The following is a 144,179-nucleotide window of genomic DNA, read 5'->3' on the forward strand; positions in this document are numbered from 1 at the left end:
CTGTTCACTGAAATATAACCAGAAAACTGCACAGACCTGTAGAAAGTTTTTATTTTATTGAGCAAGACAGAAGAGTACAGGCCTGAAAAGGTTATCCCCACAATTAAGTAATACTTCTTATAAGCAAATCAGATTTCATCTGTTCATCTCACTACCTTTAGAAATTATCAAAAAGCCCAATTTACCCACCAAGTAAATCACAATTATTCGTCTTCTGAGTCTTCTGTTCAGAGACATCTGGTTTGCTTCACACAGGAACACATATTTATAAGGGAGAAAATCAATATCTATCTTTAAATCTGGTCTAGTACAATTATGTGGTATTATCTAGGTAGCCGATTGGTTCATATCTAAATATGAAATAAGCAGCATAAGGCCAATCAGCAGGTGCATAGGAGATATACCTAATATAGCCAGATAAGAAGGCCAATCTCAACTCTTGATCTCTTTTTTTTAATCTAACTTTTCTGTAACTGCATTGTCATCAATCCTTAGTTCCTGACCCTTGGTATTCATCTTTTAAGGTTGTTTTATTCGTCTCATACTCCCAGATCTCCTGCAGAGCTATGGCACCTCTCTAGGTCTACCGGGCAGTACCCCTCCCATCTCCTGCTTGCATTTCAAAGACGCAGTCTGCTCTCTGGCTCTTATCACCTCACTTCAAGACTGTTTTCTTTGAGGTTGCACTCTAAACACCAGATGGCAAGCAAGGCTGCTTTGGCACCTTTCGATCAAAGAATACTATTGCCTTCTTTCCTGTGTGAATACCCGGTTCCTGCCAAAAGCCCATTCTGTACCCTTCCCCTTAGAATAAGGTGACCAGATTGTCCCACTTTTGGAGGGACATCTGGGGGCACCTGGCAAATTGTACTTATGTTGAGATTAAAATATATATATTACAATACTATTTTTGCGTTCTATGCGTTCTATGCAAATTTTTGTTGCCCAATATAGACCAAAATTTTAATCAAGACCCCCCCCCGGTCAATAGTGTCCCACTTTACCAATGTTAAGATCTGGTCACCTTACCTTAGAACCCAAGTATATATTCTATGCAACCCTCTCCTCCAGCATCTCTGTCAAGATTCCTGTTTGCGAACATATGTGATGTGTAGATCCCGAATCTGGATTCTTCCAATATTCCAATATTCTTCCAATAAAGACTTTTACTTAAAACTTGATCCCGAAGCCTGAGAGTGATGACTGTGGAGTGAGTCTGTAGGGTCTCAACCGCTTGGTTCCTGACTTGTGTCAACTAACTGTCCAAGTGTCAACTAACTGTTTTCAACTAACTGGAAAAATGGGCAAATGAGAACAAGATGCAATTTAATAAAGATAAGTGTAAAGTTCAACATCTGGGTCAGAAAAATGAAAAGCATGCCTACTGGATGGGGGATATGCTAAATCCCCTACTTTCCACAATGGTGCAGATACCTTTTCTTGTCAGGCTGGGCCTTATATGAGTCCTTTGCCACCTCTAGAGTTTGTGCAATGTCTGGCCAAGCAGCAGTAATTTTCTTAGGCCAGTCTTTCATGACAGAGGGACCCTCAGGAGATGGAACAACTCCTGCCAGAATTTGGCAACTGCTGACCTCTCCAACCAATGCTTCCAGGTAGACAAGGCTAGTTTCACTGCAGCTGCCTCCTTCTCCCAAATTGGCCAGTTACGCTCAGTTTTGTTAAATTTCTGAGAAATATAGGCCAGGGGGTGCAGCTTCCCATCCTCTCCCCTCATCAAGATCACAGCCCCCATAGCCACGTCACTAGAATCAACTTGGATCACAAAAGCCTTTGGGGGGTTGGCCTGATGCAAAAGAGTTTCTGTGGTGAACAAAGCTTACAGCTTATTAAAGGCTTCCTGGCATTTCCCAGACCATGGCAGCATGGTGCTGGGCTTCAGTGCCATAATCCCTCCCCCCTTGGTTTTTAACAATTCTGTGAGAAATAGCACAACCCATGCAAAATTCAGGATAAATGTTCGGTAGAAATTGGTGAACCCCAGGAAACTTTGCAGTTGCTTTTGGGTTCTAGGAGGCTCCCAGTTCAATAGGTCTTTTACTTTTTTGGGATCCATTTCAATGCCCTCCAGACAACCCAAACAGCATCACACAATTCTAAAATTGCCCCAATGGGGTGTTAAAGGCTGTTAAATGTTCATGCCCTTTCTTTATCCTCACTTTGTAGGAAGCCTCTCGCAAATCCATTTTAATAAAAAATGTTTCCTTCCCCAAGTGGCCCCACAAGTCTTTGATCAAGGGAATGGGGTAGTATTTGATTTGGAGACTGTGGTCAGACCTCGATAATTCATGCATAAGCAGAGCGAGCCATCCTTCTTTTTCACAAACAGGATGGGCGCTGGCATATGGGAAAGTGGTGGGGCGGATGAATCCACGCACTAAGTTTTAGTCCAAAAAGGTGCGTTGTTCCACCAAGACAGCAACAGAATACAGGATGATCTTGATAGGCTGGAGAAGTGGGCTAAACTGAATAAAATGAAGTTCAAGAAGACAAATGTAAAGTTCTACATTTAGGTAGGAAAAACCAAATACACCAATATAAGATGGGGGAGACTTGTCTTGGCAGTAGCATCTGCGAAAAGGATATAAGAGTCTTAGTAGACCATACATCAGCAGTGTGGCTCAGTGGCTAAAACAGCAAATGGGATTCTGGGCTGTATCAAATGGAGTATCGTGTCCAGATCACGGGAGGTGATGGTACCACTTTACTCTGCTCTGGTTCAGCCTCACTTGGAATACTATGTTCAGTTTTGGGCACCCCAATTGAAGAGGGATGTTGACAAACTGGAACGTGTCCAGAGGAGGGCAAAAAAGATGGTTTGGAGACCAAGACATATGAAGACAGGCTGGGGGAGCTTGGTCTGTTTAGCTTAGAGAGGAGACGACTGACAGGGGATCTGATAAATATCTTCAAATATTTAAAAGGGTTCAATATGGAGGATGGAGCAGAATTGTTCTCTCTTGCCCCAGATGGCCAAATCAGAACAAATGGGATGAAATTATTTCAAAAGAAATTCCATCTAAACATCCATAAGAAGTTCCTGACAGTTAGAGCCGTTTCTCAGTGGAATAGGCTTCCTCGGGAGGTGGTGGGTTCTCCATCTTTGGAAATTTTTAAACAGAGGCTAGATAGCCAACTGACGGAGAGGCTGATTCTGTGAAGGCAAAGGGGTGGCAGGTTACAGTAGATGAGCGATAGGGATGTTGATGTCCTGCATAATGCAGAGGGATGGACTAGATGATCCATGAGCCCCCTTCCAACTGTATTATTCTATGAGTCTATGATTCTAAGTGAGGCAGAACCAAAGTGGTACCATTACCTCCCGTGATCTGGACACGATACTCCATTTGATAAAGCCCAGAATCACATTTGCCTTTTTAGCCACTGAGTCACACTGCTGACTCATGTTCAATGTATTGTCTACTAAGACTCCTAGATGCTTTTCGCACATGCTACTGCCAAGACAAGTCTACCCCATCTTATATTGATGTATTTGGTATTTCCTACCTAAATGAATCATAGAATCATAGAATCATAGAGTTGGAAGGGGTCATGCAGGCCATCTAGTCCAAGCCCCTGCTCTACGCAGGTTCAGCCCTAAGCATCCTAAAGCATCCAAGAAAAGTGTGTATCCAACCTTTGCTTGAAGACTCCCAGTGAGGGGGAGCTCACCACCTCCTTAGGCAGCCTATTCCACTGCTGAACTACTCTGACTGTGAAATTTTTTTTCCTGATATCTAGCCTATATCGTTATACTTGAAGTTTAAACCCATTACTGCATGTCCTCTTCTCTGCAGCCAATGGAAACAGCATCCTGCCCTCCTCTAAGTGACAACCTTTCAAATACTTAAAGAGGGCTATCATGTCCCCTCTTAACCGCCTTTTCTCCAGGCTGAACATTCCAAAGTCCCTCAACCTACCTTCATAGGGCTTGGTCCCTTGGCCCCAGATCATCTTCGTCACTCTCCTCTGTACCCTTTCAATTTTATCTATGTCCTTCTTGAAGTGAGGCCTCCAGAACTGCACGCAGTACTCCAGGTGTGGTCTGACCAATACCGTATACAATGGGACTATGACATCTTGTGATTTTGATGTGATGCCCCTGTTGATACAGCCCAAAATCGCATTTGCCTTTTTTACCGCTGCATCAGACTGCCTGCTCATGTTCAATTTACAATTCACAAGTACTCCAAGGTCTCGTTCACACACAGTGTTACCTAGAAGCGTATCCCCCATCCAGTAGGCATGCTTTTCAATTTTCTGACCCAGATGCAGAACTTTACACTTATCTTTATTAAATTGCATCTTGTTCTCATTTGCCCATTTTTCCATTGTGTTCAGATCTCGTTGAACTCTGTCACTAACTTCCAGAGTATTTGCCAGTCCTCCCAATTTGGTGTCATCTGCAAACTTGATGAGTAGTCCCTCCACCCCCTCATCTAGATCATTAATAAATATGTTAAAAAGTACCGGGCCGAGCACCGAGCCCTGAGGTACCTCGCTACTCACCTCCCTCCAGTCTGATGAAACACCATTGACAACAACTCTTTGAGTGCGGTTCTCTAACTAATTCCCTATCCACCTAACTATCTGAAAATCCAGATTGTAGTCCTTCAATTTATCCATCAGAACATCATGGGGCACCTTATCAAAAGCTTTACTAAAATCCAAGTAAACGACATCAACCGAATTTCCACGATCCAGCAAACCTGTTACTTGGTCAAAAAAGGAAACCAGGTTGGTCTGACACTTTACATGCTGAACTTTACATTTGTCCCTATTGAACTTCATTTTATTCAGTTTAGCCTACTTCTCGAGCCTATCAAGATCATACTGTATTCTGATTCTGTCTTCAATTGTGTTTGCTACCCCTCCGAGTTTAGTATCATCTGCAAATTTAATAAGTATCCCCTCTAACCTCTCATCCAAATCATTTATAAATATGTTGAACAACACAGGCCCCAGGACAGATCCTTGGGGTACTCCACTTGTCACTCTTTTCCAAGAAGATGCTTAACCATGTTGGTGTTATTGTAATTTAATGTCAAAATTTTTATATGAAAATGTTATTGGAACTGTTATGATGTCACTGCTACCATTGTTATATTTAATTGTATTTACTTGATGTTATTATATTACAGTGTACTAATGTCCATGTTCTATGAAACCGCCCTGATATATTTTAAATATAAAACTGTAGCTGACTCCAGCTATTTACCAACTATATGGGCAGTTTTGGTTATTTGATGTTAGCTTCCTTTGCATTCATTTCCTCCTGAGTGCACTGATCTGATGTGTCCCTCTTTAATTAATGATTTGTAAGGGCCAATGAAGCCTTTCAACCTCTATAGCCTTTCTGATCTTATCTGACTATGACTGTGGAAGAACAGGGTGCACAACTATAATGCCTCATTTTCTCTCAGCTTAAATAAAGAGTTCAGTTTACAAAAATCAAACTTTTCAGTTTACATAGATTTGCCTACTATACCCAAGAGGAATATAAATGTACAACAAGGGAACTTCTAGGAATTGCAGGGTGTGTTACTGTTTCCCCTTTACCTTTCCTGAATGTTTGGTGATCTCTCCCCTTCCTCTTCCGCCAACCAGCCAATCTATATTTTAGCTGCACCCATCTTTACCTTTTCATCCTTCCTTCCCTCAGTAGCCTCTACCTGGGAAAAATACAGCCAAATTTTGTGATACCAGTTGCTTGGCTGTGCTGAGCTGTGTAAGTTAGTCAGACTGGGCCAAACTACTTGATAGGAACCTGTTAGGACTTGCAGGAGCATCTAATTTCCCTGTTTATCCCTTTCCCTGAAAAGCACTTTAAAAATAAAAAATAGAGCCATGGAGAATCCTTAATGCATCAGCTGTATTATAGAAACAAAACTGGGTAACTGAAAAGCCTGGAAACAAGGGATAATTTAAAACATCTATGATTTATTGGCAGAATAAGCAGGTGATTTCCCAGCCACAGAAAGCTGAAGAGGCAATGCTGCATCTTTTAAAAGACATCTATTATCATGAACAAAACCAGCAAGAAAGTGCAGGATAACTGTAAATATCTCTGGATTCAAGCAACCATGGATTTCTCTATGGTTCCATTTGCCTGGTAATGCTGCATCTCACTGCCAGAACCATGTGTTGGTCTCAGTTAACAGGTGAATCTTATTCGTTTCTGAAACACAAAGCAAAGGGCATCAGATAAGTGAACTGAGGAAGTGCAGGGTGGAGAGATGAAGATGGAAATGTTCCTTGACCAAAGAGACAGTAATGGCAGCTGGGGAATGAAACCCCAGTAATTGGCACAGTTAGGTCATTTCACAGTTAGGTCATTTCCGCTTACATCTGAAAGATACGGCAGAGACACAATAAAAAATAGGAAGAAAGGATTGGAGTTTTAAATCGAGCAATAAATGCCAGTTACAGATAATAATTAGTCATTAACTGCCTGGAAGAATACTGCTATCTGCTGGTCTTCCCCTTTGAGGAGCCAGAATGGACAGGGATCCAGGGGGCTAGTGGTAGCCCTCACCAACTCCAGCAACTTGTCCACTTGGGATAAAGAGAGCCTCCTGAAGCCGTCAAACATCACCTCCAAAGGTGGCCAACAAGCCTCCAGCTCCTTTTCTGTATCAACCATGGCTGGAAGTTCACAGCGGAGGAACAAGACTATATCTGAAAAATGGCTTGCTGATGCCTCACAGCTTACATCCAATTTACTAATATTTTGTGCTCCCTAACCTCCACCCTCACATATCTGGGGATGGGGCGGAGGTTAAAAGAGGAGTGAGCCCACCCGGAGCCACAGCCATGTTTCTACGACCGAGCCACTCAGGGGGCTACGGCGCTCCCAAATCTTCTGTTGTCCAACCTCCAAACCCCGCCATATCACCCCTGGCCCATTATGGTCAGGACATGTCTCAATCCTGCACTTCAAATGCTGATGTTGTTGTTTTTAATGGAGGGGCCTGGGATTTGTCCTGAGATCTTTTGTTCCATATAGATATATATAGAATCATAGAATCATAGAGTTTTTTCCTGATATCAAGCCTATATCATTGTACTTGAAGTTTAAACCCATTAGAATCATAGAATCATAGAATCATAGACTCATAAAGTTGGAAGGGGCCATACAGGCCATCTAGTCCAACCCCCTGCTCAACGCAGGATTAGCCCTAAGCATCCTAAAGCATCCAAGAAAAGTGTGTATCCAACCTTTCCTTGAAGACTTCCAGTGAGGGGGAGCTCACCACCTCCTTAGGCAGCCTATTCCACTGCTGAACTACTCTGACTGTGAAAAACTTTTTCCTGATATCTAGCCTATATCGTTGTACTTGTAGTTTAAACCCATTACTGCGTGTCCTCTCCTCTGCAGCCAGCAGAAACAGCATCCTGCCCTCCTCCAAGTGACAACCTTTAAAATACCTAAAGAGGGCTATCATGTGCCCTCTCAACCTCCTTTTCTCCAGGCTGAACATTCCCAAGTCCCTCAACCTATCTTCATAGGGCTTGGTCCCTTGACCCCAGATCATCTTCGTTGCTCTCCTCTGTACCCTTTTAATTTTATCAACGTCCTTCTTGAAGTGAGGCCTCCAGTACTCCAGGTGTGGTCTGACCAGTGCCGTATACAATGGGACTATGACATCTTGTGATTTTGATGTGATGCCCCTGTTGATACAGCCCAAAATGGCATTCGCCTTTTTTACCGCTGCATCACACTGCCTGCTCATGTTTAGTTTACCATCCACAAGTACTCCAAGGTCTCGTTCACACACAGTGTTACCTAGAAGCCCTGAGGTACCCCGCTACTCACCTCTCTCCAGTCTGATGAAACACCATTGACAACAACTCCTTGAGTGCGGTTCTCTAACCAATGCCCTATCCACCTGACTATCTGAAAATCCAGATTGCAGTACTTGAACTTATCCATCAGAACATCATGGGGAACCTTGTCAAAAGCTTTACTAAAATCCAAGTAAATGACATCAACCGAATTTCCATACATACAAATACACTTTCTTTTTCCTGAAGATGAAACTGAAATACTTTGGCTACCTCATGAGAAGGAAGGACTCCCTGGAGAAGAACCTAATGCTGGGAGCAATCAAGGGCAAAAAAAGAAGGGGATGACAGAGAATGAGGTGGCTGGATGGAGTCACTGAAGCAGTCGGTGCAAACTTAAATGGACTCCGGGGAATGGTAGAGGACAGGAAGGGCTGGAGGATCATTGTCCATGGGGTCGCGATTGGTCAAACATGACTTCGCACCTAACAACAACACACTTTCTTTTAGCCACACATACAATATTTACACATGTTCTCTATACTGCCTGTAGCATTTGAAATTTGTCACAAAAACTTATTTCCCCATGTGGACTCACCTCCCATTTGGACTCACCTCTCACAGCACATAGTATTATAGTTCAGGCACCTTCCAATAGCGGTACCTATAACGCAACCATAAGGCGTGCAGCGGCCTCCCAAAAGGAAACAATTTCGTGAGGAGAGAATTTCTACAGTGGGTGCTACATAAACAAATGAAATATTGGAACAGTCAGTCAGTTAGGCAGTGAATAACACTTCGTTATAGAATAGTTGTGAGTCCAATGTGACACTTTCCTCGTTTTATGTCTGTTTATCTGGCCATCAAGAACAATAATATGTGCATGTGTGAACCAGCCTTCAGTGCACATGAACGTATAATGCAGAATAATAATTCAGTCCAGAATTCAGTCCAGAAGGGGACGACAGAGAATGAGGTGGATGGATGGAGTCACTGAAGCAGTAGGTGCAAACCTAAATGGACTCCGGGGAATGGTAGAGGACAGGAAGGCCTGGAGGATCATTGTCCATGGGGTCGCGATGGGTCGGACACGACTTTGCAAGTAACAACAACAACAACACTGTACCAAAATTGGATGGAGTTGTGAACTGCAAATTTGTGATGAGCCACAAGGGAGGGCAGTATAGAAATGTAATAAATAAATAGTAAAATAAATCTTAGCACTGGCCGGGAAGTTAGCAGTTTAGTATTTCACAGAAACATATTTTCATTGTCCATCATATTTAAATGCACCTTACCAGAAGATGTTCCTAGGAGGACTCCCCAAACGAGTAAAAATTGAAGGTAGTAATACATCATGGCCAAAGATAGTTGGATACTCTTTTCTCTTTACTAAAGCTTAAGAAAAAAATGAGAATTGGAGTAGAAACCACACCCATACAAAAGAATTCTGCTGGGCTACAGCTAGGTTTTGCCAGGTTCCCCCAAGCTTCTGACGGGGGATGGGGATAGCTCCAGGACAGGGAACTCATGGAGACTGAGGGGAATCTGGAGAGGACAGGAAACTTAGTAGGACACAATACCATAGAGCCCACCTTCCAAAACACCAATTTTCTCCAGGGGAACCAATTTCTGGAGTCTGGAGATGACACGTAATTCCAGGGTCTCCTTAGATCTCACATGGAGTATGGTATCCATGGTATGGTAGAATCCCATAGAGCCTACTCCCCAAAGCATCTGTTTTTCTTCAGGGGAACTGATCTCTGTTTTCTAGAGAGGAAGTGTAATTCTAAGTGATCCCCAAGTCTCACAAGGAGGCATCCCCAGCTGCAGCTCCTCTCAAGTCCATATCTTACCTGCTTATCTAATAATATTTGTATGCTCTTTTTAAGGAAAAGAATTATGGATAAATTGGAGTTTATATGTCCTTGTGTGGTGGACTATTATGATGGAGTGCTGGACTATTATGATGGAGATCCATGTTCGAATCCTTGTTCTGCCCTAGGAGCTCATCTTGGGTCAGTTATTCTCTTTCTACCTCACCTACCTCACCTGGCTGCTGCAAAGTTAAAACAGGAAAATAAGAGAACAAGTTGAAAGATGGTGTATCAGTTCAGGAAATAAATCTCTGGTTTGGATAGTGGTTTTCTGAGCCATGTGGGTTAATTGTTAGTATTTCCAAGAGCAGGCCTTGGATCCAACTGACCCTTTCCCCCTAAAATCTGAAACAACTCTAAGACTGCTTTAACAGATAATAGTTCTCTACAAATAGAAGACACTTTTATGATGTTATTGAAAGCTTTTTGATTTTCAGTGCCAAAATATTAAATACCCTAAAGCTAATAATGAGGTTCTTACAATTACTTACCAAGGCAATGGAATATCCTGTATTCTTCTATTCTATAGTTTCTCCTGTTATATACTCTTTGCCCTATCTTTGATCTAATATTCCCAGATCTAGTTATGACTATTGCAGCAACATTCCATCCTTCAGTACACAAAACGATCTCTCTCAAAGTTCTAGTACTATTATGTCCAAATAGGTACTAGTACATCATGTTTCTATACAGCTGCATGTATTTTCTTTCCATTTCCCCTCTGTTAATCTGCATTCAGTTTATTTATATAACTATCCTTAACTATCTTTCTGCCTGCATCAAGGACAAATTTTCTTTTAAAAAACTGAACATTCTTCAGACATTCAATTCCAAACATTGAAAGTTCTGTACTGTTTCTTTGTAATCCCTCTGATCACAGAAATACATGTAACTGTGATTGTGATATTGTTACCCGCCACGAGCCGCAAGGGAGTGGCGGGATATAAATATAACTATAACTATAACTATAACTATAACTATAACTATAACTATAACTATAACTATAACTATAACTATAACTATAACTATAAATATAAATATAAATATAAATATAAATATAAATATAAATATAAATATAAATATAAATATAAATATAATAATAATAATAATAATAATAATAATAATAATAGTATGTAGCAGCAGAAAAGATCAAGACTACAGCAGCACCTTAAAGACTAACAACCTTTATGGCAGGGTGTGAGCTTTTGTGAATCACTGTCCACTTCCTAATTGTAGCTGTATCTGAAAAAGTGAGAAAGTATTAACAAAAGCTGCCACAAATTTTGTTAGTGTTTTAAGTGACTACCTTGCTGAATCAGGGGAATGCTGTGGACATAGTTTTTCTGGATTTCAGTAAAGCTTTTGATAAGTTTCCATACGATATTCTTTTTGACAAGTTGGTAAAATGCGGTATGGATCCTAATTCTATCAGGTGGATTGATAATTGGTAGACAGATCATACCCAGAAGGTACTTGTTAACGGTTCAGCATCTTAATGGAAAAGAGTGACAAGTGGAGTTCTCCAGGGATCTGTCCTGGGGCCTGTGTTGTTCAACATATTTATAAATGATTTGGATGAGGGAGTAGAGGGCATACTCATTAAATTTGCAGGTGGTACTGAACTGGGAGGAGTAGCAAACACAACTGAAGACAGAATTAGAATACAGCAGTGGTCCCCAACCTTTCTGAGGCTGGGGACCGGCAGGGCATCGGGCCGCGCCCGCGCAGACCGCGCCCACTCATGCAATGCCCGCGCATCGGGCCACACCTGCGGGTGACGCCAGCGCATTGGGCCGCGCCCGCACGGCCGCGCGGCCCGGCCCTGATTCCCTCTCCCCGCCCTTCTGCAGTAAGAAGCTACCCGGGCCGCAAGCCTGGGAAGTTTTTTACTGCAGGGAGGGGGCGGGGAGAGGGAGCCGGGGCCGCGACCCGCAGGTTGGGGACCACTGGAATACAGGATGATCTTGAAAAGCTCGAGAAGTGGGCTAAACAGGACAAAATGAAGTTCAATAGGAACAAGTGTAAAGTTCTGCATTTAGATAAGAAAAACCAAACACACCAATATAGGATGGGGGAGTCTTGTCTTGGCAGTTGTTGTTAGGTGTGAAGTCATGTCCGACCCATCGCAACCCCATGGACAATGATCCTCCAGGCCTTTCTGTCCTCTACCATTCCTCGAAGTCCATTTCAGTTTGCAACAACTGCTGCAGTGACTCCATCCACCCACCTCATATAATCATAGAATCATAGAAGGGGGCATACAGGCCTCTCGGCCTCCTTTTCTTCAGGCTGAACATTCCCAGGTCCCTCAACTTACCTTCAGAGGGCTTGGTCCCCTGGCCCCAGATCATCCTCGTCGCTCTCTTCTGTACCCTTTCAATTTTATCCACGTCCTTCTTGAAGCGAGGCCTCCAGAACTGCACACAGTACTCCAGGTGTGGTCTGACCAGTGCCATATACAATGGGACTATGACATCTTGTGATTTTGATGTTTAAGCCCCTGTTGATACAGCCCAAAATGGCCTTTTTTACCACTGCATCACACTGCCTGCTCATGTTTAGCTTACAATCCACAAGTATCCTAAGGTGTTACCTAGAACCGTATCCCCCATCCAGTAGGCATGCTTTTCATTTTTCTGACCCAGATGTAGAACTTTACACTTATCTTTATTAAATTGCATCTTGTTCTCATTTGCATATTTTTCCATTGAGTTCAGATCTCGCTGAACTCTATCTCTATCTTCCGGAGTATTTGCCAGTCCTCCCAATTTGGTGTCATCTGCAAATTTAATCCCTCCACCCCCTCATCTAGATCATTAATAAATATGTTAAAAAGTTGCGGACCGAGCACCAAGCCCTGAGCCTGCTACGGACCGAGCACCGAGCACCGAGCCCCAAGTCCGCTACTCACCTCCCTCCACTGACCTCATTCTCTGTCGTCCCCTTCTTCTTTTGCCCTCAATCACTCCCAGCAGTAGGATGTGTGAAAAGGATCTAGGAGTCTTAGTAGACCATACATTGAACATGAGTCAACAGTGTGACTCAGTGGCTAAAAAGGCAAATGGGATTTTGGGCTGTATCTTATGGAATATTGTGTCCAGATCAGGGAACAAGAAGAAGAAGAAGAAGAGTTGGTTCTTATATGCCGCTTTCCCCTACCCGAAGAAGGCTCAAAGCAGCTTACAGTCGCCTTCCCATTCCTCTCCCCACAACAGACACCCTGTGGGGTGGGTGAGGCTGAGAGAGCGCTGATATCACTGCCCGGTCAGAGCAGTTTTATCAGTGCCGTGGCGAGCCCAAGGTCACCCAGCTGGCTGCATGTGGGGGAGCACAGAATCGAACCTGGCTTGCCAGATTAGAAGTCCGCACTCCTAACCACTATACCAAACTGGGAGGTGATGGTACTGCTGTACTCTGCTCTGGTTCGGCCTCACTTAGAGTATTGTGTTCAGTTTTGTACACCCCAGTTGAAGAGGGATGTAGACAAACTGGAGCGTATCTAGAGGAGGGCAACAAAGATGGTGAGGGGTTTGGAGACCAAGACGTATGAGGAAAGGTTGGGGTAGCTTGGTTTGTTTAGCCTGGATAGGAGGCAACTGAGAAGTGATCTGATAATTATTTTTAAGTATTTAAAAAGTTGTCATATTGAGGATGGAGCAGAGTTCTTCTCTCTTGCCCTGGAGGGATAAATGAGAATTAGGATAATTAGGATGAGACCAACAAGGCTAGCTGCATGGCAGTTTGTATCATCCCCTCTTTTTCAGAACAGCAAACTTTATAATAACTGATTTTACAGCAAAGCTTTATCATCTCATTCCACTTACCTCTCCCTTGTTTGTTAAATCAAATTGTTCTGGTTGGCTTTTTATTGTCTCAGTGTATTCTGAAAGGGTTTAGGAAAGAAGGCTCTTATGCCTTCCTGGTTTCAGGGTAAATCTTCTGTCAGTGTCAGGATAAGATAGTCAGTTTTATCTTTTCCAATAAGGGAAGGATTCTACAAAGGCAACTTAGTCAATGAAAGACCAACAATTTATATTTATATAGGGAAAAAATTTACTTCAGAGTGGGGAAGTGTGTATAAGGGCCTGTCATAGCATGGAAACAAACAAGTGAAGCATTTCACAACTTTTGCAACTCCTACTACATTTTGAACTAAGTGCTGCTTCTGAATGCGGAGTTCCACAGATGGAACACAACACTAGTAAAAATGAATGTAATCAGAACATGGATAACATTAGACAAATCACACCTTTTGAGACACACCAGCCTAAATTGCTTAACATGCTATATAACAAGAGGTCTGCAACTTTTTTCTGTATACCTGTATCTAGCAGTATCCTACAATCCTGTTCCTTAACTCTTTTCAGAGCAGGCTACTGGCATAGATTACTATTTGATAAATATAAATAATCTGGCTGCAATTTTCAGCATGTCTAATTTTCTACCTGTTCTTGATGCTCTGTCGGTCAGTCAGTTCCTTCCCTTATTTAGCTTTGATAATGCTTTTGCGAGCAGCAAATGGCATTCAGTACCTTTTTCATTTTGCAAAAGCATTTCTTGTGTGTCCCTCTTTGTAACCTATTTCTAATGGCTTGATTTCTGATTCCAGTAAACTTCATTGTCTTTGGAAATCTGCAATTAATTTTCTTCCTTCCTCCATTTTGCCTGCAACTTTTGCTGCTTTTCTACATTCAGCTATTGTTATAGTTTCATCTGAGAACCAATTTGATCTTCTTTCTGGCTTCTTCTGTGGTATATGTTTAACTGCTGTTTCAAAAACAAATGATTGAATTTCCTGCCACAGTTCATCAGGCATCTTCTCTGTTGCATCCAATAGTTGAAATTGATTTTTCACCTCCACTCCATATGTGAGTGGAATTTTATTTATATCAAACTTTGTTAATCATGATATCTTCTTGATGTTGTGGAGTTTTGTTTTGATTTTAGGCAATAATAGTTCATTACCTGAACCTCAATCAGCACCTGAATATGTTTTGACAGCAAGGATTGAACAGGACCACCTTTGACTGCTAAGATATAGTCAATTTCATTCCATTTGGTAATGTCAATGAGTACAGCCAACGTTTATGCTGTTTGAACCAAGTGTTCATGACGCAGAACCTATTTTTCATGATAGAATTGTGCCAGAAGGAGAGAATGATGAAATGCACTGGGGTAAGGCATGCAGGGGAGGGAATACAGGTGCCCCACACAAGTCCATTGCAGATTCCTGTCTCTTAAATAAGCTAGGTGTTTATGGGCTGCCACCACAGTGATCCTAGGCCATCATTCCAAACTCCCCTGTTGTGATACATTTTGGCCACATTGAGCACTATTTCCCTCACAAAAGAAGACTGCGGAGAAATAGGAGTTAAGCAGTTCAGCCCTCTCTTCATCATCTGTTATAATTTCACTTTCTTGTCCTCACAGTGGTCCTACAGGGAACGATGAAATAGAGTGGGGTAAGGCATGCAGGGGAGGGAATACAGGTGCCCCACACAAGTATGTTGTAGGTTCCTGTCTCATAAATACAAAAATGTGTAATCATCACATGTTTTGATTTGACTGTTATTCCACATCAGTTCCACAGAAAATGGAAAAAGCTTCCAGCCACAACATTTTGCTGGAAATATGGTCAGGTATTCCATTTTTGAGTTTATGTACAGAAGGTACCAGATTCTAGTATTCCTAATTGAATTGATCAGATGGTGGGGGATGTGAAAGACCTTTACCTGAGATTATGCAGAGCCATGCCCTGTCAGAGATGGCAGTACTGAACTTGATAGACCAATAAACTGGCCCAGTACAAGATAGATTCATGTATCCATGTTCATCCCCAACAGAAACATCTCAGTTACACCAGTGCTGCTTCTTGCATCAACTCATTGACTATTGTAGGTTATTAGGAAAATGGGCAAATGCTTTCATGATATCCCCTAGCAGGCAAGCAAATACAGATGGGCATAGGAGAGATAGAAGCCCAGGGCCTGCATCTACTCAGGCAATAAGCAGTGTGTCTGCCCTGCAGAAAATGGCATAGACAGCCATTGTGCTCTCAGCAAGTGCATATTTGGGATGTACAGAACCAGGAATAGATTAAAAGGCTAAGGTTTCCCTCCCCAAGCAAAAGGGAATTCACCTTTTTTGCGGACTATGGGGATAGTGGCAGAGATTAAAGTCACTGTCAGTGACAGGTGGATGGAGGAGAGTCTCCTTGGGGGAAGGGTCTCCTTGGGGGATGGAATAGAGACAGCAATTAATCTTTTCCTGCACCCACCCAGCAATAAAAAGACACATAATAATTAGGACAAAATCTGATGAGATGTGAGGGGTCACGTGAGGAAGGATCACAACTTTCTATATGCAAGCAAACCATTTATTCAGAATGTGAGGTCCCTCAGTTTTCATTTAATTTAAAAGGAACTGGACGCTGAGATTTCAGGAAGGGAAAAATAAGAAAATGTGCAGATCCTCTTGTGGCGCAGGGTGGTAAGGCAGCAGAAATGCTGTCTGAAGCTGTCTGCCCATGAGGCTGGGAGTTCAATCCCAGCAGCCGGCTCAAGGTTGACTCAGCCTTCCATCCTTCCGAGTTCGGTAAAATGAGTACCCAGCTTGCTGGGGGGTAAATGGTAATGACTGGGGAAAGCACTGGCAAACCACCCCGTATTGAGTCTGCCATGAAAACGCTAGAGGGCGTCACCCCAAGGGTCAGACATGACCCGGTGCTTGCACAGGGGATACCTTTACCTTTACCTTTAATAAGAAAATGAGAACATTCTTTCACATATTCAAGTTGAAGCAATAAAAAAAGGAAAGAGGTCAGGAAAATTCGACATATGATTTCAGTTCCTTATTTGGATTTCATCTTTGGAAGATATGATGGAAGCAATCAGTCTGCAAAGATCAACATTTCTCTTTAGTTACCATGTTGCCCTCACCAGTAAATATATGCATAGCCCAGGTTCAGACATTCCCTGTCCAGTTCCATACTATAGCCCTACAAGTATTTGAAGAAGTGTGATCATGTATTCCCCTCGTATTTTCTTTTCAAGGCTAGACATTCGTGATGAGATGTGAGAGGTCAGAAGTGAGGAAGGATCATAATTTTCAATATGCAAGCAAACTATTTATTCAGAATACGAGGTCACACAATTTTCACATAAATTAAAGGCAATTGGGTGAGAAGGGAATAATTATCAACCCAAGAGAATTCTTTTACATATTCATGTTGAAGCAATAAAAGAAAGGAAAATTTCAGTTCCTTATTTTGATCTAATCTCTGGAAGGTATGATGGTAACAGGAGCCACCACCACGATAGAAATTTAATGTTAACAACATGGTTCAGCCTACGCAGTGGGGGATTTCATTCTTGTTTCTTCCACATCACTATCCAGAGCCACAACACAGCACAAGGGCTTCTTCCTTTTCAATCCCATTTGTTCCTGTAACACAGAAATAGAAATGAGAAGGCACAGGAAATGTCTGAGTGGCAACCAAAAAGAGGTTGCCATTACAGTTTCTCTTTCAGTCGTAACATTGAGGCAAATGATTTGATCTGTCAGAAGGCAATGATAGTTTCAGGGGGTCACCATGTTGGTCTGCAGTAGAACAGCTGGATAGGAGTCTATCAGTACACAGTTACATTTTGTAACTGAGGAAGGGGACGGGACAGAAGGCAAAAGGCTATAGTAACCTCTTTCCGCTATACTCTGCTGAGTTCTCTAAAAACTAGAGAAATGCAGTTAGAACTTTACAAAAAAAGATCCATCTCAAATCCTGCCCACTTAAGTCATCTAATATGTCATCTAATTAAAGCAGGATAATTCCAAATATTCTTTCTGCACATAACATTTCTCATTGTGATTTGGAAGGGTCAGATGTTGGTTTGTGAAAACGGTTTCATTTTCCAGTGACAAAGGTTGTTACATTACAAGACAGGCTGTGGTTAGGTGAACACTGTAAAGCAGTGGTCCGCAACCCCCGGTCCGGGGACTGGGACCGGCCTGTCGATCAGACGGTACCGTGCCGCAATTCCTCTTCGTCCTCCTCCCCGGCTGCTGCCTCGGGGGCTGCCCTGCCACTCTGTCGCTGGCTCACAATTGGTGCTCTACAGCAGCTGCCATGGCTGGGGCTTCCCCTCGGTGTGACACTGCGCAGCTGCTGTTGGCAGCGCCCCCCATGGGTGCCGGCGGGAAAGCAAGTGGAGCAGGGGCTCAGGCGGCGGCGACATCCCTCGGCAAAAAACTACACTACCCGGGCATCAGTAAAATAGTCAAGCGTTGACTGGTCCCCGGTGATAAAAAGGTTGGGGACTACTGCTGTAAGGAACTCGGGGGGGCCCCATCAGTGGAAAAGACAGGGTATAAATCAAATAAATAAACTGAATATATTTAGGTTTCCCCAAGAATGCATCAATTGTTTCTTTGGATGACCTTTCTCTCTAAGACCCATTTCATGCTGCCATCGGGTGTTTGTGAGGGGGCAGTTTGCACTGCCACTTCCCAAGTGCTCACAAGGGAAGATTTCCCCGCTGGTCCTGGTCTGCCCCAAATGACTCAGCTGGGGCAAAATGATTCCACCACTGGGGGGGGGGGCACAGGGCCATTTTTTTCTGTTTAGGAACATGGTAAAAATACCACATTCCTAAACAAAAAAAATGTCCCAGGTGGCTCAGTGGTGCTGTTCAGCACCGAGGGGCCACATAGAGCATTTTGTGTTCATTCTGAGACACCATAGTCAGCCTAGAGTGGGGACAGGCCTGGAAGGCCCAACTCTTCCTTGACACACAGCCCTGCGCCATCATAGGCCCCACTGGCTCCCGGGGTGGAAAAGGAAACACGGAAATATCCACGTTCCCTTGCCACAGGGCAATGGAGGGCCTGATCTGGGCCAGGCAAGGATTCACCTACAGCCCACAGACAGGATATGAATGAAGTTAAAATAAGATAATTCCATTAACTTACCCTTTACAGCAAGGCACTTTACCACAGGTGCCAATTTTAACAGAAAAAGAGCATATGTCCTCTGGCTCACATTTGCCACCAGCTTCTAGACATGCAATAGAATCAGTAATAAGATTTGTGGATCCTGTGCAGAAAAAATAAACTAGTCAACCTGGTTTTAAAGAAAGAGGCATTCGCAGCACATCATGCTGTGGATCCATTTTCTCTAGCCCCATTAATTTCAAATGAGGCATGAGACACAACTGGGAGAGGAATGGGAAGGCGGCTGTAAGCCGCTTTCAGCCTCCTTCGGTTAGGGAAAAGTGGCATATAAGAACCAACCCTTCTTCTTCTTCTACTTAACAGACATTTGGAGAGCAACATGCTGCTTTACCCAGCTGCACCCTCCCATTTTCCTCATTTTGCTGTTGCTGAGAGAGTAGAGTGATTTCCACAGATGCTGCATGGCAATTGTGCCTGGGACAGATGGCCTTTCTTTGTTGTTGTTAGGTGCGAAGTCATGTCCGACCCATCATGACCCCATGGACAATGATCCTCCAGGCCTTCCTGTCCTCTACCATTCCCCGGAGTCCATTTAAGTTTGCACCTACTGCTTCAGTGACTCCATCCACCCACCTCATCCTCTGTTGTCTCCTTCTTCTTTTGCCCTCGATCGCTCCCAGTATTAGGCTCTTCTCCAGGGAGTCCTTCCTTCTCATGAGGTGGCCAAAGTATTTGAGTTTCATCTTCAGTATCTGGCCTTCTAAAGAGCAGTCAGGGCTGATCTCCCCTAGGACTGACCAGTTTGTTCGCTTTGCAGTCCAAGGGACTCGCAAGAGTCTTCTCCAGCACCAGAGTTCAAAAGCCTCAATTCTTTGACACTCGGCCTTCCTTATGGTCCAACTTTCGCAGCCATACATTGCAACTGGGAAGACCATAGCCTTGACTAAATGCACTTTTGTTGGCAGGGTGATGTCTCTGCTTTTTAGGATGCTGTCTAGATTTGCCATAGCTTTCCTCCCCAGGAGCAAACGTCTTTTAATTTCTTTGCTGCAGTCCCCATCTGCAGTGATCTTGGAGCCCAGGAAAATAAAATCTGTCACTATCTCTATTTCTTCCCCATCTATTTGCCAGGAATTGAGAGGGCCGGATGCCATGATCTTTGTTTTCTTGACGTTGAGTTTCAAGCCAACTTTTGCACTCTCCTCCTTCACCCGCATCAACAGGCTCTTTAGTTCCTCTTCACTTTCTGCCATTAGAGTGGTATCATCTGCATATCTAAGGTTGTTGATATTTCTCCCTGCAATCTTGATCCCAATTTGTGACTCCTCTAATCTCGCCTTCCCCCGTCAAGGATCGCTGCCTTGTTGTGGCAAGGGGGCTTGCGTAGTTCAGTGAAGCTATGAGCTATACCGTGCAGGGTCACCCAAGACGGACAGGTCATAGCTGAGAGCTCTGACAAAAGGTGATCCACTGGAGAAGGAAATGGCAAACCACTCCAGTATCTTTGCCATGAAAACTCTATGGACAGTTCCAATAGGCATAACGATATGACGCCGGAAGATGAGCCCCTCAGGTCGGAAGGTGTCCAATATGCTACTGGGGATGAGCAGACGGCTAGTACGAGTAGCGCCAGAATGAATGAAGCGACTGGGCCAAAGCCGAAAGGACGCTCAGTTGTGGAAGTAACTGGTGGCGAAAAGACAGTCCGATGCTGTAAAGATTTTTATTCCATAGGAACCTGGACCGTGAGATCCATGAATCAAGGCAAGCTGGACGTAGTCAAACAAGTAATGACAAGACTGAACATCGACATTTTAGGAATCAGTGAACTAAAATGGACAGGAATGGGTGAATTTAATTCAGATGACCATCAGGTATACTACTGTGGACAAGAATCTCGCAGAAGAAATGGAGTAGCCTTCATAATCAATTAGAGAGTAGGAAAAGCAGTCTTAGGATACAATCCCCAAAATGACAGAATGATCTCAGTTCGAATCCAAGGCAAACCATTCAACATCACAGTGATCCAGGTCTATGCCCCAACCACTGCTGCTGAAGAGGATGAAGTTGATCAGTTCTATGAAGCCCTACAACACCTTCTAGAAGCAACGCCAAAAAATGATGTGCTTATCATCATGGGGGATTGGAATGCTAAAGTAGGAAGCCAAAAGATAACCGGGATAACAGGCAAGTTTGGCCTTGGAGTACAAAATGAAGCAGGGCACAGGCTGGTAGAATTTTGTCAAGAGAATACAATGGTCATAGCAAACACTCTTTTCCAACAACCCAAGAGACGACTCTACACATGGACATCACCAGACGGTCAACACAGAAATCAGATTGACTATGTGCTCTGCAGCCAAAGATGGAAAAGTTCTATCCAGTCAATAAAAACAAGACCAGGAGCTGATTGTGGTTCAGATCATGAGCTTCTTGTTGCAAAATTTAGGCTTAAATTGAAGAAAGTAGGGAAAAGCACTAGGCCACTCAGGTATGAACTAAATCATATCCCCGACGAATACACAGTAGAGGTGACAAATAGATTTAAGGAATTAGATCTGATAGACAGAGTGCCTGAAGAACTATGGACGGAGGTTCGCAACATTGTACAAGAGGTAGCAACTAAAACAATCCCAAAGAAAAAGAAATGCAAGAAATCAAAATGGCTGTCTGAGGAAGCTTTACAAATAGCTACGGAGAGAAGGGAAGTGAAAGGCAAGAGAGAAAGAGAAAGATACACCCAATTGAATGCAGAGTTCCAGAGAAAAGCAAGAAGAGATAAGAATGCCTTTTTAAATGAACAGTGCAAACAAATAGAAGAAAACAATAGAATGGGGAGGACCAGAGATCTTTTCAAGAAAATTGGAGATATGAAGAGAACGTTTCATGCAAAGTTGGGTATGATAAGGGACCAAAATGGTAGGGACCTCACAGAAGCAGAAGAGATTAAACAAAGGTGGCAAAATTATACAGAACAACTATACAAGAGCGAGCTTAACATCCCTGATGACCACACTGGGGTAGTTACTGACCTGGAGCCAGACATCCTGGAATGTGAATTCAAATGGGCCTTAGGAAGTCTGAGCAACAATAAAGCTAGTGGTGGTGACAGCATTCCAGTTGAACTATTCAAAATCTTAAAGGACGATGCAGTAAAAGTGCTACACTCAATATGCCAGCAAATTTGGAAAACTCAACAATGGCCACAGGATTGGAAAAGGTCAGTTTACATTCCAATCCCAAAGAAGGGCAATGCCAAAGAATGTTCAAACTACCGCACCATTGCACTAATTTCTCATGCTAGCAAAGTTATGCTCAAAATCCTACAAGCTTGGCTCCAGCAATATGTGGACCGAGAACTTCCAGGAGTACAGGCAGGATTTCGAAGAGGCAGAGGAACTAGAGATCAAATTGCCAACATACGCTGGATCATGGAGAAAGCTAGGGAGTACCAGAAGAACGTCTACTTCTGCTTCATTGACTATGCTAAAGCCTTTGATTGTGTGGAGCACAACAAATTGTGGCAAGTTTTTAAAGAGATGGGAATACCAGAGCATCTTATTTGTCTCTTGAGAAATGTATATGCAGGTCAAGAAGCAACAGTGAGAACTGAACATGGAATCACTGACTGGTTCAAAATTGAGAAAGGAGTTCGGCAAGGCTGTATACTGTCGCCTTGCCTATTTAACTTGTATGCAGAGCACATCATGAGAAATGTAGGATTAGAGGAGTCACAAATTGGGATCAAGATTGCAGGGAGAACTGCAAGGACTGCAAGGCGAACAAACCGGTCAGTCCTAGAGGAGATCAACCCTGACTGCTCTTTAGAAGGCCAGATCCTGAAGACGAAACTCAAATACTTTGGCCACCTCATGAGAAGGAAGGACTCCCTGGAGAAGAGCCTAATGCTGGGTCGGACACGACTTCGCACATAACAACAAATCTCGCCTTTCTCATGATGTGCTCCGCATACAAGTTAAATAGGCAAGGTGACAGTATACAGCCTTGCCGAACTCCTTTGTCAATTTTGAACCAATCAGTGATTCCATGTTCAGTTCTCACTGTTGCTTCTTGACCTGCATATAAATTTCTCAAGAGACAAATAAGATGCTCTGGTATTCCCATCTCTTTAAGAATTTGCCACAATTTGTTGTGCTCCACACAATCAAAGGCTTTAGCATAGTCAATGAAGCAGAAGTAGATGTTCTTCTGGAACTCCCTAGCTTTCTCCATGATACAGCGTATGTTGGCAATTTGATCTCTAGTTCCTCTGCCTCTTCGAAATCCTGCTTGTATTTCTGGAAGTTCTCGGTCCACATATTGCTGGAGCCTAGCTTGTAGTATCTTGAGCATAACTTTGCTAGCATGAGAAATGAGTGCAATGGTGCGGTAGTTTGAACATTCCTTGGCATTGCCCTTCTTTGGGATTGGAATGTAAACTGACCTTTTCCAATCCTGTGGCCATTGTTGAGTTTTCCAAATTTGCTGGCATATTGAGTGTAGCACTTTTACTGCATCGTCCTTTAAGATTTTGAATAGTTCAACTGGAATGCTATCACCACCACTAGCTTTATTGTTGCTCAGACTTCCTAAGGCCCATTTGAATTCACATTCCAGGATGTCTGGCTCCAGGTCAGTAACTACTCCATTGTGGTCATCAGGGATGTTAAGCTCGCTCTTGTATAGTTCTTCTGTATAATTTTGCCATCTTTGTTTAATCTCTTCTGCTTCTGTGAGGTCCCTACCATTTTGGTCCCTTATCATACCCATCTTTGCATGAAACATCTTCATATCTCCAATTTTCTTGAAAAGATCTCTGGTCCTCCCCATTCTATTGTTTTCTTCTATTTGTTTGCACTGTTCATTTAAGAAGGCATTCTTATCTCTTCTATCTTTTCTCTGGAATTCTGCATTCAATTGGGTGTATCTTTCTCTTTCTCCCTTGCCTTTCACTTCCCTTCTCTCCTTAGCTATTTGTAAAGCTTCCTCAGACAGCCATTTTGATTTCTTGCATTTCTTTTTCTTTGGAATGGTTTTAGTTGCTACCTCTTGTACAATGTTGCGAACCTCCGTCCATAGTTCTTCAGGCACTCTGTCTATCAGATCTAATTCCTTAAATCTATTTTTCACCTCTACTGTGTATTCATCGGGGATATGATTTAGTTCATACCTGAGTGGCCTAGTGCTTTTCCCTGCTTTCTTCAATTTAAGCCTAAATTTTGCAACAAGAAGCTGATGATCTGAACCACAATCAGCTCCTGGTCTTGTTTTTATTGACTGTATAGAACTTCTCCATCTTTGGCTGCAGAGCACATAGTCAATCTGATTTCTGTGCTGACCGTCTGGTGATGTCCATGTGTAGAGTCGTCTCTTGGGTTGTTGGAAAAGAGTGTTTGCTATGACCATTGTATTCTCTTGACAAAATTCTACCAGCCTGTGCCCTGCTTCATTTTGTACTCCAAGGCCAAACTTGCCTGTTATCCCGGTTATCTCCCCCATGATGATAAGCACATCATTTTTTGGCATTGCTTCTAGAAGGTGTTGTAGGGCTTCATAGAACTGATCAACTTCACCCTCTTCAGCAGCAGTGGTTGGGGCATAGACCTGGATCACTGTGATGTTGAATGGTTTGCCTTGGATTCGAACTGAGATTATTCTGTCATTTTGGAGATTGTATCCCAAGACTGCTTTTCCTACTCTCTTGTTGATTATGGTCTTTCTAGCTATATCTTAATAAGTGAGATGTGACTCACAAAAGCTCATACCCTGCCACAAATTTTGTTATTAGGGTTCTACTGGACTCTCCGGTCATAAATATAATTAACAGATATGAAGGTTTTCAATAGAAGGTAAACCATGTTGGGAGATGCAATCTTTGTAGTGTGCATGATTCAAGAGTACATGAAGAAGTACACATCCTATGGGGTGCATCAGTGTATATTTAGCAAAGTTAGAATAGGAACTTCCTGATGTTTTTCAAATAATCTCATCCAGTTTCCTGACTGGATCATTTGGAGACTTCCTGCTTCTTTGAGTACACTTCCTCCCTGCCTGCCTCCAGAACAGAAGAATGGAGACAACTGAATAGTTAGACAGTGAGATCTCTCTCTCCTCTTCCTATGCAAAGTTTTTTTTCCTGCTCTTCTAAATACAACTATTTTATTCTTATTCAAGCTTGATGCTTGACTCTCTTTGCAATGTGATAAGTTGTAGTAATGTTTAGATTGCTAGGCTGTTTGATCTGGGTAGGATTGTCTCTGTCACTAGTCTGGGGTGTCAGATTGTCTTGCTGTGAACTGTGTCTAGGCTGGGACACTGTCACTTGTTAGCTAAACAGGATCAGCAACAAGTACCCTTGAAGTATTACCCATATTCAGGACTTCTTAACATCGGGATCACCTTTGGTAGCCACCAAATAAAAAATATGGTCCAGGGAAAAACATGTGGTGACCAAGAATAGCAATGAAAAGTTGATACAGCAGGAAGGTATTTGGAAGCATCCAACTGAGAGTCACAGCACAGTCGCTTGAGTGGGTATAATATCTGTATGGAAGCTATTGAGCAGGTACACCTTGACCCATTATGCACGGGGGTTTTAGCGCACATTCGGGGTGGAATGGCGGCGACTAAAATCACGGATAACGCACGGAGCCGGCTGCAACCGGCTGCAGCTTCGGTGCATGCCGCCGAAAAAGCCGCGTCAGTGAAACGCGGAAGAAAGCGCAGCTTCCGGGTGAGCGGGGCGCAACCAGAAGCAGCGCCCGGATCGGCGCGTGCATAATCGGTTACTCTGGGTTTTGCCGCCGTCGCGCCCCGCCCCGTGCATAACCGGTATGCGTCGCGTCTTCCCCCTCCGCGTTTTCCACGTGACCCGAAATCGCCGTTTCGGCGGCTGTGCATAATGGGCCCTTGATTAGTCTCTGGCTCTGATCAGATACCTAGATATAATGCACAAGGTATGCAGTGGACAGGGTCAGCTTGGTTGCAGTACTATGAGAAATTTATAATGAGAGCAGCACTGGACCTGGAGTCGGCTTGAAAAAAAATTTAAAAAAGCAGCTCCAGTTACAGTGCATGGATTTGACCAGTCTCACATCATATTGGTTGCTGGTATGACTTAATGCTAGCCTTCTAGATTGACTGTATTGCATGTGGGAACACCACAAAGCAAAAAAAAAAAATTCAACTTGACAAGATTACAGATAGTGCTGCTGATATCTGTTTTATGTGGACCACTTTAGACCAGAAGTGATGGATCACATTTTAGAATATTTCCTTATAGTCAAGGTTCCCCCCCCCCCCTTTTTGGTGGTACTGACCAGTACTGAGTTCTGGCACCAGGGGGTGAGGGTGCTTTTCCAAGTCATTAAGGGGAACTGGTACAAATTAGTGCAACCTTGTATATGAATAACACCATTTGTTACTAAATTTAAAAAACTGTTTATATTAAAAACTCTAAACAATACCAAAGCTTTATAAATATGTTTCTACTGCACCTATTCCTGTGCTATATAAACTTGAGCAGATCATGTTGTAAATAAATTCCTTAAGATAATATTTTAAATTTGTGGGGAAAATATCCAATATCTGTGCTTGGACCTCCTTAATTCAAGATACAATTTGTTTTTGAATAACAGAACTTGAATTTCAAGTTAACACTTTCAAGATAAGATTTTTTTACTGGATTATGACATGGTATTATTGGTCCTCTCTTTAAAACATAATCTTCCCTGGTCCTCATAAACATTCTTTTAAATATTCCATTAATGAAGCCTACCTGGAGCAATCTTGAGTATTGCCAAGAGACTGAAGAAGAAAACATAATATGGCTTCATGGTGTAGAATTTTCTATGTAAATATCACTAAGAGAGCAGAGACTACAGACAATGAAAGAAGTAATACAAAATGGTGAAGTAAATTGCAAGCATAGATCTTTCCATATTATCTCTTATTGAATGTTGAATAACTAATGATAAATCAAAATTTGTTTTCCCACACTCTTATTGGGGTCAGTTTTCAATATGAAGCTAATGATATCTGAGGTGCTGATAACCAATAAAATTAATTCAATGAACTGAATCCAGTCAGCTGCTTCAATCAGTCTTGCCCCTCATTCCAAATGGCTCTTATCAATGGATTCCCATGACCCCCACGATAGCCTTTTTATAGAGACCCCAGACTCTGTTCTGTGCTAGTAAAGAAGCTGCCTGGATCTGATTTTTCATACCAACAGATGTCCCCTGATAACTCCCTGCCAAAAGCCTAATTCAGTTTCAAACAGTTAATTGCATTCCTGACACAGGAACCTAGCCCTGTGACATGTATTTGTTACCAAAGCCATTTAGTTATCCCAGTAATATGGCCACAGGATTCAGTGGCATCACTTACTCATAGATATACAAGGTTTTTCCTGATCAATACAATCATCTTTATATTTAAATATAATCACCATCGATGCTTCAGGTCCACTTTCTCACAGTTAAGTGATCAATAGGTTGAAGCAACGTTAGAGTAAAGAGAGAGTTTTTGTGGTCTATTGTTTAGCATGTCGGACTGGAACTAATGAGCCCAAGGTTAACATTGTAAGTCAGTCATACTTTCACGGCCTACCTCACAAAGACAAACTGGAAGGGGGAGGACCATATATGCCACTCTGAGTTCCTTGAAGGAATAGGAAAATTGATAAACATTAAAAAAAAAACCTCTTTGCATGTGCCATGACACAGAGCTTTCAATCCAATTGGAAGGTGAAATTTTCATATCACAGATGTTCTGTAGCTCCCTATCAAAACCACTACTCAATTTAAATGGCTGGCTATATTCCCTACACTGGATAGCTGTCATTGTTAATACACTCAAACAGGAACACTTCCAAATTCCCCTTCTTAAAACCATAATTCAAGAGAATTGGAATGCAGCACAAAGAAAACTTCCAGGAAATAAAAGAAGGCAGCCAGGAAATCTATTTAGGACTATTCCTAATTATCATACAACCAGTAATTTAGATTTTTTTCAAAATGTGATTGTCCCGTTAATCTCATCCTGTTAAATGTATTAATGGGTTATTAAAGATCAATCTTTTAATAGGACTCTGCTTTAACCAAATGAAGGAAAGGCATAGCAATATTTTATATCAATAATTTAGTAAGGGAATTGCTCTAATATTTTTTCATCCCGACTTCCTTGTGAGAATATTTGAGTGAAAATGATTGGCTCAAAGTCACCCAGTAATCTAAATGTCTGAGAGTAACTTTATTTATGTTATTTATTTATATTTATTATATTTATATGCCACCCTCCCCGGAGGCTTCCCGAAGGACACATTTGAATGTGTGTCTCTATATCTGACACACTAACAAGTACATCACAATAACTCGCATTATACGGTAAAGTATTGTCATGTTTATTAATAGTTCTCACTTTCTTTGGTTCAAAGAACATACATTAACGATATTCTAAACCCGTTTTTGTTCACAAAACCATTATTTCAGAACTTTGTTCCAGAAACCCAGCTGACAATATTTTCACATCCTAAATATATAAATTCATCTTCTTCAAAAACTAAACTATGGTCCAAGCTTACATGGAAAGACTATATTCACATTACTTTAAGGTAATATACAAGCATGAAGACACCTCACCTGTTTCCAAGATCTTGTTTCCACTTACCGAGATACAGACAGAGAACCTCGTGGCTACATGAAACTTTTTTATATTCTTTTCTAGTGCAACGTGTCCCTCTTCCACTGATTCCATTAGAAACACTTGATCTAATTTCCAGCTTGTAACAACAGTGTGTTGACATGGCTTACATGCTTGACTTGTTTTAGTAATGATATACACAAATGGCAGAAAGATGTAGTAGTGATGTGTATTCAGTTGGAAATTTATCCTGCCTTGGATCCATGGGAGGGCATTCTGTGTGGCATGCCACACTGGGCAGGGAAGGAGTCTATTGAACCAGGGTGCTGCACTCCTTTCTGGCTCTTTTGTACTTAAGCTGATCTACGTGGAGGATTGGAAGCCACTCTGATACAGAAAAGCAGAGTATTAAAACTGTTTGGAGTTTAAAATGTGTTTTTAAATAAATCACGCAGACGTGTGTATAGATTTGATAAAATCTTTACTATTGTATACTAATAGTCATTTAAAAAATTAGCAATGTCCCTAAGAAAATATTCTGTTCCAGAGGACTGGGGAGTGATTAATGTAACATTCACTTGTAAAAATGTATTCAGTGGGAACAGATAAATCACATGTCAATTAGTTTAATTAGGGGTATGCATACCAAAATTTTGAAGATACACTCAGAAATTGCTGGTTCGGGCCATTGCTATGATTTTCTGAAATGGCAAAACAATCCTATATTTTTAGATAACAAAAGAAAAAATCTACTTCCCAAGCAATTTGTATTGTTTTTCATCTTTGGGTACTGCTAGCCAGCTATAGCACATGCTTACATTTTTGTTTGTCTCTACTGATTTTCCAAACAATGGCACTTCTCCTTTCCAATCTTATCCTTGTAAGGGAGGACCACAAAATGCTTCCAGCCAAGTACCTTTTGAGACAAGCCGCAGGGAGCCACAATTCTTTTTTACTTTTATTTTTATTTCTTATATTTATATACCGCCCTCCCCTTGCAGTTTACAGAGAATATGGAGTCATAATACAGCTACAATATAATTCAGTGACAAAAAGCAAACACAAAGGGGAGGAAAAACCCATCCTGGAATAGCATCTTTAGAAAACTGCTACTTTCTATAATAAAAAGGACCTAACTAACATAGATGTGTGACTTGTGTCACTCCTTGTTGTTTTGTTTTTTATGCTTTTACTAGGGGCAAAGCCTGTTGCATCCTGAAATACAATGGGTACTAGAGTGTGGGGGTGGTAAAAGTAAGACAGAAATTGTTGTTTCTGGAAGGACATGTTGATACATGGTTATGTTGTTTGGGTTGAGGTTGTGGTTGCGAGGCTGGGCTTGAGGGTGTGTGATTGCAGAAGGTTGTGGCACAGACAGGCACTCAGTAAGGAGACTCAGTAGGTTTTAGGACTGATCTATGGGGAAGTATTGCAAACTTAAATGGACTCCGGGGAATGGTAGAGGACAGAAAGGCCTGGAGGATCATTGTCCATGGGGTCACGATGGGTCAGACATGACTTCACACTTAACAATAACAATGGGGAAGTATGGCATGGCTGTTGTGTGCGTTGTTCAGAGGAGGATTTCATGGTACACGATATTCTTCATCACATGAAGTTCAGACTGCGGGAGGTGTGGTTTGGAATCTGTGTTGAGTGTAGGAGAGGACTGACCCTTGGGAATTGTGGAATAGTGGTTACAGATGAGCTTTCAAGAGCCATGTCTTCAGATATGTGAAGGGAAAATCAGATTGGAGACTCTTCTAAGGGGGAGATTACATGGCAGCCAGTTCCTTCCCATTCTGCTTTCAACCTCATTTCCTTCTTGTTTGAATTAGGCCACAGGCACCAAAATGTCCCCCTGCCCTAAATCAAATGGGGTTGTCACAGTACACAGGTGTCTGCTGCCCTGCTCCTTCTGTCTCCATTTTTTTACTTGTGATAAAATGTTATGTGCCCACATGCTTCTTTCACTGTTGCCACGTAGAAGAAGAAAAGCTGGATTTTTGTACCCTGCTGTTTACTATCCAAAGGAGTCTCAAACACCTTTTTGCTTTCTCTCCCCACAATAGATACCTTGTGAGGGACATGAGGCTGAAAGAGTTCTGAGAGAACTGGGAATGGCCCGCCATCACCCAGCAGGCCTCAAGTGTTGTAAAGCTGTGTATAATCGTCTTCCATTCCTCTCCCCATAATAGGCACCCTGTGAGGGAGGTGGGGCTGAGAGAGCTCTGTGAGAACTGGGAATGGCCAACAGTCACCCATCAGACCTCAGGCATCTCAAAGCAGTTTACAATTGCCTTCCCTTCCTCTCCCCATAACAGACTCCCTATGAGGGACGTGGGGTAGAGAGAGCATCCGCTCATGGTTTAGTGTAAGTTTAGTGCCTCACTTGGAAGCTGGCAACCTTAAGAGGTCCCTCTTTGCATAAAGAGGTCCCTCTTTATATAAATCTAAAAATAAATAAATAAAATAAATAAATAGCAGTATTGACCCTAGTCAGGTTTATGCACACCTAGGTAGTGTGGAATTCCAGAACACGAACCTATACCATTCTGGCAACTTTACCTCCTCTCTGCCATATTTTCTTGACCTGAAATAAGACAGGGGGTGCTAGGTGGCTGCGGGAGCATTACATACTTTTGAGGCTCCACTTCCAGACTGCAAGGAATATGTTCAGACCAGGGACAGACAACCTCCAGGTGAGGCCTGGTGATCTTCTGGAATCACTGCTCATCTCCAGACTATAAAGATCAGCTCCCCAGGCAAAAATGGCTGCTTTAAAGGGATGGCTATATAGCATTGTATCCCACTGAGGTTTAGAGATGCCAGCCTCCAGGTGGGGCCTGAGAATCCCCTGGAAGTACAGCTCATCTACAGGCAGTTAAGCTGAAGGGAAAGCTCTCTCCACTTACATGCATCCCTTCAAAAGGAATGTACATGGCCCCAGACACACTTGACTAGCATAGTCTGTTGCTTGGCTGGTGATGTTTGCCCTTCTGAAGCCTGAGGCCTAATGCTGCTGGCAACTGCAGTTCCTGTTGTTGTCTGCAAGGGCAAGTTGTTGCCTAATAAAAGTGGATCACCTAGTTTCCTCCCAAATCTCACTGTCTACTTTCCTGTAAAGGTAACTCCACTTAAAATTCTAGGCCACTTGTGCCTTTGATTTCATAGGACCTTCCTGGCAAATACTGTTTTTTATTTACCAGGCCAAGCTTGAGAAAAGTCACTTCAGTTCCCATGTCTCTTCAGCCATTTACTTGTTCACTGTTTACAGTTTTAAGCTGTAAATATTCTTTAGATCTTCTTGCACTTTCCAGAATCGCAAGACCGATGCTGGTCTGTCTGTTGGTCTGCCTGTGTCCCAAAATACAAACAGTTGCTGGTAAGGGCTGGCTAAAACCCATAGCCCAGGAGGGACACCACTCCACCCCAACCTCAGTCTGTAAGCCTCTGCCATTATCTCTGGTATCACTGCTCATCCCTAGATTATAATGACCAGCTCTGAAGGCAAAAATGGCCTCTTTGGAGGATGGATTCTGAGGCATTGTACCATTTTGAATTCCCACCTCCAAACCTCCAGGAATATCTCCAAACTAGGGGTAGCCAAACTCCCGGTGGGGCCTGGAGAGCTCCTGGAATTGCAGCTCATTTGCAGACTATAAAGATCAGCCCCCCAGGCAAAATGAGCTGTTTTGGAGTTTGGACAGGGTTGTTGTAGAGAAGAAACAGGCCTCCCATGCAGGTTGTTATGGAGATGAAACACTTGAGGCCTACTGCACAGGGTTGTTGTGCATATGAAACAGGAGGCAAAGAACCTCCACAATAGCATCCAGTTTCATTTGCACAACAACTCTGTGCAGTAGGCCTCAAATGCATGGCTTGACTGTGTCTTCCCTCCAGCTGTGAGGCCAGCCAGAGCAGTATTGTAAGTCAGAAGGGGCTTTTCTGTGGCCTCCCTGTCAGCCAACCATTAGGTAAAGGGGAAAGGTTTCCCCCCACAGGGAAAGCACAAGTATGCCCACAGTCTCCCCTGCATTGCTCTCAGAAACACCTCCCTCACCTCAGTCAGGGGCTGTTAGAGACTTCCTTTACAGCAGGCCTGAAGGGAGTGGGGGAGCGGGCGCATTTGCCAGCCACCTGGCAGCCCCATAAGCGGTCTGAGGCAAAGTGTGAGGAGTTGTTGGACATGACAGTTAGGGGAGGGAGAAGCAGGCAGACCTTTGCAGCCAAGAGGAGAGGGCAGGAGGGAACTCCCCCACCCCGGGGAGCCATACTTACCTCCTCTCCTGATGGCAGTCAGGGACAGTCAGCGATAGGTTGCTCCTGGCTGGGCTGGGTGGGCAAGGCCTGTCAGGACTTTGGCCCCAAGTTCTGGGTTGGTGGGGCCTGTCCAAGATATAGCCCAATCAGGAGGCACAAAGTGCCCAATTGTGCCATGCCTTGGACAGGGCCCACCCACTCTCCACCCACCTACCCCTTAGCTTTTTATTTTAACATTGCAAGCTGTTACAGATATATTTGAGCTCCATAAATAAAATTCAAATAAAATACATTTTTATTACATAAAGTAGCAATTTTCTCAACCTTCTTTGGTTCTCAACAATATAATTCATTAACATCAATTAATAGCAACAGCAGTAATGGTAATAATAGTAACATCCAGTGATAACAATAGCCTACTAATAAATTGCAACATTGAAATGTCAGCAGTGACCCCCATAGGTTGGTCAATTCAGGGTTGCCCTTTGATGTGCTTAATGGGCATGTCTGCATAGGAGAAGGGATTCTGGGAGCCCAATAGATGTTGTTGATTAAATTGACCTCAACCAAAGGCCTAGTGGAAGAGCTTCATTTTGCTGACCTTAGTGAGGGAGGAGCCCTTTTGTGTTTTGCAAGCCGTATGGTTGGAAAAGTGGACTGCTGGGGGGCATTTTATTCAAGTGCTTGTAGAATTCATCCCCTTGGCCCAATTTGATTGAAATGTGGAAATTCTTTATAGGACAGGAAACACTCACTCTATTGCAATTTTTGTATAATTTGGTTGAAAAACAGTTAACTGCAGGCCCCCCTCCCCCAACCTTTCCACGGGAAATAATGGCAGTCAATAGGAGCTCTGGCTGAAATGAAAAGGGATGGGGACTCAAAAAGGAAGCCAAGTTCACTTTCTGAAAGGAAACCGACCACAACGGGGAAGGATGGCAAAAAACTGAGTTTTGTGTGGAAACATACAATTTTTTATTGTAAGACAGTCACTGTAAGAATATGGAAATACAGACAGGGTTTTGTTTTCTGTTTTTAATGCTGTGACCAGCCAGAGCTCCTATTGACTGCCATTTTAAGAATCTGTAGAGAGAACTACAGCTGTGCATAGAGCTAACTAATTTGGGGGTTTATAAAATCAAATCTCTTTGTTCAATCTGCTTGAAAATTGGGTGGTGAATAGATATAGGGAGGGTGGTGGTCTGAGCAAATTTGGTGCCATTTTAGAATCACAGTTGGAAGGAGCCATACAGGGCACCTTGTCTAACCCCCCTGCCCAATGCAGGATCAGCTTAAAAGCATCCATGACAAGTATATGTCCAACTGTTACTTAAAGGCTTCCCGTGAGGAGTAGCTCATTGCCTCCTTAGGCAGCCCATACCACTGCTTAATTACTCTGATCGTTTTCCTGAGATCAAGCTGGTACTGTGCTACACGTAGTTTAAACTCATTATTGAGGGTCCTATCCTCTGGTGCTAACAGTAACCACACCCTGTCCACTTCCAAGTGACAACTTTTCAAATACTTAAAGACAGTAATCATGTCCCATCTCAACCTCCAGTTCTCCAGACTTAACATTCCCAAGTCCCTCAGTCTTTCCTCATAGGGCTTGGTCCTCAAGCCCCGGATCATCCTTGTCGCTCTCCTCTGCACCCCCTCCATTTTGTCCACATACTTTTTGAAGTAAGATCCCCAGAACTGCACACAGTATGCCCGGTGTGGTTTGACCAGTGCAGTATATAGAGGGACTATAACATCTTGTGATTTTGATGGGATGCCTCTGTTGATACAGTCCAAGATTGCTTTCGCCTTCTTTACCACTACATCATACTGTCTGCTCATACTGAGCCTACTGTCCACAAGTGCAAGATCTCGTTCACACACCCTGCTCCCCAGAAGTGTATCTCCCATCCAGTATGTGTACTTCTCATTTTTGTGACCCAAATGTAGAGCTCTGCACTTCTCCTTATTGAATTGCATCTTGTTCTCATTTGCCCACTTTACCATACTGAAATCCAGGTAATCAACGTCAGCTGAGTTTCCATGATCTAGTAAGCCCGTCACTTGGTCAAAGAAGGAAACCAGGTTGGTCTGGCAATACCTGTTGGAGAAAATCTATGTTGACTTCCCCAGTTCAACAAATTGCCCTTCAGATATTTGCAGATCATGTTTATGAACAGGTCCTCATATACATTCCCCATTGAAAATAATGGTCACAGACTCCAGATTTGAATCCTGAACTGCTAACGTACTACCTGATCATAAGTAATCATGGTAAACACCCCCTTTCCCATTCCAGATCTCCAATTATAGCAAAATTTGTCTTGATGCACAACCTTTTGTAATGTCTTTTCCAAGTAAGTTGATGGAAAGCATTATTAAATATAAAATGGCAAGTCCTGCTGATTTTTTAAATAAAAACATGGATTCTGCAAATATTAAGGTCCATCTCACTAATATTTTAGAGTTCTTTGAGTCAGTAAACACGAATGAGTCACTTGAAATTGTTTAGATTTTTGAAAAGCTTCTGACAAACTTCTTCATCAAAGGTCCCTAAGCAAACTTCAGAATAATCTTATGGATTGGAAATGGGCAGGGTGTCTGGGAGATCTGAATTGAGACTTTTCAATGTGTTCATAAATGACCTGAAATTAGTGGTAGTGAAGTGGAAAAGTATGACACCAAATTATTTAGGTTGGTTAAGCCAAAAATAGACTGCAAAGCATTCAAAAAAGATCTGTGTAGACTGGTGGAATGGATATTAAAATGACAAATGAAGTGCAATGAGCTCAAGTGTTAAGTGGTGAATATTGGGGTAAATAATTCCAAGGTCTGGTGAGATCTGAGCTGGCAGCAAGAGATAAAGAAAGGGGTTATACTGGATTATTCAATAAAAATGTTGATCCAGAATGTAGCTGCTGTGGGAGCTTCAGAATGATGCCGCTGTAGGAGACCATATCTTATGGTCTCTCAGACCAAACTGAGGGGCAGGGGCAGCAGCTCCTGTCAGACTTGAGCGAGGTGCGCAAACCTTGCTCGTGGTTGCCCCAGGAGCCGGGAACGGCATCCAGAGGGTCCTACAGATCCGTGGAGAATAATTTCTCCGGATCTCCGCAGTTTGTGTCAGAGGCCCAGATGGCAGCCAAAACCGAAAGTAAATTTCTAAGCTTGAGACCAGCTATATGAAATCCTGCATCTCTCCTGCCGGCTGTCTCAACCTCTCGACTAGCTTTTACAGCTCGAGTGACTGACAAAAGGAGCGGAATTATCAGCATAAAGACTGTGAGTCCTTTGTCTGCTTTCTATTGCTTCAAAGCTAGGCATCAGCCTCCCTCGATCTAATCAATTTGCATGGAAATGCTCTTCACAGACTTCATAGATGGGAGGGGAAACTAGCGAATCACACTTGGCAGAACAGAGAGAAGGAAAAGCTTAAATCCTTACCGACAGAGAAAGCGGCAGGAATTGTTTACAATTCACGGAGATTGCTTGGTTGATAATTACCAGGCTTCTCAACTCTCGCGAGACGCCTGTTTGGGATTTGCGGTGGATGTACGCAGCGGAGTTAATGAATATTGCAATGGAGGAAGGACCCATTTTAGACGTCTAACTTGCGCCTGTCTGAGTGGATTATAATTTGCCGACTCTGCTTTTTTCTTTTTTCTCTCTCTCCTGGTGGCTTTTTATTTTTTATTTTTTGGGGGGGGGACATTCTCTGTATACACTTCCATTGATATTTTTATAGTCCTGCCCCCCCTCACCTTTTGTAACACTTTTTGGCTTTTGTTTTGAGACAAAGTTCCTGTTTATCTGTGGCTGTCATTTTTATAATGGCTCTTTTTTTAAAAAAAATTTTACACCCCTCTGCAAGTTATTTTTGGAGCTATAGTTGATTCTGGAAGGACATATCTTTCTATCCCCCCTTATCCCCCCCTTCTTTTTTCCTATGCTTTTTTGTTGTTTTGTTCTGTTATCCGCAGGGTCTAAAGAGAGAGTCAGCCCCACCAACCAGGTTGGAAGAAATCAACTATCTAAGCCCATTATATGGGTATAAAAGATTAGTATCGCACAGATAATAGATTAACGTGTGGAATCCAACGTGTGGAAGATAATCAGCAGGAGCGGGGAAAAGTGGCAGAAGACAAGTTCGAAGTCCTGGAAGTAGAATCTAAAGCCAGGAATGTAAAAATTAAAGGCGTACCGGAAGAATTTGGGAAAACAGACCTGAGGAAGGAAATTACCGAAAGCCTCGAAGATTACTTGGAGGAGGAAGAGATCTGGATTGACAAAGTATATAGAGTATACTCAAAGGCTGCCGCACGCAAGAAACAACCAAGAGATATTCTTGTAAGTTTTGATAGCAAAGTAGTAAGAAATAACTTGCTCCAAAAGCATCGGGAGACGCCGATGAAATTGGCAGACCAAGAAATACAAATCTTTCAAGATTTGCCAGCAGACACACTACGGAAAAGAGCACAATTTCATTTTTTGTGACAGATTCTAATTGCCAAAGAGATAAGATACTTTGGGAGAATCCCATTCGCCCTGGAAGTGATATTACCATCGGGAAGAAAAACTATCCGAACGCTCCAACAGGCTCAAGAGCTTGCCGACAACTTATCTCAAGGCACCTCAGGGGCAGGATCACCTAAGACTTCCCCAACAAGAGCGGAAACTACGCGTCGATTAGTTCAACTCTGCGACAATAGATCATCCTACCTAACACAAGCAACGGGAACACAAGCCACCCCTCCTCAAGCAGAACAAGGAGCAACCGCTCCAACACGAAAGAATGGAGAAGCTAAAGGTGCTATCCGTAAACGCTAATGGCCTGAATTCACCGGCCAAACGCACCAAATTTTTCAATCAACTGAAAAAATTGAGAGCAGATATTTACTGTATACAGGAAACACATGTGAGGGGAAAAATCTAAATATATGATCAACAAGAAAACTAGGAAGAGAATTTGCAGCTTCTGCCACAGTGAAAAAAAGAGGGGTGATAATTTACATTGCGAACCCCAACATTAAGGTTGAGCAGAAAATCCAAGATAATGATGGCCGATTTTTAACACTTGAAATACAACTATCAGATGGTCAGAAATATACATTGACAAACATATATGCTCCCAACAATGCGAAGGACAAGTTTTTCGAAGAATTCTTTCAGAAGCACACAGAAACTATTACCGAACAGTGGATCATAATCGGAGACTTCAATGCAGTAATGAACCCATCGCTGGACAAATCACATAACCGACAGGGAGCATATTTTCTGAAATCGGCCAAGCGCAACATCCACCTCAATTCATTAATAGATCTCTGGAGAGAACTCCATCCCAAAAGCAAACATTACACCTTTTATTCTTCTCGACACTCCTCATACTCCAGAATAGACCAATGCTGGTGCTCAAAATCATTATTACCAAAAGTGGCAAATATGGAAATTCTCCCCAACACCTTTGCAGATCACAACCCAATATGGGCAGAATTTTTCTTCTGCAGAGCTGGTATGCGAAGATGGAGAATGAATGAATATATTCTAGAAGACAAAGAGAATCTGAATCTGTGCGAAGCGGACTTAAAAGAATTTTTAAAACTCAACTGCACAAAAGAGATTCCATTATCTACGGTCTGGGATGCGAGTAAAGCATATATAAGAGGAAGATTGATAAGCCTGAACACCGCCAAAAGGAAAAAGAAAGAAAAAGAGCTGAATGAAATTGTCTGGTCAATTAGACAATTAGAAATTCAGCACCAAGCCCATCTGTCTAAGAAGACAGCCAAACAAATAACGCTCTTAAGACTAAAAAGAGATGCATTGGAAACCGAAGATATGAGGAAAAAACTGGATTGGATAAAACAAAAGAATTTTGAACATGCTGACAAACCTGGAAGATGGCTGGCATATAAATTAAAAGGAAATCATAACAAAAGTGTTATATCCAGCCTTAAATATGGAGACAACCACTTCCGTACAGATCCGGAAATACAACAATGTCTCTCAAACTTTTTCCAAAATTTATACCAAACAGACGAAGAAACTGTACCTGATAGCATGGAATATCTTGGAGGTACTCCATCCTTAACCTTTACAGACGAGCAACGAAAGATATTAAATCAGAGATTCTCAGCTCAGGAATTGGCCGAAGTAGTAACAGCTATGAAATTAAATAAGGCCCCATGCCCAGATGGCCTCTCCGCAACTTATTATAAGAAATTAAATCATACATTACTACCAGTCCTGACACAGATGGTGAATGAGGTAGTGGACAAGTCTAGAAAATCACTCCCCAAATCGTGGCAGCAAGTCGATAACACTCATACACAAAGAAGGCATGGACTCATTATCGCCAAATGCTTATAGACCAATATCACTACTTAACGTGGATTATAAAATTTTTGCAAAGGCCTTAGCAGAAAGACTGAAGAAATGCCTTAATGAAATCATCCATCCAGATCAAACAGGATTCATGCCCAAAAGGTACATGAAAAACAACGTCAGATTTGTCCTTAATGCAATGGAGGTGGTCCGCACTAAAGGAATCCAAGCGGCTTTTGTGTTTTTGGATGCTGAAAAAGCTTTTGACAAGGTGCAATGGAAGTTCCTATTGGCCACGCTTACCCAACTAAAATGTGGGGACAATTTTTGGAATCTAATTAAGCATGTATACTCAAAGCAAGAGGCAAGAATCTTGGTTAATGGAATGTTAACTAAAGACCCTATCCAAATTGGGAAGGGAACCAGACAAGGATGTCCGCTATCCCCCCTACTATTTAACCTGGTATTGGAGTCACTAGCTCGTAAAATTCGAGCAAACGCAAAGCTCTCAGGACTTACGATTGCTGGAGAAGAATTTAAACTTAAAAGCTATGCTGATGATGTTGTCTGTGTATTAACTAATCCAAGCACCACCTTAGAATTGTTGTTTGAAGAGATAAACACTTTTGGGAAACACTCTGGATACAAGATAAATCTCTCTAAAACCAAGGTTATGCTATTTGGCATGTCAGACTTGAATATAGAGATAACCAAAAGGGCACTAAGGTGTGAGATTAACCCTAAAAAGGTCAAATATCTAGGAGTCCAAATTGGAAACCACTCTGATACCTTGTTTGCTAACAACTATGGGGAGCTCTGGTCACAAATCCAACAGGACATTAAGAAGTGGAACAGCTTGAACCTTTCGTGGTCAGCAAGAAGACCCGCCGCCGCCATAAACACGCGGCGGCCATTGCGGAAGCGGAGGCCCCGCGAGAACAAAGAACTCGCCACGGCGTGCCGTTCCCAGGTAGGGGCCACTCCCCCTTCAGGAGGCACGCTGCTCACCTGAGGCGGAGGGGGCGGGGACGGGGCAGCGGCTGGCTTATAAGGCGCTAGCGGCCTGGCCAGGCACATTGCTGCCCGCTCCACGGCCACTCCTCTCTCCTTTTCCTCTCTTCTTCGCCTCGACCCCAACGGCATTCGTTACCTGATCAAGAGTTCTTCTCAACTCGCGGCTGCGTATTCGCTGACGGGTATTTACAAAAAAAAAAAAAAAAAGAGCCTAGCAGGGGGGGGGCTTTTCCCTTCGGGGTTCGAGTTCCGGGTGTTCATTGTTCTCATCGGGGCGGCAAGGCGTGATTCCTTCTACCCGGCTTCTCCCGGGCTCCGGCAGCATACGGCATGGCGCCAGCGGCTCCAAAACCCACTTCCAGGAGCATCCGCTCGCGGGCACGCCCACAGACCGCCCCTGCTTCCCCTTCCGGGGGAGCGGCCGGTGGGACACGGGCAGCTCTTCGGCGTGGTGCGGGGCGGCTGGCCTTGGCCAGGGGGGAACACTCGGCTGCAAGCCGGGGGTCGCATCGGTCCGGGACGCGTGCGGCTCGTTCAGCCACAGCCGCAAAAGGGGCAGGGGGCGGAAATTTTTCAATACGCCGTGGGCGCACGCGTTTACCTGCTCCGCCGCGGGACCCCTCGCCCGGATGCAACAGTTCCTTCTCCGAGGGGAGCAGCCACGAGGCTTCAGTTTTTTCCAACAGCCAGGCTCCCCTCTCAGCGCCTGGGGGTCCCGGGCCACTGCCCTCAGGGGCCTCCCCGGCGAGAAAACGGGGGAGAGTGAGGGTATCTAGCCCGGAAGATCCCGCAGAAGAGGGGTCAGGAATTGGTCCGCATTCCGCTGCAACAGCGGGCGGGTCTGCGGGCTGCCCGCAAGGGCTCCTGCCGGCTTTCGGTTGGGGTCCTCCGCCATGGGGACCCGCCATGCCCGGGGGTACTCACGGCGCTAATCCGCCAGTCCCACCAGGGGCCCCCTGGGGTTTCGGGGGGATGGGCCTCTTTCTCCCCTTATGGTTTCCCTTCCTGGGGGATCCCAGGGGGGTTAGCAGGGCAAGCGGCTGGGGGGGTTTTACAGGGCTCGTCCGCGGAGGTTGGTGGGGGCGGGGCAACCGGTCGTTCAGCCCCCCAGCCGTCCGCCACAAGGGCACCGGCCGCTCGGCCCTCAGCTGCTCAATCGTCGGGCCGTGGGAAGGCGTCAGGATCGTCTGCAGCCAAGGGGCGGAGCCGCCCACCCCCGCTCGTTGCGGGGACCTCCCGGGCCCCCCGTCCATCCTCTCTTCGCACAGAGGAGCTTGCATCGGTGGACAGCCCCTCCCAACAGTCTGACCCTGGCGAGCAGCTATCCGAAGAGGAGGGGGGAATCCAGGCCGAGGAGAAGCCAGCCGAAAAAGCAGGCGGAAAGCGCCCCAGGAAGACCAACACACATCGAAGGGCCAGGTCTTCGAGCGGTGAGTCTTCCACCTCCGACGAGGAGGATGGGGTTGGGCATTGGGATCCTGAGTACTGGCTGCGGGGGGAATTTGTCCCGGGGGTCCCATCTTGGCTGTTGCAATGCCGCCAGGAGGCCCGGGCCAGCAGGGCCAAGATCCAGGGCTCGGGGTGCGCGCAGGACCCTCCATTGGGGTATAAGGATTGCGACGTTCCTCCGGGCACCCATTTATCTACCAAGCTAAGGGGTAAGGCATTAAGCGGCTGCTACGTGGATTTATTTAAGTTCATTAGGCCCCTTGAGCGGGCGGCACGTACATGCGTGAAGGGTCCCCACGAAGCGCCGGTTGCATATGACGGGGAACGTTCTTTGCTTGCCTGGACAAGGGGATTCGCTGAATACGTCCGGCTGGTCACGTCAGTTTTCCCCGAGAGGGCCCCACACTTGCTGGGCATTTGTCCAATGTGTTGGACGCGAGGATGCTAGGAGGGGAGCCAGCAGCATTGGGATATGATGAAGCGTTTCGGCGACGGGTATCCAGCAACCCCGAGGCCAGATGGGATAGGCTGAACCCCGACCTTTGGGTCCGGGCATTTGGTCCTCGGCAGAAGTCAGCCGGTGGGGCGGAGGGGAATCGCCCTTCATACAGAAAAGACCTGAGGGGCGTTTGCTGGGAATACAACCAGAATGGGTGCGATAGGAAGAAATGTAAGTACTCGCATGCATGCGAGGAGTGTGGGGGTTCACATCCCAAGACAGAGTGCAGCAAGCGGCCCTTTCGGTGGGGCCGGCCCACTCCCAAAAAAGGGGGTGGGTCCGGCACCTCAGGAGGACTCGCGGGAGGCAGCGGGGAGGGGCAGGCGAATGCCTCCTAGCCCTGCTCTGTTGCACGTTAAGGCTCCATCTCCCATCAGGCTATCAACTCTTCTCCCTTTGCTTGCATCTTATCGGGATCAGGCCGCAGCCACTTACCTTAGGGAGGGGTTCACTCATGGGTTCCGCATTCCATTTACGGGGGATCGGGTGGCCACGTCTTGCGTAAATTTAAAATCCGCTCGGCTAATGCCGGAGATCGTGGAGGCAAAGCTGCGAAAGGAGCTGGATGCGGGCAGGGTGGTGGGGCCGTATGCAGCCCCTCCCTTGGAGAATCTCCGGGTATCGCCTCTGGGGGTGGTGCCGAAGAGAACGCCAGGTGAGTTTTGCCTCATACACCACCTATCATACCCCAAGGGCTCATCGGTCAACGACTACATCGATCCAGCCCTCTGTACAGTCAAATATGCCTCTTTCGATCATGCGGTTGCCTTGGTAAGGGCCTGTGGTCCGCGGGCCCTCATGGCAAAATGTGACATCAGGTCAGCCTTCCGCCTCTTACCGGTGCACCCCGGGGATTTCTCATTGCTGGGTTTTAAATTTGGGGGCATGTGGTACGTGGACAGGTCCATGCCTATGCGCTGTTCCGTGGCATGTGCGGCCTTTGAGACATTCAGCTCCTTCGTCGAATGGGTCTTTAAGGAGAGGGATGGGTCGCCATATATCACGCACTATTTGGACGACTACCTCTTGGTCGGCTCAGCCGGGATGGGGGAGTGCGCCCAGCGCTTGTTGGGATTTCAGGAGCTGGCTGATGAACTCGGCATACCGCTGGCTCAAGAAAAGACGGAAGGTCCAACGGAGGTGCTCACTTATCTTGGGATTACCATCGATTCCAGAGAAGGGTGCTCACGGCTGCCGGCGGACAAACTCGGGGCCCTGTCAGGTCAATTACGCGCATTCTTGGCCCGCAATAAGTGTACCCTACGGGAGATGCAGCAGCTTCTCGGCCACTTAAATTTTGCCTGCAAGGCTGTAAAACCTGGGAGAACCTTTTGCAGGCGCCTGGCTCAGGCAACGGCCGGGATTCAAGCCCCCCAACATCACATTCGCCTCACAAAGCAGATAAAAGCGGACATGGCTGTCTGGCTATCATTTTTGTCATCATGTAATGGTGTGGCGATCTGGTAGTCCCCGCTGCTCCTAGGTGATGATCTGCAGGTGCAATCTGATGCGGCTGGGAGTTTAGGTTTCGGCGTGTTTTTCAATAACAGATGGTGCGCTCAACCTTGGCCTGCCAGTTGGAAAACCGGGGGCCTCCTTAGGGATCTCACGTTCCTGGAGCTCTTTCCAATTTTGGCCACGGTGGTTATATGGAGCAAGGAGTTCAGGAACCATAGGGTTACCTTTTGGTGTGATAACCAGGCGGTTGTCAGGGTTGTCAATCGGCAGTCTTCTCGCTCCGAGCGGGTAATGCGTTTGGTGCGCCGCCTAGTGTTGACCTGCTTAAAGTTTAACATTTCTTTTTCCGCCAAGCATGTTCCAGGGGTGGACAACGATATAGCGGATGCTTTCTCCCAACTACAAATGCAGCGCTTCAAAATTCTTGCTCCGGAAGCAGACCCGACCCCAGAAGACTTCCCCAGGGACCTCTGGAATCTTGGCGTCGAGTAGTTCAGGACGGGCTACGGGCATCACTGGCGCCATCTACGCGCCGGTCCTACGCTGCGGCAATTTCGGGTTATCAAGCATGCTTACGGGATCAATGGGGAACCACGCCATTCCCGCCGTCTGAGGAGTCCATATTACGCTATTTGGCATATCTGCGGGACAACGGGCGATCCGCCAGGACTCTGAATGTTCAATTGTCTGGTCTCGCGTTCTTTTGCAGGTTGCAGGGATGGTGGGATCCCAGGTCATCCTTCGTGATCCGCAAAGCATTGGAGGGTTGGCGCAGAATATCGCCAAGGGCCCAGGACGCTCGTCAGCCAATCACTGGGGCATTGTTGGGAAAATTGATTGCGCAATTGCACACAGAGTGTTTTTCCCCCTACGAAGCTTTACTTTTCCGCGCGGCATTCTTGATTGCATATTTTGGGGCCTTCCGCGTCAGCGAGGTGGCCGCGGCATCTCGCACGGGTGTCTCGAATAGTGCCATCGGCAGGGAAGACGTACAAATTAGGGATGGGCATCTGCATATCCGCTTGCGGTGGTCTAAGACGGACCAGCAAGGGGCAGGGGCTCTGGTTGTCCTTCTAGCACGGGGGTGAGACCCCCTTTGCCCAGTAAAAGGGGTTTCGGAATTTTTGGCCATACGCCCAAAGGACCCTGGTATCCTCTTTGTACATAGGGATGGCACGTCGCTGTCGCGTTTTCAATTCTCGGCGGTCCTACATGCCTGCCTGAGGGGCCTGGGTATACCTACTGATGGGTTCAGCTCCCACTCCTTCCAGATCGGGGAGGCCAGCCAAGCCGCTCAGGACGTCGTGAGCACTGAGGGCATCAAAGCGCTGGGGCGTTGGCGGTCATCCACCTTCAAGACATATATTCGGCCTGACCTTTCACTACTTTAATACCGCTCACAGGTTCTGGCTTCAGGAGACATTGAGCTTGGATCGTGGGCCACAGCATCGTTTACTGGGCCGGGGAGTACGCAAGACAGTCTGGATGGGGTGCCCATTTGGGCCTCGAACGGACTTTTGACATTACATGGCACGGATCCCGCGGCATGCGGTGGCACGATCTTCTTCCGCTCATCCGACGGCTGCTAGGGGACTGCCCTCCCCCAGACGTTATCGTCATTCAGCTGGGGGGAAATGACTTACCTGCTATACCGGCGTTGGACCTGGCCTTTTCCATCATGAGGGACTTGCTTATCATCCAGCAACTCTGCCCCGGGACACTGGTGCGGTGGTGCGAGCTCCTGGTGCGGCGCTCATGGATAGGGGCTCGGGACCCACGCAGGGTGGACATGGCACGGCGCAAGATCTGCCGCACTGTCAGGAGATCCTGCGAGACTCGGCGCTGCGCGGTCATACCGCACCCCGATATAATGTTTGGCTTGGCCCCCCTCTTTCGGCAGGATGGCATACACCTCTCGGAGTGGGGTCAGGATCTTTGGCTAGCAGATCTTCGGGCAGCTTTGGAAGGGCTCATCTTGCCATGAGCGTTGGCGGGAGCGGGAGCCGTGGCACTAGCTCCCGCTCCATGGCGGTTTGTTAAGGGGCGGATCCAGGGGGGCACAACCTGCGCCCGTGAGCCAGGGGGTGCCCACTTGCGGGAGCCTCCCCTAAGGAGGCGGCCGTGGCTGGCGGGCCGGCTTCACTAGAGGGGCCGGCTGCTTCCCATGGCAGGGCGGCTGGGGGCGGGCTCCAACTGAGGTTGACGCCTGTGGGGCCCGGCCAGTCTTGCCTTCCCAAGGGGGATAGTGGGCCTGATGGTTAGGGGTCCGGCCGACAGGTTGGCCGGCCCCGCGGGCGGGCCCACTGGAGATTACCTCCCCTCTCTTCCAGGGGGCTGTATGATGGCAGCAGCGGAGAAGGGGAGGTCATGGATCCACCCCTCCACCTTAGGGTGTGCCCATGCTCAGGGGATATTTTTGCTTGTATTTTAATAAACTGTGACCCATGTTTTGCCAAGAAACTCGTACGCGTGTTCATTTGAACTGCGGGTATGCCCGCCTGCCTCCGCAATGGCCACAGTAAAAATGTCAATATTACCAAAATTTAACTTCCTCTTTCAAACCCTGCCAATAGATATTAACGACTCTGTGGTAAATAAATGGCAGTCTGAAATAAATAAGTTCATCTGGAACTATAAGAGGCCAAGAATTGCCTTTAAAATTCTACAAGATGACAAGAAGAGAGGGGGACAGGGCGTCCCAAATCTAAAATTATACCTACATGCGGCAACACTGACAGCAGTGGCAGACTGGATAATTGATCCAATGACAAGAGATTTGGTGCTGGAAAAGGTAGATAGTAAGCAAAGCCTCCATGAAATGCTCTGGCCCTCTTTGAAAACAAAAGGAAAGGAAAAACCTAAGGTCAACTTTTGGACAAGATCCCTTCTAAAGATCTGGAATAAATACAAAACAAGACTTTGCTCCTCATCATATTTACTGAAATCGCCAATAGAGGCGTATTTTTCCAGACAGCAGCAAAAAAGAACAACATGCCTAATGTACAAGGACTTGCTAACGAGAACAGGTGAGCTCAAGTGTCTGCAAGAATTAAACAAAGAAGGATATGAGCTACGATGGATGGAGTATAACCAACTGAAAGTTAGACTAAAAACAGACTTTGAGATTCGAGTGGACAAAAACTCGCCTCTTAGTGATTTTGAAAACATGTTATTGCTCAAAAAACCACACCTACAGGGCCAGATCTATAAACTTCTTTTGAAATACGAGACTGAGTCAGAACAAGTAAAGAATTGTATGATTAAATGGATGCAAAACCTGGGCTCCATAATTGATATGGAGGAATGGGAACGAGTTTGGACCAAAATTCCTAAACAAACCAACAGCCAAATTTTAAGGGAAAACTGGTATAAGATGTTTTATAGATGGTATATTACTCCAAAGGTCATTGCAAAAATCTCAGATAGGTTTGATAATAAATGTTGGAAATGTCATAAAGCAGTGGGTTCTTTTTATCACATGTGGTGGAATTGTGAGAAAGCAAAAAAGTATTGGGCTAAAATACATATGGTGTTACAGGAAATACTTAAAATGCGATACCCAATGAAGCCTGAATCTATGTTGCTAAGCTTCCACCCAAGTGCTTTACCAACTTCCTCTAGAATCCTCTACTTCCATGCAACTACAGTGGCACGGTTGGTGTGGGCGAAGCACTGGAAGGTGACTGAGACTCCAACTATTTCTACATGGCTTGATAAATTAGCGGACTTAGCAAAAATGGCAAGACTCACTAACATGGTTAAGAAGAGATCTCCGGAAGAATATGATGAACAGTGGAGTGATTATTTGGACTTTCTTAAGAAAGACAGCAGTAACTGTTAGATTAGGACCAATATGTAATGGGAACTGACTATATATCTCTTGAGATAATATCAGACTACATTAAGTATGATATACGTGTATTGACGATACTTATCAGCTGGTCGCTTTTTTGTTTTTTTTTTCTGTAAATGCTTTTTATAAGAACAAATAATAATAAAAAATTAAAAATCAGAATGTAGCTGCTGTGAAAACATTGTTGCTGAAAGGAATGCCTTTAAAAAAAAAAAAAAAGATCTGTTCTTTCAATCAGATCTCCAACAGACAATCAGAAACCTTACTGGGCAAAAGTCCCACCTGGCTCTGCCCATTGTCTACAAACACTTGGAAGCATCCAGGAAAAATGCTGGCCTTTGTCAAGCACCTAAGAGCACCATGTTAGGGTCCCATTCTTAGAGGTTGACCCTAAGTGAAGCCTGCCAATTACTTCCTTCAAATCCCTCCTCAAAACCCATCTTTTGAGTGAAGTCCTTGACACATGATATCAAATTCCTTGTCCACTAATAAGCTGAAGCCCATACTCATGTAAACAAACTGACCATCAATTCTCCCCTTTTTACATCTCAATCTCCCTCCTTCCCTGGAATATGTTTGAGGCTTCTAGCTTCTTCTGGCTAGGGATCTTTTTCGTGACCACTATAAAATGTTGAGCTCAGTGCTGACCCAATATATCACAATAGATACGACAATAAGGAAAGCAGAGGTAGTTTTCAAGGGAAGTCCTGTAAAGAAAGAGGAACTGTGGGAGGGGAGTTGGAGTGCAAATAACAATAGGAGGAGGCACCATTGGAAGGCTGGGTGGTGCTTCATAAAGTGGTTAGGAGGTAGCTAGAGAAATAATAGGGAACCTAAGAGATGGAGAGAATAGTCAGGATGCTCCAGAGTGATGAAAGAGAAATGTAGAGAAAAACACACAAGAGCTTCAATAATACGTTAATAGACTAGAAAGAAAACAAGATGGACAGGGGGAGCTAACTGTGACTGGATTTCAACATCAAAGTATGGAATTGATTCTCAGATTTTAAACTATGATAAAAATGATTCTGTGACCATTTTTGCATCCCACCTGGTATTCCACACTGCCGTAATGTGAGTGCAATGGGGCAGTTGCCCTGCCTATTCTTGGATCCATATTAGTTGAATATGAGAAATAACTATAATGTAAGGCCTGTGAAGAATACATATGATCACTTACAGGACAGGATAAACTACTCCATGGAAAATGTCATATATCAGAGAACTAATTTCGGGTCTCCAATTGGAACATTTTCGGCTGGGATGCTGTGGTTACTAGCGGTAGAAGGGTGAGTTGTATTGTTGTTGTTAGGTGCGAAGTCGTGTCCGACCCATCGTGACCCCATTTTGTATTACTGAGAGGAGTTGTATTACTCCTGGAAAAATATTATTTGTCAGTGGTGTTGACTTGCAGGAGGGCATTATGGGCTAGAATAAGACACTACAAACCAATGTTGGAATAAACAAGGCCATTATTACCTCCCCATGGGAAGATTCTCACAGCATGGGAGAGGGAAGCTGACCTAGCAGTCAGTGGAGTGCACCAACACTCCACAGAGTCCAGAGGCACCCTGGTGTTCTGCACCATTCCCAACCAAGAGAGCAGATCATCTTGCCTACTGAAATCCACCACTAACGCAAATGACCTATGCAGACAAACCAATGGGTGCCAACCTCATTTGACTGCAGCCATCTTGCAAACAACTCCTAGCTGGGTAAGCTGTGATAGGTGTAGTAAGCCAACTTGGTGTAGTGGTTAGGAGTATGGACTTCTAATCTGGTGAGCCTGGTTTGATTCCTCTGGTGCTTCTCCACATGCAGCCAGCTGGGTAACCTTGGGCTCGCCACAGGTTGGATAGAGCTATTCTGACTGAGCAGTAATATCAGGTCTTGCTCAGCCTCACCTCCCTCACAGGGTGTCCCCCCCCCCCCACATACTTAGTTTCCCCATTGTCCTGTGGAGAATAGGTCTCATTACATACAGAAATAGGGCAGGGCAAACTACTTGATGGAAAATATCTTTTGTCAGAGGATTTACTTGGGTTTTAGATTATCTCCTGCTGGCACACTGTGGGAAATAAGCATGGTTATTAACAATAGAAGGGTGAGGTTCAGTATTCCACAAAAAACCTCATTTGTCTCAGGACTTACCTGTTGTCATCTTCCCCTGAAAGACTGTGGAAAATAAACATGGTTATTAAGACTGGATGGGTGAGTTAGATTACTCCATGAAAAATGTTGTTTGTCAGAGGACTTACTTGGGTTTTGGATTCTCTCTCCCCGGCACACTGTGGGAAATAAGCATGGTTATTAACAGTAGAAGGGTGATGTACAGTATTCTGGGAGAAAGATAATTTGTCAGAGGACATACACGTCTTTCCCTGACACATTTTGTAACATATGCATGGTTATTAACAGTAGATGGGTGAGTTAGATTACTCCTAAGAAAGTTAACATGGAAATCTCTCAGAAAACTAATGGTAAATGCTGGAGGTACAAAACAAAACAAAACATCAGCTCCTATCACATGTGGAGGACATGTGAATTAATTCAAAAATTCTGGGTCAATGTCCACGCAAAGATGCAGAATAACATGGCATTTAAATTCTCATTGCAAGCCAAATCTCTACTTCTGAGTTTCATGCCTGGAAACTTGCCAAGGCAGCTAAGAGAAATTTTCTTCTATGCCACAGCGGCCGCATACTTAGTGGTTGCACAGAGATGGAAGCAACCATCAGCACCTGAAGCAGAGTTATGGATGAGCAAATTAAAAAAGCTTGTCTCATCATCAACCAAAGTAGCAAGAAAAGGGCCTTTAGAACACTGAAGTATTGTCTAATACCCCCTACGTCTGTGAACAATTCAATCTGCTAGTTCTTCCTTCTTTTTTTCTCCAGATTACTCAAACGCAACATGAAAGGAAAAGCATGGAATCAGAAGGCAGCCTAACTCAGCCAACTCTGAGGACTTACTTGAATATCAGAACATCTTCCTCTGGCACTCTGTGGAAAATAAGTATGGTTATTAACAGTAGAAGGGTGAGGTTCAGTATTCCACGAAAAAGCTCATTTGTCACAGGACTTACTTGGGGGTTGGAACATCTTCCCCTGAAAGACTGTAGAAAATAGACACGGTTATTAAGACTGGATGGATGAGTTAGATTAATCCATGAAAAATGTTGTTTGTCAGAGGACTTACTTGGGTTTTGGATTCTCTCTCCCTGGCACACTGTGGGAAATAAGCATGGTTATTAACAGTAGAAGGGTGATGTACAGTATTCTAGAAGATCATTTGTCAGAGGACATACCGGAGGTCTGGCATATCTTTCCCTGGCACATTTTGTAACATATGCATGGTTATTAACAGTAGATGGGTGAGTTAGTTTACTCCTAAGAAAGTTAACATGGAAATGTTCCTATAGTTAACCAGATCCCAACATCTAAGAAAGGGATGGTATAAAATGTTTTACAGGTGGTATATGACTCCAAAAAATATAAGCAACATCTCTCAGAAAACTAATGGTAAATGCTGGAGGTACAAAACAAAACAAAACATCAGCTCCTATCACATGTGGAGGACATGTCAACTAATTCAAAAATTCTGGGTCAAAATCCTCAAAGAGATGCAGAATATCATGGCATTTAAATTCTCAATGCAAGCCAAATCTCTACTGCTGAGTTTCATGCCTGGAAACTTGCCAAGGCAGCTTAGAGAAATTTTCTTCTATGCCGCACAGTTAGTGGTTGCACAGAGATAGAAGCAACCATCAGTGCCTGAAGCAGAGTTATGGATGAGAATATTAGAAAAAGTCATCTCAACAGCCAAGGTAACAACCGTACTCCAAAAGAGCCCCAAGATTTTCAGCAAAGATGGAACTGCCTCGACCTACAGAGGAAAATAGTCCCTTGAAGGAAGGAAGTAGTCCTTTAAGGGAATGAAAATAGAATATTTATACTTCTTAAGACAGGAATCTGTAAACCGCTCCGTGGTTATTAATAAAAGGCTAAGGGCAAGTTGGGAGGAGTTAGGGCGGGCGCTGTCCGGGATAAAAACTCGGAGGGGCGAATCAGGAGCCACGAAGTGGCTCCTGATTCGCCCCTCCGACTATCACTCCTGGACCAAGGAGGCAATGGGGAGGCGCGCAAAACGTGCCTCCCCATTGCCTGCTTGGCCAACATGGACTGCGCCTCGATGTGGGGAAAGTAGCAGGGATGCAACGTTGAAGACACGGCGGCCCTGCTCCTTTCCAGCCGCACACCCTCCCTGACCGGGGAGCCGGGAAGGAATCCCACGGCTCCCATGATGCCTTCCCACAACCACCTACCCGCTGCCGACCTCCAGGACCCTGCTGCCGCCAGAAGAAGAAGGTCAGCCACCGCCCACCAGTGAAACCTCCGCTTCGCTTCCTACCCCCCAACATCTCCCCCTTCAGCCCTCCTTCCCCGCACCCGCCACCACCGCACGACGACGCACACTCGCCAACATCGAGCCCTCCTCCCTCGCCAACCGCTCCAATACCGCCCACAACAAGCACCACCAACTCCGCCGCGCTCCCCCCCAAAACCCTACCCCCTGACACAAGCCTTTGCTGCACCACCCACCCACCCAGACGCACTCACACTCGACCTTACTCACCCCCTTGACGACCAGCCCGTTCTCCCCTGGCCCGCTCCGCCCCGCAGTAATGGCGGCGGCAGACCGTGCAACCCGCACGGCTGCCGCACCGCCAAACAACTGAACCACGCATGCGTGGAGTTCTGCGCATGCGTGGCTTCCTCCCCCCACCCTCCCCCCACCCTCCCCCCACCCCACCACAAGAGACCACGCATGCGCCGGCTCCAGAGCATGCATCGTTTCCCTCCCCCTCCCCCCAACCCCAACTGCCCATACGCATTCCCCTGCCTGCCGTCACCTGACCCGGCCGCCCACAGTACCGCATATGGACGCCCGCCTCACAGCCAGCCATGACCCACTGTCCCCGCAGCTCCCGGACGCTCTGGAGCCGCCAGTGCAGAAGACAGGTAGGCTGACTTCGAGCAAGCCAAGCCCGCCCCGGCAGAAGCCTTCCGCAGTACGGAGGGGGGAGGAGGAGAAAGGCTTCTGCGGCCCCACGGACGGTGCAGCCCACCTTGCTGACCTGCCCCATGCCGTCTGCGGGTACGCAGAAGCCTTTGGGTCTTGGGGGCAGGGGGGAACCATCTAGCGCCCATTTTATTTCAATATAAAATGGGCTTTAAATCTACTCACAAAATAAGCCCCTTAATACTGTCTACTTTATTTCCTCTCTCTTTGATACTTATGTACTAACAGGTATAAGCAAGTGAAAAAATTAAACTATGCTGTTTTAAGAGTAGGAGCTGGAACCCAATCACTAAATCCGTAACAGATTCATGATCAACCAAAGTAGCCAGAAAAGGGCCTTTAGAACACTGAAGTATTGTCTAATACCCCCTATGTCTGTGAACAATTCAATCTGCTAGTTCTCCTTTCTTTTTTTTCTCCAGATTACTCAAACACAACATGAAAGGAAAAGCATGGAATCAGAAGGCCGCCTAACTTAGCCAACTCTGAGGACTTACTTGTATATCAGAACATCTTCCTGGAAGAATTAGCATGGTTATTAACAGTAGAAGGGTGAAGCTAATTTCTCCAGGAAAAATTATTTGTCAAAGGACTTGCTTGGTATTTCCCATTGGAACACCCCCCCCCCCTTTTAAGTTGGTTATGTGATAAAACTATAATGGAAAGAATGTTCATTGGAGGACTTGTTTTTCCAGTCGTCTTTCTTCCCTGGCCTGATGAGAATAACTGGGATTACTCACAGTACAGAGTAAAGTATACTAATCCATGGAAAAATATCATCTGCCTGAGGACTACCTCACCCCCCCCCCCCCTCCACATACTTAGTTTCCCCTTTGTCCTGTGGAGAATAGGTTTGATTACATACAGAAATAGAGCAGGATGAAATACTCCATGGAAAATGTTGTTTGTCATAGGACTTACTTGGGTTTTAGATTATCTCCCGCCGGGGCGCTGTGGGAAATAAGCATGCTTATTAACGATAGAAGGGTGAGGTTCAATATTTCATGAAAAAACTCATTTGTCACAGGACTTATTTGAGGGTTGGAACATCTTCCCCTGAAAGACTGTGGAAAATAAACATGGTTATTAAGTGGATGGGTGAGTTAGATTAGTCCATGGAAAATGTTGTTTGTCAGAGGACTTACTTGGGTTTTGGATTCTCTCTCCCCGGCACACTGTGGGAAATAAGCATAGTTATTAACAGTAGAAGGTTGATGTACAGTATTCTAGAAGATCATTTGTCAGAGGACATACCGGAGGTCTGGCATATCTTTCCCTGGCACATTTTGTAACATATGCATGGTTATTAACAGTAGATGGGTGAGTTAGATTACTCCAAGGAAGGTGAACTTGGAAATGTTCCTCTTGTTAACCAAATCCCAACATCTATGACAGGGATGGTATAAAATGTTTTACAGGTGGTATGACTCCAAATGCAAACTTAAATGGACTCTGGGGAATGGTAGAGGACAGGAAGGCCTGGAGGATCATTGTCCATGGGGTCGCGATGGGTCGGACACGACTTCGCACATAACAACAATAACAACATGACTCCAAAAAATATAAGCAAAATATCTCAGGAAACTAATGGTAAATGTTGGAGGTACAAAAAAAAAAAAAAAAACCCATCAGATCCTTTTATCACATGTGGTGGACATGTGAACTAATTCTAAAATTCTGGGTCAAAATCCATGCAGAGATGCAGAAGATCATGGCATTTAAATTCTCAGTGCAAGCCAAATGTCTACTACTGAGTTTCATGCCTTGAAACTTGCCAAAGCAGCCAAGGCAAGGAGACAGCTCAACAAAAAAGCCATAAGGAAGAAGACTCTCTGAGGAATAACTGAAAGATATTAGTACTGAGCCAGATCTCAAGTTTATTCTGGATAAAGTATGTACAAACAAGAAATGGGGGGGGGGGGACTCATAGGAATTGTATTTAAAAACACTGTTGAAAATGTTCTATTAATTATGCTACCTAAATTACAGTCTCAAACTTGTATGACTGTTAAGAAAACAATTAAAAATTATATTAAGAAAGAAAAAGTCTTTTGTCAGAGGACTTACTTCGGTTTTGGACGATCTCCCCCTGGCACACTGCAGAAAATAAGCACGGTTATTAACAGTAGAAGGGTGAGGTACACTTATTTCAGGAGAAAGATGATATGTCAGAGGACTTACTTGGGGTTTCTATAGGAACATTCCCAAGAGTTATATGTATGCAATATCGTAATAACGTAAAGAATGTTTCTAGGAGGCTTACTTTTTATGCCTGTTTGTTTCCTTCCCAGGCTTGTGGAGAATAAGTATGATTACACAGAGTGGTTTCACCCCATGGCACATGCCCTTTGTCTTTTCCCTTGTCCCTTTGCCACCAACGAAGCCCGCCAGCCCGAGCCAATACGCCGATGAGCTGGAGGAGCCCCACCCACAGACAACGCTACATGGAAGGTAAGCCGATGCACGGCCTACCCTTCCATTCGCCCCTGGGGGGGGGGACCCTGTGGTCCGCCACCACTACCCCACCCACCCACACACACACACCACGTTCTTCTGCCGCCAACCCCCCCCACCTCACACCTGCAAACCACCGCCACTCTGCCACAGCTTACCTGCCCCCACGCCCTAGCCCACCCACACGCTTCCACCAGCCACCCCCCCACAAGTCTCCCACGCTATCCGCTGCCGCTTCCCCCACCCCGCACACCCACGCACCTACCCCTCACAACCCCACGCTCTTCCCCCGCCAACCCCCCTCACAATTCGCCCCCCCCCTCGTGACTCCCACCCACCTCCCTGCGGACCCTTCACACATACCCCTCCTTCCCCCCCTTCCATCCCATTCCACCGACCTCCTTGACTGCCTTGCTTCCTTCCTTCTTCCTGCTTTCCTTCTTTAATGCCTTCCTCTGTTTCTCTCTCTCCTTCCTGCTTCTCTATCTCTCCCTCTTCCTCTCCCTCTCACTTCCTCTCTTTTGGCCTTTCTGTCTTTCTGGCTCTGTTTCTCCCTTCCTTTCTCTCTCCCTTCTATCCATCCCTTCACCCATCCCTTGCCCTCCTTTCTCCCTCCCATTCCTCCTTCCATCTTCTACCTTCCTTTCCTACATTCTTCCTCCCAATTCCCTAGCGTCCATTGTATTTCTCCGACAACGGGTTTAATTACTAGTGATTATATAATTTGTACTCAAATAATATGTGTTCTTTGGTCTCAACTTGACCCTCATTGCAAATACAGAGCCATTCCTTGACTGGGAGTCCATCAAATTTCCCAATCAAGTATGCAGGGGGTAGGACATTGTGACGAAGGAGGGTGAAGGATCTCCTGTGCTCAGGGTTTACAACTTTGATTTTGTATTGCATCAAGGTGTTCCTGATTTTAAAATTTTTTCCTAAATAGTGGATCCTGGATATCATTGAGGTCATGTTGCCTCTCTACTTCTAACACCCTTGTCTTAACAAGATCTATAGCTATGTTGTATTCCATCAGTTGAAGTGAGAGACCAGGGATCACAGCTTGACCGAGAGCTCATTCCACCAGGTGGGGGCCAGGTCCAAAAAGGCCCTGGCCCTGGTTAAGGCCAGGCATGCTTTTCTGGGGCTGGGAATGACCAACAAGTTGGTCATTCCATTAACAATAGAAGGCTGATGTACTCTATTTCAGGAGAAAGATCATTTGTCAGAGGACGTACTTGGGGTTTGCTATAGTATCATTGCCAAGAGTTATGTATGCGATATAACAGTAATGTGAAGAATGTAAAGAATGTTTCTAGAAGGTCTTACTTCTTATTCCTGCTTGCCTCCATCTCGGGCCTGTGGAGAATAATTATGATTACTCACAGTATTAGAGATTAGGGCAACATATACTGGCCCATGGCAAATGCAGTTTGGCTCAGGACTTACTTCCCACCCCCAATTAGTTTCCCCTTTTTGATGTGAGAATACTCCTGATTACTTAGAGAAAGAGGATAGGATAAACTTGTTGTTGTTATGTGCAAAGTCGTGTCTGACCCATCGCGACCCCATGGACAATGATCCTCCAGGCCTCCCTGTCCTCTACCATTCCCCCGAGTCCATTTAAGTTTGCACCTACTGCTTCAGTGACTCCATCCAGCCACCTCATTCTCTGTCATCCCCTTCTTCTTTTGCCTTCGATCGCTCCCAGCATTAGGCTCTTCTCCAGGGAGTCCTTCCTTCTCATGAGGTGGCCAAAGTATTTGAGTTTCATCTTCAGGATCTGGCCTTCTAAAGAGCAGTCAGGGTTGACCTCCTCTAGGACTGACTGGTTTGTTCACCTTGCAGTCCAAGGGACTTGCAAGAGTCTTCTCCAGCACCAGAGTTCAAAAGCCTCAATTCTTTGACGCTCGGCCTTCCTTATGGTCCAACTTTCGCAGGATAAACTACTCCATGTAAAATATTATTTGTCGGAGGACTTACATGGGGTTTGGAAGATCTCCCCCAGGAACAATGTGGAAAATAAGCATGGTTATTAACAGTGTAAGGGTGAGCTATACTATTCCATGAAATATAACATTTCTCAGAGGACTTACCAAAGGTTTGGCACATCTTTTCCTGACACACTGTGGAACATATGCATGGTTATTAACAGTAGATGGTATGTTAAAATATTCCAAGAAAAGTATCATTTCTCTGAGGTCTTACTTGGTTTTCTGGACATCTTTTTCCTGCAGTCTGTGGAAAATAATAATTGTTGTTGTTGTTACTACCCAAAGAAGTCACGGCTTACAATCATTATTGTTGTTGTTGTTGTTGAAATTTATTTCGCGCCACTCCAGACCATGAAAGGACATTATCCAACAAAAAAACATAACAAAACCAGGACAAAACATCTCCCATCTGCACAGTCAAACATTCATTTCAGGAGAAAGATCATTTGTCAGAGATCTTACTTTATACAGAAACATTTCCAAGAGTTATATATGCAATATTACAATAACGTAAAGAACTTTTCTAGGAGGCCTTACTTGCTATTCCTGTTTGTTTCGTTCCCAGGCCTGTGGAGAGTAAGTATGTTTACTCTCAGTAGTAGGGAAAGATATACCTTCCCATGGCACATGCTGGATAGGATAAACTAGTCCAGGACTTACAGTATAGGATAAACAGGGATAGGATAAAGGATAGGATAAACTAGACCGGTATAGGATAAACAGGATAGGATAAACAGGATAGGATAAACTAGTCCAGGACTTACCGGAGGTTTGGCACATCTTTCCCTGACACACTGTGGAACATATGCATGCTTATTAACAGTATATGGTGAGTTAGAATACTCTAACAAAAGCATAATTTCTCTGAGGTCTTACTTGGTTTTCTGGACATCTTTCTCCGGCAGTCTGTGGAAAATAAGCATGGTTATTTACAGTGTAGGGGTGAGGCATATTATTCCAGGAAATATAAAATTTCTCAAAGGATTTACCTGAGGTTTGGAACACCTTTCCCTGACACACTGTGGAACATATGCATGGTTATTAACAGTAGAAGGGTGAGTCAGATTACTCCAAGAAAAGTTTAATATCTCTGAGAACTTACTTGGTTCTCAGGACAGTCATTGGAAAATTATTACTATTACCATTATTACCATTATTACCATTATTACCATTATTGTTGTTGTTGTTGTTGTTAACATTTATTTCGCACCACTCCAGAGATGGTTCATGGTAGGTTACAAATTTTCCCTACTAAAACCCCATTAAAACCATACAAGGACAAAAAACAAGGCTATAGGAAGACTTGCGATAAGGCAGCTAGGACTTCTCATCTCATGCTTATGAAGGCGTATGAGAATGTAGTGAAAGCAGTGAAACAAGACTTCTACGCCAAGGAAATCACATCCACAACTCTTGCATAGCACAATTATTTAAAACTAGAAATTAAGCCCGCTGTAGGCAAAATACAGCAGGCACTAGCGGGGTGGGAAAGAAAGAAAGAGAGATAGGAAGAGGGAGAGGAAGAGGCTGAGAGATAGAGGCAGATAGGGGAGAGAGAGGAAGGAAGGAAGGAAGGAAGGAAGGAAGGAAGGAAGGAAGGAAGGAAGGAAGGAAGGAAGGAAGGAAGGAAGGAAGGAAGGAAGGAAGGAAGGAAGGAAGGAAGGAAGGAAGGAAGGAAGGAAGGAGAAAGAGAATGCTGGGAGGAAGGACAAAAGGGAGGGAGGCAGGTAGGAGGTAGCTTGAAGGGAACAGGGCAGGGATGGAGGAAAGGTGTTGGGAAGGTAGTTTTGGGGGAGGGTGAAGTAGTGACGGATGGGTGGGTGAGTGAGTGGGATTGGAAGGGGCGGCAGTGGGTAGCGCAGAAGGGGGCGGGCTCGGCAGATGGGGGAAAGCCTTTCCCGCAGGCTCCCCTTGCGCTGAAGCCATCCCCCGACCACCCCGTGGTTGCTGGCTTCAGCGCTGCAAAAGAGCAGGCCCGGTGCATCTCTGACCTGCCGGGGCCGCTCCTTTCGCCGCGCTGAAGCCTTCCCCCCCCCCGCGGTCATTGGATTAACGTTCCCCCTCCACGGTCTCTGGCTTCAGCAGCACAAAAGAAGCAGGCCCTGTTCCTTTCGCAGTGTGGAAGTCATTCCCCACCCCCCGGTCGCCCCTCGGGTACTCACCAGCGGCGAAGGCTCTTTGCTTGCTGCGGCAACTCTCCGGGTGGCCCAGGCGAGGCTGGGCCAACCAGCCAATGGCCGCTTGGCCTTGGATTGACACTTGGCAGCTTGGCCCTGGATGGGCCGCTTGGCCCTGGATTGGCCGCTTGGCCCTGGCCCTGGATTGGCCCTGGATTGGCCGCTTGGCCCTGGATTGACACTCGGAGAGCCGCTTGGCCCTCGATTGACACTCGGAGAGCCGCTTGGCCTGGATTGACACTCGGAGGACCCAATGAGGAGCCACTTTGCTTTTTTTTATCCCAGACAGGGCCTGCCCTTTCTCCTCCCACATTGCCCTTACCCTTTTATTACTACTGCTCCACAGGAGCAGTTACAGATAATCAGGTCTCTTACTGCCCTCAAGGAGGGACGTCAAAGGATAATGGAATTGGATTTGAGATGTGCGGCTTTATAGAGCTATTTTGCAGACAAAGTTCTATCGCTCCACCGCGACCTTCCTGCCACTATTGATACAATTCGCGAACTGGAAGCTCCGTGGCCATCGCAGGAGTTGGTGTTTGATTGCTTCAAGCAGCTCTTTTTAACCGAAGTGGACAAGTTGCTAGTGTCAGTAAGGGCAACCACTTGTCCCTTAGATCCTTGTCCATCTTGGTTGCTCAGATCAGGTGACAAGCAGATAGGAGGCCCCTTGAGGAAAATTGTGAACCTCTCCCTAACATCAGTAAAATTCAGCAAAGAGCTTAAGGAGGCAGTGGTGCGACCACCACTGAAAAAACCATTGCTGGACCCATGGGACCCCACCAGCTACCTCCCAGTCTCACATCTTGCATTTCTGGGTATGCCATGGCAGAGCAGCTCCTAGCTCCTAGCTTTCTTGGAGGAAACTTCAGCCCTTGACACACCAGTCTGGCTTCCATCCTGGCCATGGGATGGAAACTGTGCTGGTCGCCTTGACCGATATCGGTGCCAGCCAAATCGAAGCGGATCAGCCATTCTCGTGCTTTTAGATCTATTTGCTGTGTTTGATGTGGTCGACCATGAGATATTGGCCCAGCAAGTAGCCGGGGCCGGGATTAGGGGGACCACGCTAAAGTGGCTAGTCTCCTTTCTTCGGAACCAGGCACAGAGGGTTGTGGTAGGCAAGGTATTATCAGCCCCTTCTAGGCTCCCATGTGAAATGCCACAGAGGGAAATACTCTCTGTTTATGGTACTGTTCATAGGAGGACTTATTTGTTTTTCCACTTTTTCTTCTTCTTTGTCTTATGAAGAATAACTGGGATTACTCACAGTAGCAGGGTCAAGTAAACTACTCCAGGGAATACTGTGTTATACTGTGTTGTGTTTGGTTGCAATTGTTGGTTATTGGTGTACATGTTCTACAGACTGTTTTATGTATGGTTCTCTGTTATAATGTAAACCGCCCTGAGCCTCCGGGGAGGGCGGTATAAAAGTATGATAAATAAATAAATAAATAAATAAATAATAAATATGCTGTTTGCCTGAGTATCAACTATTTTCCCCCAGTGGAGGACAGTGATTGTTATTTACACAAGTAGGGCAAGATAAGCTACTCCATGGAAAATATCATTCGTCATCATTTGGGTTTTAAACCATCTTCTCTGGCCACACTGTGGAAAATAAGTGTGATTATGAATAGTAGAATGGTGAGGTTCAATATTCCAAGAGAAAGACCATTTCTCAGAGGACTTACTGGGGTTTGGAACATCTCCCCCTGACAGGCTGTGGAAAATGAACATGGTTAATAACAAAAGATGTGTGGGTTAGATTACTCCATGGAAAATGTCATTTGCCAGAGGACTTACTGCCAAGACATTTGTCAGAGGACTTACTGTGGGAAATAATCATGGTTATTAACATCAGAAGGGTAAGATACAGAAGGGTAAGTATTCCAGGAGAAAGATAATTTGTCAGAATATAAAAGTTGTTTGTCAGAGGACTTACTTGGGTTTTGGACTCTCTCTGCCCGGCACACTGTGGGAAATAAGCATGGTTATTAACAGTAGAAGGGTGAGGTTCAGAATTCCATGAAAAAGATCATTTGTCACAGGACTTACTTGGGGGTTGGAACATCTTCCCCTGAAAGACTTTGGAAAATAAACATGGTTATTAAGACTGGATGGCTGAATTAGATTACTCCATGGAAAATGTTGTTTGTCAGAGGACTTACTTGGGTTTTGGACTCTGTCTCCCCGGCACACTGTGGGAAATAACATTTGTCAGAGGTGCTATTTGGGGTTTCGATCATCTGTCCCCAGCACACTGCGCAGATATGGCTGGTTATTAGCAGTGGGAGGGTAAGGTCATTAAACATTCTACGTCACTTCAAGTATAATGTAACATTCACTCTGGCCTCAGAGTAACCATTTCCAAGAATTGTGTATGTGATATATCAGTACTGTATATAAGCATGGTTTATTAACAATTGTTGTTGTTATGTGCGAAGTCGTGTCTGACCCATCGCGACCCCATGGACAATGATCCTCCAGGCCTTCCTGTCCTCTACCATTCCCCGGAGTCCATTTAAGTTTGCACCTACTGCTTCAGTGACTCCATCCAGCCACCTCATTCTCTGTCGTCCCCTTCTTCTTTTGCCCTCGATTGCTCCCAGCATTAGGCTCTTCTCCAGGGAGTCCTTCCTTCTCATGAGGTGGCCAAAGTATTTGAGTTTCATCTTCAAGATCTGGCCTTCTAAAGAGCAGTCAGGTTTGATCTCCTCTAGGACTGACCGGTTTGTTCGCCTTGCAGTCCAAGGGACTCGCAAGAGTCTTCTCCAGCACCAGAGTTCAAAAGCCTCAATTCTTTGACACTCGGCCTTCCTTATGGTCCAACTTTCGCAGCCATACATTGCAACTGGGAAGACCATAGCCTTGACTAAACGCACTTTTGTTGGCAGGGTGATGTCTCTGCTTTTTAGGATGCTGTCTAGATTTGCCATAGCTTTCCTCCCCAGGAGCAAGCGTCTTTTAATTTCTTTGCTGCAGTCCCCATCTGCAGTGATCTTGGAGCCCAGGAAAATAAAATCTGTCACTATCTCCATTTCTTCCCCATCTATTTGCCAGGAATTGAGAGGGCCAGATGCCATGATCTTTGTTTTCTTGATGTTGAGTTTCAAGCCAACTTTTGCACTCTCCTCCTTCACCCGCATCAACAGGCTCTTTAGTTCCTCTTCACTTTCTGCCATTAGAGTGGTATCATCTTATTAACAATAGAAGGCTTAGATACAGTATTCCAGAAAAAGAACATTTCTCAGACTTACTGGATGTTTGGCACATCTTTCCCTGACACACTGTGGAACATATGCATAGTTATTAACAGTAGATATTATTGTTGTTGTTATTATTATTTATTTATTTATTATTTATTTATTTATTTAGATTTCTATTTCTTTGCAGCTCTGGGCAGTTTACACAGAACATCATAACTTACATGAAACATTATGTTGACTATAACATCAAAACAACTTTTAAAAAACATCAAAAAATTACAAAACCACAATTATAATATAATAACAATTAACAGTAACTTTGGGAGAGTCATGGGCAGGCGTCTGGGGGGACCAGCAGTTGTTCTGAGTTGGTTGGCCTCAAGCAAATGCTTGGTGGAAGAGCTCCCTCTTGCAGGCCCTGCTGAACTGTGGAAGTTCGGGCAGGGCTCTGATCTCCTCAGGGAGCTCGTTCTACCAAGTGGGGGCCAGGACCAAGAAGGCTCTGGCCCTTGTTGAGGTCCGACGCGCTTCTCTGGGGCCAGGGATCCGCAGCCAGTTGGAGGTGGCAGAGCGTAAGACTCTTTGGGGGGTATAGGCAGGGAGGCGGTCTCTCAGATACACTGGGCCCAAACCGCGTATGGCCTTAAAGGTGATTACCAGAACCTTAAGCTTAATCCGGAATTCAACTGGGAGCCAGCCAAGTTGTTGGAGTGCCGGCCAGATGTGGGATCTCCATGATGTTTTAGTGAGAATCCTGGCCGCAGCATTCTGTACCAGTTGTAGTTTCCGGATCAAGGATGAGGGTAGGCCTGCGTAGAGCGAGTTGCAGAAGTCCAGCCTAGAGGTGACCGTCGCATGGATCACTGTGGCTAGGTGTTCTGGGTCCAGGTAGGATGCTAGTAGCTTGGCTTGGCGGAGGTGTTAGAATGCCAGCCATGCTACCTTTGTGAACTGGGCTTCCCTTGTAAGGGAAGCATCCAGGATCACGCCCAGGTTCCTGGCGGAGTGCGTTGGTGAGAGCTGCACACCATCCAGGGTGGGCAGACGTGCTTCCTCCCATGGTCCCTTCCTACCCAACCATAGGGTTGTAGGGTTGAGCTTCAGGCGACTCTGCTTGATCCGTTTTGTCACTGCTTCCAGACATCTGGCTAAGGATTCTGGGGGGGAGTCATAAAGATGTTAAATAAGATAGGAGAGGGGACAGCTCCTTGTGGGACTCTACATGTGAGCTGGTGTTGGTTAGATATTCTCTCTCCTATCACTACCCTCTGTCCATGGCCCCAGAGGAAGGAATTCAGCCATTTGAGGGCCGTTCCCCTTATTCCGGTGTCGGCAAGGCGGTGAGCTAGGAGCTCATGGTCTATTGTGTCAAACGCTGTGGATAGGTCTAATAGTATGAGCAGCGCTGACCCGCCCTGGTCTAGCTGGCGTCGGAGGTCGTCCATCAGGGTGACTAGCGCTGTCTCCACCCCATGTCCAGGCCGGAAGCCCGACTGAAATGGGTCAAGGGCTGAAGTTTCCTCAGGAATGCTAATATTTGGTCCACAGCAGCCCTTTCGACTAACTTCCCCAGGAACGCTAAGTGTGAAACAGGGCGATAGTTGTCAGGGTCTTGCACAGCCAGAGATGGTTTCTTGAGTAACGGGCTTACCACTGCTTCTTTTAGACCCTCCGGGAATTCTCCTGTAGAGAGGGAGAGGTTAATTATTTCCCGGAGGGGGGGCTCCTATTCTTCTGTCTGTTGTTTTTAGGAGTCATGATGGCCATGGGTCTAGTGGGCAAGTGATTGGCCTCGTTGCTGCTAGCATCCTGTCCACTTCAGTTTGTGAGAGTCGTCTGAAGTGACTCATTGTTCTCTGCAAAGACGGCCAAGGGGCCTCTAGTTCACTTTCTGTGTCTAAAGTTGAAGGAAGGTCACAACGAAGCCTCGAAATTTTGTCTGCGAAGTGACTCGCAAATGCCTCACAGCTAATGTCCAATTGGCTGTTATTTTGGTATCCTTCATCGAAGGCGGTGAGAGATCGGACTATCCTAAATAATTGTGCCGGGCATGAGTGCACAGACGCGATGCTAGTCGAGTAAAAGTTTTGTTTCACTGACTTCACCACCATCTCATAGTCTCTTAATTGCATTCTATAAGATGTTCTAGATTCTTCGTCACGAGTCTTCCTCCAAACTTGCTCTAGCCGTCTCAGTTCCCGTTTCTTCTGGCGGAGCTCCTCCGTATACCATGGAGCCTGCTTGAGACGGGGTCAAAGAGGGCGTTTGGGAGCTATCTCATCAATGGCTGTCAGCATTCTGTCATGCCAGTCACTGACCAGTCCATCTAGAGAAGTGCTGGGAGGCATTGGGTCCTGCAGAGCATTCAGGAATCCAATTGGATCCATAAGTCTCTGCGGGCAAGCTGAAATGTGCACGGCACCCAATTGAGGGGGAGATGGCAACCTAAGCCAAGTCTTCAGGTTGTAGTGGTCCAACCATGGCATGGCAGTAGTCGTGACCGGATCCATACTCAACCCTGCTCCGAAAATCAAGTCCAGGGTGTGACCTGCTTGGTGGGTAGGGCCAACAACTAATTGTGAGAGCCCTAGCGTCGCCATGGCTGACACCAGGTCTAGCCCATTGCCAGAAGACGACAATTCCGCATGGACATTAAAGTCCCCCAGAATTAATAGTCTGGGGAACTGTAGTGTCCAGGCGGCGGCCGCCTCTAGCAGGGCAGGCAGGGCATCTGGAGGTGCATTGGGCGCATGATACACCAGCCAGATAGCCATGCTCTTGGTTGTGCCCCACCCAAGGCCAACACACACAATTCCTGGGATTGTCGGTGCAGGGAGAGTCCTGAAGGAGATGTTATTGCGGATCAGTATCGCCACTCCTCCTCCCCGCCCCATGGTCCGCGACTGATGGAGGACAGAGAATCCGGCAGGGGCCAGGTATTTGAGAGCGACTGTTTCACCATTTCTGGACCAAGTTTCCGTCACGCATGCCAGGTCTACCCCCTGCTCTGCAAAGTAAGCTTGCAGAGTGGAGGCTTTGTTATTAATCGACCCGGCATTGCACAGCATCAGTGTCGGAAGTGGGTTGTTCACCCTTGCCTCCACCCTAGTGGCTCGAGAGATGGGGCAGAGGTTAGAAGGGGTTCAAGCTTGGTCATTTCTCAAACCTCTTCTATTGTCCAGCCTTCCCCCACCGCTGTCTCTGCCTCTTCCCCTTATTATTGGGATCCCTGCCCCCCTAAAGTCCCCCTTTGGTGTTATTTTATCCTTGGTTCAGCTTGGTATTTGGGAGCAATCCATGACTGATGTTTCCTCCCTGAGTTGTCAACTGATAGATTTCTAGGGATTTTTTTTTTTTGCCCTGGTTCTGATTCTTATTTGGTTGCTTTGGTTTATAATATAATATAATATAATATAATATAATATAATATAATATAATATAATATAATATAATATAATATAATATAATATAATATAATATAATATAATATAATATAATATAATATAATATAATATAATATAATATAAATACAATACAATACAATACAATACAATACAATACAATACAATACAATACAATACAATACAATACAATACAATATAATCCTTAACACACCCACGGCGGCACCGCGGACTAAATAATTCGTTAAGCCCTTGGGGGAGGGCTTTGTCCGTGATGAGGAAGGGGCCTGATTGGCCCCTTCCTCCGGACAGACCAACGGCTGGGCCAATCGGCAGGCGCAAAGCGCCTGCCGATTGGCCCGGCCGATTCCCAGCCTGCTGACAAGGAAGTAACTGCGAGCCGCGCTCCGCGCAGCTCGCAGTTGCTCCCTTGATGGCGGCCTGACGCGTCGGGAGGCGGCTGCCGGGGCAGCAACGGAGCGCGGCTGCCGGGGGCTCCCTACCCGACGGCCTGACATGGCGAGAAGCGCGAAGCACCTCTCTGATTGGGATGTGAGTGTACTGCATCATACAGGGGGTTGAACTAGATGACCCATGAGGTCCCTTCCAACTCTATTATTCTATGATTCTATGATTCAAAGGATTTACTGGAGGTTTGGCACATCTTTCCCTGACACAATAGGGAATATATGCATGGTTATTAACAGTGGATACATGGTGAGTTAGAATACTCCAAGACAAGTATCATTTCTCTGAGGTCTTACTTGGCTCTCTGGACATCTTTCTCTGGCAGTCTGTGGAAAGTAAACATAGCTATTAAAAATAGAAGGGTGAGGAACAGTATTGCAGGGAAAAGAACATTTCTCAGAGGACTTACCTGAGTTTTGGCACACCTTTCCCTGCCACACTGTAGAAAATAAGCATGGCTATTAACAGTAGAAGGGGGGGTTGGATTACTCCAAGAAAGGTTTAATTTTGCTGAGGACTTACTTGGTTTTCAGGATCGGGACATCTTTCTCCGGCAGTCTGTGGAAAATTATTATTATTATTATTATTATTATTATTATTATTATTATTATTATTATTATTATTATTATTATTATTATTATTATTATACATATCTCGCCACTCCCAAGACTGGGTCATGGTGGTTTACAAATTTTCCTGCTAAAACCCCAATAAAACCGCATTAAAACAATACAAGGACTTAAAAGGACATAGTCATTAAAAAAAACACCTAGAACAAAAGCAGAACAAAACATGGCAGGATAACTAATCTCCCATCCGCACAGTCAAACACTTATTTCAGGAGAAAGATAATCTGTCAGAGGTCTTACTTGGGGTTTAATATAAGAACATTTCCGAGAATTATATATGCAATATAACACTAACATAAGTAATGTTTCTGGAGGTCTTACTTTTTATTCCTGTTTGTTTCCTTCCCAGAACCGTGGAGAGCAGGGATGTTTACTCACAGTAGTAGGGAAAGATATACCTTCCCATGGCACATGCCGTTTGCCTGAGGTAGTACTTTCCTCCACCCCACTTAATTTCCCCTGTGTCCTGTGACTGAATAGCCATGATTACTTACAGAAACAGGATAGGATAATCTAGTCCATGTAAAACAATATTTGTCGGAGGACTTACATGGGATCTTGAAGATCTCCCCCGGGCACAATGTGGAAAATTAGCATGGTTATTAACAGGGTAAGCATGAAGTATACTATTCCATGTAAAGTAATATTTCTCAAAGTACTTCCTGGAGGTTTAGGCACACCTTTCCCTGACACACTGTGGAACATATGCGTGGTTATTAACAGTAGACGGGTGAGTCAGATTATTCCAACAAAAGTTTAATATCTACTTGGTTTTCAGGACATCTTTCTCCAGCAGTCTGTGGATCATCATCATCATCATTAAAATACATATCTGATCACTTTCAAGACTGGCTCGTCGTAAGTTACAAATTCTCCTTTCAAAAACCCCAGTAAAACCCCATTAAAACAATACAAGGACTTAAAAGGACATAGTCATACAAAAAAAAAAAACCCAGAACAAAAACCTGAACAAATCATGACAGGAGAACTAATCTTACATTTGCACTGTCAAAAACTTATTTCAGGAGAAACATCATTTATCAGAGGTCTTATTTGGGGTTTAATATAGGAACATTTTCAAGAGTTATGTATGCAATATAACAATAATGTAAGGAATGATTCTAGAAGGCCTTACTTGTTATTCCTGTTTGTTTCATTCCCAGGCCTGTGGAGAGTAAATATGATAAGGTTTTTAACATCGGTAAAGCAGGACACCATTGACCAGGGGATGTTCTTGATTAAAAATTTGGTCTATATGGAGTAACAAAAAGTTTCATAGAACGCATAGAACACAAAAAATAGTATTGTAATATATATATTTTAATTTCAACATAAGTACAATTTGCCAGGTACCCCCAGATGCCCCTCCAAAAGTAGGACAATCCGGTCACCTTAAAGTATGATGACTCACAGTAGTATGGAAAAATATACCTTCCCATGGCACATGCCGTTTGCCTGAGGTAATGCTTTCCCCTACACCACTTAATTTCCCCTGTGTCCTGTGATTAATAATCATGATTACTCACAGAAACAGGATAGGATAAACTACTCCATGTAAAATATTATTTGTTGGAGGACTTACATGGGGTTTGAAAGATTTTCCCCAGGCACACTGTGGAAAATAAGTATGGTTATTAACAGTATAAGGGTGAGCTACACTATTCCATGAAAAATAACATTTCTCAGAGGACTTACCGAAGGTTTGGCACATCTTTTCCTGACACACTGTGGAACATATGCATGGTTATTAACAGTATGACGGGTGAGTTAGAATACTCCAAGACAAGTATAATTTCTCTTACTTGGTTTTCTGGACATCTTTCTCCGGCAGTCTGTGGGAAATTGTTGTTGTTATTGTTGTTGTTGTCATCATCATTATCATTATTATTATTTAATTTTATTTCCTGCCATTCCCAAGATGGTTCATGGTGGGTTACAAATTGTCCCTGCTAAAACCTCGATAAAACCCTGCTAGAACAACTCAAGTACATGAAAAGACATAAAATCATACAACAAAAAACAAGAAGAAAGCCAGAACAAAACATCGTGGTACTTCTAATCTCTCATTCCCCCAGTAAAACAATTATTTCTGGAGAAAGATAATTTGTCAGAGGTCTGACTTGGGGTATTATATAGTAACGTTTCCATATGTTATGTATGTAATATAACAATAACTTGAAGAATGTTTCTAGGTGGACTTACTTGTTATTTCTGTTTGTTTCCTTCCCAGGCCTGTGGAGAATAAGTATGATGACTCATAGTAGTAAGGAAAGATATATCATCCCATGGCACATGCCATTTGCCTGAGATAGTACTTTCCCCCATGCCTCTTAGTTTCCCTATTGTCCTGTGATGAATAATCATGATTCCTTAGGCTAGGATAACCCACTCCATGTAAAATATTATTTGTTGGAAGACTTACATGGGGTTTGGAAGATCTCCCCTGGGCTCACTGTGGAAAATATGCATGGTTATTAAAAGTGTAAGGGTGAGGTATACTATTCCAGTACTTTTCCCCACCCCACTTAGTTTCCCCTTTTGTCCTGTGATGAATAATCATGATTACTTACTGAAACAGAATCGGATAAACTAACACTGGGGAAACCCCAATTAGATCTTCCTCACTGCCCCAGCCTCAACCACAAACCTGGTGAAAGACCTCTATTTTGCATGTCCTGAAGAATGCTGAAAGCTCCTGCAGGGCCTGCATCTCAACCAAGAGCTCATTCCACCAGGTAGGGGCAAGGACCAAAAAGGCCCTGTTCCCTGGTCATGTCCACGCGTGTTTCTCTGGGGCCGGGAATGACCAACAAGTTGGTGCCTGCAGAGTGTAAAATTCTGTGGGTGCATAATGTAAAAAGCAGTCCCTCAGGTATGTGGGTTCCAGACCGTGAAGGCCTTAAAGGTCAAAACTAAAACCTTGAACGGGCAACCAATGCAGCTGCCTCGTTACAGGCTGGATATGGGCCCTCCACAATGTCCCTGTGTGGACACTAGCAGCTGCATTTTGTCTCAGCATGGTTATTAACAGTAGAAGGATTACACGTAATATTTCAGGAGAAGCATCATTTGTTGGAGGTCTTACATGGGGTTTGGGAGATCTCCCCCAGGGGACGTTATGGAATATGTCATTTGTCAGAGGATTTACTTGTTCTCCCCTTTTTTGTTGTATATGCGATATAACAATTATATGAAGAATGTTTACTGGAGGAATTACTTGTTTTTCCAGTCTTCTTTCTTCTTTGGCCTGTGGAGAATAACTGGGATTACTCACAGTATTAGGGTAAAGTATACGACACCAATTAAATTCCTTTTGCCTGAGGACTTACTTTTTGCCCCCACTTATTTTCCCTGTTGTCCTGTATAGAAAAGGCATGATTACTTAATCAAGACAGATTAAACTACTCCACTGAAAATATCATTTGTCAGAGGACTTACTTGAGATTTGCCACTGGAACATTTCCTACAGTTATGTATGCAATAGATCAATAACATACAAAATGTTTCTAGGAAGCCTTACTTGTTATTCCTGTTTGTTTCCTTTACAGGTCTGTGGAGGATAAATACGATTACTTACAGTAGTAGGGCAAGATATCCTGCCCCATGGCAAATGCCATTTGCCTCAGAACATACTTTTTTCCCCCATTTAGTTCTCCCCTTTTTCCTGTGAATACTCATGATTACTTACAGGACAGGATAAACAATCCCATGCAAAATATTATTTCTTTGAGGACTTACTTGGGGCTTGAATGATCTCTCTCGAGCACACTGTGGAAAATAAACATGGTTGTTAACATTATAAGTGTAAGGTACAGTATTCCAGGGAATAGAAGATTTGTCACAGAACTTACCTAGGGTTTGGAACACCTTCCCCTGACACACTGTGAAACATACACATGGTTATTTACAGTGAAAAAAATATAATTTGATTGAGGATTTCCTTGATTATCAGAACAGATTCTTCCAGCATTCTTTGGAGAATAAAGACTCTCTGTAAAAATATCATTTCTCACTTACATCGGGTTTGCCACTGGACCATTTTCGCCTGGGATGCTGTGGAAGATAACCATGGATACTAACAGTGGAAGGGTGTGCTACAGTACTCCTGGAAAAATAACATTTGTCAGAGCTCTTGTTTCAGGTTTGGATCATCTGTGCCCAGCACATTGTGGAAATATAGCTGGCAATTATCAGTGGGAGGGTGAGGTCATTGCACATACTATGTCACTTCGAGTGTAATTCAAAATTCACTTTGGGCAGAAAGCAATCATTTCCAAGAGTTTTGTATGTGACTTAATAATAAAGTAAAAAATGATGCTTTGAGGACTTCTTTGTTATTACTGGCTTTTTCCAGCCTTGGCTTGTGAAGATTAAGTAAGTATACTTGCAGTATAATGAAAAGATATACTACTCAACAGGAAATGACACTTCTTGGAGGAATTAATGTTTTTGCCTTTTTTGTTGTGTGTGCAATATAACAACATGTAAACAATGTTTATTGAGGAACTTACTTGTTTCCCCAATTTTTCTTCTTCTTTGAACTGTGGAGAACAACTTAGATTACTCACAGTAATATGGTCAGGTATGCTATTCCAGGGAATATGCCAGTTTTCTGCAGACTTACTTTTTCTTCCCACTTAGTTTCCCTTTAGTCCTGTTGAGAATAGGTATTATTATTTACAGAAGTAGGACAGGATAAACTACTCCGTGGAAAATAACATTTATCAGAGGACTTACTTGGGTTTTGGACGATCTCTCCCCAGCACTCTGTGGGACATAAGCATGTTATTAACAGTAGAAGGATGAGGTTCATTACTCCAGGAAAAGATCATTTGTCAGTGGATTTACTTGGGGGTTGGAACATCTTCCCCTGATAGTCTGTGAAAATTAAACTTGGTTCTTAACAGTTAGATTACTCCATAGAAAATGTAATTTATCAGAGGACTTACTTGGGTTTGGGACTATCTTCCCCTGGCACACTGTGGGAGATAAGCATGGTTATTAACTGTAGAAGAAAAACATTTTCACAGTCAGAGTAGTTCAGCAGTGGAATAGGCTGCCTAAGGAGGTGGTGAGCTCCCCCTCACTGGCAGTCTTCAAGCAAAGGTTGGATACACACTTTTCTTGGATGCTTTAGGATGCTTAGGCCTGATCCTGCATTGAGCAGGGGGTTGGACTAGATGGCCTGTATGACCCCTTCCAACTCTATGATTCTATGATTCTAAGAATAAGGGACAGTATTCCATGAAATATATCATTTGTCATAGGACTTACTTGTTTGCCATTGGAATATTTTCACCTGGGATGCTATGGAAAATAAATAAGGTTACAAAATGTAGAAAGCTGGATTATGTAATTCCTAGAAAAATAACATTTGTCAACGCTGTTTTTTGGGATTTGGATCATCTGTCCCACGCACACTGTGGAAACATGGCTGGTTATTAGCAGTGGGAGGGTGAGGGCATTTCACATATTATGTCACTTCTAGTATGATGCAAAACTCACTCTGACCTATTATGAATGGCAGCAGCCAAGCCAAGCTGCTGCCGGGTCCTCACGCCAGGGTGGCATGCCCCGCCACTTCCTGCATATGCACGGGGGAGAGAATCTCCCATGAACGTGGACTGCCCTGGCGTAGTACATGAGCACACGCTAGAAGCGCTGGAAGAGCCCAGTGCGCTGTACAGTGGCAGTGGCAGTAGGGGGGAGTGGAGGCAGGGGTCCCTAACTGCACAATGGTAGGGGAGCAGCATGCTGATCTCCCACCAAGCTGGGGGTGGGGGACGCCCTATCCAGCTCCATGGCTCCATATTGCTGACGTCGGCAAGCAGTGTCCCTGCACCATAGGTTGAGGATGCAGCAAGGCCCAAAGGCCCGGCTCTTCTCATTATGCATGAGGCTGGCACCAGAGGGCCACAGATGGCACTCGCAGTATTGCGGGGGATGCACAAGTTCCCACATTCGCATAACATGGGCCTTCCACAGTGCTGCGCCAGGCCAGGGGTGGGATGGCAGCAGCATCATGCACATTCGGGGCTGCCCTGCTGCCACCACCGCAGATTACCTGCCCCATGCATAATCAGTCTCTGTATCGAAAGTAGCCATTTTCATGAGTTGTATATATGATTTAACTATAATGTAAAGAAGACTATTGATGGGACGCAATCAATAAATCTGTCTCTAAGGGATTTTATGGCTATAGGATCATCATCAACCAAAATAGTAAGAAAAGGGCCTTTAGAACACTGAAGTATTGTCTAATACTCCCTACGTCTGTGAACAATTCAATCTGCTAGTTCTCCTTTATTTTTTTCTCCAGATTACTCAAACGCAACATGAAAGGAAAGGCATGGAATCAGAAGGCAGCCTAACTCAGTCAACTCTGAGGATTTACTTGAATATCAGAATATCTTCCTCTGGCACTCTGTGGAAAATAAGCATGGTTATTAAAAGTAAAAGGGTGCAGCTCATTTCTCCAGGAAAAATATCATTTGTCAAAGGACTTACTTGGTATTTCCCATTGGAACACCCCCCCTCTCCCATTTTAAGTTGGTTATGTGATAGAACTATAATGAAAATACTGTTTATTGGAGGACTTACTTGTTTTTCCAGTCGTCTTTCTTCCTTGACCTGTGGAGAATAACTGGGATTACTCACAGTAATAGGGTAGGGTATACTAGTCCAGGGAAAAATACCATCTGCCTGAGGATTAACACCTGCCCCCCACATACTTAGTTTCCCCATTGTCCTGTGGAGAATAGGTTTGATTACATACAGAAGAAGGGCAGGATAAACTACTCGATGGAAAATATCATTTGTCAGAGGACTTACTTGGGTTTTAGATCATCACCCCCTAGGACACTGTGGGAAATAAGCATGGTTATTAACAATAGAAGGGTAAGGTTCAGTATTCCATGAAAAAGCTCATTTATCACAGGACTTACTTGGGGGTTGGAACATCTTCCCCTGAAAGACTTTGGAAAATAGACACGGTTATTAAGACTGGATGGATGAGTTAGATTACTCCATGGAAAATGTTGTTTGTCAGAGGACTTACTTGGCTTTTGGACTCTGTCTCCCCGGCACACTGTGGGAAATAAGCATGGTTATTAACAGTAGAAGGGTGATATACAGTATTATGGGAGAAAGATCATTTTTCCAAGGACTTACCGTAGGTTTGGCACATCTTCCCCTGATACATTTGGAACATATGCATGTTTATCAACAATAGATGGGTCGGTTAGATTACTCCTAGGAAAGTTAACTTGAAAATGTAATTATCCAAATCCCAACCTCTATGACAGGGATGGTATAAAATGTTTTACAGGTGATATATGACTCCAAAAAATATAAGCAAAATCTCTCAGGAAACTAATGGTAAATGCTGGAGGTGCCAAAAAAAAACAAAACAAAACAAAGAAAAACTCCATCAGATCTTTCTATCACATGTCGTGAACTAATTCAAAAATTCTGGGTCAAAGTCCAGACAGAGATGCAGAATATCATGGCATTTAAATTCTCAATGAAAGCCAAATCTCTATTGCTCTGTTTCATGCCTGGAAACTTGTCAAATCAGCCAAGGCAAGGAGAAAGCTCATCAAAAACCCATAAAGAATGTAGACTCTCTGAGGAATAACTGAAAGATATTAGTACTGAGCCACTTGGTATTTATTCTGGATAAAGTATGGACAAACAAGAAATGGGGGGGAGGATTCATAGGAATTGTATTTAAAAACACTGTTGAAAATGTTCTATTAATTATGCTACCTAAATTACGGTCTCAAACTTGTATGACTGTTATGAAAACAATTAAAAATTATATTAAGAAAGAAAAAGTCTTTTGTCAGAGGACTTACTTTGGTTTTGGACGATCTCCCCCTGGCACACTATGGAAAATAAGCATGGTTATTAACAGTAGGTACACTTATTTCAGGAGAAAGATGATTTGTCAGAGGACTTACTTGGGGTTTGCTATAGGAACATTTCAAGAGTTATGTATGCAATATTGTAATAATGTAAAGAATGTTTCTAGGAGGCCTTACTTTTTATGCCTGTCTGTTTCCTTCCCGGGCCTGTGGAGAATAAGTATGATTACTCACAGTAGTAGGGAAAGATATATCACCCCATGGTACATGCCATTTGTCTGAGGTACTACTTTTCCCCACCCCACTTAGTTTCCCCTTTCTTCCTGTGATGAATAATCGTGATTCAATCAATATTTAAATAATCATGATACAATCAATATTTATTTCAAGGTCAAAGACCAATAAAATACAAGAGTAAAATGAGTCATGATAGCAGTAAGACAATTAAAATATATAAACTAAATACAAAATTAAGAAACATACCATAAAAGCTACTAACCTAAAAGCATAAATAGTTCTCCAAATCGGTACCCTTGCTTCCTAATTCTGGAAGCTAGCCAAGCAAATCTTGCTGGGTTTTTTTAGTTAGGAAAATAACATTTCTCAGTGGACTTACTGAAGGTTTGGCACAGCTTTTCCTGACACACTGTGGAACATGCGCATGGTTATTAACAGTAAACAGTGTTAGAATATTCCAAGAAAAGTATTATTTCTCTGAGGTCTTACTTGGTTTTCTGGACATCTTTCTCTGGCAGTCTGTGGAAAATAAGTATGGTTATTAACAATACAAGGGTGAGGTACAGTGAGAGCCAGTTCGGTGTAGTGGTTAGGAGTGCAGACTTCTAATCTGGCATGCCAGGTTCAATTCTGCACTCCCCCACATGCAACCAGCTGGGCGACCTTGGGCTTGCCATGGCACTGATAAAACTGTTCTGGCTGGGCAGTGATATCAGGGCTCTCTCAGCCTAACCCACCCCACAGGGTGTCTGTTGTGTGGAGAGGAATGTGAAGGCAACTGTAAGTCGCTTTGAGCCTCCTTCGGGTAGGGAAAAACGGCATATAAGAACCAACTCTTCTTCTTCTTCTTCTATTCCAGGGAAAAGATCATTTCTCAGAGGTCTTACCTGAGGTTTGGCACACCTTTCCCTGACACACTATAGAACATATGCATGGTTAATAACAGTAGAAGGGTAAGTCAGATTACTCCAAGAAAAGTTTAATATCTCTGAGAACTTACTTGGTTTTCAAAACATTTTTCTTTGGCAGTCATTAGAAACTTATTATTATCATCATTATCACCATTACCATTACATTATTATTATTATTATTATTATTATTATTATTATTATTATTATTATTATTATTATTATTTAAATTTATTTTGCATCACTCCCGAGATGGTTTGTGGTAGGTTACAAATTTTCCCTACTAAAACCCCATTAAAATCAAACAAGGACATAAAACAAGGCTAGAGCGGGTGTGAAGGAAGAATTGCGATAAGGCGGTTAGGACTTCTCATCTCATGCTTATGAAGACGTATGAGAATGCAGTGAAAGTGGTGAAACAAGACTTCTATGCCAAGGAAATCACATCCACAACTCTTGCCCAGCACAATTATTTAAAATAATCAGGTCTCTTACTGCCCTCGAGGAGGGGCGTCAAAGGATAACGGAATTGGATTTGAGATGTGCTGCTTTATCGACCTATTTTGCAGACAAAGTTCTATCGCTACACCGAGACCTTCCTGCCACTATTGATACAATTCGCGAACTGGAAGCTCCGTGGCCATCACAGGAGTTGGTGTTTGATAGCTTCAAGCAGCTCTTTTTAACCAAAGTGGACAAGTTGCTAGGGTCAGTAAGGGCAACCACTTGTCCCTTAGATCCCTGTCCATCTGGGTTGCTCAGATCAGGTGACAAGCAGATAGGAGGCCCCTTCAGGGAAATTGTGAACCTCTCCCTAATATCAGTAGAATTCAACAAAGGGCTTAAGGAGGCAGTGGTGCGCCCTCTACTGAAAAAACCATTGCCGGACCCATGGGACCCCACCAGCTACAGCCCGGTCTCGCATCTTGCATTTCTGGGTAAGGTAGTGGAGCTGGCCACGGCAGACCAGCTCCTAACTTTTTTGGAGGAAACTTCAGCCCTTAACACACCAGTATGGCTTCCATCCTGGCCACAGGATGGATGTGCTAGTCACCTTGACAGATGATATCAGCACCAGCCAAATCAAGGCAGATCAGCCATTCTCGTGCTTTCAGATCTGTTGGCTGTGTTTGATGTGGTCGACCATGAGATAGTGGTCCAGGGCTTTGCCGGGGCCAGGATTAGGGGGACCGGACTAAAGTGGCTAGTCTCCTTTCTTAGGAACCAGACACAGAGGGTTGTGGTAGGGGAGGTATTATCAGCCCCTTCTGGACTCCCATGTGGAATGCCACACAAGGCAATACTCTCTGATTATGGGACTGTTTATGGGAGGACTTACTTGTTTTTCCACTTTTTCTTCTTCTTTGTCCTATGAAGAATAACTGGGATCACGCACAGTAGCAGGGGCAAGTATACTACTCCAGGGAATATGCTGTTTGTCTATCAACTGTTTTCCCCCACTTATTTTCCCATCTGTCCAGTGGAGAATAGGGATTATTATTATTCTCTGTGGAGAATAACTGGGATTACTCACAGTAGTATGGTCAGTATACTATTCCAGTGAAAATGCCCTTTGCTTCAGGACTTACTTTTTTTTCCCACTTAGTTTTCCCTTTGTCCTGTGGAGAACAGGTATGATTACTTACAGAAGTAGGAAAGAATAAACTACTCTGTAGAAAATATCATTTATCAGAGGACTTACTTGGGTTTTGGACGATCTCCCCCCGGCACTCTGTGGAACATAAGCAGGATTATTAACAGTAGAACGGTGAGGTTCATTACTCAAGGAAACAGATAATTTGTCAGAAGACTTACTTGGGGTTTGCCATTGGGTCATTTTCACCTGGAATGTTGTGGAAAATAGACATGGGCCAATTCCGCCAGGACGCCCATGTTACATTGCTGAGAAGCTGCATGCTCTGCAGCAGTCTATGTACCCATAGGGAACACAGTTCAGTGGGACACCTGGCATCCTTCTGAATTGTGTCCCCCCTAGTGTCCCATTGAAATTTGTCCCCCCAGGAAGAAAAAAAAACAGCAGCAGATTCATTCTACACCACGGGGGGATCTTTATTTTGCAGGATAGTTTGTGTGGAACGCGAGCCCACCTTCCTGCAAAATTAAAATAAATGTCCTGGTCCACTACAAAGTACTGCAAACCCGACCAGACATTGTTTGTCCTTCTCGGCCACCATAGGAGTCCACATAGGAGTCCTGCTGGCCCCTGCAGTGGGCTAAGGGAAAATCTCATGTTTTCTTAGCTCCGGGCTTCTGAGGCCTGATCAGCACCAGGCCTGGGAGTGGAGATTTGCCTTGCTTCCATAGGGCTGCCCTCTCTTCCTTCTCCTCTTGTGCAGAATTGGCCACAATTACTAAAAGGAGAAGGGTGAGTTACATAACTCCTGGAAGAATAACATTTGTCAAAGCAGTTATTTGGGGTTGGAATCATCTGTCACCAGCACACTGTGGAAATACGGCTGGTTATTAGCAGTAGGAGGTGGCAAGAACATTCACTCTCGGCAGAAAACAACCATTTCCAAGAGTTGTGTATGCGCTTTAACAATAATGTAAAGAATGCTTCTTCATGTACTTACTTGTTATTTCTTTCTTTTTCCTTCCTTGGCCTGTGGAAAATAAATATGATTACTTACAATAGTAAGAAGAGAAAAATTACTCCATGGAAAATGCTATTTTTCAGTTGGTTTAATGTTTTTTACTTTCTAGCTGTATATCAGAAATATCATTTTTCTGAGGACGTACTTTTTCCCCCCACTTAGTTTTCCCTTTGTCCTGTGGAGAATATATGTGATTACTTACAGAAGTAGGACAGGACAAACTACTCCATGGAAAATATCGTTTCTCGGTGGACTACTTGGGTTTTAGACCATTGAGGTTCAAGGTTAGTAGTTCCTTCCATACTGTCATTTTTTAGAGCTAGGAGATGCTGTAGTCTTTGCTGTCTCTCGCGGGATTGGATCATTCACACTTTGGCACCTTTTCACTTTTGGGGGGTTGGGCTGATCACAGTTCTCTCAGAGCTCACTCAGATTGTAGCCAATCATTGGCCTCTCTGAGCTTTCACCAGTTGATGCTGCACCAGAGCTGCCTTTTTGATGTGGAAACATCTACTGGTGCAGCCCCTCAAACGGAAGTCTACGGACATGAAGTCTATAGTCCCACCCCCAGGAACCACACCAGTAGATAGAGAGTGCGGGTGGCCTTGAAGAATAAGCAGCAGCGGCTGGCAAGGCTCAGAGCCAAGCACTGTTTCCCATGCTGCTGCCACCAAGGCTGCCCATGCCCTCAGGAGAGTGCAAGCAGCCTCAGAGGATGAGCAGTAGCAGCGAATGGGGATCAGTTCTGGGCTTCAACATCCGCCACCACTGCTTGTTCTCCAAGGCTGCCCCTACCCTCAGGAGAGCACAGGCAGCATCGAAGAGCAAGCAGCAGCGGAAAATGGCTCTGAGCATCATTAGCCCCCACTGCTGCTCCTACTCTGAGCCCACCCCCGCCATCAGGAGAGCACGGACAGCCTCAAAAACAAGCAGCAGCAGCGGCTGGCTAGACTCAGAGCCAAGTCCCATTCTCCGCGCTGCTGCCACCTGTCCTCCAAGACTGCCTGCAACCTCAGGAACGCATGGGTGACCTCAGAGGACATGAGGTAGCAGTAAATGGGGCTGGGCTCTGGGCCTCGCCACCCTCCACCACTGCTTGTCCTCCGAGGCCGCCCCCACCTTTAATAGAGCATGGGCAGCCTCAAAGAGCAAGTGGCGGCAGCCAACGAGCCCCAGAGCCCAGCCCCATTTGCCGTGCCATCGCAGCCTGTCTTCCAAGCCCACCCCTGCCTTCAGGAGAGCCCAGGTGGGTAGAGGAGGCAGAGGCAAAGGTGGTGTGGCAGCCAGGGCCTGGCACCCAGACTTGCCAGCCATTATGTGGGATATTTCTGCATTATGGCTGAGAATCTGGTTGCTGGCCCTTTTTTTCTTCTGCCTGATGCCCCTCTGAAGTCTTTTAATGTTCTCTCAGCCCCACCTATCCACAGGGTACCTTTTGTGGGGAGAGGATGGGAAGGCAATTTTTGACACTGACTCCTTCAGGAAGTACTCTTTCAGGGGTACAAAAAACAACTTTTCTTCTGCTTTGGCCCTGTGCTGCTGCGGACCCATCCCTCCAGATCACACTCTTGGGGGAGGCAATTCTTGCAGAAGGATTTTTCATCCCCCTCTCAGGGGAATCAGGACTCACACTCATGGCAGAGCTTTACTCGGCAGGCAGAAAGTCCCACACTTGCTTCCTGGCCAGTCAGGGAAAACGTTGTATTTCACGGATCTCAGTCATAACCCTAGAGAGTGGCTATGGGTGATCTGTGTGGTACAAGGCTGGCCTTGTCAGACCATTGATTTGATTTGTGTGCTGATGTGTGCTGGGAAACAAACTCTGCGAAGCATCCTCAGTCATGCAACTTTCTGACCTGCCTGGCTGACAATTTCACTTATCAAATGGTAGATGAACCCACAAGAGGTTCAGCCATACTGGACTTAATACTGACCAACAGGCAAGAGCTGGTGGATGAGGTGAAGGAGGGGGACCCTAGGGGGAAGTGACCATGTCCTCATAGAATGCCTTTTGAGATGGGGAGCCAAGGAACCTTGTAGCCAGACGCGGATGTTGGATTTTCGTAGGGCAAACTTTAATAAACTCAGAGACATGATGACTGTCATACCATGGACGAGAATGCTGGAAGGGAAGGGAGCATGTGAAGGGTGGGCGCTACTCAAAAAAGAGCTATTGCATGCTCAATCAATGAGTATCCCAGAAAGACGAAAACACTGCAGGAGCTCTAAGAAGCCTATTTGGATGAACAGAGAACTTCAAGAGGAACTAAGAAAGAAAAGGAAAATGTAAAGGAAATGGAGGGAAGGACAGAGCTCTAAAGAACAGTACCTACAGGTTACTAGGCACTGTAGATCAATCATCAGAAAGGCCAAAGCTGAGAGTGAGCTAAGATTGGCCAGGGAAGCCCATTATAACAAGAAAAGATTTTTCAGTTATGTGAGGAGCAAACGTAAAGTAAAGGAGACAATAGGCCCACTGTTGGGTGTGGATGGACAAACTCTAACGGAAGATGCAGAGAAAGCAGAAAGGCTTAGTGCCTATTTTACATCTGTTTTTTCCCACAGGTCAAAGTGTTTAGGCACATCTAGAGATGGCCATAGCCAAAGGATAGTGTCTGGGTGGCAGGTTAACATGGATAAAGAGGTTGTCGAGAGGCATTTAGCTGCACTGGACGAGTTCAAATCCCCTGGGCCAGATGAAATGCACCCGAGAGTGCTCAAAGAACTTTCCAGAGAACTTGCACAGCCCTTCTCCATCATCTTCGGGACCTCTTTAAGGACTGGAGATGTCCCGGAGGACTGGAAGAGAGCAAACGCTATTCCGACCTTCAAAAATGGGAGGAAGGATGACCCGGGAAACTACAGACCAGTGAGTCTGACCTCTGTTGTGGGGAACATAATGGAGCAGATATTAAAGGGAGAGATCTGCAAACATCTGGAGGACAATTTGGTGATCCAAGGATGTCAGCATGGATTTGTCTCCAACAGATCCTATCAGACCATCCTGGTTTCCTTTTTTAACCAAATAACAGGTTTGCTGGATCGGGGAAATTTGGTTGATGTCATTTACTTGGATTTTAGTAAAGCTTTTGACAAGGTTCCCCATGATGTTCTGATGGATAAGTTGAAGGACTGCAATCTGGATTTTCAGATAGTTAGGTGGATAGGGAATTGGTTAGAGAACCGCACTCAAAGAGTTGTTGTCAATGGTGTTTCATCAGACTGGAGAGAGGTGAGTAGCGGGGTACCTCAGGGCTCGGTGCTCGGCCCAGTACTTTTTAACATATTTATTAATGATCTAGATGAGGGGGTGGAGGGACTACTCATCAAGTTTGCAGGTGACACCAAATTGGGAGGACTTACAGTAGTAGGACAGGATAGACTACTCTGAGGAAGATATGATTTGTCAGAGGACTTACTTGGGTTTTAGATCATCACCCCCTGGGACACTGTGGAAAATAAGCATGGTTATTAACAGTAGAAGGGTGAGGTTCAGAATTCCATGAAAAAGATCATTTGTCACAGGACTTACTTGGGGGTTGGAACATCTTCCCCTGAAAGACTTTGGAAAATAGACATGGTTATTAAGACTGGATGGATGAGTTAGATTACTCCATGGAAAATGTTGTTTGTCAGAGGACTTACTTGGCTTTTGGACTCTGTCTCCCCGGCACACTGTGGGAAATAAGCATGGTTATTAACAGTAGATGGGTCAGGTACACTATTCCAGGAAAAGATCACTTTTCAGAGGACTTACTTGGGATTTGATATTGGAACATTTTCCTCTGAGATGCTGTGGAGAGAAAATGGTTACTAACAGTAGAAATTTGAGTTACATTCTTCCTGGAAAAATATAATATGTCTGTGGTGTTACTAGTTTGTTGGAGGACTTACTCGTTTTTGTCAGCAAACTTACTTGGATATTGGACCATCTGTCCCCGGCACACTGTAAAATAAGAATGGTTATTAACTGGAGAAGGGTGAGGTAATAACAATAGACAAATGAGTTATATTACTCCAACAAATATATCATATTCCAGGGGACTTACTTAGGTATTAGAACACTTTCCTCTCGCACTCTGTGGAATATAAACATGGTTGTTAACAGTAGAATCATAGAATCATAGAATCATAGAGTTGGAAGGGGCCATACAGGCCATCTAGTCCAACCCCCTGCTTAATGCAGGATCAGCCCAAAGCATCCTAAAGCATCCAAGAAAAGTGTGTATCCAACCTTTGCTTGAAGACTGCCAGTGAGGGGGAGCTCACCACCTCCTTAGGCAGCCTATTCCACTGCTGAACTACTCTGACTGTGAATTTTTTTTCCTGATATCTAGCCTATATCATTGTACTTGAAGTTTAAACCCATTACTGCGTGTCCTCTCCTCTGCAGCCAAAAGAAACAGCATCCTGCCCTCCTCCAAGTGACAACCTTTCAAATAGAGTTGGAAGGACTGCAATCTGGATTTTCAGATAGTTAGGTGGATAGGGAACTGGTTAGAGAACCCACCTAACTATCTGAAAATCCAGATTGCAATCCTTCGATTTTGCAGTCCCACAATCAGGAAGTGTGCAGATTTCTGGTCTTTGTGAATTAACTCTGCCTCATGCCTCAAGGTTTCCCTGATTGTCCAGGGAGTCAGTTCCTGGTTCCCGGTTGCAAGGAGTCTTAAAGTGACTGTGCCCCAGAAGCCCTAACTTCTCCCAGCAGAGATTTGCCTCTGGGATTTTCCCCCTCCTCTGCTGTCTCCCATCCTCTTCCCATCCCCCTTTCAAGAAAAGAAAGAGCCTCCTTATGTGCTTTCGTTCCTTCCCCGTTCTGAGCTTCCTCAATTGGAGTGCAGAACAGTTTCTGTTTCAATGGGGGGGGGGGGGAGATAGAGGAAGACCTGAGTTCAAATCGATCTGAATTCAGCAGGATCCACAACTGAATAAGCAATGTACATGCGTAATTAGCCCAGGCAAAATATCATTTGTCAGAGCACTTACTTGCGTTTTGGACCATCTATCCCCGGCACACTGTGGAAATAAGGCTTGTTACTAACTGTAGGAAGCCAGGTCATTTCATATATTATGTAATTACACATATAATGGAAAACTCACGCTGTGCTGAAAAGAACAATTTCTAAGAATTCTCTACTAGATATAACAAAAATGTGAATAATGTAATGTTTGTTGGAGGACTTACTTGTTTTTCCTATTTCTTTTCTTCTTTGGTCTGTGGATAATAGGTATATTTACATACAATAGTTGGGTAATGTATACCACTTCACAGTAAACGCCATTTGTTAGAGGACTTACTTTTTCCCCTCACTTAATTTCCCCTTTGTCCTCCAGAGAATAGGTATTTGCATTGTTTTATTTATAGTCACTTTTATACACCACCATTTTTGTCCTGCCATCTCAGGGTGGTTTAGATCAGTGGTCCCCAACCCCCGGTCCGGGGACCGGTCCCGGTTCGTGGATCAGTTGGTACTGAGCTGCGGCTCCTCCTCGTTCTCCTCCCCAGCTGTTGCCTCGGGGGCAGCCCTGCTACTCTGCCACCAGCTTACCTTTGGTGCCTTGCGGCGGCCGCCATAGCTGGGGCTCCCCCTTGGCGTGACACTCCGCAGCTGCTGCTGGCAACACCCCCCAGCAGGCAGTGGGAAGTCAGGGGTGCCAGCGGGGAAGCAAGTGGAGCAGGGGCTCAGGCGGTGATGGCAACGTCCCTCGACAAAAGACTACCGCCCCCCCGGGCCTCAGTAAAATTGTCAAGCATTGACTGGTCCCAGTGATAAAAAGGTTCGGGACCACTGGCTTAGATCATATGACAAATACAATTCATTAACAGTTAAAACAATTTAAAATGCCATCAAATTAGTTGCACATTCATTGTCATTCCTCTTTCGGGGTAGCTGCTGAGAGCTGCCTACTTATGGCTTGGGAGGCCCTTTATATTGATGGACTCATTTGTCCATACCTGGCTCCACCATTGGCCTCTCAGAAGTGTTCTATCTCACAGGGCCTACAGAACTGTGCTAGTCCCATTGGGGCCCTGATGTTCTGTGGGAGTTCATTTAACCAGGCAGGGGCCAGGGCCAAAAAACCCTGGCCCTGGTCAACACTAATCACACTTATTTAGATTCGAGGATTATCAGACAATTTGTGAACACTGAACTCAGTGCCCTTTGAGGGACATATTCAGATAGGCAGTCCCTTATATAGGCTGGGCCCAAACTCCGTATGGTCTTGAAGGTTAAAACCAGCACCTTGAAACAAACCCAACATTCCACAAGGAGCTAGTATAGCTTCTGCAATACCAGTCTTGTATGGGTCCTCCATAGTGTTCTGGTGAAGACCTGCGAGCAACATTTTGGGCCAGTTGTAATTTCCAGATTAGGGTCAAAGATGGGCCTACATAGACCGAGTTATAGTAGTCCAGCCTCAAAGTGACCATCACATGGATCACTGTGGTCAGGTGCTCAGGGGGCAGGTAGGATGCTAGCAGCAGATATGGGAAAATGCTTACTTTGTTACTCTGGTGACTCGAGCCTCCATTGAAACAGAAGCATCAAAAATCATACCCAAATTCTGGTGGTCTATGCAGTTGACAGTTGCACTCCACTCAGGCAGGGAAAAAGCACTTCTTGTTCTTTCCTAACTGCCCACAGGACATCTATCTTTGAAGGGTTGGACTGCAGGTGACTATCCTTAAGCCACTTAACCACCTCCTCAAAACACCCAAGCCAACATATCCAGAACGGCATCTGGTTGACCATCCATCGGGAAATAGAGCTGGATGTCATCTGTATATTGGTTATACCCAAGCCCGTAACTCCGGATCAGACTGGCAAGCGGGCACATATAGTAGATGTTAAATAAAGTTGTGGAGAAAACTGCCCCTTAGTGGAACTCCACATTGTAGTTGGCAGAGGTACAATTGATTCTCCCTCATTGTGATCCTGTGCCCTCAACCCCAGAAAAAGGAGATAACCCACTGATGAGCTATCCCCCATATCCTTGCATTCATGAGGCAGCAAGCAAGGAGCTCATGGTCTACCACATAAAATACTGCTGTATGATCTAACAATACAAGCAGCGCTGACCCGTCTCAGCCCAGATGTCTCTGGAGGTCATCTCTCAGGGCAACCAGTGTAGCCCAAGTGAAAGCCTTTTTAGATGACCTTGGGCCATCTATACCTCACATTACATCCTGATCTACATAACAGGTTGTTGTTACATTACAGGTTGTTACAAGACAATTTGTTGTTAGCATAACATCATAAGCCACTTGGGGTTCCCATCAGGGGAACAGGCAGGCTATAAAACAAGTAAATAAACTGAATGTCTTTGGGTTTCCCCCCCAAATGCATCAATTGTTTCTGTTGATCATCTCCCTCTTCAAGTCGCCACTCTGATTTATTATTATTATTATTATTATTATTATTATTATTATTATTATTATTATTATTATTATTATTATTAGATTTATTTCCCGCCTCTCCCGATAGGCTCGAGGCGGGTCACAACAACTAATCCCATTAAAATTCCCATTAAAACATCACTCTACTAACATTTGGGTGAAATGTTAGTGGAAACTAGTAGTGATTGATTCAAATTGGGTTTCAAACATCCATGAAACAACATGGGGGGGGGAGGGTAGAGTCCATAGACAGGATATGAATTTAGTTAAAATAAGATCATTCCATTAACTTACCCTTTACAACAAGGCACTTTACCACAGGTGCCAATTGTAACAGAAAAAGAGCATATGTCCTCTGGTTCACATTTGCCACCAGCTTCTAGACATGCCATAGAATCAGTAATAAGATTTGTGGATCCTGTGCAGAAAAAATAAACTAGTCAACCTGATCTTAAAGGAAGAGGCATTCGCAGCACATCATGCTGTGGATCCATTTGCTCTAGCCCCATTGATTTCAAACAAGGCATGAGACACAGCTGGTTAACAGACATCTGGCCAGCCAGTGGAGAGCAACACGCTGCTTTACCCAGCTGCACCCTCCCATTTTCCTCATTTTGCTGTTGCTGTTGCTGAGAGAGTGGAGTGATTTCCACATATGCTGCATGACAATTGTTCCTGGGAAAGATGGCCTAACATTCGAACTATATCTTAAGAAGTTAGATGTGACTCACAAAAGCTCATACCCTGCCACAAATTTTGTTATTAGGGTACTACTGGACTCTTCAGTCATAAATATAATTAACAGATAAGAAGCTTTTCAATAGAAGGTAAATCATGTTGGAATATGCAATCTCTGTAGTGTGCATGATTCAAGAGTACATGAAGAGTATCCTATGGGGGGCATGGGTGCATATTTAACAAAATTAGAAGAAGACGAGAAGAAGAAGAAGAGTTGATTCTTATATAACGCGTTTCTCTACCTGGAGTCTCAAAGCAGCTTACATTAACCTTCCCTTTCCTCTGCCCATAACAGACACCCTGTGAGTTAGGTGAGGCTGAGAGAGGCCTGACATTAGAGAGGCCTGTAAAACGGAGCTCTTCCACCAGATTTATGGTTGAGGCTGGGGTCGGCAAGGTAGATCTATGCCCCCCCTCCAGGTATGAGTATTCATCTTATCTCCTCCCCCCCTCTAATAGCGGGGAATGGGAGAGGTTTTTCCACCATGTCGGGGATTATGTTTTAACTGGGGGGTTTAGCAGAGGTTTTATGACATGTAACCTGCCAAGAGCCAACTCGGGAGTGGCGGGAAATAAATCTATAATAATAATAATAATAATAATAATAATAATAATAATAATGATGATGATGATGATGATGATGATGATGATAATGATAATAATAATAATAATGATAATAATAATAATAATAATAATAATAATAATAATAATAATAATAATAACTGCTCAGTCAGAACAGCTTTATTAGGGCTGTGGTGAGCTCAAAGTCACCCAGCTGGTTGTATGTGGGGGAGTGCAGAATCAAACCCAGATTGCCAGATTAGAAGTCCGCAATCCTAACCACTACACCAACCTGGAACTTCCTGATTTTTTTCAAATAACCTCCTCTGATTTCATGACTGGCTCATTTGGAGACTTCCTGGTCATTTGAGTGTACTTCCTCCCTGCTTGCCTCCAGAACAGAAGAATGAAGATAACTGAATAGATAGACAGTGAGTTCTCTTGGTGTAGTGGTTAGGAGCACTGACTTCTAATCTGGGGATTGATTCCCCGCTCCTCCTCCACATGCAACCAGCTGGGTGACCTTGGGCTCGCCACAGCACTGATAAAGCTGTTCTGACTATGCAGTAACCTCAGGGCTACCTCAGCCTCACCCACCCCACAGGGTCTCTGTTGTGGAGAGGGGAAAGAGAAGTGATTATAAACCGCTTTGAGACTCCTTCAGCATATAAGAACCAACTCTTCTTCTTCTCTCTCTCCTCTTCCTATGCAAAGATTTTTCCCTCTAATTTTTTTTCTAAATACAGCTATCTTACTTTTAAGATGCTTGACTCTCTTTTCCAATTTAAACTCTGCCAACAAATCAATTTATACGTATATGATATACATAGAGATGTGATAGGCTGTAGTAGTGTTTAGAGTGCTAGGCTGTGTGATCTGGGTTGGATCCTCTCTGTCACTGGTTTGGGGTGTTAGAGTCTCTGATTGTGGACTGTGTGTGAAGGTTGGGACACTCTCTGTTACCTTTTAGCTAAACAGGGTCAACAGCAAGTACCCTTAAAGCATTACCAATATATGGAGGAATCCTTACCATTGGGAATCACCTTTGGCAGCCACCAAATTAAAAATATGGTGAGGGGAGAGACATGTTCTCTATGTTGTTCAGGGAGCCGGGAGTGACCAAAAATAGCAAAGAAAAGTTTAGACAGCAGGAAGACATTTGGAAGCATCCAACTGAGAGGTCACAGGAGAGTTGGATGAGTGGGTATAATATCTGTATGGAAGCTGATGAGCAGGAGCACCTTGATTATGCTATCTGTCTGTCTGTCTATGGATTTATATACCGTCCGTCTCAGTAAACTGTCTTGGGGCAGTTTACACATATAGTTTCAATGGATTAATACAATATAAATCAGTTAAAAAGCCAAAACAATTTAAAAATGTTTAAACAATGACCAGATACTGATCAGACACATAGATATAATTCAAAGGGTATGCAGTGTAAGGAAAACCCCTACTTAGTTAGTTAATTAGTGCAACCTCGTGCAACCTTAGTTAATTAGTGCAACCTCGTATATGAATATCACCAGAATTTGTTATTAAATTTGAAAAACTGTCTATATTAAAAGCTCTAAACAATATTTTAAATTTGCCCAGGAAATATTCAATATCTGTGCTCGGACATACTGAATTTGAGATACTATTTGTTTTTAAATAACAGAACTTGAATTTCAAGATACTTAGGTTTTTGAGTGGATTTCAGTTTTTGTTTGTTTTTTTGAATGATGACATGACATTATTGGTCCTCTAATTAAAACATAATCTTCCCTGAGCAATTTCTTTGAAATAATCTTTTATCATTTGGCTGGAACGATATTCCTCATAAACATTCTTTTAAATTTACCATTAATGAAGCCTACCTGGAGCAATCTTGAGTGTTACCAAGACACTGAAGAAGAAAACATAATATGGCTTCATGGTTTTCTGTTACTAAGAAAGAAGAGACTGCAGACCGTGAAAGAAATCATACAAAATGGTGAGGTAAATTGCAAGCATAGATCCTCCCACAATACCTTTTATTGAATGTTGAATAACTAATAATAAATCAGCATTCATTTTCCCACACTCTTATTGGGGTTGGCTTTCATTATGAAATCTGCGCTGCTGATAACCAATAAAAATTAATTCAATGAACTGAATCCAGTCAGCTGCTTCAATCAGTCTTGCCCAAGGCCCTCATTCCAAATGGCTCTTATCAATGGATTCCCATGACCCCCACGATAGCCTTTTTATAGAGACCCCAGACTCTGTTCTGTGCTAGTAAAGAAGCTGTCTGGATCTGATTTTTCATACCAACCGATGTCCCCTGATAACTCCCTGCCAAAAGCCTTATTCAGTTTCAAACAGTTAACTGTATTCCTGACACAGGAACCTAGCCCTGTGATATATTTTTTGTTACCAAAGCCATTTAGATATTCCAGTAATATGGCCACAGGATTCAGTGGCATCACTCATATATATACAATTTTTTTTCCTGATCAATACAATCATCTTTATATTTAGATAGTATCACCTTCAGTGGTTCAGGTCCACTTTCTCACAGTTAAGTGGCTAATAGGTTGAAGCAACGTTAAAGGGTTTTTGTGGTTTAGCATGTCAGACTGGAACTAGTGAGCCCAAGGTTTACGTTGTAAGTCAGTCATACTTTCACAGCCTACCTCACAAAGTGGAAGGGGGAAAACCATATATGTCACCCTGAGTTCCTTGCAGGAATAGGAAAATTGATAATTTTTTTAAAAGCTCTTTGCATGTGCCATGACACAGAGATTTCAGTCCAATTGGAAAGTGAAATTTTCATATCAACAGATGTTCTGTAGCTCCCTATCAATTTAAATGGCTAGCTATATTCTCCACACTCAATAGCTGTCATTGTTAATATACCCAAAAAGGAACACTTCCACTAAAGATATAAATTCATCTTCTTCAAAAGAGAAATTGTAGTCCAAGGTTACAAGGAAAGACTATATTCACATTACTTGGAGGTAACTTCTCCTGTTTCTAAGTTTTTGCTTCCACTTACCGAGATACAGACGGAGAACCTCATGGCTACATGAAACTTTCTTATGTCCTTTTCAAGTGCAACGTGTCCCTCTTTTACTAATTCCATTAGAAACACTTGATCTAATTTCCAGCTTGTAACAACAGTGTGTCAACGTGGCTTACATGCTTGACTTGTTTTAGTAAGGATATACACAAATGGCAGAAAGATGTAGTAATGATGTGTATTCAGTTGGAAATTTATCCTGCCTTGGATCCATGGGAGGGCATTCTGTGTGGCATGCCACACTGGGCAGGGAAGGAGTCTCTTGAAACAGGGTGCTGCACTCCATCCTGGCTCTTTTGTACCTAAGCAGATCTAGGTGGCAGATTGTAAGCCACTTTAGGAGTTTAAAATGTGTTTTTAAGTAAATCATGCAGATATGTGTGTATAAAATCTTTACTACTATAAGCATAACAAACAACAATAACAACCTATCATTCTAATCTACGCTATCATATCATAGCTTCTTTAATTCTCAGTGTTTGGGAGAACAACACACACAGGGAAACTACACTTCAGTTCTCTATATTGTCTCTGTGTCTGCAGTCAGTCACATGCACTAATCAATACCATGATTAACCAATCAGTAATTCTAAGGTCTATTACACTTGCACAGTACTTCCTCCCTTTTGTTGGAAAACTGTTAGTGGATGCCCTATAGACTCTATGCTAACTAGATAAAAGAAAACTGGACTTTGAACAGTAGAATCATAGAATCATAGAATAATAGAGTTGGAAGGGATCTCATGCACTATGCAGGACACTCACATCCCTATCACTCATCTACTGTAACCTGCCAACCCTTTGCCTTCACAGAATCAGCCTCTCCGTCAGTTGGCTATCTAGCCTCTGTTTAAAAATTTCCAAAGATGGAGAACCCACCATCTCCCGAGGAAGCCTGTTCCACTGAGAAACCGCTCTGTCAGGAACTTCTTCCAGATGTTTAACATCTTTTATGTTTAACATTGTTTAACATCTTTATGCATCCACTGGCCCTGATTGTCCAGAGTTATGTGCTGAATTGTCACCAATATGCAGATGACACCCAGAACTATCTTCTGATGGATGGCTGCCCGGACTCCCCCCTTCCCCGCAAGATTCATATGCCAAATGTTTGAAAGCCATAACTGGATAGTTAGAGTCACCTGAAACTCAACCCCACCAAGATGGAGATCCTGTGGCTGGGCAGGAAGGTCATGGATCAGGAAGTGTGCATACCCACACTGGCTCAGGAACAACTTAACATCTCACTCCCAGCCAGAAATTTGGGTGTGATTCTGGATGCCTCCCTCTCAGTAGAGGCACAGGTCACAGGAGTAGTCCACATGGTGTTTTCCCACCTGCACCAAGCGAGGCTACTAGTGCCCTATCTGTTGTTGGATTGCTTGGCCACAGTCATCCATGCAATGGTCACCTCCAAGCTGTACTTCTATAACTCACTCTACAAATCCATGCCCTTATCCCTGACCTGGGAATATCAGCTGGTGCAAAATGCAGCTAGGTTCCTCACAGGAACATCTAGGAGGGCCCACATCCAGCCTATGCTGAGACAGCCCAGATCGGGTTCAAGGTTTTGGTGTTAACACTTAAGGCTATCCATGGTCTGTCGCTCACATATCTGCAGGACTGCCTACCTCCTTATGTCCCCCACAGGGCACATCGCTCTGCATGTGCCAATCTGTTGGAGATCCCTGGCCCAAGGGAGGTATGCCTGGCCTCAACCAGGACCAGGGCATTTTCGGTCCTGGTCCCAACCTGGTGGAATGAGCTCCCAGGAAAGCCGATGGCCCTGATTGAACTTTCCCAATTCTGCAGGGCCTGTAAAACAAAGCTCTTCTGCGAGGTCTTCAGTTGAGGCCATGGTGAATCTGGGCCCCTCCCAGAGCCAGCTGGGTCATCAGGATACCCTGTGGTTGTCCCCATGAAGCAGTTTCAAGAAGTCTGCTAAGCTGGGGAGAGGGAGTTTTTCTCGTTGGCAAGAGTGGAGGTTTCATGGGGTTTTTATAACTGTTTGAGGGGAATTTTATTGTAGCTGCCAAGAGCCAATGTGTATGAGTGGTGGGCTATAGAGTAAATTATGGATGGATGGATAGATGGATGGACGGACGGATGGATGAATAAGGTTGAGAGTGTGAATGGCCCAAATTTACCCAACAAGCTTCCATGGCAGATTTAAACTTGAGTTTTCCAGATAGTAGTCCAACACTATACCACAAAGGCTTTCTAAAAGGTGGCTAGATCCCATCCATACTCATGCTGTCCTATCCCATCCATAGTCAGGTTCTCTGATCTTGACAGAACAGGGTAACAAACGAAGGCAAGTTGGCACGTAATGACTAAACATAGAAGAAAAAAACAACTCCAATGGTGTTCCAAATAAAGAATTCTTATTTGTCTGTTGTATTCTATTGTTGCTTATTATTCTGTTGAAATATTAGATTCAAGATGGGTCAAGCCAAAATGGTATCCAGATAGTGTACCCATTATCAAACACCAATCTTTCCTCAGTGGCCTGTCCCTAAATAATATATAATAATAAATTATTAAGTGTCAATATCAAACATGCACACAGGGAAATTTATTTATTTATTTATTTGTTTGTTTGTTTGTTTATATGCTGCCCCCCCCCCCGGAGGCTCAGGGCGGTTTATATAAGAACAAAGAACAATACATAAAACGATCTATAAATATGTGAATAACCTTACAATAATAATAACTAATGTAACCATATAACAATGTAACAGTATAAACAATATAAACAATACAGCAGTGCAACAATATAAACAGGTCCAGAGCATATTGGTGGAATTCTGGGGGGGCAGGGGAGCATGGGCCCTTCAATCGCTGTTGATTACGTCTGGTCTCAACCAAATGCCTGGCAGAAGACCTCCTTTTTGCAGGCCCTACGGAACTGTTTAAGCTCTGTCAGGGCCCTGATCTCCTCCGGAAGCTCGTTCCACCAGGTGGGGGCCAGAACAGAGAATGCTCTGGCCCTGATCGAGACCAGGCGGACTTATTTAGGGCAGGGATCCATAGCTGGTTGGTGGCAGTGGAGCGCAAAACTCTTTTGGGGCATAGGCGGGGAGGCGGTCCCTCAGGTACACTGGGCCCTGACCGCGAATGGCCTTGAAGGTAATTACCAGAACCTTTAGTCTGATCCGGAATTCAACTGGCAACCATTGCAGCTGGTGGAGAATGGGCCGGATGTGAGACCTTCACAGTGTTGCTGTGAGGATCCTGGCTGCTGCATTTTGAACCAGCTGTAGTTTCCAGGTCAAGGCTAAGGGCAGGCCTGCGTAGAGCGAGTTACAAAACTCCAGCCTAGAGGTGACCGTCGCATGGATCACTGTGGCTAGGTGTTCCAGGGCCAGGTAGGGTGCTAGTAGTATGTGTTGGCAGAGATTGTAGAATGCCAGCCACGCTACCTTTGTGATCTGGGCTTCCATTGTGAGGGAAGCGTCCAGAATCACGCCTAGATTCCTGGCGGAGTGAGCCGTAGGGAGCTGCACACCATCTAGGGCAGGCAGATGCACTTCCTCACATGGGCCCTTCCTACGCAGTCACAGGACCTCCATCTTTGAAGGGTTGAGCTTCAGACAACTCTGCTTGAGCCATCTCGTCCACTGCTTCCAGGCAGCTGGCTAATGCTTCTGGGGGAGAGTCAGGGCGGCCATCCATCAGGAGGAAGAGCTGGGTGTCATCTGCATATTGATGGCAACCCAGCCCAAACTTCCATACCAGTTGTGCTAGAGGGCGTGTGAAGATATTAGATAGGAGAGAGGACCGCTCCTTGTGGGACTCCACAAAGTTGCCAGCGGTCTGATGTTTTCTCTCCTATTGCAACTCTCTGTCCACGGTCCTGGAGGAAGGAGATCAGCCATTGAAGGGCTGTCCCTTGTATTCCAGCATCGATGAGGCGGTGAACTAGATGTATTCTTGATGTAGAGTTAGGTAAAAGCTGAGAGTGGTGGCCTCAGATAATACATATTTTAGAAGGTGGGCTCCAAATCAGATACTTTAGAAAGACTAGTTGGAGCTACAACAAACAGATTTTTCTTTGCCACTCAGGAAGCCTTTAGATATTGATCTTCTACAAAAGAGCATTTCACACAATTATTTGACCACTGAGGAAGACCCCTGTGGGTTGAAATGTGTCTGGTCAATTCTGTCATGTGCAGTTAGATATGTGTTGTTGTAGCTTGGTGTAGTGGTTAAGAGTGCAGACTTCTAATCTGGCGAACTAGATTTGATTCCGCACTCCCCCAAATGCAACCAGCTGGGTGACCTTGGACTCACCACAACACTGATAAAGCTGTTCTGACTGAGCAGGAATATCAGGGCTCTCTCAGCCTCACCTACCTCACAGGGTGTCTGTTGTGGGGAGAGGAAAGGGAAGGTGACTGTAAGCCACTTTGAGGCTCCTTCGGGTAGAGAAAGGCGGCATATAAGAACCAAATCTTCTTCTACTACTACTACTTTGTTCTTAAGATATTGTATCAGTGTACTTTGTTTAATAAATATTTGTAATGATTTTTAATATTGTTTTGCAGCTCAACTTTTAGGTTCCTGTCATCAATTATGTAACATAATAAATCAAAATTCCCTACTTCAATATAATATTTCCCAGTGATAGCAATTCATACAATTTAAATCCTCAAATATATCTGTAATATACATAAAATATTATTCAATACATTAAAGAGTCAGTATAATAATTCATAATTAGAATCATTGATTCATAGAATAATAGAGTTGGAAGGAACTTCATGGGTCATCTAGTCCAACCTCCTGCACTATGCAGGACACTCACAAACCTATTGCGGAGGCAGGCGGGCATACCCGCGGCTCAAATGAACACGCGTACAAGGTCTTTGGCAAAACATGGGCCACAGCTTTTATTAAAACACATACAACAAACATCCCTGAGCGTGGGCACACCATAAGGTGGAGGGGTGGATCCGTGACCTCCCCTTCTCCGCTGCTGCCAGCAGACAGCACCCTGAAGAGAGGGGAGGTGATATCCAGCAGGCCCGCCCACGGGGCCGGCCAATCCCTCGGCCGGACCCCTAACCATCAAGCCCGCTATCCCCCTTGGGAAGGCAAGACTGGCCGGGCCCCATGGGCGTCAACTTCAGTTGGAGCCCGCCCCAGCAGCCCCGCCATGGGAAGTGGTCGGCCCCCCCCATAGTGAAACCGCCCTGCCAGCCACGGCCGCCTTCTTAGGGAGGCTCCCACAAGTGGGCACCCCCTGGCTCACAGGCACAGGTTGTGCCCCCTGGATCCGCCCCTTAACAAACCGCCACCTGTTACGCATACTGCAGGATGACCAAAAACTGATAAATAGGGTGGGAGGGCGGGAAAAAGGAAGAGAGGGGCGACCGTGGAGCGGGCAGCAATGTGCTTGGCCAGGCCGTTAGCGCCTTATAAGCCAGCTGCTGCCCGGCCCTGCCCCCTCCGCCTCATGTGAGCGGTGTGCCTCCTGGAGGGGAGTGGCCTTCACCTGGGAACGGCACGCTGCGGCACGTTCTTTGTTCTCGCGGGGGCCTCCACTTCCGCAATGGCCGCCGCGCGTTTAGGGCAGCAGCGGCTCTTGCTCATCCACTGTAACCTGCCACCCCCGTAAGCCTCTCTGTCAGATGGCTATCCAGCCTGTGTTTTAAAATTTCCAAAGATGGAGAACCCATCACCTCCCAAGGAAGCCTCTTCCAGTAAGAAACCATTCTGTCAGGAACTTCTTCCAGAGTTTAGATGGAATTTCTTTTGAATTAATTTCATCCCATTCGTTCTGGTCTGTCCCTCTGGGGCAAGAGAGAACAAATCTGCTCCATCCTCTATATGGCAGCCTTTTAAATATTTGAAGGTGGTTATCAAGTCCCCTCTCAGTCATCTCCTCTCCAGGCTAAACTGACCAAGTTCCCCCAACCTTTATTCATACGTCTTTGTCTGCAAACCCCTCACCATCTTTGTTGCCTTCCTCTGGACACACTCCAGTTTGTCTACATCTCTCTTCAACTGGGGTGCCCCAAACTGAACATAGTACTCCAAGAGAGGCCAAACCAGAGCAGAGTAAAGCGGTACCATCACCCCCCCGCCCATGATCTGGACACAATACTCCGTTTGATACAGCCCAAAATCCCATTTGCCTTTTTAGCCACCAAGTCATACTGTTGACTCATGTTCAATGTATGGTCTACTAAGACTCCTAGCTCCTTTTCACACATGCTACTGCCAAGACAAGTCTCCCCCATCCTATATTGGTGTGATTTTTGCCTACCTAAATGCAGAACTTTACATTTGTCCCTATAGAACTTCATTTTATTCAGTTTAGCCCACTTCTCGAGCCTATCAAGATCAAGCCTACCCCTCCCAATCAAATAATACAAAGCAAAAATTTTAAAAATTTACAAAATTACCTCTGTAACAGCAGTTTTAAGTATAATCTGGCCATTGGCCAGAGATCCAAGCCTCACTGGCAGTCTTCAAGCAAAGGTTGGATACACACTTTTCTTGGATGCTTTAGGATGCTTAGGGCTGATCCTGCGTTGAGCAGGGGGTTGGACTAGATGGCCTGTATGGCCCCTTCCGATTCTATGATTCTATAAGAAGCAAGGTCCCAATTAGGGCTTGCAGGAGATCAAATTTTAATCCCAGTTGGTAAACAACAGGTGCATTCCAGCGACAAGTGTTTTAAAGGGGCAGCATTTTTTAAAAATAGAATACAACAGAGTACAAGAGTTCCAAGAATAGAATACAACAGACAATTAAGAATTCTTTATTTGGAACGCTGTTGGAGTTGTTTTTTTCTTCTTCATTTTGACAGAACAGGAGGCAAGCCTGCAGTTTGAAATTAGTTATAAAATCATATGAAATACCAGGGGTGACCTGCATGGATCCCTAATGTTTATGGGTATACCTATACAACTTGAATTAGAGACATGCATGTCAAAGTAGTTAAGGTATCACATTATGACCCTCGAGAATTAAGAACAAATCCCCTCACAGTCATTATGTTTCCTGGGGGACCTTGGTTCTCTCTCTTGTTATCTGCCTGACTTATCACACTGTGTTATTGTAATGATACAAGTAGATAAGGTGTATCCACCCCAGCTTAGACAAATCAATGAAATAGCTTTGAGTTGCAGAGCTAAAAGCAGAAAAATTGCAAATTTAGTAACAAACAAAACTTTTTAGAAGTTATAAATACACAAAAAATCCCAGTGAAGTTAAGGGAGCTAGGAAATAGGATTTATGAATGTTCATTGGAAGAACCTTTCTTTCTCAAGTCAATGTCATTTATCAAGTAATAGTTGTTAAATACAAAATTACCAATGGCCCTAATAAAAGCTTCTATACGGCCCTTTATGCACAGCGCCAGATTCTGTGCGCTGGCGCCATGCCGTTGCGGCGGGGCACAATGTCCCGCCGTTTCCCGTGAACGCACGGGAGCGGGGCATGCTGGGTTGCCCCGGTGTAGTGCGTGCGCGCTTTACACTGGGGCTAGGAGGCCCGGCCAAGGTAAGTGCAACGCCGTGGGCGGGGGAGGTGGGGAGGGGCTGGTGGAGTGGGGGGTGGCAGGGGGTTGCCCCTGCCAGCTCAGTGCTACTACGGAGCCCGCAGGGGCGAGCAGGTAGAGGCTGGGCAGCCCAACAAGCCCGGCACTGCCGATTATGCACAGTGCTGGGCCGCCACAGCCCCGGCTTACCCGGGAAGCTCCGGAAGATCCCGCGTTCGCTTAACACGGGTCTTCTGGAGCCCGGGGCCAGGAGGCACCCGCACTCGCGGCAGCAGCGTGCGTTCTCGGTGATTTTAACCGAAGCGCTGCTGCCGCGAGTACGGGTCTTATGGCCCGTGCATAATGGGCCTACCAGAGGACTGGAGAGTGAGCAACGTAACCCCATTTTTAAAACTGGATTCAGGGAGATCAGAGAAATTACATGCCAATTAGCTTAATATTAGGGGTGTGCACAACAATATTTTGAGGATACACACAGAAATTGCTGATTGCTATGATTTTCTGAAATGGTAAACAAATCTGAGATTCTTAGATAACAACAAACAAACAAAACCCACTCCCCAAACAATCTATATTGTTTTTCATCTTTGGGTGCTGCTAACCGGCTACAGCTTATGTTTTTTGTTTGTTTGTACTGATTTACCAAAGAATGTCACTTTTCCTTTCCAATCTTTTACTCGTAAGGGAGGACCGCAGAATGCTTCCAGCCAAGCACCTTTTGAGACAAGTCACAGAGAGCTGCAGTTCTCTTTCCCTTCCTCCTTTTTGAGGGAGGAGTACTTTTATGCAAGTCCTATGGCTAGAAAAATGGACTGCTGGGGCATTCTATTCAAGCGCTTGTAGAATTCGTCCTTGTGGCCCAATTTGACCGAACTTTTAAAGTACTTTACAGGACTACTGCAATTTTGGTGTCATTGGGTTGAAACACAATTAGATACAGCTCTTCCCCAAGCCTTCCATAGGAAATACTGGCAAACGAATGAAAAGGGATGGGGACTGGAAAAAGAAACAGACCACAACAGGGAATAATGACAAAAACTGAATTTTGTGCGGAAACATAACAATTTTTATTGTAAAACAGTCACTTTTTTTTAAAAGCCATGACCAACCAGAGCTACTGATTGAGTGCCATTTTAGGAATCAGTAGAGAGAATTACAACTGTGAATACACCTACCTAATTAGGGGTGGGATTGTAAAATCAAAGTCCTTTGTTCAATCTGCTTGAAAATTGGGTGGTGAGTAGGGTGGTGTTCTGAGCAAATCTGATGCCATTGAAAAATCATAGAGTTGGAAGGGGCCATACAGGACATCTTGTCTAACCTCCTGCCCAATGCAGGATCAACCTAAAGCATCCATGAAATGTCCAGTTGCTACTTAAAGACTGCTAGTGGGGGGAAGCTCACTACCTCCTTAGGCAGCCAATTCCACTGCTGAACAACTTGGACTGTTTTCCTGATATCTAGCCAGTACTGTTATACATTAGGTTTAAATCCATTACTGAGGGTCTTATTCTCTGCTGCCAACAGTGGACACACTCTGACCACTTACAAATAACAACTTTTCAAATACTTAAGACTGCAATCATGTTCCTTCTCTACCTCCTCTTCTCCAGGCTGAACATTCCCAAGTCCCTCAGCCTTTCCTCATAGAGCTTGGTCCTCAGGCCCCGGATCATCCTTGTCACTCTATACCTTTTCAATTTTGTCCACATACTTTTTGAAATGAGACCTCCAGAACTGCACATAGTATGCCAGGTGTGGTCTGACCAATGCAGTATACAGAGGGACTATGACATCTTGAGATTTTGATGAGATGCCTTTGTTGATACAGCCCAAGACTGCATTTGCCTTCTTACCACCACATCATACTGTCTACAAGTACCCCAATATCTCGTTCACACACAGTGTTCTCCCATCCAGTATGTGTGCTTCTCATTTTTGTGACCCAAATGTAGAACTCTGTACTTATCCTTATTGAATTACATCTTGTTCTCATTTGCCTACTTTACTGTACTGTGATCTAGGTAAACAATATCAACTGAGTTTCTATGATCTAGTAAGCCCATCACTCGGTCAAAGAAGGAAACCAGGTTAGTCTGGCAGGACCTGTTGAAGAAAATCTATGCTGACTTCCCCAGCTTGAATATAATTAGTTTTTTTTGGGGGGGGGGGCAGTCTATAAATCTTTGCATGATGTAGAGAGTGAGCACAAATTTCTCCCTCTCCCTTTATACGAGAATACAAGGTCATCTACAGGAGCTGAAAGGTGGGAGATTCAAGAAAGACAAAAAACAAGTACTTCACCCAATGCATAGTTAAATTGCGGAACTCACTGCCACACGATGTAATGAATACCAACGTTAGACTTTTAAAAGAGAAGTGGACAAATTCATGGATGTCTGGGCTACATCATGATGCATATCTACTCTAATGTCAGAGGCAGTGGGCCTCTTTATATCAGTTGCTGGTGAGCACAAGTGGAAAGATATTGTTGCAGTCATCTTGCTTGCTCACTTCCTAGGCAGCTGATTGGCCACTGTGTGGACTTGATGGGCTTTTCGTCTGATGCCTTGGTCTGATCCGGCATGGTTCTCCTTATGTTCTTCTGTTTCCATAAATTACATTCAGGTTCTTGTTATATTTTCCCCCTACTGGATTTCTTGGAACAAATTCAGGTATATGATCATCAAAAAAAATATTCCCCAGAAGGTATGGGTCTAGAGAGAGACCAGATAATAATTAGTTTTCATTTGAGTATTGCTGGCTATAACTTCTTTGTGCCAATGTTGATTGTGAAACCATTGCGACACAGCCAGGATTTATATGTACCCCCAATAATGGATCATCAGTGCTGCTTAAGATGCCAGCTCTGCTTGGTTTTCTCAGTGCATGCTGTCCTTGAACCAGTGGGTTGATAACACCTTTGCTCCAGAAACTGGCCTTCTAAAGAATGGGTCCCCAAGCTTTTTAAGCTTGCAAGTACCTTTAGAATTCTGACAAAGGGTGGTGGCTGTCACGAGAGACAGAAGCAATCAGAAAGTGTCAGGATATGGGGCAATGCATAACTAATAGGAACACTTCAACATTTCATGTGCTTAAAGGATGTATATATACACACACGCACGCAAGAGGCTAGGTGCAGTCACACAGTGAAGAACCTTGTGCTGCGGTGGCAGCTGCTGTTGAAAGTAATTTTTTAAAAAAGATCTGTTCAGTCAATTAGATCTCCAACAGACAATCTGAAACCTTACTGGGCAAAAGTCCCACCTGGCTCCGCCTATTGTCTACAAACACTTGGAAGCTGCCTCCTTCCCTTCTCGTGCATTATGTTTTAGGCTTCTAGCTTCTTCTAGATAGGGATCTTTTTCCTGACCCCTATAGAATCTTGAGCACAGTGCTGACCCAATATATCACAATGCATACGACAATAAGGAAAGCAGAGGTAGTTTTCAAGGGAAGTCCTGCAAAAGTCATACTTGTAAAGAAAAAGGAACTGGAGAAAGGGAGTGAGTGCAGAATAAAAAGATGAGGAGGCAGCATCAGAAGGCTGGGTGGTGGTTCACAAGTGGTTAGGATGTGGCTAGAGAAACAATAGGGAATCTAAGAGATCAAGAGAATAGACAGGATGCTCCAGAGTGATGAAAGAAATGTAGAGGAACATACACAAGGGCTTCAATAATACCCTAATAGATGAGAAAGAAAGCAAAATGGACAGGGAGAGGGGTTGTCACAGTGTTACTTGGGTACGTCCCCAGCACACTGTGGAAATAAGGATGGTTATTAAAAATAGAAGGGTGAGATCATTTCTCATATTACATCATTTCAAGTATAATGGGAAATTCACTCTGTGCAGAAAGCAACCACTTCCAAGAATTGGCTAAGAGATATAACAATGTATGTTGGAGAACTTACTAATTTTCAATGGATTTTTTCTTTTTTGACCTGTGGAGAATAAGGTAGATTACTTATAGTAGTAAGATAAAATATACTACTCCATAGGAAATGTCATTTGTCAAATGACACGACTCCATTTTTAGCATTAACAAGGCTACAGCTTTAATGGTAAAACACCTCCAGCCGGAGGGTTGGCCTGGCATGAGACTTAGAGCCCCCATTCAGCCGTCCGGCTGCTCCATTATGGCCCTGGAGGAACCCTGAAACCTTTTCCCACCCAGCTGGGTGAAAGTATCCTTGCCTCCAGGGTCCAGTGCCACAGGAAGCGGTTTGGTGGGTGACCGACAGGCACCCACCTCATTCGGTCCCCCATACCCCATGGTAGGAGTCAATGGCTGAAGTTTCCTCCAGAATGCCAGTAGTTGGGCAAGAATGACTACTCCACGGAAAATATAATTTGTCAGAAGACTTATTTTGGTTTTGGACCATCTGTCCCGGGCAGACTATGGAAATGGGAACGGTTATCAAAAGTTGCAGGATGAGGTCATTTCACATACACTGGAAAATTCACTCTGTGCAGAAAATAAACTTTTCAAAGACATCTATACAAAACAAAAGGACATTTATAACAAAAATATAAAACTGTTCTAGGACTTGTTTTTCCTGTTTTTCTTCTTCCTTCGCCTGTGAAGAAGATGATTATTTACAGTGGTTGCTATACTATGGTAAGGAAAATGTCATTTGTAGGGGGTTAATTTGGGGTTTGGAGTCCAAACTTTGGATGATCTGGGCTTGGCACACAGTGGAAAATAAGCATGGTTTTTACCTGGAGAACAGTGAAGTAATCTATTCTAGGAATAATATCACTTGTCATAGGACTTACTTGGGTGTTAGAACATCTTCCTCTGGCAGTCTGTGGAAAATAACAACAACATGAAGGGCCATTCCGCACAACAGGCAATGTTGCCAAATCTATGCGCTATTGAAAAGCGCTGCAATCAAAAGCTGCGGTCTCGGTAATGCACACAGCCGTTTCTATCGAAAGAATGGCTCTCCCACTAGCGCTGTTCTCATAACGCACAAGTTTCCATTCTCACCGAAATCGCAACAAAGGAGGTGATATTTTTCCGTGCTTCCTCCCGCCCCTGACCGTCACTCAAACAGAACAGCCAGTTAACTATTGTGTTTGTGCTTCACTTTAAAAGCTGTTTTTTAAAAACCCCAAAACCACCTGTAGCAACGCATATTTATTCATTCGATGTATTGGAAAGACCTTTTTTGCTGGCATAGGAGGTGGAGCTTAATTGTTTACACGCTCTTGAAGTTTAAAAAAAAATCTCCCTATGCTATTTGTGGCCAAAATTACAGGCAGTGTCGAACAGGGGGCTTTGAAACTTTATAGACAATTGCTTGTGGAGGGATATCAGCCAAAGAAGCATCGCTTATTCATTGCTTTTGCCGGTTTAAGGGGGGGGGGAATGGTGATCACAACGCCAGTAGCTCGGGTGTGAGAGCTTAGCAAGGGACATGCTTGCTACTGATATATTCAGAACGCATATGTCTTTTTTGGATGTTATGCAGGTTGTTCTCAAGAGTCTAGCGGGGTTTTTTTAGAGCGAATCCACTTTTGTGGATTTAGGGGGAATCCACTTTTGTGGATTCCCTGAAAAGTGCTACAACCAAGCGATTTTTGTGGGAGTGTTGCAGATTGTGTACTAAGTCATGCATAATGTTAAAAAAATAGCGATACTCTATGGTAAGACTTAAGCAACATTAACCCTGTGCAGAATGGCCCAAAGAAATCTTTACAAATATTTATTGAATAAAGTGCACTGGTTCAGTTATTAAAAATATAGTAAAAACAATACATATCTAACTGCACATGACAGAATGGACCAAACTGTTTTAACCACAAAATCTCTTCCTCAGTTGTCAAATTATTATGTGGAATGCTGTTTTGTACAAGATCAAAATCTAAAAGGCTTGTTGGGTGGCAAAGAAAAATTTGTTAGATACTGCTCCAATCTCCCCCTGGCACTCTGTGGAAAATAAACATGGTTATCAACAGTAGATGGGTGAGTTACGTTACTCAATGAAAGATATGATATGCCAGAGAACTTACTTGGGTATTGGAACACCTTTCTTTGGCCCCCTGTGGAAAATAAGAATGGTTATTATCAATGGGTGATGTTCATTACTCCAGGAATAATATCTGTTGGAGGACTTACTTTTTTTTCTTAGTTTTCTTCTTCTTTCCCCTGTAGGAAATAGGTATGATATAATATAGGTATAGGTATGATATAATATCTGTTGGAGGACAATATCTGTTGAATAATATCTGTTGGAGGACTTACTTTTTTTTCTTAGGTTTCTTCTTCTTTCCCCTGTAGGAAATAGGTATGATTACTTACAATAGAAGGGTAAGGTATACTACTTCACCGGAAATACAGTTTGTCAAAGGACTTACTTTTTGTTCTTTTGATGTTTTCCCTTTGAACTTTGGAGATACGCATGATTACTTACAATAATAGAGCAAGACAGACTACTCCATTGAAAATATCATTGTTCAGGAGAGTTATTTAGGTTTTGGACCATTCCCACCCAGCCCACCATGGAAAATAAGCATGGTTTTTACCTGGAGAACAGTGAAGTAATCTATTCTAGGAATAATATCACTTGTCATAGGACTTACTTGGGTGTTTGAGCACCTTCCCCTGGCAGTCTGTGGAAAATAACAACAATATTAAGAAATCTTTACAAATATTTATTAAATAAAGTGCACTGGTTCAGTTATTAAAAACACAGTAAAAACAATACATATCTAACTAATATCATTGTTCAGGTGATTGACTTAGGTTTTGGACCATTCCCACCCAGCCCACCATGGAAAATAAGCATGGTTTTTACCTGGAGAACAGTGAAGTAATCTATTCTAGGAATAATATCACTTGTCATAGGACTTACTTGGGTGTTTCAGCACCTTCCCCTGGCAGTCTGTGGAAAATAACAACAATATTAAGAAATCTTTACAAATATTTATTAAATAAAGTGCACTGGTTCAGTTATTAAAAACACAGTAAAAACAATACATATCTAACTAATATCATTGTTCAGGTGATTGACTTAGGTTTTGGACCATTCCCACCCTGCCCACCATGGAAAATAAGCATGTTTTTTACCTGGAGAACAGTGAAGTAATCTATTCTAGGAATAATATCACTTATCATAGGACTTACTTGGGTGTTTCAGCACCTTCCCCTGGCAGTCTGTGGAAAATAACAACAATATTAAGAAATCTTTACAAATATTTATTAAATAAAGTGCACTGGTTCAGTTATTAAAACCACAGTAAAAACAATACATATCTAACTAATATCATTGTTCAGGTGATTGACTTAGGTTTTGGACCATTCCCACCCAGCCCACCATGGAAAATAAGCATGGTTTTTACCTGGAGAACAGTGAAGTAATCTATTCTAGGAATAATATCACTTGTCATAGGACTTACTTGGGTGTTAGAACATCTTCCTCTGGCAGTCTGTGGAAAATAACAACAACATGAAGGGCCATTCCGCACAACAGGCAATGTTGCCAAATCTGTGCGCTATTGAAAAGCGCTGCAATCAAAAGCTGCGGTCTCGGTGATGCACACAGCCGTTTCTATCGAAAGAATGGCTCTTCCACTAGCGCTGTTCTCATAACGCACAAGTTTCCGTTCTCACCGAAATCGCAACAAAGGAGGTGATATTTTTCTGTGCTTCCTCCCGCCCCTGACCGTCACTCAAACAGAACAGCCAATTAACTGTTGTGTTTGTGCTATACTTTAAAACCTGTTTTTTAAAAACCCGAAAACACCTGTAGCAATGCATATTTGTTCATTCGATGTAGTGGAAAGACCTTTTTTGCTGGCATAGGAGGGGGAGCTTAATTGTTTACACGCTCTTAAAGTTTAAAAAAAAATCTCCCTATGCTATTTGTGGCCAAAATTACAGGCTGTGTCGAACAGGGGGCTTTGAAACTTTATAGACAATTGCTTGTGGAGGGATATCAGCCAAAGAAGGATCGCTTATTCATTGCTTTTGCCGGTTTAAGGGGGGGGGGATGGTGATCGCAACACCAGTAGCTCGGGTGTGACAGCTTAGCAAGGGACATGCTTGCTACTGATATATTCAGAACGCATATGTCTTTTTGGATGTTATGCAGGTTGTTCTCAAGAGTCAATCGGGTTTTATTTAGAGCGAATCCACTTTTGTGGATTTAGGGGGAAACCACTTTTGTGGATTCCCTGAAAAGTGCTACAACAAAGCGATTTTTGTGGGAGTGTTGCAGATTGTGTACTAAGTCATGCATAATGTTAAAAAAATAGTGATACTCAATGGTAAGACTTAAGCAACATTAACCCTGTGCAGAATGGCCCAAAGAAATCTTTACAAATATTTATTGAATAAAGTGCACTGGTTCAGGTATTAAAAATATAGTAAAAACAATACATATCTAACTGCACATGACAGAATGGACCAAACTGTTTCAACCACAAAGTCTCTTCCTCAGTTGTCAAATTATTATGTGGAATGCTGTTTTGTACAAGATCAAAATCTAAAAGGCTTGTTGGGTGGCAAAGAAAAATTTGTTAGATACTGCTCCAATCTCCCCCTGGCACTCTGTGGAAAATAAACATGGTTATCAACAGTAGATGGGTGAGTTACATTACTCAATGAAAGATATGATATGCCAGAGAACTTACTTGGGTATTGGAACACCTTTCTTTGGCCCCCTGTGGAAAATAAGAATGGTTATTATCAATGGGTGATGTTCATTACTCCAGGAATAATATCTGTTGGAGGACTTACTTTTTCTTAGGTTTCTTTTTCTTTCCCCTGTAGGAAATAGGTATGATTACTTACAATAGAAGGGTAAGGTATACTACTTCACCGGAAATACAGTTTGTCAAAGGACTTACTTTTGTTCTTTTGATGTTTTCCCTTTGAACTTTGGAGATACGCATGATTACTTACAGTAATAGAGCAAGATAGACTACTCCATTGAAAATATCATTGTTCAGGAGAGTTATTTAGGTTTTGGACCATCCCCACCCAGCCTACCATGGAAAATAAGCATGGTTTTTACCTGGAGAACAGTGAAGTAATCTATTCTAGGAATAATATCACTTGTCATAGGAATTACTTGGGTGTTTGAACACCTTCCCCTGGCAGTCTGTGCAAAATAACAACAACATGAAGGGCCATTCCGCACAACAGGCAATGTTGCCAAATCTGTGCGCTATTGAAAAGCCCTGCAATCAAAAGCTGCGGTCTCGGTGATGCACACAGCCGTTTCTATCGAAAGAATGGCTCTCCCACTAGCGCTGTTCTCATAACGCACAAGTTTCCATTCTCACCGAAATCGCAACAAAGGAGATGATATTTTTCTGTGCTTCCTCCCGCCCCTGACCGTCACTCAAACAGAACAGCCAGTTAACTGTTGTGTTTGTGCTTCACTTTAAAAGCTGTTTTTTAAAAACCCGAAAACACCTGTAGCAACGCTTATTTGTTCATTCGATGTATTGGAAAGACCTTTTTTGCTGGCATAGGAGGTGGAGCTTAATTGTTTACACGCTCTTAAAGTTTAAAAAAAAATCTCCCTATGCTATTTGTGGCCGAAATTACAGGCAGTGTCGAACAGGGGGCTTTGAAACTTTATAGACAATTGCTTGTGGAGGGATATCAGCCAAAGAAGCATCGCTTATTCATTGCTTTTGCCGGTTTAAGGGGGGGGGGGGAATGGTGATCACAACGCCAGTAGCTCGGGTGTGAGAGCTTAGCAAGGGACATGCTTGCTACTGCAAAATTCAGAACGCATATGTTTTTTTGGATGTTATGCAGGTTGTTCTAGAGGGTTTTTTTTTAGAGCGAATCAACTTTTGTGGATTTAGGGGGAATCCACTTTTTTCCCCAAACAGCTGCCTGCCCGGTCCACTTTTGTGGATTCCCTGAAAAGTGCTACAACAAAGCGATTTTTGTGGGAGTGTTGCAGATTGTGTACTAAGTCATGCATAATGTTAAAAAAATAGCGATACTCAATGGTAAGACTTAAGCAACATTAACCCTGTGCAGAATGGCCTGAAGAAATCTTTATAAATATTTATTGAATAAAGTGCACTGGTTCAGTTATTAAAAATATAGTTCAGTTAGTAAAAATATAGTAGTAATATAGTAAAAACAATACATATCTAACTGCACATGACAGAATGGACCAAACTGTTTTAACCACAAAGTCTCTTCCTCAGTTGTCAAATTATTATGTGGAATGCTGTTTTGTACAAGATCAAAATCTAAAAGGCTTGTTGGGTGGCAAGCCTTTGTTAGATACTGCTCCAATCTTCCCCTGGCACTCTGTGGAAAATAAACATGGTTATCAACAGTAGATGGGTGAGTTACATTACTCAATGAAAGATATGATATGCCAGAGAACTTTCTTGGGTATTGGAACACCTTTCTTTGGCCCCCTGTGGAAAATAAGAATGGTTATTCCAATGGAAGGGTGATGTTCATTACTCCAGGAATAATATCTGTTGGAGGACTTACTTGTTTTTCTTAGGTTTCCTCTTCTTTCCCCTGTAGGAAATAGGTATGATTACTTACAATAGAAGGATAAGGTATACTACTTCACTGGAAATACAGTTTGTCAAAAGACTTACTTTTTGTTCTTTTGATGTTTTCCCTTTGAACTTTGGAGATACGCATGATTACTTACAATAATAGAGCAAGACAGACTACTCCATTGAAAATATCATTGTTCAGGAGAGTTATTTAGGTTTTGGACCATTCCCACCCAGCCCACCATGGAAAATAAGCATGGTTTTTACCTGGAGAACAGTGAAGTAATCTATTCTAGGAATAATATCACTTGTCATAGGACTTACTTGGGTGTTTGAGCACCTTCCCCTGGCAGTCTGTGGAAAATAACAACAATATTAAGAAATCTTTACAAATATTTATTAAATAAAGTGCACTGGTTCAGTTATTAAAAACACAGTAAAAACAATACATATCTAACTAATATCATTGTTCAGGTGATTGACTTAGGTTTTGGACCATTCCCACCCAGCCCACCATGGAAAATAAGCATGGTTTTTACCTGGAGAACAGTGAAGTAATCTATTCTAGGAATAATATCACTTGTCATAGGACTTACTTGGGTGTTTCAGCACCTTCCCCTGGCAGTCTGTGGAAAATAACAACAATATTAAGAAATCTTTACAAATATTTATTAAATAAAGTGCACTGGTTCAGTTATTAAAAACACAGTAAAAACAATACATATCTAACTAATATCATTGTTCAGGTGATTGACTTAGGTTTTGGACCATTCCCACCCTGCCCACCATGGAAAATAAGCATGTTTTTTACCTGGAGAACAGTGAAGTAATCTATTCTAGGAATAATATCACTTATCATAGGACTTACTTGGGTGTTTCAGCACCTTCCCCTGGCAGTCTGTGGAAAATAACAACAATATTAAGAAATCTTTACAAATATTTATTAAATAAAGTGCACTGGTTCAGTTATTAAAACCACAGTAAAAACAATACATATCTAACTAATATCATTGTTCAGGTGATTGACTTAGGTTTTGGACCATTCCCACCCAGCCCACCATGGAAAATAAGCATGGTTTTTACCTGGAGAACAGTGAAGTAATCTATTCTAGGAATAATATCACTTGTCATAGGACTTACTTGGGTGTTAGAACATCTTCCTCTGGCAGTCTGTGGAAAATAACAACAACATGAAGGGCCATTCCGCACAACAGGCAATGTTGCCAAATCTGTGCGCTATTGAAAAGCGCTGCAATCAAAAGCTGCGGTCTCGGTGATGCACACAGCCGTTTCTATCGAAAGAATGGCTCTTCCACTAGCGCTGTTCTCATAACGCACAAGTTTCCGTTCTCACCGAAATCGCAACAAAGGAGGTGATATTTTTCTGTGCTTCCTCCCGCCCCTGACCGTCACTCAAACAGAACAGCCAATTAACTGTTGTGTTTGTGCTATACTTTAAAACCTGTTTTTTAAAAACCCGAAAACACCTGTAGCAATGCATATTTGTTCATTCGATGTAGTGGAAAGACCTTTTTTGCTGGCATAGGAGGGGGAGCTTAATTGTTTACACGCTCTTAAAGTTTAAAAAAAAATCTCCCTATGCTATTTGTGGCCAAAATTACAGGCTGTGTCGAACAGGGGGCTTTGAAACTTTATAGACAATTGCTTGTGGAGGGATATCAGCCAAAGAAGGATCGCTTATTCATTGCTTTTGCCGGTTTAAGGGGGGGGGGGATGGTGATCGCAACACCAGTAGCTCGGGTGTGACAGCTTAGCAAGGGACATGCTTGCTACTGATATATTCAGAACGCATATGTCTTTTTGGATGTTATGCAGGTTGTTCTCAAGAGTCAATCGGGTTTTATTTAGAGCGAATCCACTTTTGTGGATTTAGGGGGAAACCACTTTTGTGGATTCCCTGAAAAGTGCTACAACAAAGCGATTTTTGTGGGAGTGTTGCAGATTGTGTACTAAGTCATGCATAATGTTAAAAAAATAGTGATACTCAATGGTAAGACTTAAGCAACATTAACCCTGTGCAGAATGGCCTGAAGAAATCTTTATAAATATTTATTGAATAAAGTGCACTGGTTCAGGTATTAAAAATATAGTAAAAACAATACATATCTAACTGCACATGACAGAATGGACCAAACTGTTTCAACCACAAAGTCTCTTCCTCAGTTGTCAAATTATTATGTGGAATGCTGTTTTGTACAAGATCAAAATCTAAAAGGCTTGTTGGGTGGCAAAGAAAAATTTGTTAGATACTGCTCCAATCTCCCCCTGGCACTCTGTGGAAAATAAACATGGTTATCAACAGTAGATGGGTGAGTTACATTACTCAATGAAAGATATGATATGCCAGAGAACTTACTTGGGTATTGGAACACCTTTCTTTGGCCCCCTGTGGAAAATAAGAATGGTTATTATCAATGGGTGATGTTCATTACTCCAGGAATAATATCTGTTGGAGGACTTACTTTTTCTTAGGTTTCTTTTTCTTTCCCCTGTAGGAAATAGGTATGATTACTTACAATAGAAGGGTAAGGTATACTACTTCACCGGAAATACAGTTTGTCAAAGGACTTACTTTTGTTCTTTTGATGTTTTCCCTTTGAACTTTGGAGATACGCATGATTACTTACAGTAATAGAGCAAGATAGACTACTCCATTGAAAATATCATTGTTCAGGAGAGTTATTTAGGTTTTGGACCATCCCCACCCAGCCTACCATGGAAAATAAGCATGGTTTTTACCTGGAGAACAGTGAAGTAATCTATTCTAGGAATAATATCACTTGTCATAGGAATTACTTGGGTGTTTGAACACCTTCCCCTGGCAGTCTGTGCAAAATAACAACAACATGAAGGGCCATTCCGCACAACAGGCAATGTTGCCAAATCTGTGCGCTATTGAAAAGCCCTGCAATCAAAAGCTGCGGTCTCGGTGATGCACACAGCCGTTTCTATCGAAAGAATGGCTCTCCCACTAGCGCTGTTCTCATAACGCACAAGTTTCCATTCTCACCGAAATCGCAACAAAGGAGATGATATTTTTCTGTGCTTCCTCCCGCCCCTGACCGTCACTCAAACAGAACAGCCAGTTAACTGTTGTGTTTGTGCTTCACTTTAAAAGCTGTTTTTTAAAAACCCGAAAACACCTGTAGCAACGCTTATTTGTTCATTCGATGTATTGGAAAGACCTTTTTTGCTGGCATAGGAGGGGGAGCTTAATTGTTTACACGCTCTTAAAGTTTAAAAAAAAATCTCCCTATGCTATTTGTGGCCGAAATTACAGGCAGTGTCGAACAGGGGGCTTTGAAACTTTATAGACAATTGCTTGTGGAGGGATATCAGCCAAAGAAGCATCGCTTATTCATTGCTTTTGCCGGTTTAAGGGGGGGGGAATGGTGATCACAACGCCAGTAGCTCGGGTGTGAGAGCTTAGCAAGGGACATGCTTGCTACTGCAAAATTCAGAACGCATATGTTTTTTTGGATGTTATGCAGGTTGTTCTAGAGGGTTTTTTTTTAGAGCGAATCAACTTTTGTGGATTTAGGGGGAATCCACTTTTTTCCCCAAACAGCTGCCTGCCCGGTCCACTTTTGTGGATTCCCTGAAAAGTGCTACAACAAAGCGATTTTTGTGGGAGTGTTGCAGATTGTGTACTAAGTCATGCATAATGTTAAAAAAATAGCGATACTCAATGGTAAGACTTAAGCAACATTAACCCTGTGCAGAATGGCCTGAAGAAATCTTTATAAATATTTATTGAATAAAGTGCACTGGTTCAGTTATTAAAAATATAGTTCAGTTAGTAAAAATATAGTAGTAATATAGTAAAAACAATACATATCTAACTGCACATGACAGAATGGACCAAACTGTTTTAACCACAAAGTCTCTTCCTCAGTTGTCAAATTATTATGTGGAATGCTGTTTTGTACAAGATCAAAATCTAAAAGGCTTGTTGGGTGGCAAGCCTTTGTTAGATACTGCTCCAATCTTCCCCTGGCACTCTGTGGAAAATAAACATGGTTATCAACAGTAGATGGGTGAGTTACATTACTCAATGAAAGATATGATATGCCAGAGAACTGTCTTGGGTATTGGAACACCTTTCTTTGGCCCCCTGTGGAAAATAAGAATGGTTATTCCAATGGAAGGGTGATGTTCATTACTCCAGGAATAATATCTGTTGGAGGACTTACTTGTTTTTCTTAGGTTTCCTCTTCTTTCCCCTGTAGGAAATAGGTATGATTACTTACAATAGAAGGATAAGGTATACTACTTCACTGGAAATACAGTTTGTCAAAAGACTTACTTTTTGTTCTTTTGATCTTTTCCCTTTGAACTTTGGAGATACGCATGATTACTTACAATAATAGAGCAAGATAGACTACTCCATTGAAAATATCATTGTTCAGGAGAGTTATTTAGGTTTTGGACCATTCCCACCCAGCCCACCATGGAAAATAAGCATGGTTTTTACCTGGAGAACAGTGAAGTAATCTATTCTAGGAATAATATCACTTGTCATAGGACTTACTTGGGTGTTTGAACACCTTCCCCTGGCAGTCTGTGCAAAATAACAACAACATGAAGGGCCATTCCGCACAACAGGCAATGTTGCCAAATCTGTGCGCTATTGAAAAGCGCTGCAATCAAAAGCTGCGCTCTCGGTAATGCACACAGCCGTTTCTATAGAAAGAATGGCTCTCCCACTAGCGCTGTTCTCATAACGCACAAGTTTCCGTTCTCACCGAAATCGCAACAAAGGAGATGATATTTTTCTGTGCTTCCTCCCGCCCCTGACCGTCACTCAAACAGAACAGCCAGTTAACTGTTGTGTTTGTGCTTCACTTTAAAAGCTGTTTTTTAAAAACCCGAAAACACCTGTAGCAACGCATATTTGTTCATTCGATGTATTGGAAAGACCTTTTTTGCTGGCATAGGAGGTGGAGCTTAATTGTTTACACGCTCTTAAGGTTTAAAAAAAAATCTCCCTATGCTATTTGTGGCCGAAATTACAGGCAGTGTCGAACAGGGGGCTTTGAAACTTTATAGACAATTGCTTGTGGAGGGATATCAGACAAAAAAGCATCGCTTATTCATTGCTTTTGCCGTTTTAAGGGGGGGGGAATGGTGATCACAACGCCAGTAGCTCAGGTGTGAGAGCTTAGCAAGGGACATGCTTGCTACTGCGATATTCAGAACGCATATGTTTTTTTGGATGTTATGCAGGTTGTTCTAGAGGGTTTTTTTTTTGAGCGAATCAACTTTTGTGGATTTAGGGGGAATCCACTTTTGTCCCCAAAGAGCTGCCTGCCCGGTCCACTTTTGTGGATTCCCTGAAAAGTGCTACAACAAAGCGATTTTTGTGGGAGTGTTGCAGATTGTGTACTAAGTCATGCATAATGTTAAAAAAATAGCGATACTCAATGGTAAGACTTAAGCAACATTAACCCTGTGCAGAATGGCCCGAAGAAATCTTTACAAATATTTATTGAATAAAGTGCACTGGTTCAGTTATTAAAAATATAGTTCAGTTAGTAAAAATATAGTAGTAATATAGTAAAAACAATACATATCTAACTGCACATGACAGAATGGACCAAACTGTTTTAACCACAAAGTCTCTTCCTCAGTTGTCAAATTATTATGTGGAATGCTGTTTTGTACAAGATCAAAATCTAAAAGGCTTGTTGGGTGGCAAGCCTTTGTTAGATACTGCTCCAATCTTCCCCTGGCACTCTGTGGAAAATAAACATGGTTATCAACAGTAGATGGGTGAGTTACATTACTCAATGAAAGATATGATATGCCAGAGAACTGTCTTGGGTATTGGAACACCTTTCTTTGGCCCCCTGTGGAAAATAAGAATGGTTATTCCAATGGAAGGGTGATGTTCATTACTCCAGGAATAATATCTGTTGGAGGACTTACTTGTTTTTCTTAGGTTTCCTCTTCTTTCCCCTGTAGGAAATAGGTATGATTACTTACAATAGAAGGATAAGGTATACTACTTCACTGGAAATACAGTTTGTCAAAAGACTTACTTTTTGTTCTTTTGATCTTTTCCCTTTGAACTTTGGAGATACGCATGATTACTTACAATAATAGAGCAAGATAGACTACTCCATTGAAAATATCATTGTTCAGGAGAGTTATTTAGGTTTTGGACCATTCCCACCCAGCCCACCATGGAAAATAAGCATGGTTTTTACCTGGAGAACAGTGAAGTAATCTATTCTAGGAATAATATCACTTGTCATAGGACTTACTTGGGTGTTTGAACACCTTCCCCTGGCAGTCTGTGCAAAATAACAACAACATGAAGGGCCATTCCGCACAACAGGCAATGTTGCCAAATCTGTGCGCTATTGAAAAGCGCTGCAATCAAAAGCTGCGCTCTCGGTAATGCACACAGCCGTTTCTATAGAAAGAATGGCTCTCCCACTAGCGCTGTTCTCATAACGCACAAGTTTCCGTTCTCACCGAAATCGCAACAAAGGAGATGATATTTTTCTGTGCTTCCTCCCGCCCCTGACCGTCACTCAAACAGAACAGCCAGTTAACTGTTGTGTTTGTGCTTCACTTTAAAAGCTGTTTTTTAAAAACCCGAAAACACCTGTAGCAACGCATATTTGTTCATTCGATGTATTGGAAAGACCTTTTTTGCTGGCATAGGAGGTGGAGCTTAATTGTTTACACGCTCTTAAGGTTTAAAAAAAAATCTCCCTATGCTATTTGTGGCCGAAATTACAGGCAGTGTCGAACAGGGGGCTTTGAAACTTTATAGACAATTGCTTGTGGAGGGATATCAGCCAAAGAAGCATCGCTTATTCATTGCTTTTGCCGGTTTAAGGGGGGGGGGGAATGGTGATCACAACGCCAGTAGCTCGGGTGTGAGAGCTTAGCAAGGGACATGCTTGCTACTGCGATATTCAGAACGCATATGTTTTTTTGGATGTTATGCAGGTTGTTCTAGAGGGGTTTTTTTAGAGCGAATCAACTTTTGTGGATTTAGGGGGAATCCACTTTTGTCCCCAAAGAGCTGCCTGCCCGGTCCACTTTTGTGGATTCCCTGAAAAGTGCTACAACAAAGCGATTTTTGTGGGAGTGTTGCAGATTGTGTACTAAGTCATGCATAATGTTAAAAAAATAGCGATACTCAATGGTAAGACTTAAGCAACATTAACCCTGTGCAGAATGGCCCGAAGAAATCTTTACAAATATTTATTGAATAAAGTGCACTGGTTCAGTTATTAAAAATATAGTTCAGTTAGTAAAAATATAGTAGTAATATAGTAAAAACAATACATATCTAACTGCACATGACAGAATGGACCAAACTGTTTTAACCACAAAGTCTCTTCCTCAGTTGTCAAATTATTATGTGGAATGCTGTTTTGTACAAGATCAAAATCTAAAAGGCTTGTTGGGTGGCAAGCCTTTGTTAGATACTGCTCCAATCTTCCCCTGGCACTCTGTGGAAAATAAACATGGTTATCAACAGTAGATGGGTGAGTTACATTACTCAATGAAAGATATGATATGCCAGAGAACTTTCTTGGGTATTGGAACACCTTTCTTTGGCACCCTGTGGAAAATAAGAATTGTTATTATCAATGGAAGGGTGATGTTCATTACTCCAGGAATAATATCTGTTGGAGGACTTACTTGTTTTTGTCAGGTTTCCTCTTCTTTCCCCTGTAGGAAATAGGTATGATTACTTACAATAGAAGGATAAGGTATACTACTTCACCGGAAATACAGTTTGTCAAAAGACATACTTTTTGTTCTTTTGATGTTTTCCCTTTTTACTTTGGAGATACGCATGATTACTTACAATAATAGAGCAAGATAGACTACTCCATTGAAAATATCATTGTTCAGGAGAGTTATTTAGGTTTTGGACCATTCCCACCCAGCCCACCATGGAAAATAAGCATGGGTTTTACCTGGAGAACAGTGAAGTAATCTATTCTAGGAATAATATCACTTGTCATAGGACTTACTTGAGTGTTTGAACACCTTCCCCTGGCAGTCTGTGGAAAATAACAACAATATTAAGAAATCTTTACAATTTTTTGTTAAATAAAGTGCACCAGTTCAGTTATTAAAAACATAGTAAAAACAATAAATATCTAACTGCACATGACAGAATGGACCAAACTGTTTCAATCCCAAAGGGTCATCCTCAGTTGTGAAATTATTGTGTGGAATGCTGTTTTGTACAAGATCAATATCTAAAGGCTTGCTGGGTGGCATAGAAAAATCTGGTATTGTTCCAACTAGTCTTTCTAAAGTATCTGATTTGGAGCCCACCTTCTAAAATACATATTATCTAAGGCCACCACTCTCAGCTTTTGCCTAGATCTAAATCAAGAGTGCATTCCCATGTGTGCCAGAAAAACTTTATCAACAATGGCAAAAGTACTCATCAAAAATTATTTAGCAAGGGAAATAACCAAGAGTCTAATTTCAGCTACTACAAGAGGCTAAAGAAAGGGGTGGTCTAACTTTACCTAATTTTAGATTGTATTATGAATCATGGTGTTTAGTATGGATAAAAGAGTGGCTAACTTTGAGAAACCAAAGAATTTTGGAATTGGAAGGTCATGGTATCAGATATGGTTGGCATGGATATTTATGGTATGAAAAAATGAAAGTGAGTGTAGACCTTAAAAACCATTTTGTGAGAAAGGGCCTATTAAGGGTATGGAATAAATACAAGCCCATATTTTATATAAAATTCTCCCTTTGGATTTCACCACATGAAGCTTTCTGTAAAAGAGATTTACCTTTTAGAGATAAGAGGCTATCATACTAGGAGACCTTGGAGCTAATATGAAAATGTTTAATGAAATCAAGGGAGTCATTATGTGAAGAAGGATTTAACTGTCAATGTTTTTTATACTCTTAACAGAAAGATATAAGCTGGATAAAAAGAGGCTCTGGTTTTGATGGTAACAAAAATATTTTCGAAATAGAACTCAATAGTACGGATGAATGTACAGCAAAATATATACAACTGACTTTTGAAGGTAGATATGAAAAATGAACAGGTTATAGAATGTATGGTTAAATGGCATCAAACCTTTGGTTATAATATACAGTTAATGAAATGTGGAAAATATGTGGAAAAGTGCGATCAAATTTATACTTAGTATGACTCTGAAAGAAAACTTCTCCAAGTTCATGTACAGATGGTATGCAATACTTGTGAATTTAAATAACATCCATAAGGGAATGGCAAATACTTGACGGAAGTGTAAAGCAATTCCAGGCACTTTTTTTCCATCTTTGGTGGACTTGTGGCAAAGCTAAAAGATTCTGGGAACAGATACCTGATGGAATACAGACTATTTTAAACTTAAAATTCCAGTTTAAGCCAGAGGCTTTCTTACTAGGATTAATAGATGAAGAAATGGATAAGCAGAGAGCCATCTTGGTGTAGTGGTTAGGAGTGCGGACTTCTAATCTGGGATGCCAGGTTCAATTCTGCACTTCCCCACATGCAGCCAGCTGGGTGACCTTGGGCTAGTCACAGCACTGATAAAGCTGTTCTGACCGAGCAGGAATATCAGGGCTCTCTCAGCCTCACCCACCCCACAGGGTGTCTGTTGTGGGGAGAGAAGAGAGAAGGCGACTGTAAGCCACTTTGAGCCTCCTTCGGGTAGGGAAAAGCGGCATATAAGAACCAACTCTTCTTCTTCAATATAGAATCATGTTCCAATATATGGTAACAGCACCAAGGATTGTTTCTTCTAAAAATATCAATGATAAAGGACCAGCTATTTAAATTAAGAGAACTTACTGAGTTGTGGAAAATTGACTATCTTACTAAAAGAGAACTTAGAAGCCCTATTCATACAAGATTTTTGTGAGAGGGAAACAAAAATGACTTCTTAATTGAAGGCTTTGAAAACTAAGCTTAATAAGAGAATATTAATGCTCTTGCAGAAAAATGTACTGTTAACATTCTTTTGTCCTGTACATTGTATGTTTGTGTGTGTGTGTGTGGGGGGTGTTTTTTGTTTGGTATTGTTCTTCTTCTAAGATTTTGTTTCGCTGTGCTATCTTTTTTAATGAAAATATTTAATAAAATGTGTTTAAAAATAAGCATGATATTTAACAGTAGGTATAGATGCTGCAAGGTATTTGTCAGAGGACATACTTGCTTTTGTTTTGGGGCTTCCAATAATGCAACTTGAGTAAAGGGATATCTTCCATCCTGCAGAAAAAGAGAAATTTACACATGACAGTGAGGAACACAGCTTCAGGGAGAATGTCATCTGCCTTTATACTGGAACTAGTAAAAAAGTCCATTGGGGCAGAGTAAAAGGTGGCTTATGGTTGAGCGGGCGGGCTCCTTCGCGGCGTCCTCTGGCTGGCGGCCATTTTCTTAACGGAGGCGGCGTGTAGTCCGATGCCGTGGCGCTAGGGGCCTGGGGAGCTGTTTTCTCCCCCCCCCCCCCCCGTTGCGGAAAAAAGCTCCCCAGGCCCCGGGGAAGGCGCTCCGTGGCTCTGCGAGCCGCGGAGTGCCTTCCCCGGGGCCTGGGGAGCCTTTTTCCTTCCCCCTCGTTGCAGAAAAAAGCTCCCCATGCCCCGGGGAAGGCACTCCGTGGCTCTGAGAGCCACAGAGTGCCTTCCCCGGGGCCTGGGGAGCCTTTTTCCTTCCCCCCCCCGTAGTGGAAAAAAGCTCCCCAGGCTCTGGGGAAGGCGCTCCACGGCTCTGCGAGCCGCGGAGCGCCTTCCCCGGGCCCTGGGGAGGCTGGCGGGGGCTCCCTGGCCGGCGGCCTGATGCGGCGGCCTCCGACGCATCAGGCCGCTGGCAAGGAAGCGACTGCGAGCCACGCTTCGCGTGGCTCGCAGTTGCTTCCTTGTGAGTAGGGTGGTAATCGGCCGAGCCAATCGGCAGGCGCCTGTCCAGAGGAAGGGGCCAATCAGCACCCTTCCTCATTCCGGACCAAGCCCACCATAACTCCTCCCACACAGCCCTTACAGCTTTATTTAGTCCGCGGCGCCCGCGGCGCCCGCGGTGCCGCGGGCTGTGTTAAGATAATATATATTTTTTGAGGGGGGGTACCCATTTAGCAGGAAATAGAGGGAAAGGAAACTATTGAATGAAGTGGGATTACAAAAGATCTTTATATCTATGTATGTATTTCTTATTTATTGAACACAGCCAAAGGAGAGGTCATTTTCAGGTGTAAAAGAAAAATTAAATCTGGTAAGGAGAAAGTATGGGGGGTTATGAAATTTTTTTACTTGGGCTGATTCAGCATAAGGCAGTTTCATGTGTGCATGGTTGGTTGAAAAAGGAAATGACCTCCACAACAAATTAACAGTGCAATCTAGTGCAGACCTATTCCAAACTAAGATGTCCATTGAAGTCAATAGCCATAAACTAGAGTAATTGTGTGTTGAACTGCTTTCTAATTCATGCAATCTTGCTCTGGATCTGTTGTTAAAATAACAGTGATCTATGGAACAGTAATTGGACTTACGAAATTTTCTTTTGTTTTCTGTCATAATTGTCCCTGTGGAAAGTAAGGATAAAGATAAGGTCCAGTTTTTCAAGGGAAAATGTCAGTTGTCTGTACATTGCAACATTCATTGTAAATTGAATGAAATTGCTTTTACCAGTTATGTATGTTTCCTTCTAATGAAGAGTGAAATGGGATTAGATTATTTGATTTTCTTAATGTAGCTGGGATTTACCATCGTGCCACCATTGATGAGGCAGCAGGTGGGCAGTGAGGGAAGCATGCTGCATCCATGCTCCTGCCAGGGGGGCTGGGCACGTGCGCACAGGAGAGAGAAAGGGTGGGACCAGCAGCGCCTATTTATGGCACTGGGCTGCATCACCATGGCCTCTTCCCCTCCAACAGCAGCCGAGTACTGAAACTCCCTCCCACCCACCCACCCTGTTATAGTTTTGGTCATTATGTTTTGACTGTTGATCGGATTCCGTTAGTGTTGTTTAAAGTGCAGGCTAGTTTATGTCACAGCTTTGGGGGCTTTGGTGTGGTTAGGGAGACTGTTTTGGGAGGAGTTCCATCAGGGGCATTGACCTTCCTAGAATCAGGAACTCCTTAAGAAGGTGGCTTGGTGTGAGCAAGGCCAACCCAGATGGGATGGCTGGAAGCTTGCAGGTCACCTGGCATGGGCCTGGGGAGGTCTGCGCCTTGCCTTGGCATGCCATTTTGGAATACCTCCTGGGATGAGCCCAGCAGCAGGGGAGACCCATCTTCCCAGGGGCGGAAGCGGCTGGCTCTCTGATCCTGCTGTGAGCAAGGTTTGTGGTTGGATGACCACAGGTGCAGGCTGCTGTTTCCCATGCCAGGCTGGGCCAACATCTGTATTTCAATAAAGCTGTGGCCATGTTGAAGCTTTCAATATGTAAGTGCCTTCCTTCCCACCCAATGGCCTGCCTGCAAAATTTTAAAAAATTAAAAATATAGAGAATATGTGAACAGAAACTATATTTTGGGTTCTATCTTTTAATATCTCTTCGTGACATCATTAATATTGTTATTGTATTTAAATGACGTTTATATTCATTCCAACTAGAAGCACTTTCCCATCTTCCTACATGCAAAACAGGGATGAACTTTTCAGGGACTTTATTCCTCTCTTAAGGATGGGGAAAACAGAATGTAGCCCTCTTTAGTGATAATGCCATACTTGAAACATTTCACATTGGATATTTCTTCCTACTACACAACTGGGATGAAATTTCTTCTCAGCAGTTCTTCCCTCTCATTCATTCATTCATTCATTCATTCATTCATTCATTCATTAATTCATTCATTCAACATATAACATAGTCAATACAACAACAATAATCCAACAGTGGTTCTGAATAACACAATTAAACAATAACAATATAATAGGAACGATAACTTAGCTGATGCCCCCAGCGAGGTCAGATTGGTTCAGGCCATGGAGGGGATGTCTGAGGAAGACCTGTGGGTGTTATTTGGGTTTGGTCGGTGTCAGGCAAATGCCTGAGGGAGGAGTTCCCTTTTGCAGGCCCTGTGAAATTGTTCAGGCAGGGCTGTGATCTCTTCAGGGAGCTCGTTCCACCAGGTGGGGGCCAGTACAGAAAAAGCTCTGGCCCTTGTTGAGGACCTCATATTGGAGGTAGACAGCAGAATGTGTTCTATTAACCATTAGAATTCACTCTTACATACAGTTTTACCAAAAAAGGATGCCAATATCAGGACTAATACATATGAAGTCTTCACCCATGCAAGTCCCAGACACTTGGTTCAATATAAGTTTATTATTCTTTGGGTGGGTGGGGAGAGAGGTGGAACCAATTTTATCTTTAATGACCTAATCAAAAGTATAGAATACAAGTGGGCAAAAACAAGCAAGTCAAGGTATAAAGGCAAGTTCAAGTAAGTTCAAAATAAGAAGATCTCAAAAGAAGCATTCTAAGCAATTCAGTAGTTGCAATTTATTCAAGACTGTTCAAAAGCCAATAACCCAACACGTCCCTAGAGTCCAATTTATTACCATATTTACCTCAGCTAATTCAGGGAAATGCACCTGAAGGAGGGAGAAGATATACGTATGCTCTTGAAGGGATGTGGAAGAATAGAAGACAGGTGATTAAAAGGAAGAAAGGAAGGAACTCCTAGTCAAGGTAGGAAAGATGGTAAGAACTAAGGGAATGTAAGAGCTAAGCAGCAGAGAAGGAAAGGAGGAGATAAGTGTTGGGGGAAAGAAGGTACAACCGAAGTTAGGTCATATTATGTCTGTCCTGAAGAGGGAGCATTGTCTTGTGTTGGTAGTCAAAGGAGATTCAAGGGAGAAATGAACTCAGAAAATTGAAACAAAGAGAACTTGCTTTATATCTCTGCCCTTTCAGGGGGGGGGGAACTAGAGGGCATTTGCACTGCAACTACTGATGTAATGGAACAGGAGCCAGGTGATGAAGTGAAGTCATTGATTAGTTTATTTATTTGTTTGTTTATTCATATTTATATACCGCCCTCCCCGAAGGCTCAGGGTGGTTTACATAGAACTGAAACTGAAACTATACATGGAACCATACATATAAAGATTATAACATTCATATTATTAACTAATAATAACAGGGTAACAGTATAACAACCAATAATTAAAACAGTATAACATCTGTATCCATTGTTGTTCCTCTACATATTTATGAAACAGACTAGGAGGTGGGACGTGTCTGGCTGTCCAAATTGGAATAGGGCCAATCTGTCAGTCGCTATTCTCTGCCATGATTACTGTTTAGTGAACCTGCCTGACTCCATCTTGTATGCTGTGCCTTTGCTGAAACGTTCCCATGTAACCAAAGCCCCTGCTTTTAGTTTTCCTTTGATTTCCCATTGCTTTGATCCATGCATTTTCACACTGCATATCCCCCCCCCCCTGTGAAACAATGTTGCCTGGTTCCTGTAAACAGCTTATCTCCTAGCCTGAGGTGCCAGCCTGACCAAGGCAGCGCTAACTTCAACACCTTGGCAGGATGCCTGGGATGGCACCTGGGTGAGGGGTCCCCCCCTCCCTTGGGAACGCTCAAGTTTTGGGAGGGAGAAAAGTATTGATAAGTGCCTACTGTCCCTGTATCAGACAGATTTGACTTTGAATATTGTAGTGATCTGATCAGCTGCCAATTAAAGCTTTCTTACTATAGAAGTTTTGGTTGTGAGTTTTGTCAGTGCTTGACACAATCAGGGTACAGCCAGCTTTGCCCTGATTGGCCATGCCCCTGCAGCTCCTGCCCTCTGTCCCTGGACTCTAGCCACTTTGCTCTCAGACACCTGGAGCCAACAGCAGGTAAGGGGAGAGGGCCCTGGGCAAAGGGTCATGGTGGAGGGCTTGCTAACGAGGGCCTCTTGGCCTGCTAGGCCGGGCCTGCTGATGAGGGCCTCCCGGCCTGCTGACTGCTCTTTAAGGACTGCTAAGGAGCTGACTAGCTGACTGCTAAGAAGCTCTGTCGGCCCTGCTAATGAGCTGCCCAGCCCCCATCTGCCCCATATGATCTGGCTGTGAGCTGCCACCCAAGGCCACCTTAAGCTGCCTGGTCAGGGGTCAGGGGAGGGGGCCTTTCAAGGCCCATTCTTAGGAACAGGCTTTGGAGTTAGTAAACAATAATTCAAACAGGTCCAGGAATCTTGGTGGATTACTGGGGAGGGGGGAGGGACGGGGGAGGGGGGCCCTGCAGATGTTGATTAATTGTGCCTGGCCTCAGCCAAATGCCTGGTGGAAGAGCTCCCTTTTGCAGGCCCTGCAGAACTGTTTTAGGGATCGTTTGGGGACTGATGTAGGGATTGTTTATATTTTATTGTGATTTTTTAATGATGTAACCAGCTGTAAGCCAGCTTGCTGGGAAATGAATAAATAAATTAAAACACTGGGAATACAAAGTGCTGAAATGTATGCCCAATTCTGAAGCAGAATTTTTGATCCTTCACTCTACCAATGTTGGGTTTGAAAACCAGAGAGGAATCTAAGCTAGGTCTCAAGCCTGTAGAAACAATATGTTTTCAACACACTTTCTCTGCAATCTCCTATCAGCACCTATATTTCTGTTGTCTTGATTAGCTCTGCAACAAATAAATTAGGAACTGCTTAGCATACATAACATTTCAACAGTCAAAACCTCCTTACTGGTCGGGTACCCATTATAAAAGATGCTGGTGATAGGGGAGAAAACTGCCAGGCTATTTGTTCTTTGTATGTTATTTATTCTTTATCGATTATTTACATTTTGATAGGTTATTTATACTTACGGTTTATAGCAAGGGGTCCCAGTGCCATCACACTGGCCAATTATTGAGTAAAATTTCTTCTTATGAAATGCCACTGCGCAGTGACCCCCAGCCCTGTGACACTCATTCCTATTATTAGGTCTGGCGGGAAATCCTACACAAGTTTAAAAAAAAATAGCTCGTCAATCTCAACTTGATGAACAAGGGAAATAAATCCATTTTAATCCAACAGCTATAACTTGGATGTCATTTTGCAGTTAGATGGCTGCTTTAAGCAGCCCCCACTCATCAGTCTTCCTCTAAAAAATCCCAATGATCTTGTCTGGAGAGGTGGAAAAGATGCTGGGATGGCTTTCACCCCACATGGGCTTCCTCCATGCCCTTCAAAATTTATTACATCAAACAGAGAGATAATCTGAAATAGACATCAAGATGGCGACTGGATCGTTAACATGGAAAGGCTCTGATTTTTTAAAACTGAAATGACATAACATTTTGAATGCACATAATTCACATCTCACATAAAGAAAAGTGACATTTTATGAACTGAATCTATTATGCAAAAGTTTGATTATAGTTTTGCCTTGCCTAATGCAATAAAAGTCACACAGCATACCACTATGTGCAGTATTAATGAGTCTAAAATTTAAGGATGTAAAATGGATCACAGCATTTAGTAAATTTGGCTGACTCATAAACAGATAGATGTATTTCAGTGCTGTCACTTCCAAATATGGATTTAAAGCGTTATTTTACTTCATTTCTATCCCACCTTTCTCTCCAATGGAAACACAAAGCAGCTTACATTGTTCTCTTTTCCTCCATTTTTATCATCACAAAATCCTTGTAGTTTAGGCTGTGAGGATAGGCTCAAGATCACCTAGTTGAGCTCTCATGGCAGAGTAGAGATTCAAACTTGGGTCTCTCAGATCATTGTCTGAAGTGTGTGTGTGTTTATGATACACCTTACCTGGAGCAAACCATAGAAATCCCAAGAAAATCCCAGAGAAAACATAAAATGGCTTCATGGCCAAAAGGTGATCTTAGGGTACCTAACAGAAAGGAGAAAGCAAGTCAAGGAGGTAAAAAAGCAAGTAGACTGAGTGCAGATGTACTGGGACATGAGGTGATCTCAGTCAAAAGGTAGAATTTTCCATGTTCTCCAACAGAAACCGGAGAACTGATCATAGAAGGGATTTATATGATACACATTGAAGAAATTCCACCTTTGGTGCCCTGACTCCAACAATGGGCAGATGGAGAATGTATGTGGTATACTTTTGCTTGCCAAAAGGGTTGCACAAAACATCCCCTGTCCCATCCTAAACTGTAGAACATGCAATTCTCAGTTTTGTTGGTTTGCATTCTTTAAGTGGGGTCTTTTTAAGCTGAGGATGAAACTGCAACCATGATTCCAATTTAAAGATAAAGTTAACATAACAAGCATCAAAGTAAAGAAATATGAATAAAGAATGAAATCGATGCCTTCATCGGTACAGTGAAAGACTTCAGATGGGTGGACCCCAGGCCATAAATAACTTAAAAGTCAAAATTAGCAAACAAATTTGAGCCAAGATACATAACAATAGTCAATAAAATTACTCCAAATCAGAAAACACATATTCTTTTTATATCTCCAAGAGGTTTCCTCCATCTAGAAACATGCCCCAGATCATAATGTACTCACCATCCAGAAAAAAACAAGAGAAGCGGGAAGCCCGTGAATGGCCTAACCACTTAGTCTTTCTATGTCCTCTGCAACTATTCTGTGTCTCCTTTTATTAGCTCCATTATAAACGCTACATTAAAGCTCCAGATTTTCATGACAGTGCCTTGACATGCTTTACAAGTTCTATAATGCTTATTTCCTTCATCCACCTTTAAGCACTATGGAAAACTAAATTCTTTCACATTCCCAAATCAATTTGAATTTGTATTTGAAGGTAAATATCATAGTTATCATTTCCATATAATCACCTTACATCTCAGGGAGTTATTTTAGCTGTCTTTTAGTAATAGAATTCCATGGATAAAGATGTCAGCTGGAACTCTGTCTTTTGAATTGCCACGTAGCAATGACACAACAATGACAGGAGCTTTGTTGACCCTTTTGTTGATTGTAGCAAAATTCTATCACTCAGCCCGGATTAAGTTCAAGGTCTTGGTATTGGCCGTTAAGGCCATCTGTGGTCTGGGCCCCACCTATCTGAAGGACCGTCTACCTTCTTATGTCCCCTGTAGGGAGCTAATCTACTGGCGATCCATAGTCCAAGGGAAGCGCACCTGTCCTCGACCTGGGCCAGGGTCTTTGCAGTCCTGGCCCTGACCTGGTGGAATGAGTTCCTGGGAGAGTTGAGAGTCCTGACAGAGCTGTCAGAGTTTCAGAGGGCCTGTAAAACAGAGCTCTTCATCCAGGTCTTTGGTTGAGGCCAGGGTCAGCGATATTAGGGGTCCCTCCCCAGGCTGGGCCAGATCATCGGGTCACTCCTCACTATCCCTGAGGTGGGATGTTGTTGTATGGGGGAAGGGAGGAAGGGTTTTTTGACACCTGACATGCTGGAGTTTTATGGTCTGATTTTATGGTGGTGATATTGGGGATCTTTGTTACCTCACATAAGCCACTTACAGGAGTAGTGGGCTAAAAATCAAACAATAAATAATATAGACAGCAGGAAAAATGGGATATACATGTTGAAATAAAGAAATAAACAAAGAAAAATGCCCAGAATGGAGAAATGATTAGCAGTAGTTATGCATTTGGAAAGTGATTGAACGGAATGGTAAACTTGCCAAGTAGATTAACCTTGAAATGTTAAATAAAATAATAAAATTTATTTAGATTTAAGAGGTTCAGCCAGGTGTCACCGTATTCCTGGTGATTCCACAATCAATGTCTGTAGTTACGGTCTGCTTTCAACGTCCTTTCGGGGGGAGGGGGTAGAATGGAGACACTTCATTATGTATTGCTTAGTGCTTCTATTATTATTTATACTTTACTATAAATTATGTATTTTTTCTGTTTTGCAGAAACAGAGTACCTGCAGAGAGGAAATTTTAAAACACCAAGTATGCTGTTCCCAGTTCCTGTTGGCAGCAGAAGATAGGACCTGCAGTAATGGGTTTAAACTATGTGTAGAATGATATTGGCTAGGTATGTTCACAGTCAGAGTAGTTCAGCAGTGGAATCAATTGCCTAAAGAGATCTTGAGCTCCCCCTCACTGGCAGCCTTCAGGCAGTGGCTGAACAGATACTTATCCTGGATACTTTAGACTCATCCTGCATTGACCAGCAGGTTGGACTAGATGCACTGTATGGCCCCTTCCAACTCTATGATTCTATGGTTCTATAAGAAGAGTTCTACTCAATCAGACCAGTGGTTTATCATCCTGTCTGATGCAGTGGCCAACTAGTTCCTCTGGAAGTCCAACAATGGGGCACAGGGGCCAAGGCCTTTCCCTGATATTGCCTTCTGGCACTGGGAATCAAAGATTTACTGCTTTTGAGCATGGAGGTTGCCTTTAGTCATCATGTCCAGTAGCCACTGATAGATCTTTCCTCCATGAATATGTCTAATCACCTTTTAAAGCTGTCTATGCCTATGGCCAACAAAAGTGCGTCTAGTCAAGGCTATGGTCTTCCCAGTTGCAATGTATGGCTGCGAAAGTTGGACCATAAGGAAGACCGAGCGTCAAAGAATTTAGGCTTTTGAACTCTGGTGCTGGAGAAGACTCTTGTGAGTCCCTTGGACTGCAAGGCAAACAAACTGGTCAGTCCTACAGGAGATCAGCCCTGACTGCTCCTTAGAAGGTCAGATTCTGAAGATGAAACTCAAATACTTTGGCCACCTCATGAAAAGGAAGGACTCTCTGGAGAAGAGCCAGATGCTGGGAGCGACTGAGGGCAAAAGAAGAAGGGGACGACAAAGAATGAGGTGGCTGGAAGGAGTGACTGAAGCAGTCGGTGTGAGCTTAAATGGACTCCAGGGAATGGTAGAGGACAGGAAGGCCTGGAGGATCATTATCCATGGGATCGTGATGGCTTGGACACAACTTCGCAACTAACAACAACAGCATGCCTATGGCCACCACTATATTCTCTGGAAGTGAATTCCGCAGTTTAATCATTCTGTGACATAATTATTTACTTTTGTCATCCTGAAGCTACTGCCTATCAGCTTCACTGGATGCCATTGGGTTGCAGTATTTTGGAAGAGAGAGAATAATGTGTTTTTGCCAACACTCTAGCCCCATGCATTATACACCTCAATTACACACACACCAGTCATCTCTTTTCTAAACTGAAAAGTCCCAGATTTTTCAGCCTTTCTTCATAGGGAAGAAGCTCCAGTATCTTGGTTGCCTACCTTCTGCACTTTTCCCAGTTTTGCGATGACTTTTTGGAGAGATGGTGACCAGAACTGCACATGGCATTCCAACTGATGCTACACTACAGAATGATATATACTCATTTTTCATATGGAACTGGTGGAACCTAGCCTGTAAATCTGTTAGCTGCCTTCATATACTCCATCTCAGAATCACAGAATCACAGAGTTGGAAGGGACCATACAGGCCATCTAGTCCAACCCCCTGCTCAACGCAGGATCAGCCCTAAGCATCCTAAAGCAGTGGTCCCCAACCTTTTTCTGGCTGGGGACCGGGGAGGCAACTGGGAGGGGGGGAGAGGGAATCAGGGCCGCGACGGCGCATCGAGCATGCACCATGCGTGGCCGAAATCGAGCATGTGCACATGCGCCATGCGTGGCCGAAATTGTGCATGTGTGGCACTTTCGCGCATGCACGCATGTGCAAAAGTGCCACGCATGCGCGATTTCAGCTGCGCACGGCGCACGTGCTCATGCACGGCTGGGCCACGCATGCGTGATGCGCGGCGCGGCCCTGATTCCCTCTCCCCCCCCTCCTGCAGTAAGAAGCTTCCCAGGTCAGAAGCTTGCGGACCGGGGAAGTTTTTTACTGCGGGGGGGGGCGGGGAGAGGGAACCACGGCCCGGCGCCCTGGCCCGGCACCGGACCGCAGACCGCAGGTTGGGGACTACTGTCCTAAAGCATCCAAGAAAAGTGTGTATCCAACCTTTGCTTGAAGACTGCCAGTGAGGGGGAGCTCACCACCTCCTTAGGCAGCCTATTCCACTGCTGAACTACTCTGACTGTGAAAAATTTTTTCCTGATATCTAGCCTATATCGTTGTACTTGTAGTTTAAACCCATTACTGGGTGTCCTTTCCTCTGCAGACAATGGGAACAGCATCCTGCCCTCCTCTAAGTGACAACCTTTCAAATACTTAAAGAGGGCTCATCTTTCCTCATAAATAAAGAAGTATGGAACTGCAAGATTGGGGGGGAAGTGTAAGAAATTTCTTTGATGTTACTATAACCTCTGAAGAGTACACTTTACAAAAATTTGGGTGACATGAACAGAATTTTTTAAAATCATATTCCAAAACATTATTTCCAATGCCTTGTATGGCAAAAATAAAGCCCAGAGGCAACACATTCTAGTATGGGGAAAATGGAAGTTAACCAGCAGTTCGACAACCCAAGTGTATAGTTTCCACACCCCACTACTGGAAGCAGTTAGAGTCCCTGTAATACTACCACTCGATAAACTATTTTAGAACTTCTGGAAACTGTACCATCTCATTTTGCCCTTGCAAAGGCTGTCTCTCAAAGGTTCTTTCTTGATAGTGATATTGGGGAAAGGCTTGCCATCTCTTTAATTAACACACAAAAGACCTATTTTGAGGATGAAGGTTGGGGACTAGGGGGACAACTTCGAGCTACCCTCTAACAACAGCATGGCAGCCATTTCTGTGTTACATGGGCTCCTCTTTTCTCTGAAGGTGCCGGGAAGCAGACTTTAAAAGAAGAAATTAGGCAGAACGCTTCACTACATTTCATTCTCCCCGCTGGTCCAAGCAAAGAATCTGCCCACTTCTGCAGTCATGGTAATAGAACATATCTGTAATAACTATGACAATGGGCAACATCTTTTAACCCCCCCCCCCCCGCTCCAGAGGAGCGGGAGGAATAAAAGAGTAAGGGCATGTGGGGAGGAGTTAGGGCGGGCCCTGTCCGGGATAAAAACTTGGGTGGCCCAATCAGGAGCTGCCGCGAAGGAGCGCCCAGGCCCGGCAGAAGCCTCGCCCGCCCTCCCCAGCCCTTTTCCCGGCTTCTGCCGGGCCCAGGCGCTCCTTCGCGGCCGCGACGGTGCGCCTGGCCCCGGAACAAGCCATCAACCTTCTTAGGCTGGACCCACACAAACGCGCGCACACACACACACCTTTTACCCACACAAACACGCATGCACACACACACACTGCCATCTCCTTCCCACTTCCCCCCTGCCAATCTCCCCCTTCACATATACCCCTCTCCCATCCCATTCTATCTACCTCCCTGCCTGCCTTCTTCCTTTCCCTTCCTTCCTTCTTTTCTTCCTCCCTTTCTCCATCTCCTTCTTCTCTCTCTGTCTCTCCCTCTCACTTACTTCCTCTCTTAATTCCTTGATCCCTTCCTGTTCTTCTCCCTTCTATCCATCCCTGCAAAATCCTCTTCCCCTCCTTTCTCCCTCCCACTCCTCCTCCCCTCGTCTACCTTCCTTTGCGACATTCTTCCTCCCCACGCACTAGCGCCCGCTGTAATTCCCTTCACAGCGGGCTTTATTTCTAGTTGATTATATAAAATGAGAGCCCACCCCTAGTCAGTTGGCTGCCAGTGTGCCTGGGGCAATGCTGTGCTCAAAATGCCGATCAGGGAGGGATGCCTGTGATGCAAACAGGAGTTAATGGTGTTTGTAGTGGACAGAAGAGTAATGATTTTTCCCCCTTTTCCTCTCTTTACTCACAAATCATAAAATCATAGAATAATAGAGTTGGAAGGGACTTCCTGGAGATAGGACACTCACAATCCTATCGCTCATCCACTGTAACCTGCCACCCCCTTGAACCTTCACAGAATCAGCCTTTCCGTCAGATGGCTATCCAGCCTCTGTTTAAAAATTTCCGAAGATGGAGAACCCACCATCTCCTGAGGATCCCTATTCCACTGAGAAACCACTCTAACTGTCAGGAACTTCTTCCTGATAGTTTAGACGGAATTTCTTTTGAAATAATTTCATCCCATTGGTTCTGGTCCGTCCCTCTAGGGCAAGATTTAACAACTCTTCTCCATCCTTTACATGGCAGCCTTTTAAATACTTGAAGATGGTTATCAGATCCCCTCTTAGTCGTTTCCTCTCCAGGCTAAACAGAGCAGGCTCCCCCAACCTTTCCTCATATATCTTGGTCTCCAAACCCCTCACCACCTTTGTTGCCCTCCTCTGGATATGCTCCAATTTATCTACATCCCTCATCAACTGTGGTCCCCAAAACTGAACACAGTACTCTAAGTGAGGCCAAACCAGAGTAGAGTAAAGCAGTACCATCACTTCCCATGATCTGGACACGTTATTCCGTTTGATACAGCCCCAAATCCCATTTGCCTTTTTAGCCAACGAGTCACACTGCTGACTCATGTTCAATGTATGGTCTACTAAGAATCCTAGATCCTTTTCACACATACTACAGCCAATACAAATCTCCCCCATCCTATATTGTATATGGTTTTTCCTACCTAAATGCAGAACTTTACATTTGTCCCTATAGAAATTCATTTTATTTAGTTTAGCCCACTTCTCTAGCCTATCAAGATCATCCTGTATTCTGATTCTGGCTTTGGTTGTGTTTGCTACCCCCCCCCCCCATTTTAGTATCATCAGCAAATTTAATCAGTACACCCTCTAATCCCTCATATGTTGAACAACACAGGCCCCAGCACAGATCCCTGGGGCACTCCACTTCTCACTCTTCCCTAAGACGATGCTGGACCATTAATACACTTTGAGAGCGATCTGTCAACCAGTTATTGATCCACCTGACAGAATTAGGATCAATACCACATTTTATCAACTTGTCAACAAGAATATCATGTGGAACCTTATTAAAAGCTATAATGAAATCCCGATAAACTATGTCCACAGCATTCCCCTGATCCAGCAAGGCAGTCATTTTCTCAAAAAAAGAGGTAAGGTTGGTCTGACATGACTTGTTCTTGTGAAACCATGCAGAGTCTTGGAAATCACAGCTTTCTGTTCCAGCTGCTCAAGGACCAACTGGTGATTTGTTCCAAAATTTTGACAGCTACAGATGTAAAGATGGATCGGTAGTTACCCAGACCCTCCTTTCCCCCTTTCTGCATCCCCCCTATTATCCTTTATGGAGCCATGTGGATCCTGTGACACCAGAAATATTTTCAGGGTATAAGCTTTCAAGAGTCACAGCTCCTTTTGTCAGATATCTGACTTTGTAAAACATGGACCTCCATGATTTTGTTGGTCTCTCAAGTACTGGAGGTTTTCTCCTGAAGGCCAACATGACTACCCTATAAAACTTACATTGAGCTTGAATATTGACTTAGGCCTCAGAATATTGAGTTAGGCTACCTATGATTTCCTTCTTTTTTCAATTGAATGAAGTGGTTTTCAATTGTTTCCAATCTCTGGGAAGTAAAGTAATTAAGACAGAATATAAACTAGGTTTTTTAATTGTTGAAAATGCTGTATAATAATTGTTTCAGATGAGCAATCCTTGTTTTGAGAGGAACACAATGATCCAAGGGTCATTCCCAAATGTTTGCTAAAGTTAAAAATTATCAAGTTATAAAATTGATAATGCATGCCAAGGAACACTCAGACAAGTTAATGAAATATTTATAATATAATGAATGAAAAGGAGACATGTTGTTCTAGCAAAGGATGTCTCAGGATATGAAGTCTCTGAGCCAAAAGCTGCAGGGCTGCCCCCAAACCATAATATAATATTAGTAATAGTTTATTTCTAATCCATCTTTCCAAATTGCTCAGGGCAGGTAACAACAGTTCGCATACAAATTGAAAATTGAAAAACATTTATAATTTTCCAAAAGCACCCCCAAATAGAATTCCCAGACAGGGCTGTCCTTTTGTAAGGAGCTGATCTTCTGACTCTCCTTCCCCCAGCAGTGAGGCTAGCCATCTTGGTGGGTTTTGCATTGTATGCATTGACTATAAGCCCAATGGAACAGCAGGACCCTGATTTCTCCCATCTCAAATCACTCATGGAGGCACCCCAGGAGGAGACTCACTGCCATGGCACTGAGCACAGATGCAAATACCTAAGCCACCCGAAATGGTGAGATGAGTGCAGCACTGCCAAACAGCTGAGGTATTTCAGACTTCTAGAAAGCTGAAATCAAGCTGTTTGAGAAAAATAATTTGAAAGGCAGGGGGGAGGAATTGTGACAGGAAGGGATTGGCAACAAAGCTGTGTGGAAACAAAGAGAAAGCAGTAACAAAGGAAATGAGAATGAAATGTTTAAACTGCCTAGGACTGTTTATGCACTGGAGGTTTCATGCCGGGCTGCAGGCTGGAGTTTTAGCTGTGGCAGGTTGCCCCACCTCTTCCTGCACCCACATGGGGGAGCATTTGGCCTGGTGCACCTCATCCACCCCCTATTTGTGCTCCTGCATGGGAGCTGGGGCAGTGAAGTTCCCAGTGCATAAACGGTCTAGAAGATGCCAGTGGCAGCATTCTCTCACACATGGGCAAAATTTTTGTTCTTTACCTGTTAAGGCTCTCAATGCCAAAAATTATCATCCTCTTCTTCCCCTTGTATTTTAGTCTCAATGCACTCTCAGGGCTAGTTTTGATCAGGCTAATTGCACAGTAAATATTCTTTGCAATTTAGGATAAGCTAGAGATTGACCTTGAACCAAACACTATTTCAAACCCCCTAAAATATCTATTGGTTGAGGACCTCACTTCCTGTGATGATTCTTTTTCTCAGGGTGTCTGCAGAAGGTGCACCTTCTCCACAACACCCTACGTGAACTTTCTGAAAAAACTGAAAGCCACCAAAATAGCTCCCAGTGGATGCAAATCTATGAGGACAGGCAGTTTTCCAACAGCTTCTTGGACTCCTAATATTTTACTTCTGGCTGCACTGATTGGGATCATCCCAGTTCATTCTGTGTCATGTCTCCTGGAGAAGCTTGCCCTAAATTGCCACATATACACATTCTGGATCCTTTATAAGAATTGAAATATTATCTATAAAAGACATGGAGCATGTTTAGAGGTAGTCTAAGCAGATGAATTTTTCCTAACATTTTCACAACATATTAAAGACATACACTTGGGTTGTCAAGAAGCCCTTCAGACAGCAATCCAAAGCAGCATTGGCAATCTCTGAAGGTCAATGCACTTTTACACTGTTATCATTGGGAAGAGACGCATGGCGGAAACTTTCCTATAGAATCGCCAAGGGTCGGACACGACTGAACAGATGACATCAATCAATCATCATCATTGGGAAAGTGGAACAGAATGTAATATGTTAGTGAAATCCAAAGAAGTGACCCATGCTGTGCCTATAAAAACCTCATGGTTCCACCAAGATTTGGTTGGGCATTAGAGAGTTCATATACTTAAACTTATGTATCAGATTTAAAAGAACCATCTGGTTTCCTGACTGGCCAGCTAATAATGCTTCAATAAGGACTTAATTATCCCTGTCATTGCTTTTAAAGGTTCTGCAAGATACTTACATTATTTCTGGCTTGTGAGGTCAGGCCATATTTATATTGGTACATTCAACTTTATGAGCAGTTCCTAGTGCAGGGAATTTCTATTATCCGTTCATTTCTCTCTTTCAGGGGTTTTAAGAGTCACACATCAATGCACTTATTTTAGCCGGTAAAATTCCTCTGCCTTATAACAATCTACTGCACGTTTCCAATGTCTAAAAACAATCTACCATTTGATCCATTCCAATCTGTGTCCAGACTATGAACTGAAGCCCCCCCCCCTCTTGGTAGCTCTGACCAGGTTGAGGACGTGAGGATGCTGCCCTCCTTGAGCAATTTCATAGAATAGTATCTATTCATGGGTTTGTTTGTTTGTTTTTAGGTTTATAGGCCACCCCTCTCCAAGTGGCCTTGGAACAGTTTACAGCAATTAAAGGATTAAAATCCTGTATAATACAAATCAAAATCTTCAAATTTCTCAATATAAAATCTCCAACAAGTATCCCCTATTGTGCCTGGGGTATGCCAGTGTGACCAGGCACAAGGGATCGGGGGGGGGGGGCATTCAGATGGTGATGGTGGTTCTTGGCCTCAACCAAATGCCTGGTGGAAGAGCACCATTTGACAGGCCCTTTGGAACTTAGAAAGTTCCATAGGGGCCTGCATCTCTAGAGCAGCTCATTTCACCAGATTGGAGTCCAGACTAAAATGACCCTAGTTCTGGTCAAGGCCAAGCTCACTTCTCTGGGACAGGAGATCATCAGCAGGCTGGAATTTTCTGAGTGGAGAGTTCTTCGGGAGGGGGGGGAATATTCATAGATGTGGTCCCTCAGATATGCAGGTCCCAGACTGCATAATGCCTTAAAGGTTAAGACCAACAACTTAAACATGATCCGGAACTTGGCCGGTAACCAGTGCTGCTCCTGAAGGGCTGGTCGAACGTGGGCTCTCTGTGGGGTCCTTGTAAGAACCTGGGTAGCTGCATTCTGGATGAGTTGTAATTTCTGGATCAGGGATAAGAAAAGAGCCACAGAACAGAGTTACAGTAATCTAGTCTGGGGGTGACCATTGCATGGATCACTGTGGCTAAATGCTCAGAGGCCAGGTAGGGCACTAGTAGCTTTGCCTGGTGCAGATGGGAAAAACTCTGGAACACTACTTTAGAAATCTGCACCTCCATGGTAAGGGAAGTGTTGAAAGTCACCTCCAAGTTCCTGATGATCTATGCAGCCTGAAGCTGCACCCCAACAAGGCCAAGGAGGCATGCTTCCTCCTCTGGGCCTCTTCTCCCCAGCCACAGAACCTCCAGAGGACTGAGCTTCAGGTGCCTTTGCTGGAACCACTCTGCTATGGCACCTAGACACTGGGCCAAAAAATCGGGGGGCCTGTTCAATTGACCACTCATTAACAGATAGACTTGGGTGTCATCTGCATATTGGTAATAACTCAACCCATACCTTCAGACCACTGGCCTAGAGGGTGCATAAAAAGTTTAAAGCCTACCACTCCCTGTTCGAGCTCACTCATGGTGGGTAACAAAGTAAAACCATACAATAAAACCCTATAAAACAGTATATAAAATTATCCTTCCCCTGTGGTGAAAAACTGACCTCTCCCCTCACCGCTCAGGGGGCAGATGAAGGGGTAGGCTGAATGTTCTTGCCAGTTTAAGAGGGCCCTGGATCATACAACAGGTCCCTCATCTCTCCAGGGAACTCATTCCACCAGGTCGAGGCCAGGACTGAAAAGGCCCTGACCCAGATCAAGGCCAGGCATATCACCCATGGGCCAGGGATCACCAACAGATTCTCACCCACAGAGCACAAGGCCCTGTAGAGTGCATAGGGAGACAGACGGTGCTGCAGATATGTGGGGCCCAGACCATGAATCGCCTTGAAGGTCAATACCAAAACCTTGAACTTTATCTGGGCTACAACCAATAACCAATGCAGCTGCCTCACGCCCCTATTGGCTCCCTTGTGGGGTCCCACAGGGGGTAGTTCTCTCTCCCATTTAACATCTTTATGCACCCTCTGGCTCAGCAGGTCCAGAATTATAGGCCGGGTTGTCACCAATATGCGGATGACACACAGCTATGTCTCCTCAAGGATCGTCACCCAGACTCCACCCCCCACAGATACATTTAATAGTTGTTTGGAATCCATTGCTGAATGGTTAGAACAGGGTTTCCTGAAACTCAACCCCTCCAAGATGGAGGTCCTGTGGCTGAGCAGGAAAGGGGTGGGTCAGGAAGCATGCCTACCCACCTTGGTCTGGGTGCAGCTTAATATCTCACCCTCTGCAAGGAATTTGGGGGGTGATTCTGGTTGTCTTCCTTTCTGTGGAGGGCCAGGTTACAGGACTAGCCCACACAGTGTTGTTCTATCATCCCCAAGCAAGGCTACTAGTGCCCTACCTGGCCCTGGACTGTCTGGCCACAGTGATCCATACAACCATTACTTCTAGGCTGGATTTCTATAACTCGCTCTATGCTGGCCTGCCCTTGTCCTTGACCCGGAAACTCCAGCTGGTAGAGAATGTGACTGCTAGGGTCCTAACTGGGACGCCTTGGAGGGCCCATATCCAACCTGTGCTGAAGCAGCTGCATTGGTTGCCAGTTCTATCCCAGATCAAGTTCAAAGTTTTGGATGTAACCTTTAAGGCTGAGTAACTTGGAGAAATGGAGGTTGAGGGCAATTCTACTAACAAATAGTGTTTTCTCTGAAAGGGGCTACATAAAGGGTCCTTGTTCTCATGATTTCTCCATCATACACACAAAGCTCACTTGATGGAGGATAAAGCGCTTAGGCAGATGTAAGTGTGGTTGAAAACTACCCGTTTGTTATCTGTGCTGTAGTACTTGCATTGTTAATATGTCTTTTAATTGTGATGGGATCTAATTTTTGTTTCTATATTGCTCATGTATAAGTGAAAAAGTATTGCTTCCAGGGTTCCAGTACATTCATGCATGGGTTTATTCCAAACAAAATGATTTTTCACAGGACAATCATGGGAGCTCATTATGAAGAAGTTTTAAGAAAATTCAAAACTGCATTGGTGAGAAAAAGGCCAGGAAAGTTGCATCTTGTTTGTTTGTTTGTTTTTGCTCTCTCATCACAACAAAGCACCTGTTCATTCTTCAAGTGCAGAAAAGTGTATATTTGTTGGAACAGGCAATATCTGGTGTACAAAGAAGAAGAGAAGAACATCCTGCAGGGGGCAGCAAGAAGACTGTTAGATGGGATAGTGAGGTCTGGCCCTTCTCTCCTGTTGAGTGTCATTCCTTGTCTGTTTCCAGATCGCTACTCTTGGCACCAATTACCTGCTTCTTCTCGGAAGCCACAGTTCGGTCTCTCTCTCTCTCAATTTGACACGTAGTTAGCAACTATCTCTGTCTCTCTTCTGCACTATCAAGTATGTTAATTCCTGAATCAACTTTTATTTATTCTTTAGTCAGGTTGTGCTACTTTACTGCCTTATTTACTCTGCTAACAGTACTATCATTGGAAAACCTTACCCCATGCACCCTATAGCCCTGATCTTGCCCCTTCAGACTTCTTTTTGTTCCCAAAACTTAGGGATGTGCACCGGGAAAATATCTGGTACTTTTGGATTCGAGTTTTCTTGATTGCTGAAATTTGAATCAAACAAATCACTGATTTGGTCCAACAATTCAAGTTTGGTCAATCCATAAAACTTGGATAAATGCACACATATAAGCTGCTAAACCATTTGTCCTTCTGTGGAAACAAGCATGGGCTATGTGGGAAGGGCAGCAGGTGAGCTTGCGATCTGCTGAGCTGATTCTAGGGGGATCAGGGAGGAAGGGCACATAGATGGCAGGTCAACTCTGTGCCCTCCCCTCCCAATCCCAGGCTACAGCTGATTTCAAACTGGTCAAAGAGACACCTCCCTGAACCTCTTTGGAGCCAACGGCAGTCTGGGATGAGGAAGAGGGTATGCAGCACTAACCCGTCAGTTCTGCACCCTGCCTCCCTTACCCCTTTGGAGTCAGCTACAGTCTGGGATTGGGTAGGGTGGGCACAGAACTAACCTGTCAGTTTGCATCCTGCCTCCCGTGCATCCTCTGCCTCACCCTGCCCCCCTGGTACTCTTACAGCTGACTGCAGTCTGGGTTAACAAAGGGGGGGCTCAGAGATGACCTGTCACCATGGCCTGGGTATATGCCTACAGCTGAGGATGCCCACAAGGACCTTACTTTTCCCAGAGGGTTCTTCCAGCTTCCCTTCCCCACTCCTTGTTCTTTCCAGCCTCCAAAGCCACACTTCTTATGTTTGGCAGATAATTTTAAATTTGTATTTTATGTTATCTTGTACACCAGGCTGAGCCAGCTCACTGTGGGGTGGTCTAAAATTGAAGGAAGGAAGGAAGGAAGGAAGGAAGGAAGGAAGGAAGGAAGGAAGGAAGGAAGGAAGGAAGGAAGGAAGGAAGGAAGGAAGGAAGGAAGGAAGGAAGGAAGGAAGGAATTGATGAATGTGCAATTTCTCATTGTCTTCCTATCCCTCAAATAATTTGTTGCAGTATGGATGCAGACTGCTGGATATTATCCTTACCATTATTTAGTATAATAATCTCTTGCAGTTGAATGATCACATTCCTGCCAATGGACTACATTTATTCCCTTGCAATATTATTGTCATTGTACCTTCTGAGAGTCTTCCAAACTATCCTAACTACGCTCAAGACATATTTCTACCTGAAGCCACCCTGCCTTTCCTTGCTGCTTCCCCTCTTTCATCTATCCAGGACCCAAAGCAATTAACCATATATTCCCTTTGGAACTCTCACAACATTCCTTCCTCTTGCAAGTGTTTGTCCATCCTTTAGGCTGTGGGAGCAACTACAGAAATTCAATACCCAAGTGAAATCTCAAACTGGCAAGAGGTGAAGTGAATTAGAGACTGGCAACCACCTGATGTGAGTGCCTCAGTTGGCCTTTTGACAGAATTCTCAGTACTCACAGAAAGTGAATCAATGTATTCAATAGGGAATATTGCAGTATCTAGGCCCATTGCCTCTACAACCTGGGATGAAGACTCGGGGCCCCAATGAAATGGTTGGACTAGATTTTATTAATGGTTGGGCTGTATAGCATGAAGCATTTTTCTCTTGTTAGTGTATGTGATCAGCCTCTGGTAGCTGCAAGCATTTTTAGCAACCCATCCCTGGCTTCAAACTCAGCAGCCATCATTTTCATCCCTGTATATCCTTGCCTGTGCAAGGTATCTAGCCCAGTCCTGCCCAGCAGAACGCCATGAACCACTACTTATGGGGGCACAAGTAAAAAAGCCCTTGATTCCATTAGGGTAAGGGATGAGCTCAAAAACACAAATACAAACAGTTGTATTATCTTAAAAAGAGTCATTCTAAAACAAACAAAAATAGGAAGTTCAGAGCATAATTTGATCTCAGGTCAGAGAGCAGCAGCCTCTGTGCCAACAGAGTCAGTTACTTAGCAACGGCAGTGGTGAAGAGAAGCCTGTGCAGTGCTCAGTGGTGGTTCTCCTCCTCTTCCAGCTCCTCTGAGGACAGTTCATTGTCCAGATCCTTCGGGCACTTTCCATCTGCCACTGGAAAAAATGGAAATGCAATGGAGTGACTGCAGTTTTAGTGAAATCTGGAGACCAGATGCATTTCCAGGAGAACCCCCCCTCCCCCCCCAAAGCCGGCAGTATCAGAGGAGAATATTTGATAGGGCACCTGGAAAAGCTGCTGGAGTCTTTATGCCATATCCCGCAAAGCTATTGTTCTTCCTAACAAATGTCCCCAGTTCCATGCCCTTCAATCCAGTTCACTGTGTTAAATTGGAGCAATTATTGTAGCCAGGTGGAGGAAGAGGGAAGAGAAAGGAGTCTTTGCCAGATAGCTAACATGATGACTTCTTCAGCCTGCCACATTTAGCCAACTGTGCACTGTGGGGAATGAGGACAGCATACTCAATGGTCGGGCTTCAATTTAGTCAGCTGGTTCCAAAGATGGGGCCTAAAGGCAAGTTGGACACTTAATTAATATGGTTCCAAATATGCTGCAGCAGGAATAGAGCCACTCACTACATGAGGCTGCCATAGTTCCCAGTGGGATACCTCATCTACCCTGTGGAAGAAGGGTCCAGAGCTTCTTCATCATTCTTGGATACAACTCTAGCTGACTGCTCCTAGTTACCAACTGCCTTTCCTAAAACTACAGACTGTTCCCAGATTTCCTCATTCAGTGGTGCTTCCATATTTTCAGTTGGGGCAGATTAATGCCCTAACTGAGAAGTCACACTCATTGGCCTGGCTCCAGTATCCCCACTTCCTAGCAAGCTTCTCCCTCATTTCCTTCCTGTCCCCAGTTATTTGTATCCTGAAGTTACGATGCAGCATTCATTGTAAAACATAATTAATTGCACAGAAAGATATTAAATACTTCCACATACAACACATTCCAAGATAGAATAAATGACAATTGTCTGTGGATTTTGTCATGAGAGGTGAAGAATCACTTCACCTCACTGATTTTTTTTTGCAAATGTAGATTTTATTTGCTATGATCATAACACACACACCCAACACACACAGTTTGACAACCACAGCCAGATATACTACCTTGAAAACAGATTAAAAGGCAGATAGATACTCTTCCCTGTACACTCATTCTTTTCTGGACTATGATTCTAAGCATACCTATGCAAAAGTAAGGTCATTGTTGCATGCATGGTGGTAGAAAGTGCCATAAAGTCGCAGCTGGTTTATGGTGACCCCATAGGATTGTCAAGGTAAGCCTACCTCAGATGAATATGTACAATGAATTCAGAGTTAAAGTGTACCATCATTATACAAAGTCCAGATGGGCACTATAGACAAATTAGCACCAGCTGCCTAGCACATGTAGAGAACTTTACATTTTTCTCTGAGTTGGCTGGTTTTCTTTGGTTGAAATTTGGATAGTCACTATTTTTCAAAACTGTTAATTAATTGTTCCCTGGTGCTCCATAATTTTCTGAGCCACCCTGAGGAATCTATGAATGGAAATTGTTGGAATATAAATTAAAGAAATACATACATGTCTTTATTTCACACTTACATTATACAGCAATCTTGGTCACCTGTACAGTAGCCAGCAAGAAGTGCATGGCTTCTTGCATGTACCTTCTGCCACTGTACACTCTGATTCACTCTCAATATATTGTATCAATCCTGCACAGCAAAAAACAGCAAGTCAATCTCAACCTAAAGCAAAAAAGAGAAACAGCATTACTAAACACCGATTTGGATAGCAATTTGATGACAGATTGGTATTGGAAGCAACCGTAGCTCTTGTTCATGAAGTTCATATGAACACATGCAGCTGCATTATACAACCTTGTCCTTTCAGCTGGAAATGTCGAGACTGAAGCTGGGAGCTTCTGCATGCCAAGCCGATGCCTGCCACTGACCTACAGTCCCTTACTCACTAGGTGCCATTTGGCCATTCATTATCTTTCTCCACTTAACCTACTTCACAATGGTTCGATGAGGGAAAAAATGGAGGAGCAGCATGATATTCACCACATTGAGGTCCATGGAGAATGGCAGGGATTAAAAAATGAGATGGAAACTGGGGGAGGGGAGGGGTTAAAATTGAAGAACAAGTTTCTGTAGGAATTTTCCAAGGAAGATTATTTCACTAAGAATAAGCCATGAAAAGATCAAATCGAACAAAGTAGAAGCTATGAACCAATTACTAAAATATCTAGCTGGTACCATTCTCCACATAGTTTAAATCCATTATTGCAGATCCTCTCTTCTGCTGACAAGAGCACAATCATGTCCCCTCTCAACCTCTTCTTACCTAAGTTGAACATTCCCAAGTCCTTCAACTTTTCCTCATAGGGCTTGATTCTCATAAGGGGTCTAAAATAGTGGCAGAGAGCAAGACTCCCTTACAAGGAAAAGAGAGAACAGTCAAACAGATTGGGTATGAAAATCTCCACTATACCACAACAGCAGTAACATTGTCATGAATGAGGCATCTGATTGTGTGCAGAGACTTGTTATGATGTGTTAGGTTTAGAACAGATTGTGCCTGAAAACTTGCAGAACATGGGCAAACTTTGATGTACTCATTCTGTTCCGCGCAAACCTCATGGACCACAGCATTAGGATTTCAGAGTTTTCCCCTATATTTTTGGAGGTTCAGGGTTATTAAATCTTAAGATTCCTGTTAACAGATTTATATGAGAATCATGTTGTCAAAGGGGTCAGGGTAGAATGCCATTTTTCTGCTCTCAAAACTTTATGTCCAGACCTATTGGCATAGCTGCTGCTCATTTTGTATTCTCCTAATGTTCATCTAGTTTATAAACATCTTACCAGAGGCAATCAAAAGTGACAAAAAGATAATTGTAGGCAGAATGAATAAGATCTTCATAGCAGGAAGCTGTGTCTCAGCATCACTAAAAGCAAGAAGAAAAGAATAAATTAAGTCACAATGTGATAGTTGGTACCATCCTTGTAATAAATTAGAAGCATCCTTTTTTCAGTTAGAAACATTGTTTTTCATCCTTGTGATCAATTAGGTTTGGCTAAGACTGGGGAAGGGAATGGCAAACCACGCTGTATTGAGTCTGCCAAGAAAACGCTAGAGGGCGTCACCCCAAGGGTCAAACATGACCTGGTGCTTGCACAGGGGATACCTTTACCTTTAAAGCTATGTAGGATCCTCCCCTTGAAACAATTTGCTACTATTAATTTTAAAACATGTCTTCCTCAAAAGTCCTTGAATGCTAAAGTCAAGTAGGGATTTCCAAAGTGCTTAATCTATTTACTTCAATAATCTTGCCTTCACTGCTACAAGTCTGAGTAGAAAAGTTGGAATAACTGAGTAGAGTTATTCCAACCAGGCATCTGACTCCATGTAAGGAGGCTTCATACGTTCAGTTACTAAGAATATAAAATCCTAAAGGGGGTGGGGGGAACACAATGCTAATGAAGGTGGTTCCATGTATTCGCTTACAACTACTGACAAAACCCAGGGACAACTACTGATCAAAACTGTCACAGTCCAGTTTAGATCTACTTATATGCTTTCATCACAATACATTAATTTGTTTCATTTTAAAATGATTGTCATTATGTGATTAACGTTTTGTTCTTTCAGTATAGTATCTGAATGTTCTTCCCTAATTTAACCAACTGTGATCACCCACATATAATTTGGATGATGACGGATTTATGGGAATTTATGATCACCCAACTCATTTACTCTGTTCTCAGTAATTGGAGAAAACATTTATAGCCTTTCCTTGAAAATGGGGAATGAGATAATTTTCCATTAATGGAAACAAATGGGTAAAATGTTGATTTGATGGCTCTCCATTATTTTAAACTGAAACCAGGTATAAATATGAAATAAAATGAGTATGTAAGTCCTTAGACCAGGGGTAGTCAAACTGCGGCCCTCCAGATGTCCATGGACCACAATTCCCAGAAGCCCCTGCCAGCAAATGCTGGCAGGGGCTTCTGGGAATTGTAGTCCATGGACATCTGGAGGGCCACAGTTTGACTACCCCTGCCTTAGACAGATGTGCGGATTCTACTTCTTCAGGCAGCAGGTAGGGTGATATTGTTTGTGAATAACTCCACATGTAAAAATAAATTCTACAACTTGCAAGCCAGCACAGACAGGAGAAATGTTTAGCCCAGTCTGTTTTGGTAGTCAGACTTATGTCCTTGCTTTCCCATGTTCAGTTTAAGCATTGCTGACAACCCAAAACTGATCAGCGTTCACCATGGCCACTGGACCTGCTTGACCCAAGGCTGTTGGGCCGTTTCCCCCATGGCAGCACTGGCCACCAGTGGTGGACCATGGAGGGCATGCTTCTCACCTACCAGGACATGGATAGGGG

At 43.8% G+C, this 144,179-nt stretch overlaps 1 protein-coding gene and 3 long non-coding RNA genes across 7 annotated transcripts; all 4 read right to left on the reverse strand.

Moving 5' to 3' along the window:
* Positions 1-16,828: 16,828 nt before the first annotated feature.
* Positions 16,829-27,282, reverse strand: LOC143835151 (uncharacterized). Its single transcript, XR_013230026.1, has 4 exons — positions 27,237-27,282; positions 26,404-26,503; positions 18,645-18,768; positions 16,829-17,123 (listed from the first exon to the last, which is right to left on the reverse strand). It is a non-coding gene; the product is annotated as an uncharacterized LOC143835151 (long non-coding RNA).
* Positions 27,283-32,861: 5,579 nt separating this feature from the next.
* Positions 32,862-75,234, reverse strand: LOC143835316 (uncharacterized). The gene is made up of 40 exons (XM_077332733.1): positions 75,128-75,234; positions 74,579-74,608; positions 74,393-74,422; positions 73,594-73,623; positions 73,368-73,397; positions 73,137-73,166; positions 71,811-71,843; positions 71,486-71,515; positions 71,274-71,303; positions 71,161-71,190; positions 71,048-71,077; positions 70,554-70,589; positions 70,388-70,417; positions 70,275-70,304; positions 70,057-70,086; positions 69,866-69,895; positions 69,754-69,783; positions 68,959-68,988; positions 68,739-68,768; positions 68,339-68,368; positions 68,232-68,261; positions 67,672-67,701; positions 66,430-66,465; positions 66,317-66,346; positions 66,204-66,233; positions 61,001-61,030; positions 60,888-60,917; positions 60,775-60,804; positions 56,867-56,896; positions 56,755-56,784; positions 55,988-56,017; positions 54,275-54,304; positions 53,353-53,382; positions 53,129-53,158; positions 50,324-50,353; positions 50,211-50,240; positions 50,098-50,127; positions 49,384-49,413; positions 49,277-49,300; positions 32,862-34,632 (listed from the first exon to the last, which is right to left on the reverse strand). Exons 7-40 carry the CDS (start codon positions 71,819-71,821, stop codon positions 33,858-33,860), a joined length of 1,752 nt encoding a protein of 583 aa, XP_077188848.1. The 5' UTR covers positions 71,822-71,843; positions 73,137-73,166; positions 73,368-73,397; positions 73,594-73,623; positions 74,393-74,422; positions 74,579-74,608; positions 75,128-75,234; the 3' UTR covers positions 32,862-33,857.
* A 38,621-nt stretch (positions 75,235-113,855) lies between these two features.
* Positions 113,856-118,143, reverse strand: LOC143835184 (uncharacterized). The gene is made up of 4 exons (XR_013230036.1): positions 118,094-118,143; positions 115,932-115,961; positions 115,594-115,623; positions 113,856-113,886 (listed from the first exon to the last, which is right to left on the reverse strand). It is a non-coding gene; the product is annotated as an uncharacterized LOC143835184 (long non-coding RNA).
* A 19,104-nt stretch (positions 118,144-137,247) lies between these two features.
* On the reverse strand, positions 137,248-143,339 carry LOC143835321 (uncharacterized). Of its 4 annotated transcripts, none has more exons than XR_013230092.1 (5): positions 142,974-143,339; positions 142,645-142,727; positions 142,124-142,213; positions 141,377-141,489; positions 137,248-139,881 (listed from the first exon to the last, which is right to left on the reverse strand). It is a non-coding gene; the product is annotated as an uncharacterized LOC143835321 (long non-coding RNA). The 4 variants fall into 4 exon arrangements; XR_013230093.1 differs by having other exon boundaries at positions 141,377-141,522; positions 143,100-143,338; XR_013230090.1 differs by having other exon boundaries at positions 141,377-141,522; positions 142,974-143,338.
* Positions 143,340-144,179: the final 840 nt, after the last annotated feature.

This window comes from Paroedura picta, chromosome 1 (assembly GCF_049243985.1).
Source record: "Paroedura picta isolate Pp20150507F chromosome 1, Ppicta_v3.0, whole genome shotgun sequence".
Lineage (NCBI taxonomy): Eukaryota > Metazoa > Chordata > Lepidosauria > Squamata > Gekkonidae > Paroedura > Paroedura picta.

Coding starts and splice junctions, on each gene's coding strand:
- LOC143835316 (XM_077332733.1), bottom strand. Junction 69,784..69,865: donor AAAATAAGTGGGGGCAAAAA/GTAAGTCCTCAG, acceptor TATTCTCCACAG/GCCAAAGAAGAAAGAAGACT. Junction 54,305..55,987: donor GAGGCAAGCAGGAATAAGAA/GTAAGACCTTCT, acceptor TATTTTCTGCAG/TGTGCCAGGGGGAGATCGTC.